At 34.6% G+C, this 125,033-nt stretch overlaps 2 protein-coding genes across 8 annotated transcripts; one reads left to right on the top strand and one right to left on the bottom strand.

The window, feature by feature from the left end:
• Positions 1-7,699: 7,699 nt before the first annotated feature.
• LOC105319496 (FERM, ARHGEF and pleckstrin domain-containing protein 2) lies at positions 7,700-68,121 on the bottom strand. Of its 7 annotated transcripts, XM_066070135.1 has the most exons (30): positions 68,046-68,121; positions 67,730-67,925; positions 55,377-55,528; positions 51,680-51,784; positions 50,408-50,523; positions 49,972-50,069; positions 48,134-48,260; positions 47,392-47,479; positions 46,839-47,009; positions 45,244-45,404; positions 42,652-42,726; positions 41,805-41,819; positions 39,776-40,074; positions 25,644-25,875; positions 24,372-24,636; positions 23,954-24,043; positions 23,405-23,535; positions 20,501-20,585; positions 18,240-18,426; positions 17,476-17,526; positions 16,754-16,812; positions 16,582-16,653; positions 15,686-15,754; positions 15,278-15,367; positions 14,905-14,990; positions 14,209-14,318; positions 13,733-13,878; positions 13,179-13,286; positions 12,647-12,798; positions 7,700-12,077 (listed from the first exon to the last, which is right to left on the bottom strand). In XM_066070135.1, exons 3-30 carry the CDS (start codon positions 55,473-55,475, stop codon positions 11,987-11,989), a joined length of 3,378 nt encoding a protein of 1,125 aa, XP_065926207.1. In that variant the 5' UTR covers positions 55,476-55,528; positions 67,730-67,925; positions 68,046-68,121; the 3' UTR covers positions 7,700-11,986. The 7 variants fall into 7 exon arrangements, with proteins under 7 accessions (XP_065926207.1, XP_065926209.1, XP_065926208.1 ...); XM_066070137.1 differs by lacking the exon at positions 41,805-41,819; XM_066070136.1 differs by lacking the exons at positions 67,730-67,925; positions 68,046-68,121 and adding an exon at positions 63,394-63,415.
• On the top strand, positions 52,533-55,383 carry LOC105319487 (uncharacterized). The gene is made up of 2 exons (XM_011417037.4): positions 52,533-53,360; positions 53,836-55,383. Exons 1-2 carry the CDS (start codon positions 53,131-53,133, stop codon positions 55,181-55,183), a joined length of 1,578 nt encoding a protein of 525 aa, XP_011415339.3. The 5' UTR covers positions 52,533-53,130; the 3' UTR covers positions 55,184-55,383.
• Positions 68,122-125,033: the final 56,912 nt, after the last annotated feature.

Genomic DNA, 125,033 nt, shown 5'->3' with positions numbered 1-125,033 from the left:
CGTTGTGTCAATTTTCTACAACTATGAAGAACAGTCCCGGTCGGGATTTAGCAAAATTATGACAAAGTATCAGGCAATTGCAAAAAGCTGAACTTTAGCATACTACATGTACATTGAAACAACTAATTCAAACTCATAATTTTTGGAACATACCGGAGGAAAACGTGAACAATTACACATTCAAACTTTCAAGACCCCGCCTTTCAGTACTCTCAGTACTTTGATTTACCCAGAGAGACTGTGGCCGATCGCGGTCTTTTTATTGTACTGCCTTTCATGTGATTTGGAATAAAAGTTTAACAACACAGTCAGTTAAATAGTTTCATTTTTATGGCCACGAATGCTAGTACACACTTATCCTAGTGTATCCTTATAAAGTCATAGATGGATCTGCTCTCGTGATAATATTGCCTGTACTAGCTGTCGTGGTCAATAATAAAAAATATAAAATTCATTCTAGATTCTATCAACAAACTCTTCTATACATTCAACTCAACCAGTTTTTCAAAATCCTAAGCTCTGCAATTGATATTTAATGTCAAGTTTCAGAAATAATTAATAAAACTAATTAATTAATGTGTATCCACAACTCCCTAAAAAGCTCCCATTAAAACATGCGCACGCATCAGGAAGCCAGGTTTTATCTGGCGGCCGCCAAATAATTATGTGGCGGCCGCCAGAAAATTATATGGCGGCCGCCAGAAAATTATATGGCGGCCGCCAGAAAATTATATGGCGGCCGCCAGATAATAAGTGGCGGCCGCCAAATAATTATCTGGCGGCCGCCAGATAAAATATTTTTCTTACGTGGCACCAATGGGCTTCCGTAATATTGCACCCAGTGCATAACAATAAGTACATACATGTGGTAAATTCTTTAGAAATATAAATTAAAGTTAAAAATTATAGAATACATAATGTATGAAAACAATGGGACCTGGTCATAGTATCACACGTGTACAATATTCATTTATTTTGTTATATCGTATAGACCCCTAACTCCGTCACTACCCCAACTCCGTCACTTTCGAGAAACTCCTCGCTTAATGTGTCTTTATTCCCTGACAGATCACAGAGCATGTGGGTGACGGAGTTAGGTTCATAAGTTATGATAGCACGTGTGATAAACGTCGTATTCAGAGTGCGTAATTGAGATATAATAAAACTATTTTTGTTGATTATTTTATGAAAATATTGTTTCAGGTTATATTAATTTAATTTTAACAATATTTTATTATGCAATATATCACATAAACGGATGGGATAGCAGGCATTGCCTATATAAATCCTCTCAGGTTATATTTAGTGATTGCAACTGGCAACAACCACAAAAAATAATTTACAGAGAAACGCAGAAAGTTTTCCGCTTATGATGACTGAGTTTGGGTACTCTGGGATATCAAATGATCGTCCACACAAAAGTTTACATATTCAGCAACACACAATTTTATCTTTGCTGTATACTGTAACAACGAATGGTATTTTGCTAAACTTATCTTCAATTTGTAATAAAGTCAGGAAGCTAAAGTTTTGCTGCATGATTTATTGGACATATAAATCTAAGAGTTGCTGTTCTCTTAATTTCAGAATTGCACCACTATTGAAATAAAACCACTATTGAAATAAATTAGTTCAATAGTGGTTGGGAATGCATTTCATTAGAAAAATCACTTTGCAACCACTATTGAAATAAAACCACTATTGAAATAAATTATTTCAATAGTGGTTGGGGATGTATTTCATTTGAAGAATCACTTTGCAACCACTATTGAAATACAATCAATATTAAAATAAATTATTTAAATAATGTTCCGGGATGTTTTCCATTTTATAAATCAATTTACAGACACTGTTGAAGTACAACTACCATTACAATTATTTTTTCAATCGTAGCTAAGGGTGAATTTCTTTATAAATATTACTTAATATTGAAAATTTATATATATATATTTTTACATTTCTCTTTCTACATACATATCATGTTCTATGAATATTGTATATCATTTGCACAATAGTGAACATCTTGTAATTTGCCAGAACTTCTATTCAAACCCCCTGCATGTTGAATAATTATTTATTGATAAATATTATTATAAATATCACTATTGAGAAAAAATATTTCAATAGTGGTTGGGGTGTACTTCATTGAAATACTAGTATATTATTTCAATAGTGGTTAAGAATGCGTTTTATGTCAATCACTATTGAAATAAATTATTTCAATAGTGGTTAAAGATGCGTTTCATTTCAACTTCTATTGAAATAAGTTATTTCAATAGTGGCTAAGGATGCGTTTCATTTCAACCACTATTGAAATATACTATTTAAATAGTGGTTAAAGATGCGTTTCATTTCAACCTCTATCGAAATAAGTTATTGCAATAGTGGTTAGGGAGGCGTTTCATTACAACCACTATTGAAATAATTTATTTCAAAAGTGATTAAGATCCGTTTCATGACAACCACTATTGCAATGAAATATTTCAAAAGTGGTAGGGATGCATGTCATTTCTATGCCTATTGTTCTTAACACTCTCAGTTGCAGATGACTGGTGGTATGGAAAACATGACCGTATAAAGGAAAACCTAAGTAAATCATGATTAATATAAAAAGGAATTTATCATATCATAAGACATACTTCTTATCTTCTTAGAAACTCCCCAAGCAGAAAGGAAAGTGTTACAAACAGACATAATGATAGACATAAAACTGAAATGCATCATCAACGACTATTGAAATACTTTATTTCAAAGGTGGTTGAAATGAAAGATATCCCTTACCACTATTGAAATAATTTATTTCAATAGAGGTTGAAATGAAACGAATCCTTAACCACTATTGAAATAATATATTTCAAAATTGGTCGTAATGAAGTACACTCCAACCACTATTGAAATAATTTTTCTCAATAGTGATATTGATAATAACATTTATCAATAAATATTTATTCAATATACAGGGGGTTTGAATAGAAGTTCCGGCAAATTACAAGATGTTCACTATTGTGCAAATAATATACAATATTCATAGAACATGATATGTCTGTAGAAAGAGAAATGTAAAGAAAAAAAATATAAACGTTCAAAGTAATATTTATAAAGAAATTCATTCTAAGCTACGGTTGAAAAAATAATTGTAATAGTAGTTGTACTTCAACAGTGTCTGTAAATTGATTATAAAATGGAATACATCCTGGAACATCATTCAAAAAATTTATTTCAATAGTGGATTTATTTCAATAGTGGTTGCAAAGTGATTCTTCAAATGAAATACATCCCCAACCACTATTGAAATAATTTATTTCAATAGTGGTTTTATTTCAATAGTGGTTGCTTTGATTTTTCTAATGAAATGCATTCCCAACCACTATTGAACTAATTTATTTCAATAGTGGTTTTATTTCAATAGTGGTTGCAACATGTCATCTCTGTGAGACCCCGGTCCCCCTCTACACTGTGTCATTTGTAACAGACATCTGTGTAAAGGCTGTGAGGGGAAACATCTCTCCGATAAATCCAAACAACACAAAGTGGTGCCATTCAAATATCGGGGATCTTTTCCTAAATGTCAAAAACATCCCACAAAAATATGTGACCAATACTGTGAACAATGCAACATTTCTATTTGTGAACTCTGTGTTTCCTCTCAGGAACACCAAACGCATGATGTAGGGGACATTTTGGAAAGTTTAAAAAACAAAACACAATTCTTACAGAAAGATTTACAAGATTTTGAAAAATTTATTAATCCTAAATATCAAGAGATGTTATCTAGCATTTCAGAGGAAAAGGCTGATCTGAGAGGAAACTCCCAGAAATTGACAGCAGCAATCGACAAACATGGAGAAGACTTGCACAGAGAAATAGACACCATTATACAGAAACTAAAATCTGATCTTGATGAAATGGACTCCAAACACCTGGTTGTCCTAAATAAACAGAAAGATGAAATCACTCGCTCCATTTCTGAAATGACACAGAGTATTGCTGATCTGAAGAAGTTAATGGACTCCAATGATGTCAGTCGTGTCTCTGCGTACAAATCCAGGAATGCTGAATTCAGAAGATTGCCTCCTAAACTCACAGTGTCCTTACCAAGTTTTACCCCTCAGAAGATCAACAAAGAACAGCTTTATCAACAGTTTGGTTCTCTGTCAGCCTCATCTATCAAAACAGAAGAACATGGCTACACAATAGATTCTCCCCCGGACAGACCGCTCATTGATGTACCACGGATCATCACACAGATAAAGACTGGGTATGGAGGACTCTTACATTATGGATTACGCAGTTTGTCCTGTGTGAGTGATGGAGATATCTGGATGTGTGGTTATAGAGACAACAAGATGAGTCTCTACAACCTGCAGGGGGAACTAGTGAAGTCAGTCCAAACCAAGTCAGGGAGGAATCCATCAGACATAGCAGTGACAAGGAGTGGGGATCTAGTTTATGTTATTACCTAATCAAAGGGATTTTGTTGTTATATTACAAATTAAATATTTGCGTCTATTTTGAACTGCCGGTCAATAGACTGCGATCTATTAGACCGCCGGTCAATAGACTTCGATCTATTGGACCGCCGGTCAATAGACTGCGATCTATTGGACAGGCAACGTATTTCAGACGCGGGTATGTTAATGTTACATCCTTTCGATAATTCTCAGGGAATGTTTATTCCTTTACATAGACGCTGTTTTTAGTACTTGGTGAAACCAAATTCAATGTTATCAAAATGGAGTATCAAATAATCAACAGTTTTAAAGCCTCATATAAGGTAAAAGACTATTTAAAATCTAATGGGTTGAAAACCACCTTCTTTGTGTAAACTAATATTGAAGTAGTTGTAATGCATGCAACTGGTTTTGTGCATGTAAAAGAGGAAAAAAAACCCCACCTACAATATGCAAATTTTAAACCCCGAAAACTAAAAAAGGAATTAGGTAATAAAACAATTATTTAATGCTTGAACAGTCAATAGACCAGAATTTTTTCCCTTGGTGCAGGGAACAGCTCAGTATGATCTATTGCCCTCGGCCGTTGGCCTCGGGCAATAGATCATACTGAGCTGTTCCCTGCACCTCGGGAAAAATATTCTGGTCTATTGACTGCTCAAGCATTAAATAATTGTATACTGATTACTGGGATAGTACTGTGAACATAGTGAAGGGGGTGGATACCTAGTGGTGTCTGTAGTACCTCCTCTGGTGACCTCCTAGTTGTCATGGACAGTGATGATAGAAAACAAACAAAAGTTGTGCGTTACTCTGGCTCCACAGAGAAACAGAGTATTCAGTACGACGACAAAGGGCAACCTCTCTATTCATCTGGTGGCATAAAATACATCAGTGAGAACAGGAACCTAGATATCTGTGTGTCAGACAATAGAGCCCGTGCAGTAGTGGTGGTCAATCAGGCCGGGAAACTCTGGTCATCCCTCTACTACCAAGGGATCATTTACTCCACTCGGCATCACAACAGACAGCCAGGGTCGTATCCTGACATCAGACTATTGGAACTGCTGTATCCACATCCTGGACCAGGACGGACAGTTCCTCCGCTACATTGACAACTGCCATTTACAGACACCATTCGGTTTATGTGTGGACACCAGAGACAACCTCTTTGTGGCTGAGTACATCACAGGTAAAGTGAAGAAAATACAGTACTGTGTGTAAATGAACTGAACATGTGTGTATAGATACACAAACATGTTGATGTGATATATATATATATATATATATATATATATATATATATATATATATATATATATATATATATATATATATATATATATATATATATATATATATATAACATTATAATAGTCTTTATATGTAATATTTTTATATTACCATACCGTAAAACTTTGTTTAATTTGTCAAGTAAACAATTTTGTCTTTACATATTGATGAATTTTATTTTACTTCGTATGTATCTCATCATGAAATCACAAGGTTCTTTAGGTTTTATTGTTTATTTATTTTGTAGCATTAATTATAATCTAGTTATTGCATTGAGTTATGTAAATAATAGCACAGTAAATTATGATTCCATTACTTCCTTCCTATTCTATTATGGTTTTTGTGTTTGAATGATATAATAATCAATGAATGTACATTATTTGAATATTAAACATGAATGTATCAGTTAGGAGTCCATTCTACCTATAGAAAAGTTGGGTGACAGACATAGACACTGAATTCCTTGATCCTCCACATAACGACAGGTCACTGATCATAGAGTATTGTGACTGTGGTAAATAAACTTTCTAATTAATTAATAAACTTAATTAATGACTTTCTGGCATATTGTGATTATGTAATATCTAGTATTATGAGTTACAGCCTTTTAAAAAAAAATTTAAGTCTTAATGCAGAGGCGATTTGTGTGCTCAAACGATTTGAAAGTGTGTCATATTTTAACCACCGGTAAAAATTCATTTGCTCATTTTTGCCCCACTGAGACAAAGTTGGGGGAGCTTCTGCTATGCCCCTGGCGTCGTTAAAGTTTTTGGTGCAGGTCCTGTATCTAAGTCAGTACTTTTCCTATCTCCACCTTGCATGGATGATGCATCTGGACATACTTATGAAGTAAATTTTATAGACTTGGATGTTGAATCTGGGCCATAAGTGTCATATGCTGGGGGTAGTTAGTTTTAGGGCAGGTTAGTTAATGTTTGTGGAGCAGGTGCCCTTTGATAGCCATATCTAAGTGGCTAATGGTCCTATCTTCACCAAATTTCTATGGATGATGTGTCTAATAATACTAATAGATTTGACAGGCTTCAATGCTGAATCTGAGCAATAGGTTTTGGATGCTGAATGAGGTAAAGGATTTTTGAGCTTGTTGAAGTTTTAGGAGCGGGTGCCCTTTGATGCGCATAGCTCAATTATTACTTTTCCTATCTTACCAAGTTGGAAGAGGTTAAGTGTTATTGAGCAGGTCACATGTTTATGCAAATAATATTACTTTAAGTTACTTATTCAAACTTGCATGATTGATTTAACTATGTAAATGAATCACAGATGTATCTTCAGACATTGAGAGTGATCTTGATTATCTGGATGCATAGGCAGGTTTAAGAAATTAGAACAACTCAAATTGGGTTAGAGTCTTTGAGCTAGTTTCAAAATGAAATGAATACTGTGGAATCATTTAATTTCGTGGGGGCCAATTTTCGTGGATTGTGGATTTTTTGCTTATTTGTGGGGATGTTATTTCGTTGATGTGTCAGTTTTCAGTTTGAGTAGGTAAACTAAATCTTTAATAATTAGTTTTCATTGAAGATTTAAATTCGTGGGCAAGGGGTACCCACGAATACCACGAAAATTGAGCCACCACGAATTCTAATGATTCCACAGTAGTTATAGACTTGAACAGTTATATGTTAATATAACTATGGATGAGTAGTACATAGAGGTAGCTTCAGATCCAGAACTTGATCTGGATTATCGTGATGTTGGAGTAAGTGTAAGTTATTATACTGATGCAGGTTGGAATGTTGGAGAAAAAAAAAAGCTGTCCTGGCCAACTTTCATAGTTCATGTCACTTTAACTTGTTAATTTGAAACATATTAAGACCAGCTTCAGATACAGAGCCTGTATTTTTTATTAATTAAACACACTCACTGCTAAGAACATCAAGTTAGTTGTCAGCAATCACTTAGTCATTATGTACAGAAAAGAAACATGCAAGAACTTTTACAGAATTTTATTATTTTTTAAGAATTTATTTCATACAGTATTCATATAATAACACATATTGTAGTGAAATTCTTTCTACATAGAGTTCTCTAAATTAGAAGCACCAGGACATCTCTACAGAATCACTATTCCAGAATAGCAAATATCATTATTTATTTATCATATTGTGTCATTTAAGTCAACACTCATCTGAAAAGTGTTGTTTTTTTCGGATTTTTCTTTTGATGTTTTAGGCAGATTTTGGTGGGGAGTTTTCTTCCATAAATATATGGTTAACAATACAATGCATGAAGCAAATGAAGTGATGTATATATAGAACATTCGTTCTGAGGACATAAACCAATTAACTCTCCGTCTGTTTATATATCATATAAATTACTGATTAAGAGGATGTACTGAGTTACAGAGGACAACCCACCATATACACGTGGGGGATGTTAAACAATGCCATTCCATCCATTTATGTTGTTAGAGCCCCCCCCCCCTCCCATATCATATATCTGGTGTATGAAAGTCTCAACATATTCTCATAGCTATTGCCCTCGAAGGGTTATACTTTGTGTGGTTTGGAAGAATGATATTGGTTTGTTGGGTTTTTTTGTTTGGTTCACCTTAACAAGTAGTTATGAACAGAATAGAAGCAATTTCAACTAGAACTGTCCTAATGGGACTAATACCCCCGCTAGGCTAATTTCAAATGGGACAAATAATTGAATTGAATAATAATTAAGGTTTGGAACACATAAAAAAAAAAAATTCTAGAATTGTAAAAAAAAAAAAAGTAGTTAACAAAGAAAAATCAAAATTGTCAGAATTTCACTGTAAATACATATCTATAACAGTAATACATTTACAAATGTATGTATTTGATGATATATTTTTTTAATTTAATTGATTTAAAGAAAAACCAACAAAATGACAAAAACCCCTCCCTTTGCAGTGAATAGAAATACCGGTAGCCAAGCAATGCTCTTCTGTTGATAAAACTTTCAATATCTTTCTTATAAGAGTCTTGACAGATGCAATTAGTTGTTTCAAATTTTCCTCACTTTCTCCTATGGCACAATTGAACTCCATATCAGAAAATTGATCCCATAGGACTATGATTTTCTTTGATGAGCTTGTTAAATTTAATAAACTCCCAAAATATTACCATAATTACCATACTATGTAAAAATATGTAAAAAAGAAAATTTAATATTACAAACAATTTTAAATTGCCAAAACACTACAATCATATCAGTAATTTTGAATTTCATTTAAATTAATGCCCAATAGGGTCACTTCATCAAATTACTTGACAAATAAATTTAAACAACCTCTAAAAATAGTTTAACTTCTTTATTAATAATTATATTATTTATTTCCTTATAATGATAGACCTTTTGGTTTACATGAAACAGTTTTAAAATAGCCCCAAAACCATCACCCATTTTACAGATTATCAATTTCCCCTAAACACATGCTCCATCTGAACCATGGCTCAGATAATGGCTCCCTTGGGACAAATGAATTCAGCCACACTTGTCTTTGATGTTCTCATTAGCTCCTAAGAATTTATCATTGACAAACAAAAACTTTGCATTGTCAGTTGATAGAATACTTTAAAAAAAAAATTTTTTTTTTATTAATTAAGACATAAAGACAAAAAACTCCATCTGGATGTATTTATATAAATATATTTTAGAGTGTTTTCTATTAATTAATTAATAAAATCTGTAAGGATTACCTCCCTTACTTTTCAACATTAGTGTACAATATATAGAATAAGGAAAATGAAAACTGTCATAAAATCATTAAATCTTGTCTGATCTTAAAAAAAATTGCAGGTGCACATCTTCAGATGGTGTTCAACATATGTACAAATTTTCAAACTGTTCCATGCAGTAATAAAAAATTCTATAGGGGGGACAAAGTTGCGTCTACAGACAGACGGACAGACAGACAGACGGACAGACGGACAGGGTGAAACCAATATACCCCCCTAAACTTCGTTTGCGGGGGTATAATTACTTTACATTATTATTTGCATTTAATGGTTTGAGAGAGGAGAAAGATTAATGGCAATGTGAAAAATCTTGATAAAAAATTCCGAAAAATTAATCCCAACAAATACTCATGATTTCACAGTACATGTAACTATAAGAACCAACCTGTAAGGTGTTTATCAAATTTATACAGAGAAATATTAAAATACTATTGTATACTGTGTACTAACGGTCATTTTATAACCATCTGTACTCTGAATCAAGAAAAAAATAGGTTGCTAGGCAACTCAAGCTGCTTAAAAATGGTTTTGAAATATCTACAACTACAATGAAAATATTCACATTAATTTCTTTAAAATAATCATAAATTTGCAATAAAAAAAAGATAAATATAATGTCATCTGTTTTTAACAACCATAAAACTTAAATAGAATTGCAAGAAAATCTGAAAATTTATATAAAAAAAATAAATATATAAGATTTGCAACAACTAAAACATACAAGCTCAAACTTTCACAGAAAACCCAAGACAAAGCAGCAAACAAACCTATCCAATGTTGATGTACAAGTCAGGATTGTATAATCACAAACCTTCTACACTTTAATGAGAGAAAAGTCACAGGATGGTGTGCATGTGGAAACTTTAATGGCTATGCATAGTTGTTATTACAGGTAACTTTAAAGGTTAATGAGCTAATACTGTAGATTACATATCTAACACGATTGTTAAATACTGCGATTCTGCCGTTTTGTATCAAAGCACAATAATATGAAATCTCAAGCACCTAACTGTTGTTATAATTTTACATAGCTTACAGCTGTCAGAAAATTAAAGTGAGATTTTAACCTATTTATTACCCAGTATTTTCTCGAGCATTAATAGGAATCTACAGTATAGAGTCCACTAGCTTTATGAAGACTTGTGAATAAGGTCTTTACTGGTTAAACAATCCTTTCAATGGTTAAGTAGCGAAACAAAAAACAAAATCTACCCGATAACATCTCTGACAACCAATCACTCCCTCAGTGTTGTTTGTAGGACACAACCCAATACACGGTACAAAAATATGTTATATGTAGCCAAAAGTAAAATAATCTGGCTATCTACTGACATAGCATGCAAAATAATGTATACATATACTGTCTATATTTCAGAATTTCTTTGTAGAGATAACTCAATAAAATACTTTATAACAATGATGATGCATGCAGACTTGGTTTTCCCCCTTTATACACACTAAAAAATGCACCCCCCTCCTTTCCAAATAATCTTGTAAGGTCAATGATTTATTCACCTGTGACCCCCCCCCCTCCCCCCTCTTCGTTTAAGGCCATTTCTTGTGTGTGATAACTCAGTGATATACAGGATCACAGGCAGTGTGGAGAATTCACAACACAGGGTTGAATCAATGCTGCCATATAATGGTGGTGTCTACAAAACAGACTTCCTTTATCCAGATATACAGAACCACTAAACATGGTTGTACATTCAGTAAGAAAATGTTATGTCAATCCTAATGTTAAAATAAGTAAATACTGGTCTGTAAAGTTTGATTTCACATTTAACATGAAAGTAAATATATCTAATGTAGTAACATGTTCAGTGTGATAGGGGGAGATAAATGTGAATTAATATTGACATAATAGTAATCGTAACAAATTATACAGGAGAATTGAGTAAGCAATAGACTGATGTTGATTACATAATTGTATAGACATGTTGAGATGATACTTATGTAATACATATAAACAGTTCCAGTATATCAGTAACATTGATCTCTTTCATGTAATACATGGTCTAAAAATCAGGTGGAAGAATGAAAAATGTGTCCAGACAAGCTTCTCCCACTAACGACATTTTTGTTCATGTACGCATGGACAAGAGTAAAATAACTATTGCATAGATTCTATAATACAGCTGCTGGCAGGGAAAACAAATCAATCAGTTCATAGACACTGCTCAATATTGTCATAAAAACAAAAAAATTTAAAATTAAACTGTGAGAGTGTAAAGCTTGACTAGGGAAGTGTTCCTGGTTAAAAAAAAAAATGGGAAATTTTTATCAGTGTAGGTAAAACTACCAGTATTTCACACTTTATTTCAGGTAAAACTATTTCAACTATTTTAAGTCCACGTAGACAAGTTTAGCTGAAATTCTTTCCCACTGATGCAGTTTTGTAGCTATCAAGAGAAACATGGTGTTTATCTCCTCCACTCGCTGCATGGCCTGTTACGCTGTACAGCTGTAGGAACTGAAGTTTGTGGCCCGCGTCAACAAGAGATCTCGGCACTACGAGCTGATTGGCTGATTACTGTCCAATCGGCTGAAGAGTCGGATTCTCCTGGCACTGTTGGTGGCACTGTTGATCACCTCCATCCATCTACAGAACAAACACATCACAGTCGTTAGATACACGTGTCTCCCAAACCGGCTCAAATTAAAACACATCACAGTCGTTAGATACATGTGTCTCCCAAACCGGCTCAAATTAAAACACATCACAGTCGTTAGATATATGTGTCACCCAAACAGCCTCAAATTAAAACACATCCAGTCTTTAGATACATGCGTCTCCTAAGAGGCCTCAAATTAAAAGGGCCAGGAATACTATAGATCCTAACTAAACATGAGGAAGAAGTACATCACGCAAATTTTAAAATCTTGCTTTTATTTTTCAGACATATGTAGGAATCTACAGTGGTCAAAATTGAGAATGACTTGTCTTTTACCAAGGTATATTTAATATTTTATGCTTCGTTTATAGTATTCTAGAACACTACCACATTTTGCAGCTCTAATATAAATTTCTTTAAAATTTTAAGTTATTTGACTCCTATTCAATCTTCTAAAAAAAAAAATTAGTGTGGAAAAATGTATATAGGTAACTCCTTATAATGTTCTTTTGCTCATGATGACTTGCATTGTGGGGGGTGGGGAGGAGGGACGAACCTTTCAAATGTGTACTCGGATTCTGCTCGGAAGAAGTAGACATGATTTTTGAACTGTAGCTTGAACACATGGTCTTTGTGAATGCTATCTTCTTCCTCTGGCGTGTTTACAGCGTAACCTAGCAATGGAAGGCTGGCTAAAGGGAAGTCATCCTGTAATCAAAGAAAACAGATAACTCAGCATAAAGTTTGAGTGGACTTGATAAATCACATTCTGTATATGATATTCGAAATCTGACCAAGGCTCAAAAATGTAAAACTGTCTTTGAATTTTAGTCAGAATTTACATATACATTAAAAATTCAATGGTTATATTGAGTTGTTTCTCTAATTTATTATCTACTTATTTCAAGTGTCTTTATCTGATCTATAACTATATGATAATGAAAGAGATTATAACTAAATCAAAGACTTTTTATGATCCTGGCTCCAGAAATACAATGAGGAATTGTACTTGATGTAATTAAATGTCACCAAGAGTTGTACATGTTATCAGTAAATCTTTGGACTGTAAATATCACAAGGAATAGTACCTGATATGTTTTGAAGAAGAAGAGGCAGAAGTTGGTGAAGACGACCCACAGCTTCTGCCAGCCATTGCTGTTCTTGAACTTCCTCAGGAGGTACCCACTCAGCTGGTTCTGAAAGGTCAAGGTCACTCATCAGCTCAAGGTCACATTGTCATTTGTTAACTTTTTAAATATTGCTGTACAGCTCAGTGAAACACATCTTTGATAATGATGTTCACATAATGAGTTTTATCTTTATATAATGGAATTTAACTTTTCCAGTTTATTGTGATGATAATCAGCTGTTTTTGATGACTTGCTTATGGTTCGTTGATGGTCTGTCATAAAAAAGAATACCAACACAAAGTACATGTGTGTGCTTTGTATGTGTTTGTTTTGTGTGTCTGCTGTGTATGTGTTGTGTGTGTGGTATGTGTGATGTGACTGGTTATCTTGATGGTCTCTCATGCTGACACTGGTGCTGCATGTTTATGTGTGGTTTATCTGTACTGAGCATTATGTTTGTGTTTATGTGTGTTGTCTTTTTGTGAGGTATGTATACGTGTATGTGTGGTTACCTTGATTGCGCGTTCGTGGTCTCTCATGCTGACACTGGTGCTGCGGTGCCAGCAGACGTGCATGGTGGTGTTGGCGCGGTGCTGGACGTTCTTATCCTGAGACACGCCATTCACCTCCCCGTCCACACCCACATTGTCCGACGAACCTGTGACCGACAAAAACATCAAAGTTAAAACCTGTGACCGACAAAAACATAAACGTCAAAACCTGTGCGGACAAAAACAGTCATTACATTCACGCTTTTAATAAACCCCAGGTTATCAAAATTCACTTCCTTCCACAGAATTCCAATAAGGTGTATAGATTATATAGTGAACTTGCAAACATTTTTCCTGGACACCAGAAACCTTGTTTAAGGAAGGTCTTTGATAACTAGTAATGCTTCTCTTTAATACAGTTTATTTTAGCTGTTTTGAATTATTAGTGAATCTTAATTTTAGTCTGGTCTTGTTTTTCTTGCATTAATTATACTCACTGGTAGAAGATTTAAGACTAGGATACCGGAACTTCTCGTCGCCGCGACTCTTGGCTCGTATTATGGCTTCATTCAGATCTTCTATCCACTTGTCTTTCTCCTCCTGAGAACTACATCAAACATAAAATTCTATTAGAACACAGAATGTGTGAAATATAAGAAGGACAAGGTGGCAGTCTTCCTCAAACATCACCTTTCTATGGGCTTTTCAATTTACCATAAAATCTACAAACCAACAACTCTGAAGCCACTTTTAAATCTTCATTTCCCCCAACCTTCACAATGTTTTACAGCTGCAGTGAGTGTGTGTATTTGTGTTTATAAGTGTAGGGCTGCAGTGAGTGTGTGTATGTGTGTGTTTACGTTGTTCATAGCTGCAGTGAGTGTGTGTATGTGTGTGTTTACCTTGTTCATATCTGCAGTAGGTGAGTGTATGTGTGTGTTTACCTTGTTCATAGCTGCAGTGAATGAGTGTACATGGGTGTATAGTTTGAGTTCTTACCCAAACTGTAAACTCTGATGATATTTTTTTCTTCTAGATCTGTCCCTACCATCATTAGGTTCAGGGCTGCAGTGAGTGTGTGTATGTGTGTGTTTACGTTGTTCATAGCTGGAGTGAGTGTGTGTATGTGTGTGTTAACATTGTTCATAGCTGCAGTGAGTGAGTTTACATGGGTGTGTAGTATGAGTTCTTACCCTGCTGCCACTAAGATACACTTATTTCCTCCGTAGATCGCGAAGCTGTTGGCCACGGCCATCTTGGCATGGTCCGACTCCTCCACCTGTTACAATATACGGAGGACAGGATTTACATGTACTTTCATAAAAATCGGACAATATTATCTGCATAGCATTGCCATAAGGAAGTTATCATGGCAGTTTGAATCTATTGGCTTTTTTTCATTCTTAAATCTTTTTTCATTGTCAGAATTACAAGAGGCATTTATACTGTAATGCAAAACGTAAAGATAGAACACATTCTTTGTACATAATATCTTTCTTGCTATATAATATCTCAATAAAATATTTAAAGCAAACACATGGCTAACAAAAATAAACCTGATCTTACAATCATTCCTCGCAGTGGGAGCTGCCCGTGAACTTTGAACTGTAGGACCGAGGAGGCCACGCGACTAGTGTACACCAGGAAGTCAGAGAACTGTTCAAAAACACATCAATAGTTAATACAAGAAAACTGTCAAAACAATAATGTCACTCATTAGGATATCATGGAAAATGTTCAACAAACACATCCATAGTTTGTTCAGGAGGAAACATTCAAACAATAAATAGTTTTTTTTCAAAAATGAATATCAGAAGGTACAAGCCTGCCAAAGATGTACTGAAATCCTACATTAAAAATGTTATGACTTGTCAGGTTTGATCAATTGAAGCGATGTTATGATGTAAAGATTATCAATTATTAAGTTTGCTTAAAGACATTTTTATAATTTTATAATATTTGTTTTAAACTTACCAAGAAAAACATCCTCTGCTGATAACCCTTGCGGGAAAATTTCTGTAGGCATCCTTCTCTGATGAATATCTGATGAGGAGGAGAAAAATTACATAAAATTTGAATCTAAAAGTTTTTAGATTTAATTAATTTTAATTGAGTTTATCAAACTACATGTATATAAATATGCCCTGCAAAAGAGCTGTGGTTGCTTTTATCATGAATGGGTTTATCAACTCTTCTTAATATATGTAAACAGTGCTGAGTATTTTTTATTCTTCACTGAACTAGTTAGGTAACGGTACTAACTCTACTCAGTATAATGTAAGTAGTAAGTACTCACTGACTCATTCTGTCTCAGTACATGTACTTACCCTGTCCCTGTGGACCAGTGTATCAATGTAAGTACTCACTTTATCTCAGTAGTAAGTACTCACTGACTCATATATCTCAGTACTTACCCTGTCCATGTTGACCAGTTTATCAATGTAAGAACTCACTCTATCTCAGTAGTAAGAACTCACTGACTCATATATCTCAGTACTTACCCTGTCCCTGTGGACCAGTGTATCAATGTAAGTACTCACTCTATCTCAGTAGTAAGTACTCACTGACTCATATATCTCAGTACTTACCCTGTCCCTGTGGACCAGTGTATCAATGTAAGTACCCACTCTATCTCAGTAGTATGTACTCACTGACTCATATATCTCAGTACTTAGTACTTACCCTGTCCCTGTGGACCAGTGTATCAATGTAAGTACTCACTCTATCTCAGTAGTAAGTACTCACTGACTCATATATCTCAGTACTTAGTACTTACCCTGTCCCTGTGGACCAGTGTATCAATGTAAGTACTCACTCTATCTCAGTAGTAAGTACTCACTGACTCATATATCTCAGTACTTAGTACTTACCCTGTCCCTGTGGACCAGTGTATCAATGCCCACCAAGTCCCTCTGTAACTCTATCAGTTTGTGGAGATTCTCCTGGAACCAGAAAAAGCATACATAGAATACATTATACATGTCCCTTATAGGCTCAGGCCTAATGGAATGTCATATACCAATTCTGAGTAAGGAGACGTACCTGAGATCTAATGGAGTCGTTAAACTCCGTCACGAGGGCCGTTATTTGACTGAGGGCACCTGTAAAACAAGACTTGATGACATTACAATGCTCGATACTACAAGACTGTCTGACTGAATACAATAAAGTTACAAATGTTATGGATGCTAGAGGATTCATACAATATAGTTTGAATAAGGTATCCACTGTACAAAAAATAATGAATTCTTAAGGCAATTTTTTTAAAATTTTAAAGTATTTTCAAGTTTCTAAATATTCATTAACAAGGTCAAAATACAAATATTTGTAACGTTTAACTTTTAAAAGTGCCATGGCAAAATGAATGAGTTCTGTTGAATTTTATAATTTAGAACATCAAAATGAAATCACTTTTTATTTAAGTTTTATTGAGTTCTGTAAAAGTGGTTATTTACGCTAAATGTGAAGTATGTGTTCTCTATGGTAAAAAAAATACCTGTGGGTATTAAATACACAGACGCTTGATTTACCACATCAGAGTTCTTAATTTTTTTACAATGCACGTTGGGTAATTTTACGCAGTTTTAAGTGCAATTTCCACCCACGTGTAAATAACCACTTTTACATTACTTTGTAAACTTACTTTGCTATTCGGTTATAGAGATAATGAGTTTTGCTGCACTTCATAATTTATGAAACTTAGAGAACATTGCTGTCAGAGACTGAGAATATGAAATCTAAACGTGTGCACTGTTTACACTTACTTTTACAGTCAGAGAAGTCTGGATGATCCAGGGTATAGTGTTTGATTAAACCTGAAAATAAAAGAAATCAACAATTAGGCTGAGTCAGTTTATCTTTGCATCAGGAATATTTGACATATTTAGTCATAAAAGAGAGGTATCATTGCTTTGAAAGTTGTAACATTTAAGAAAATAGAGAGTCTTTGATATGATTGAATCTGAGTACATTTAATAACAAGATCTTAGGGTGGTTAATATCTTTTTCTTAATCAAACGTTTCATCATGCTTCTATCACACTTTTACCTTCAATTCACAGTGAAAATACAATATGATAGCAGAAACAAGTTTCCTTAACAATTGAGATTTTCTTTTGTTTCCCACAATAAAACTTTGGGATTGAATATGATACATATAACTATTTAAATTGCTGTGTTTGCTACAATATACAGATTTAAGTAGTGAACAATTTCTGATTTAAGACCCATTCTATCTAATAACTCTCTGTCAGTAACCTTGTTATATTGGATAGAGGTCACTAAGTGACCAGTTACACTACACTGTTAAGAGGTCACTCAGTAACCTAGTTACACTGTTAACAGGTCACTCAGTAATGCAATTAAACTGCTATGATGTGATTAAGTGACACTTGCACTATTAAGAGGTTGGTCAGTGACCTAGTTACCCTGGATATAGGTCAGTCAGTGACCCAGTCACAATGTTTTGAGGTCAGTCATTGACCTTTTTACATTGCTTAGAAGTCATCAAATGACCTAGTTGCACTTACGCTCCATGATCAGTCTGTAGTGCAGAACTCGCTGTGCTGGTTTGAGGAGGAAGGCATTCAGGGGCAGATAACACACTTTCTGTTTCTCAAAGTCCCGGTACATGGCTTCAAAGGGTTTGTGTGACTTTAAGGCGAGCTCCAGGTCCAACAAAATCTCCTCTTGTCGTTGTAGATAATTCTTGTAAAGCTGTAAACAGAGGAATAATGCATCAAAAAGAAACTCTGTATAAGATAACGTCTCTACATCTCTCTGTATGAGATAACGTCTCTACATCTCTCTGTATGAGATAACGTCTCTACATCTCCCTGTATGAGATAACGACTCTACATCTCTCTGTATGAGATAACGTCTCTACATCTCTCTGTATGAGATAACGACTCTACATCTCTCTGTATGAGATAACGTCTCTACATCTCTCTGTATGAGATAACGTCTCTACATCTCTCTGTATGAGATAACGACTCTACATCTCTCTGTATGAGATAACGTCTCTACATCTCTCTGTATGAGATAACGTCTCTACATCTCTCTGTATGAGATAACGTCTCTACATCTCTCTGTATGAGATAACGTCTCTACATCTCTCTGTATGAGATAACGACTCTACATCTCTCTGTATGAGATAACGACTCTACATCTCTCTGTATGAGATAACGTCTCTACATCTCTCTGTATGAGATAACGTCTCTACATCTCTCTGTATGAGATAACGTCTCTACATCTCTCTGTATGAGATAACGTCTCTACATCTCTCTGTATGAGATAACGACTCTACATCTCTCTGTATGAGATAACGTCTCTACATCTCTCTGTATGAGATAACGTCTCTACATCTCTCTGTATGAGATAACGTCTCTACATCTCTCTGTATGAGATAACGTCTCTACATCTCTCTGTATGAGATAACGTCTCTACATCTCTCTGTATAAGATAATTTCTCGCATTATCACCGGTGTGAGATCGGTTTGTCCGGTGTGAGACAGCAGTGTGAGATTTTTCTGTCTTACACTGTGTATTACTACGCCGTTTTAAAACGTAAACAAACGTTGTCTGCTGTAGGGGAATGCAAAATGGTGCATTGAGATTATCCTTTAAGTAATTGTGTTGCTTAATTAATTACAATTTATCATATTTTTAATTAAAAAACTATCGTATGCTCTCATTTTGACTTGCACTATTTGCAGCACGCGGAGGGATAAACCAAAAGTAATCTTTAGAACGTCATAACAGAAAGTTGTCAAACATCATTTTTTAAGGTAATATAATGCGAGAAAAATAATCATTCATTATATACTCGTGTGGGATAGTAAAATTCCACCTCGGGGCCAAGATTCACAGTCTAGGACTCGGCACAGCCTCGTCCTAGACCGTGAATCTTGTCTCCTCGGTGGAATTTCACTATCCCACACTCGTAATAATGAATGATTCTATTAGTCTCTACATCTCTCTGTATAAGATAACGTCTAGTGCTGAAACGAATACCATAAATCAGTATTCGAATATTCGTGAGTACTATTCGATTCGTATTCGAATATTCGTGGACGTCATAGACAATGCATTAAGCATATATGATAGTTTGTATAACGAAGTGGGTGTATGTGTAGACTGCTTAAACATGTCAGTTCGAAGTTGACACTTAATGCATGAGTATCCATTGAATTGGGTGCGCATTTAATTTTCAAGCAAATAATAATATACTGATTTTTAAAAAATTTCCATCAACTATAATCAAAAGATTTATTACTTCTTTAATAATATACTGCAGTCCTGACTCCTGTATGAGACCGATACGTAACTTCGTAAGTCAGTCCAAATATTTCCGCCATGTTTGATATAGTATTAAACAGAAAACTGATAACGCTCATAACTCCGGAAATGTTCTGTTTATTTAAAAAAACAAAACAAATTATATTCGAACATTCGTTTCAGCACTAATAACGTCTCTACATCTAAACTTATGTTTATATTACCACTGACATCATTGGAGTCAACTGATAGGATGCTATCAGTAGCATCATTAAACTAAAAAGTCTGGTTCAGGATTAGTATATTACCAATTCAACCATATCTAACCTATTTTTCAAGAATATGCTTTGTATCTGTGATTCAATGGTTTACTTCATCTCACAAAAACATATAAAAGAGGTCATGTACATACACCATATTTCAACATCCCCCCCCCCCCCCAACGCAAAGTTATCATTTAAATATTATTTATAAAATTCCTGTTGATTCTCATATTGCTGCGCTGATCACTCACCGGTAGAACTCTGGGAAACATGGCAACCATAATGTCTCCAATTCTTTGGTAGTCTCCGTTTAGATGGGCATTAGACTTGCCTTCCCTGAAAAATCAAAGGTTACACTTTAATAAACAACTCTATCCTACAACAACTCAATTCAAGAACTTCTGTTCTCTGTGCCATGGTCATTTATAGAAGCAAAACCCTTGAAATCATTGACTGTAAATATTTGCTTGTGACTACACACCCAATACTCTCAGTACTTTGATTCTCCATTAAGTAACTGATCAATATTATTTCACCTCATCACTTCTTATGAATCTAACTCCTGTAGAATCATTAGATTTCGTGGTGGCTCAATTTTCGTGGAATTCGTGGGTACCTCTCATCCACGAATTAACATCCTCCACGAATTAATAAATTAGGGTAATAAAGTCATATTTCTTAGGTTTAAGCGAATACACGAAATTACATCCCCACTATCCTGTAAAATTTAAGCAATCCATGAAAATTGGCCCCTACAAAATTTAATGATTCCACAGTAATGATATAAAAGTCAAATGTTAGGTTTGTCCAGACTTTAAATGTTACAAACTTTCAATAAAAAGTACAGCATAAGAACACTGCACTGGACTAACCCCAGCCCCCTCTTGATCTTTTTAATTTTAAGAATGTGACCTTGTTTCACTTAAACGATCATGAATCCAGCAGTTTTATCTCCCTTAAGAAGCTATACACCAGATTTGATATGTAACTGGTACAGCTGATTTGGCACTCAATCACTACCCAAGTGTATATAGGAACAAACATAAAGCACTAAGTTAGCCCCATAAATTGGTTGATACAGAGTTAATGAGGCCCAACAAATTCGCTAATACAGAGATGACCGAGCCCGTCAAATTGACTGATACAGAGCTAATGGAGCCCAATAAATTGACTGATACAGAGCTAATGGAGCCCAATAAATTGACTGATACAGAGCTAATGAAGCCCAATAAATTGACTGATACAGAGCTAATGGAGCCCAATAAATTGACTGATACAGAGCTAATGGAGCCCAATAAATTGACTGATACACAGCTAATGGAGCCCCAAAAATCTGCTGATACACAGCTAATGGAGCCCAACAAATTGACCGATACAGAGCTAATGGAGCCCAACAAATTGACTGATACTGAGCTAATGGAGACCAATAAATTGACTGATACTGAGCTAATGGAGACCAATAAATTGACTGATACAGAGCTAATGGAGCCCAACAAATTGACTGATACTGAGCTAATGGAGACCAATAAATTGACTGATACAGAGCTAATGGAGACCAATAAATTGACTGATACTGAGCTAATGGAGCCCAACAAATTGACTGATACTGAGCTAATGGAGCCCAACAAATTGACTGATACAGAGCTAATGGAGCCCAACAAATTGACCGATACAGAGCTAATGGAGCCCAATAAATTGACTGATACTGAGCTAATGGAGCCCAACAAATTGACCGATACAGAGCTAATGGAGCCCAACAAATTGACTGATACTGAGCTAATGGAGACCAATAAATTAAATGATACTGAGCTAATGGAGACCAATAAATTGACTGATACTGAGCTAATGGAGCCCAACAAATTGACCGATACAGAGCTAATGGAGCCCAACAAATTGACTGATACTGAGCTAATGGAGACCAATAAATTGACTGATACTGAGCTAATGGAGCCCAACAAATTGACCGATACAGAGCTAATGGAGACCAATAAATTGACTGATACTGAGCTAATGGAGACCAATAAATTGACTGATACTGAGCTAATGGAGACCAATAAATCAGCTTATACACAGCTTATGGACCCCACTAAGTTAGCTAATACAGAGCTAATAGAGCATGACAAATCAGCCAATAATAGCTAATTTAGCAGACACAAGTGTGTGTTGGCCACCCGTCAGTTGGTCCCCACTAATGACTCCATTTACTGAAGAAGCTAAACAGATTCAGAGTACTGATAAGGAAACTGTGTCATTGCTTTTTTTTGGTTATGTGGTGCTTTTATTTCAATACTGTTAGCAATGAAAAATCAGGCAGAACTTGTAGAGTTTTATACAGACACTGGGAAACCAGATTATATGGTTCCTATTACATAAAAGATCAATTACATCTGTGCATATATATGGCAAAAAATGTTCCCCATTTTGAATAGAACTCCAAACATAACAATAAAGTATGCAAAGTATCACGTTTGTCTTCCGTTCAGTAAGGTTCTTAATCAATAAACCATCATCAGGTCTTGGTACTCATGGCCAGTGTATTATCTGGACAGCTCCGTCCCCTGGGGGATAGTTTTAAATGGTTAGGTCCCCCCACAGCCACCGGAGGAGAGAGAGATGTTGACAGCCTCTTAATGAGGCCTCAACAGGCCAGACCAGTCACTGATGTCTGTATCGTAAAATGACAGCAAATCCAGTGATCAATACACACTAAATGGTGAGCAATTACAACTTGACGAGGGAAAAATTCACCTAAATGAGAATACTAGAAGAACACAGCAAAAACAATCACTTGGAAGAGAGGACTGTGGTGGGTTTCTTCTGTCAGACATCAGACCCGATGATCTCAGTCTCACTTTTTAAATATGTAACTATAAATTCTTTTTGTAAAGTGAAATTAATATCAAAATTGAGATTGGCAAAGTTACATGGCCAAAAACCTTCAAGCTTCAATCATAGTTATCAACTTCTGATCAACTATATTCATATTTATAAAGATGCATTAAACAGCTGGAATCTCCCTAAGATAGAGCTACAGAGCTGCACTTACTACATAGATTTTAACCTCTGGTTCACTTCCCTCAGGAACAGAGTTCAACATCACCCCCCCCTCCCCTCCCCCCACCCAAACAGACAGGCAAAAAGAGCTATACACTCACCACATGGACAGTCTTTGGTCGACCTCCTTCAGGAACTGGCAGTGAAGGTCATACAGAGGACAGTAATGAGAGAACAGATTGGTCAGGTAGTCCGGCAGTCCGTCTTCAAAGTGCACCGCGTTCTGGAACCACTGTCAGCAGAAACGGAAGAGTTAACAACAAACACAAAATGTCAGGCTCAAATCTGGGCAAACAAGGTGTTCTTACATGACATGTATAATATATAGCAGCGATGAACTTTCAGTAAGTCAATTCACTCATTGTGGTTAAAAAAGAATTCAGTTTTTATGCTGTTCTCTTTATTATTATAAGTACAACTTTAGAGATATTTCTGTGTTAATACAATAGTGATGATTTAACTGTCATCATCATAATAACACCATCAGCATTATATGGAAGTGTTGCTATCATTAATATATCAATACTGATGACCTCATTGACATAACCATCATGATGACCTCATTGATATTACCATAGTGATGTCTCATTGACATTACCATAGTGAAAACCTCATTGACATTACCATAGTGATGACCTCATTGTCATTACCATAGTGATGACCTCCAGGTCTTTCTTGTAGGTTCTCTCGGTCATCAGTAGTTCTTTGGCGATGTAGTACGCGCGGTCCACCAGGTGTCTCTGTAAAATAATTGACAAATTAAAGGTCAAGTCACACAGCTGTAAAATGACTGGAGGAGAGAATTCAATGGCACATGAAAAACCTTCCCGCCATTTCGTCACTACTTCCTAACTATTTATCTGAATGAATTACAATAGATCCGATTATGTTCATTCAAACAGGACTCACCAGGCATGTAGATTAAATAGAGTCTTGCATAAGAACGACATCTAAAGATTTCACAAATTATCAAGATGTGATGACATTTGACAAGTTAGATGTTACAGAAATGAAGATAAACAAAATCTACAGATTGGTTTAAAGTGAGGCTGCGCTTTGTGCCAGTACCTTGTTTTTTCTCTTGGGGTCATCTTCCGAGTCCTCTGTCCTTGACGAGCTCAGAATGCTGACATCTCCGTGTATCCCATGATCCTCTATCACTGTGTGACCAATCATAGCGTCCGCTGGAGCTGACCTGTGGTTCACTGGGGTCATGTGGAGGTCGCTGTCGTTGAGAGGTGGCGGGGGTGGGGGAGGGTAGTCATCCTCTTCCTGGAACTCTATGGGGGTCTCCACTGGGGGAGGGGTCATCCTGTTGAGGTCGTCCTCACTTCTGTAAGTAGGTCACAGGTAATGTATGGCAGAGTTTTACAATACTAAAAATTATATGAAGCAGAGGAAAATCTTCTGGAAACATCTGCAGTATTAGGGTTCTCTTTGGAGACATATGTAGACCTGTTAATCAAATCTTTAAGATCAGTCAGCTACTGATGAATTGGCATAGAAGTAGTGTTGTTTATACTGATGATCCTTCTATCTGACTATAATGGGGTAGGGGTCTTCTAGAACAAAGCCTCTATATACATAAGCCTAGCTGCAGTAAGTTAACACCTGACCATGGGATGAAAAACTTCCTTAAACAAGGCCCCGTATCATCGTCATTGGACAAACTTACGGTGAGGTTTGGGAGTTATCATCGTCATTGGACAAACTTACGGCGAGGTTTGGGAGTTATCATCGTCATTGGACAAACTTACGGTGAGGTTTGGGAGTTATCATCGTCATTGGACAAACTTACGGTGAGGTTTGGGAGTTATCATCGTCATTGGACAAACTTACGGCGAGGTTTGGGAGTAATCATCGTCATTGGACAAACTTACGGTGAGGTTTGGGAGTTATCATCGTCATTGGACAAACTTACGGTGAGGTTTGGGAGTCTTTGTGCTAGTTATGGACTGATTACCCTAATTTTTACACAAAATTGTGGAAAAAAATATAACCATCAAATTATTCAGGGAATTCACTACACTACTGATATCCTCTCTTTACTTGCCTCAAACTGTCTCAAAAACATGTAAACCAACCTTGGAAGTATGTTAAATTCAAGCCGAGATTGAGGGTCATCATGTACTGGTATAGAATGTGTGAAAAATAAAGATTGATCAATCCAAAACTAGCATACCTTTTTTGTGTGCTGTAAATTGCAGTGTTTTACTATTTGAGGCACTGTAGCTCCCAGGTCATCCATTCGAATTTATTCAGACCAGGAGCTAGTCCTGCGGCTAGAATTGGTGAAATTCTCTAGACCACCTACCACCTTGGGGGACCATGAAGACTCACCTGACCATGGGAGGGGGGAAGTCCTCCAGTGTGGGTTCTTCCTGAACGGTTTCTGGAATGTTTTCGACTTCATTACTTCGGACAATGTGGTGATCCTCCTGGCGATCAATCCCCTTCATATCGTTTGACCCGAGGACCGGGGCTGAGAACTTCCTGTCCCCAATGCCGTAGCTCTGGAGTGGCGCGGGTGACGTCTGAATGTGAGGGTAGGCGGGGTAGGGCGGGGGTAAATCTGTGGGGGAGAGAAAACAGCTCCATTCAACAACTTGGTCTATTAATACATGTTCTGTGGAATCATAAAAATTTGTGAGGCTTAATTTTCGTGGATTTGGTATCCCTTACCAATAGATAATATCATCAATGAATCATGATTTCTTTTTAACTTTGTTAATTGTGTATACACAAGCTTATCTATAAATTACATTTCATTAAATCTTTAAATGATTGACAATCCACCAAATTAGCCCTTATAAATATAATATATTAATAATAAAAGTACAAAAAAATAATATATATTTAAATAAAATAATAAAGCTAATTAATCAATCAATTAATAGTGTGTTATTTTGGTTACTATCATTACAATAAATTCCGATTTTCCCTGACAATGATATGAACATTTACAATGATTTATCTTATAATTTTTTTTCTTCATTTCTGAGCACTCAGTACAGTAATCATTAAAAACTGGAACTTGATGGGTTATTTGTGAGAACATTAAAGTCGACATTATTCATTCATTTGAAAAACAATTTTTGAAAGAAAATAAATCATGCTGAAATCTTTTCCCTGATCAATGATGAGAGATGGGGAGTGATAATACAATCAATGCTTCAATGCTACACAGTGAGGACAAACTGAGCTAGAACCTTGCAGTGTATCACTGACCCTGCTTGTGTAGAACCCTGCAGTGTATCGCTCACCCTGCTTGTGTAGAACCCTGCAGTGTATCACTGACCTTGCTTGTGTAGAACCCTGCAGTGTATCGCTCACCCTGCTTGTGTAGAACCCTGCAGTGTATCGCTCACCCTGCTTGTGAATAAGTTGCTCTAACCATTGTATTGATTCTGATCAATTTGAAATTTTAGCGTCTTACAACTTTGCATCATCTTACAACTTTGTATCCAATACATTAGCCCTATTCTCTAGTGTAATGAAAGAAGTTCTGCCCAAACCAATTTTCCTTCTTTTGAAAACAAAACTAATTCTTTTCAAGCCGCACCAACATAAAGCTGCTGTGTTTGCTTGATTAATCTCGTTCTCTTCCCATCATCCCACACAAGGAATCAGAGAGAAACAGGAAATTAATCATCACTAAGAAACAAAACAAATCACGTATATAAAGCTTCACAGCGATAAAAATGACTCTGTGTTAGAATCCAAAGATTTCCTTAAAATCAATACTTTATTACAACATCTACTTTAATTATCTACCTTCTTACTCAAAATCACTAACCTAACCGCTTTTTTCTCTCTCTAACTATTCAGAGTAATTACTACTGAGTTTCAGACAATGCTGATTCAACTGATTTATTCTAATTCTCACATTCCCTAATTTTTTCACCGTTTACCTGCATTCAATGCCATTATTTTATTATTTCAAAATCCGAAAAACTAATTTCCTAATAACCCCCCCCCCCCCCCCTTTTTTTTTTTTTACATCACTTCAAAATATCACAGAGTTTCAGAGATCTCCTCCTTTAACTATTCCCTTTTTAATTCTCCTGGCCAATTTCCTAAGACACCCCCTTTTTTTCTCTCTCCCTGTCACTATCTGGTCTATTTTCTGATTTCACGACCAATCACTCCCAGCCAATTTATTCCCACCTTATTAGTGACGCTGCTTATAAACAGTGTAATGGATTTCTCCGCCGCCATTGACGGTCTCTCTTCTAGCTTACTAACCCACTAAGTGGTCATCGAATGGAGGACCCCCCCCCCCCCTAACAGATAGGACTACCCAATCTAATCTAGATAACACTCCCCCACCCCCTCTCAGATATAGCCAGCCGTTTACCTTTTATTATCAGTCTTCTGATAAAACCACTCTAATAATTAACTGCTATAATATCTCCCTTCTCCAGTGATGTTTTTTTTTATTTATTATTTTTTATCATATCTCACTTCCACACTTGTTACACGAGTTGATGCAATAGATATACACTGTTATAATGATTTAGACCTGGGAGGAGAGGGATTCAGAGTCTGTATAGATACACACAGCTCCCGTGATTAGTACACAATGAACTCCGTTACTTTTATCTATTATTAAACAGCCTGGTTAATGGATGTCTCTGGTAATAAGACTCAAGCTGAGCGGAAATGGCCGCACAAAAAGAATATTGGAAATCTGTTTATTTGTCAGCCTGCTACAGGCAATCGGTTGACAATCACTTCCCACTTCTCAGATTAAAAAAAAAGAAGAAGAAGTTGGATTTCTTGTGATGCATTGTTACGTGTTCAATACTACAGCTCATTGTGAGATTAAATATTGATAGAAATAAGACATTATTACAAGACATATTTAGTGCTTCATCGTCTATACATGACATCATATATCGCCAGCCAATCAAACAAACAAATGGTACCTACCTTGTTGAGCTCCCTAACCAATCAAATCCAAGCAAGAGCATTCTGGGTAATTTTTTAACATCCATGAAAATCCCGCCCCTCTTGACAGTAAATGTTTTCATTTAGAACTGTCTCTGAGATTAGGTATTCATCAGGAATCTAGTTTCATTGCAAGGACATTGGCCATATCACCAGGCACTAGACAGATATAAGTGAGAGCGTCTAGGCAAATCTCTCTGATTGCTCATTGTCAATTCTCTGTGGCCAGTTGCTGTATATATGGCGACTGCATAAATCCATGGCAAATACGACATTACAATATCAATCCATGAATATTGTAACACAAGTCAACCTTATGTCCAGACATGATTCCAATTCGTATTCATGATTCATTACTATGTTCACTTTCACCCTCTCCGACTCTACATACTCCCCTCTCTCCATCTGTTTTACACAGACACAGAGCTTGCCACTGTTCAGAACAGAGAAATCTTGTGAAATATCACAGTGATAATGTTGTTATTTCTCTCTCTGGGGCTGAGTCAATGTTAGGATACAGTTACATGTATCTACCGCACCACCAGTGGGTGTCGCAGGAAGGTGAGATTTTCCGTTGATCGTCGCCCGACACCCTGTCATCCGCCACACAGTGCTTATTATACTTACAACAGTTCAGAGCTGTGACATGCAATCAATAAACATGGGATTCTGATTTTTTTTTTCATTCGAAAAATTGCCCAATTAAATTAATCGAGACACTACATAAAATAGGCCATTACCGAGGGCTTGCGAGGCTCATCTGGAAGCTTATGTCAGTAAATGTAATCATATGACAGGAATACAGTCCATTTCTCATTTTATTAAAATGATGTCATCATAAAATACAAATTCAAATTAACAATGATGTTCAGTCACTTGTTCCAGACAAAATTAAAAACTGTGATGACAACAAAAACAAAAATCAAGTAGCTCACAAAATTAATAACTAGTTTTAAGAAAATATAACTTTGTGATAAAAGTACATAAATGTTTATATATAATATCAATTAGATATATATTTACAAAATTTATACATAAAAACAGATCTTTCCTTCATAAAAAAAAAATATTTTACAGAACTGTCTACAACGGGTCGGGTTTCTCTCTGATTGTCGACTACATGATCGAGATTGAAAACAAATCTTTTTCCTCCAAAAAACATCATTGCAAATATTTACAATGATACAATATTGCATCAGTTCCCTTAAAGCTAGTACAGTATACACTAACAGAATTTATCACAAGGATCAATAGGAATGGATTTCTACACACAGCCTTAGAGACCAACAAATCCGACACACAGGATATTACCAATAATTTCCCCTAGTTATGACTGCAGCATAGGTTAACTGTGATAAGAGAATCGGTTGTTTATTTCAAATGACATGAGCCCCAGTTTACCAGCCAGGGGCTATAGCTGAGATAACGGACAAATCTATGGACGCTGACTGCGACTACGTAACAGTCGTATCCCATCATGCTTATCTACAAAATCCATCGCAAAACTAAATTACTTAAAAAAAACAAAAAACACCATCACAAAATCCATCAGAATTTTGCTTCACAGAATGAAAACATCATATGTCACATAGTGTCTTCATAAATATTACATGCAATTAATCAGATTGCTACATGCATCAATTTATGTGCAAATCTCACTCTCTTGATGTTTGCCAATTGTTTTATTTTTTTCAACTATGAAAAATCAATGAAGATAAACTACATCAGTCAAAATGAAAAATGGAGGAAAAAAAAAAATCAATTACTGTTCTGTATTTAGTGAAAAAAATTCTGTATGGTGGTTTTAAATTTAGCAAAATCAATTTCTCGTTTGCTTTTAGAAAAAAAACCAAACTGGTCACCAAAAGAGAAAAAAAGGTCAGATGTGCATCAGCAGTAAGCAAAGCGATTTTTTATTTCCTCTATAATTGTTAATTACTTTAAGAATAAAAACAATGGTTCGTGTAATTATATTTGATCCAGTCAAAGACAGGCCTATCTGTATGTACTTGTTGACAGTTGTGATGTCTGAAGTAACAGGTACTTGCTACCTAGAGAGTCACTCACAGACACTGTACTACAGAGAAAACTGTTACATTAATGGCTGACACTATCGGCAGAGAGCGGTACTGCATCAATCAATTCATCAATACACTCAACATACTCAACTGTCCGCAATTATATTTCTGGGAAATAAATTCTAAACATTTGTATCACTATCAATTTACAAAGTTCTTTTCATACAATGGCCATGGTATTGAGAAATTTTGGCATAATATTAAAAATAAGTTTTTTTTCTCCATTTCCAAAAATTTTCTCTTTTTAAAATTCATCTTCTTTAAGTTAAATGAAAGTCAGCTAAGATATAAATTGTTAATGTTTAAAATACTTTAAAAAAATTATATACCCTAATAAAAAAGGACTTAATATATAGTGCCTTAAACTAAAAATAGAATATATCATTGAGGGTTTGACAATACTGTTTGTTAAAGCGTTGTAGTTCACATTGCACTTAGTTCAAAAGTTCAACATAACAGCTTTAACTTCGTTAGCTCTTGAGTGTCATTGATTGAATGTAACTATTGAAATAATAATGAAAACAAATTTAAAGTAAATTTCATTGGAGTTACCCCTCTTTACAATTGGATATTGTACCTTAATGTTATATAAAAATGTATAGTGTGATATAGAAACGTATAAAACAGGTTCTATCTTTGCATAATAAGCACTTTTACCACACAGCAAATGCTCACGGAGGTCTTGTGAAGTTGAAAACATGTATTCATTTGGTGTCTTTTCTCAGCATTTAACCCCCTCGTTTTGTCTAGTTACTTCATAGAGTTCATCAATTTACGACCAAAGAAAAAATCCATTTTGCAATATAATCATGAAAATATAAATTAGAAAATTTACATAAAAATATTGGACAATATTTATAAACTGGGACAATTAGAAACTGTAGCCTGACAATATCATACAAATTGGTTCATTCTTAGCTGCAATAATGTAGCCCTCTCCCGATTTTTTTTTTTTTTTTTGGGAGAGGCTGCAATAATGTAGCCCTCTCCCGATTTTTTTTTTTTTTTTTGGGAGAGGGCTACAACTCCATAGGATCTCCGTAATGGTGCAAGTGCGGGAGTGATTCACTCCCGCAACGATTTCGTCTCAAATCGTACATAAATGACAATAACATTTGCATTTCTTACCTGAACTCAAACATCGTTAATGTCTATGGCATAAATTAATCCAAAAATATCAAGTAAAGTCCATATATCGGTTATTTTTCGTGTATGTCAACAACGAAAGTTAAATTTGTCCGCCATGTTTACTGACCTTGACCGGTTTTATTTTGGGACAGCCAATGAGAATTCAGGAGCGGATCTTGAACTGAATATAGGAATTCCCCTATTTTAAACATAATTAACGCGGTAAATATGAATTTTCCATTATATACCATTTCCTTAAATGATGTTTTAGTGATATAACCAAGTAAGAACGATTATTTACACTGACATTCACGTTATCAAGCCCATCAAAACTCAAAGCGTACATCCCATAAAATCACGCGAGAACTGTCATGGCTGCTGAAAAAGACGACTGGTAAACATGCTTATGTGTTTTATCTGGTTTTGATTTATATACGGTTAATTTGTTCTGCCTGAATTAAAAAATCATTTTATCTAAAGGAAGTCAAATATAAAATCGATCTTTTCAGACCGGAGTCAGCCGCATTAAAAAATTAATTTTGCACCATTACGGAGATCCTGTGGAATTGTAGCCCTCTCCAGTAAACATCAGATATAAAAAATCGGAGAGGGCTACATTATTGCAGCTAGTTCATTCTATAAAGCTACAGACTAGCTTAAAACACAAACTGATTTATAATAACACACAATAAAGAGTTTGTTTCACACAATGTTAGACTACAAAGTCAGAAACAAGAGCAAAATGCAATGACAATGCCAACCATCCCTTCTTTCAAAGCCTCCCTGATTTACACACATGAAGAATCAAGGCTTTTAAAATTCCCTAACCTCGTGTATATATTCTGTTGGGCTTATATCACATTTTAAATATAAAATAAAAACAGAAAAAATAATCATAAAAAAATAAAAATTGAAAAAATCATCATAAAAAAAAAGAAATAAATAAAAATCTGATTGCTAGGTTTTCTCTCTAGACAAAAAGTTAATCACGAAATTGAAAAGTATCCGAGTAATGTTCCTTAGCTAATAACCCTCTCTCCAAACCCTGTAGACTTAAGGTGGTATGGGACACTTCCATGCTGTGACATTATGATACTATTTATCAAAATAAACAATAAAATCAAGTGTAATTTTATCTATAGTTTCTTTTCCAAAATTGTCACCTAACAGCATAGCGCAGTGGGTCAAAGGGTTCACTTAACGAATCTGTAAGTCATGAGTTCAAATCCCGCTTGAGATTTTAAAATTTTTACCTTTCCAAATAATTTTTAAAAGTTTTTTTGGATAACTGTTATAAAATTTGAAAATTCAAAACCTGTGAAAGTATTATGATTATAATGTACTTTAATTCACATTAATATTGACAGATGTCTCATACCACCTTAACTGGGGTTTTTTAGCATTTTTGATACATGTAGTCATTTTAAAGGATTTGGTCTATGTATCTATTAGAACCTTATATTGAGTTATTTTGTCATCTTCATGCCTGAATCAAGTTACTAAAAATGCTAGCAAAGTTATTTTATTCAATGATTTGGCCTACCATTTTTTAAAAATCCCTATACAAATTATTTCAAATGGAAAATTTAGTCATTACATACTTGACACACTGTTTTCCCTTTATTTTGCTAACAACCCAAAATCCATTTTGCACCAATTTCCCCCTTTTTATGTCAAACAATTTTCAGTTTTAGAATCTTTACATTTTTAAAACCCTTTTATAACATGTAATTTCTAATCTAAAAAATTTCAAATGAAAAATTTGGTCTTCCTTTATGATACATTTTTTTCCTCTAATCTACTAAAAAAAATCCATAATCCAATTTGCACCAAATTCACCCTTTTTACATCAGATGTTTTTATTTCTCTCGTTTTTTTATATTAATATTTTTTTGTTCTGTGTACAGTGTTGTAACCAGCCATTACTATCTGACAATAAACAGAATCACTTGTGATCTTCACGCAGCCAAAAACTGAATAGATAAAATAAGGACAGAAAAATATTTCCTATAGGACTAATCAATCTCTTATTGTTGCATTACTAAATCAATAGTTGATGCCATAATGTGTGGACGCCAGTGTTTTACTGCCATGCATCATACACAATAAATATTTTATGTAATAAGTCTCTTTGAAGTCCTTGGTCAAAATGTCATCCATTCTAAAAACATTTTTTCCCCCTCTTTTGCCTACGATAATATAGATATGGTTCCCTAGCCGAGTTTGAGTATCAAATAAAAAAATATAAGCGAAACTGAGATAAACTAAACTCTACAGAAGAAAAAGTAATTCATCGACAACAGTGCATTTCAAATCATTTCAATCTACTTGATACTAGCAAAACAAATGTAAATCTACAGAAAGCAATGGAATAATTCTTGTAAAACAAGAAAAAAAGTTTTAACATGAGCAATGCAGTCCAAACTTAACACAGATCTTAATCCAACTAAAAAGTTGACCACTCTGCAAGCTGTACTGCAGGTATCAAATACCTACTTATTTTTTTATTCATCTATAAGATGGGGAAGGGGCAATAAACTTTTTTAGTTGGTGGTTGGGGGTGTAACCGTATTTTCATTCTTCACCTGTTGTTGATAAATTGTGAATAAAAGTCTTTGACTTTCTGCAGGGTTTTTTTCCTCTCTATTAAATGTATAAATCAAGAATGAGGTTGCTCTTTAGGTAATGTGTATTTGATAAACAAGAAGCATTCCTTTATCACTTACTTATCTCACCATCTCTGTTATTTGTCAGTCAGACTCCATTATCATGCCATGCTGAATAGCATGCTGAATACAACTTGCTTCAAAACGCATCAACTCAAGGCAGTACATGTACTACCTGTATTTGTACTAATAGCTGAACAACAAACACTAATGCTTCTGGTGCATCCACTTGTCAAATGTCTCATCATGCATAGCAAAAAGTCTGTGTAATTAAACCACCCTACTGAACTGTAAACGAGAAATCCATACATGCATTCTAATTTAAGTTTTAAAAACTTAATCAATAAGCCAAGTGCATGGGGAAGAGCTCATAAGATTACACTGGAAAATCTCCAGGCAATTACAATTCAATTAAAGGGGTTCATCACCATCTATTTTTCTACAATAAAACTTCCACTGAATGACATCCCTTCAGTATAGAGTTTAAGCTCTGGGGCAGGTTATGGTTTCTGCTTAGTTAACATAAAGACGTTTGAAGATACAGGGTTTAGAACATATGGTTTGATCACTTGTAAATATCATAACTATGAATTCTACGGCCATTGCTACAAAAATATTCTGTAGCAAAAAAAAAAAAAAAAGATAATACTTGCTAACATCTCTATTCCTATAGACTGAGCAATTGCTGGTAAATGATGCTGATAAAAATTGGTATAAATTAATGGTTGAGTTTTAAACTGATGCAATAGCAACAACAACAAATATCACCAACAGAAACCAAACTCAACCAATCACAAACCACGTTGTAAAACTGGCACATAAACGTATCACAGCTAGGAACTAAAGAAATAAAACTTCGTAAAACGTCACACAAAAATATGGTGATAAAACTATAACACTGTAGCAAAAAATAAATAATGAATAAATAAATAAATAATACCATAATGTAAACGAATCTCTTTTATGTAGTGAGCACTTGCTTTGAGATTTCTATCCTTCCAATACTGAGTCGTGTAAATGTAATCTGTAGATTCCTTATTTTACGTGAGTACTTAATTCTGCGATTCAACCATTTTGCATCAGATCTTGAGAATATATAATCTAGAATGCCAAACTTTTATCACATTTCATTTAGTTTACATCTGTCCAAAAAAATAAAAGCGAGATTAAAAAATATGTGAGATGTGCTTCCTGCGACTTGATGCGGATATTAATGCCGATTAGTTAATTAGGAATCTACAGTACGCTGAGCATTATGCTATTATATAAATAGTGTACATGTATTTTCTGAGCAAGGTCTAAGTGACCAAACCATTAATTAGGCCCAATGAAATTGAATTACATTCATAATACATACTATTTTTACATAGCTAAAAACAGCTATGCCTACACATTTCTATACATATATGATTTTTTAGCACTTTCCTTACATCCCTTTCATATCTCTGAAGGAATCTAATGGAAGACCTTGCAAATGAATCAATGAATGTAACCTAGATTTTTGTTTCTGACCAACTCATGGTGACGGAACTCAATTTGAAAGCATTAACAATACCCAACAATAAAAATGAAATGAGTGAATAAAAAAATAGAGTACTTAAAGTAGCAACTACCCTGAAGTCTTGAAAATAAGCTGCAGTGGATTATTTTTAAATTACACTCGTAATAAGGGGGCTTATTCTTAAGACCGGCTTACTCTCAAGTCGGATTCTTCTATGATAGAGTTTTTTTTTTTTAATCTGTCGGAATTATTAGAAGAATTCATAATTAAAAATTCAGCCTAGCTTCTATAGAACAGATTACCTGGGTATAAAGACAGGTACACACGACGCGACAGGAATCACACTACAAGAGAATTTACAGTCAGTTGTTAAACGGTGATCAAAATGGACACCAGCACCCATTCAAAAATTCCTCGGAAAAGTTACACCCGTGAGTTTAAGCTGCGAGTGGTTGAGCACTACCGAGAGGCTCGTGAAGGTAACACTAAGACCAGGATATCTGATACGGCCAGACACTTTAACCTCGACGACAGCAATGTTCGCCGCTGGTTAAAGTCCGAAATTAAACTTAAACATTCGCCAAAGGGTGCCAAATCACACGGCTCTGGACGAAAATCATTCTTCCCCGAGTTGGAAAAACAAATTCATGAGGAATTTACAGAAATAAGAAAGCAGGGTCTGGAAGCCAAGTCTTGCTGGTTTAAATCTCGCGCAGCCGAAATCTCAAAAGGCAGCAACTTTAAATGTAGCAAAGGATGGTTTAACAATTTCAAGAAACGGTTTCATTTGTCACATCGTGCATCTGCTTCTAGAGCTCATAAAACACCTTTAAAGAAGTGAGGGCCTTAGTGAGTAGTTTTAGCGCCAGCCTGGTTCAAATTCAGCAAACAATGAAATCACGTGAAGAAAACTGTGGTTCTGGATTAATATGATCATATATGTGAAAAACCATTAAGAATGCATATTAATTACCCAAGCGGTATTTGCTGTCATGTATTTTCTATGTAACTTATTAAGTACCTGTCTTTATACTCTTGTAAATTATCAATTTAACAAACCTTCTATTCATACTTTTGTGAATGGTTTGTAAATGGCATGTATTTTCTTAAATTAAATGTAAACTAAAATTTCTAAATCATTATTTACATTGCGCTTTGTTTACCTTGTCTACATATATTACTTCCTCCATTTTCAAAGCCTGACTCTTTCAACATCAGCTGCATCACATGATAAGAGCATTTTGAATGCAAAAAATTGTATAATGAATTAGAAGTTAAGCCTTAACGACGGCTTTTTATCAATGTTGGATTAATGTTAAATATTTTAGGATTTGATGAATGCTTAAACTACCATCTTATATCTGAGTATCAGATTCATCTTTCAAAAAAAAAAATTTTCGATATATATACTGAGTATGAAATACTGAGACATATGAATAAAAGTTTCTATCTCCTCGATCAACAACAGACCCGCACTATAAAGCACTATACACCATTATGAGGGAGCTAGTTACTGGTAGCATCAACAAAACGTCGATCCAAATTCGTTGTCTTGGTTTTCTTTGGGACTTCCGGACGAAGCATCAGGGCTTGAAGGGAGGCTAAAGGTCAAGGTCGGGATAACAAACCCTCCCCCAGTCTTCTGTTCCTCCTCCCTCTCCCCATCGGAGGAGGAATCACTGAATGAGGTGTTGACCTCTGCAATACTAGGATTCTCAAGGTCGTCCAAGGGGTCAAGGCTGTGTCTCTTACAGCTGAGGTCAGGGTCACTGTCCGACTCAATGGAGCTAAGGCTGGAGTCCGTAGGGGACTGACGCACCAGGGTTCTCCTGTTGGGGGGCTCCCTCTCATCTGCTTTCTCCTGCGACGGTTTCTTGGTCCCCCTCTTGCCGTCTGAGGCCGGGTCGTCCTGGGACAGAGATCTGACCGGTCCCTCATCCACCCCCACCCCAGAGTCTTTGGTGGTCTCTTTCCCCGAGTCAGCCAAACTCTTGGCAAATATGAGGAACTCGTCATGTTTGTGGCTTTCCTCATCACTGCTGGAGTGATCGCTGGGACCGTCCGAGTCCAGGGATGAGGTACACGACTCGGAAGTGTCAGATTCCACTAACTCAGCATCCTCCAGCCCTTCAAGGATGTCAAGAACGTCCGTTGAAGGGGACTTTGAGGGACCTCTGTCAGTGGTGTCAATTAGACAGATATCCTCAATGGGCTCAGCCAGAGCGAAGGCCGGGGGATCATTCACACTCTCAAAGCTGTATTTGTAGCCTCTCTCTCTGTGGAAGCTCACTTTCCTGGGTCTCAGAGGACCGTAAAACCTGTCCATCTTTTTGCCCTCTACTTCAGCAGGCACAACCTTTGTGTTTGTAGGGTTAAATAACATGGCCTCTGGCTGTACAGGGATCTGCAGGGGCTTCTTGCTGTCTGCATGTTTTGCTGAGGGAAGTGAACCATAGTCACTTTTGGCATCAGTTTCTGAATCAACAACACTGTTGGGGCGACAGCCGGGTGCTGTAGTGTCGTCCATTGGTTTAAATGTGGAAAAAGTGATGTTCTTGAGTTTTGGTTTCCTGGCCGGAGGGTCCTTGTTCAGAATCAGGTAAGCTGCTGCTTGTGAGGGTAGGTCCATCCCCTGACTCACACTGCCTGACCCACACAGACTCACACTGTCGGTCAGCTTCAGACCCACAGAACTCTCCCCACACAAATCACCAACACTCTGCCTCTCCACAGTGCCTGAGTCTGGCACCTGTCCTCCATTATTATTGCCCACTGATGACGACCCTTCACCTTTCTCTGTCTTCATCTTCTCACTTTCACAAGTATTCGTTTCAAGCTTACTTTTATCTGCTTTCTGGTCTCCAATCTCACTCATTTTCTGGTGAAGTTCATCAATAAAGGTTGCCCCTCCGTTGGGGATTTTCATCTTGAGGTCTTTTTCCCCGTGGAATGAGGAGCTCTTGTTGAGGTTTGGAGTCCTGGTCCTGACCTCCCTCTCCCCCCTGAAGGACAGACTCTTCCCCAGTATCCCCCTGTTCTGTATATGTCTAAACACGTCCTTCTCTATAGTGGGGCTAGTCGTATCATCCACAGAGGAGTAGCTGTCCCGCGGGGGAAGTTTGTGGACGTTGACAATCTCCACCTTCCTGTTACAAGAAGGGGACCTCTCTAGGGACGATTTACTGGTGTACCTGTGTCCCGTGGAAGGGGACCTACTCATCACCGACCGACCCACAGGGGACATGCTCTTACTAGTTTCCTTGTCCCTAGATAGGGACCTTCCTGAGGCCGGGGACTCGTTCCGTGACTGACTGCCTCCCTCGTACACCTTCACATGCTCAATCTGCATGTTGGCGGGTCTTCTCTTCGTGGAACTCCTCCCCCTCCTTACGAATGGCGGACTCTTGACTTCCTGTTTGTCAGCCACGCCGTTATCGTACAGCCGTCGCTCTAGGTAGTAGGGAATGTCTTCGATGAGATCATCGGGACTGCTAATTTCACTCTTCTCTGCTTCAGGGGACGCTCCATGGGGCGAAGTCTCCATCGTGGACCCTGTCTCAACACTTCCTGACGCTGCTGATGGTTCATATAAATCAACCAACTCCTGAACTTCAGAGTTTGCACGAACAACACAATGGTCCGTCCTATCACCGTTCACACTGTTTTCACTCTCCTCCATGGAGTCTGGTACTTCCTTCACGGGCGACATCTCCATGCTGACCGTAATACACGTTCCCGCGGGGATCTCCTCTTTTAACGTGATCATAAACTTCCCCGCTTGACTCGTTATCTGTTTCTGTTCTGTGGGAAAATCGGACGACGATGATGATGATGATGATGATGACTTTGTGTCCTCTGCGAACATGACTCTCCTGCTGTCCTTTAAGTGAGTAACGACCCCTGTATTATCATGAGATGGAGAAGTATCCCCCGATTTCCCCCCAACAGACTTATCTGAGTTATTGACAGTAACTGCCCCACCGTTAGTACATACAACATCAGACCCACCACCATTGACACCACCGCCACCACCTGAAATATTGGCATCAACAGATGCCAAGTTACCATTGTCATGTACATTTTGATTGGCTGACGATACATGAGAATTAGTACCTAAACATTCAGCATTAGTAACAAGTAAACGGGCACCTCTGACAGCCTCGTCTTCATTTTCCTGGTAATCGTCCACCCCGGGCGTTCCCTCACGGTGACCCCCGTCCAGCCTGGGGGAGTGGAGTGACCTACTTCCTGACAGGGAGCTGTCCAGGCTGTGGGAGTCGTTGTGGTCACTCCTGGTGGGAGATACCACCCTATCGGACCCTGCGGTGTGAGAGCCGCGAGACCCCATGCTGTTGGTGGTGTCCGGTGTGGTGTGGATAACGGATTTAGCTGTGATCTTTGGGGTGACACTGGTGCTGCGGCTTGACGAGATCCTACCACTCACCGATCTACAACAGAGAAAAGAAAATCCATGGATCAAACTTTTACAATGTGTTCTACAGCAAAGACATGAAAGACAAGACATCTATCATGGATGATACTTTTACAATGTGTTCTATAGCAAAGACAAGAAAGACAAGAAATCTATCATGGATGATACTTTTACAATGTGTTCTATAGCAAAGACAACAAAGACAAGAAATCTATCATGGATGATACTTTTACAATGTGTTCTATAGCAAAGACAACAAAGACAAGAAATCTATCATGGATGATACTTTTACAATGTGTTCTATAGCAAAGACATAATAATGACTTCTGTAAGAAACATATCAATATACATGTAAGATCTGCAACAGAATTCAATTTGTACAAAGTAACTGCTATAGCTTTGAGTAAAACTTGTCTATTAGTCTCATAGCCAAAAGGGTTTTAAAACAGTTAGACTACTTTTAGCACAATCTCAAAGTATTTGATCAACTTTAACAACAAGCTTTACAAACAGTGAATCAATGCAACTACAGCAATTATCAGCAAAAAAAAAAAAGCAGCAGAATCAAGTCCTATCAGCAGGCATATTTCCTCATTCTATATTGATAATTATTCAAACTCTTGAATCAGACACAAAGAAATATCACATAAAACTTATATTTCCCAAGTATATCATTTTGCAAAGAAATGCTACAATGTTAGTCAGTATTCCAGTAAATATCTAAGGCCAAAAAAAATTAATTTTTAGATTTAGATTCTCATCCCCGCCCACGCCTCTGAAAATGGCCCGCCCCAATGCATTTTATTTTATTTTGGAAAAAAAATTGTGTGGAAAAAAAATTTCAGGAAAAAAATTGGGCTCGGTATACAAAAATGTCAAAACATTTTATTGGCTGCCTGCAAACATGTGCATTACAGTTTGATTCCAGTCATGTTTTATCATAAGGATACAATTGTCTTCATGCATCATCAGTTAAGTCAAAATAAAATGGAATTAAAATATTACTAGTGGGTATGTTTACTCATATTAGCAATGACAATTCAGAAGAATACAGCTGTTGTTATTTCTAGAACATGAACGGTGAAGACAGGGGCTTTAAAAAATACAAAAATAATAAATAAAATCTGCCCAGCCCCCTATATTATTTGCAAATCAGGATGAGAATCTAAATATTGATTTTATGTGGCCTAAGTGAGCACTTTTTTGGAGTATTTGTTTTTTTCATCTCTGAATATAACAGATGTAATACAGCGACAAGAGAATCCTGTACGGTTGTAGAAAATAACAGACTGCTAAAAACTTTACATTTAGTTTGGATTAACGAATCAGTAGTTTGGATTAACGAATCAGTATGTAATCCCCCATCCCACCTCCTACAATATTGAATCCACTCACTTTTGAAAACATGCAAATTGTCTAGATGATGCAAACAATATTTTAAATCTAGAAAGTTGGTTAAAATGGAGAAACTCCATGGATATTTCTAAGAAAATCTTAACTGTTCTGTAGCCATGCAACAAAACATCAAATAAATTGGAAATAAAATGATAGAAAGGCATTCCAGTGAGGAATAAAAGCAAAGAACAAACCAATTCAAAATGCATGGGACACAAGACACTAATATGCAGATATCTCATCAAATTAATGCAACAGAAGACAAATCCATACGATATCCAACAGAGTTGTCTAGAGATATCAATATACATCACTGATATCTAACAAAAGTTTACAACAATACAAACTTACTTTCTGTTTAACTTTCTGACATTTAATTAAAAAAAAGAAGAAATAACCACTCAATACTGCTTCATTATTAACAAACCAATATTTATACAAACATTCAATAAACCTAACTCAGTTCCTTAGAAATGACGTTCTTAAGATATTGATTCAAAACTCCTTTCAACATTCCATTCTGTAATACCACACCTTTGCTCTTGCAAGTATCTAGACTATTATTTCGTGTAACCAAAAACTCTGACCTTATGAATAGAAGTAGGGTGAAATTACTTTTATTGAATTAAAAGTTGTATCATCAATAATGATAATAATACTTCATAGTTTGATAAACACTCAGTCCAACACATGCTTTTTACACTAGCTCTTATCTAGACTATAATTCAACCAGGGTCAACCCAGGGTCCCCCAGGGAGGTGTTGGTACTGGTGTCAGATCTTTTATGTCCAACAAATATGTCTAACAAATGAGCCAATTCTGACAAAATGTGTTATCATTTACAATGAGAATGAAATATTATGCCCACTTGAAGTAGAATTATTCTTAACTTTATGACCTTGACCTTTTGACTTGTAACTAATGTTAGGACTACACTACCCATATATCAGATATCATTGGGGCACGCAATGGTCCCATATCTTGGGGTACACATCAGATATCAGTGGGGTACGCAATGGTCTACAGTGTGTAAAGCAGTGTGGCCACTCATTTATCCTAGCCGCGCAATCAACTCAAAATGCATGTGAGTAGCAATTAGATTAAAACAAAAAGAGACAACTCCTGACATTGATGTGAAGATTCAAAAGCTTAGACTTTAAATAGAAATGGCTGGAGCCGTGATGTCTGCCGTATTTACCTTTGGAATTGCGGGGTGACTACGGGGTTTTCTCGGACGTAACTCATCAGCTGTTTCTGTGTCCGCCCACTGTATCTGTAAATATATCAGCATATCAAAGTCAAGTTACTTCATAAACATTCATTATTTTATGTTTGCAACAGAATGCAGAGGATATCGCCCTTTTAATAAATTTTTGAAATTGTATTATAAAGAATTCTTATGCATTGCTATTACAAGGACTGTAGGATATTTGGCGTCATGAAGAACGCGTAACTTGTTATCATGACCATTGTTTTTATGACTATCGCAAGTCATTTGAGATCCAGTAGATAAAAGTTATTAAATCTTAACATAGTACTTTATGTCACCACTTAATTACATGTACACTGTTCTACCTATGTTCTAACAAATACATGGCCTAGAGAGGGCTCAAAGGTCGTGGCCATTTTTAGACTGTATTGATCTCCTTAAAAAGAAGAGCTCTACATAAAATATTGGAACATGCCCAAATGTATATGGTAAAACATATAGATTGTTTCTTTACTAAATAATAGTTTACAGCTACATAAATCATACAGTATCTTAAGAATTAAGGTAGATCTGATGGTTAGTTTGTTGACCTCCCAGCCTCCTTAATCTAAACATGCAAATACCAATTCTTATACTGAAGTTATAAGTACTTCCAAAAAAGTACAGATCAATACTCTTTGAAATACAAAAAATTTAGGTGAAAATGTCAAACTACTTTAAAATCATTACCAAACCCCCATGCTAAAATTTTACCACCATGATTTCACATGTAACCAAATTGGTCAACACTTTTTTTCGAAGAACTGACAATTTTTAATGTAAGATGAAAGTAATATCGGCTCTCTTATTTTTTCTATAAATTCTCTCAAGAATTATCTGAAGCAGAAATTCAATTTTAAAAGTCAATTGTCAAGCAGTTTGGAGTGCAAATCTTTTTGAATATTCCCATAAGCCAATGCATTTCCCTATTCCTCCTAGCTGCAGCTTGTGCACCAGGCATCACCCCCCAGATCAATACGCGAGGATCACAGCCCACCAACTCCTCATAATCAAATCAGGATTCATGACGACGAGCATAAAAGACGCATCAAAGAGGCAAATTATCTGTGTGTTAATCAAACTCTATGGAGGGCATTTGCATGCTCAGTAAAAATTAGATTTCCTGGATGAATTCTGAAGTAGAGCCATTGACATTTTAACAATGCTTGGTGCTATCTCTCTCCAACATCTCCCAGGCTAAATGTTCTAGTGGCCCCTTAGCACAACGACAAGGAACTCTATTGTAAACTGTTTAACTGAATCAAACAGACTCATGGCTGATGGTGGCTTTGGCAACAAGATTTAACATAGACCAAAATTCACAGGGATAAACATATCTTATTTATTTAATTATCTTGCTGAATTACAAAACCACATCATTCGATAAAAAGGCCAGAACTATGAATATTGACTTTGATGATCAGCTGAACTGAAAAAAAATTAAATGTGTTGGCAACAATTCAGATATCAGGCAGTGTAATGTGCAAAAAAAGTTGCACTTGCATACAACATTTTTTTGCTTCTATCTATTTTGCAGGTTCATGTGAGAGCCCAGTTTTTGGTACTTAATCAGGCTAACTATGAAGAAAAAAAGAAAAAAAAAACTCCTGGGAAACACAATGGTTGGAGATAAAACAGACAGGATACAGAAATGGTAAGAGAGTCCTTCCCTTCGTAGCTCCATTATTCCGTGATTTACACATCCTTCTTTCTCATCAAACAATCATTCCAAGATTTAATATCTCGCTCCTAATGGACGTTTTACGAGCTCAGTTCTCGCAGAACAAGCCAAGATCCATTTTGTACTGATTCTGTGTCGCTAAACAGCTTAATGGCCTGAACAAATTTATTCCCAATAATTTGCCATCGGATATGAATTTTTATCATTTCCTGACTTTAAAATATATCCACCACTATTTGACTAGATAATTAATGAGAACTGACTTTTAAAGAATTAACAATTCTGACTTTACACTTTCTTTTACTGGTGCATCTTCTACTATCAGTTTCCTAAGGAGGCTGTGTGGTCAATAAATTGACCATCAGATTTACCTAAAGATTTACACTGAGATAGTTTCTTTCACAATCAGCTTATATCGAGTAAAGAAAAATTCCAAATATTTTAGAGTCAAATTTGAATATTTTTCTTTTTATCTTCATACAGAGTTTTTGTATTAAGGAGATCAATATCGTCTAAACTAGACGGGACTCCAGCCCTCTTAACAAAGAAGGAATACTGTATATCCGGTAAATTTCCCGATGATCTAATTTTCGCTTTATTTGCGATCTCTTTTAAATCATTTAATAATCAAATAATCGAATACGCAGAAATTGTATCCTGTATCATTTTCTATAAAAACTGTTTAAATTGCAAAAAATTACTGAGCAAATTAAAAATGTTACATATTTTCTCCATTTTCGCAAATTTTGTGACATGCGAAAAAAAACGGATATATGGTAATTGGTAAATTGATTTTTCTGATAAATGTTTAATTTTTTAAAGACACTGTGTGTGCAGTGAAGTGTGACCGTCGGATATACCTGAATGAGGATCCGTGGCTGACCAATCGGGTCTTGTTTCTTGGCACTGGTTTGATTCTATGGCAGCGAAAGAATGCGTGGTGTTCCAGACACTTCTTCCAGAAGTTCTTACAGCAGTCGCGGCTGTCAAAGAAGAACTCCACCGTGTCCTTGTAATAACCCTGAGGGAGAAATCACAAACAACTAAGTAACGAATATAGGAAACAATATAATACTGTAAATACAGCAGAGTTCTTACAGCAGTCGCTACTGTCAACCAAGAACTCTATTATGTCTTTTTCATAACCCTGACAGAAAAATCCCAAACTACTAACTGACATGAAAGTTTATACAGTAATACTGTAAATCTTCCAACTCAGATAATACTCAAATAGAACACGTAGCAATCTAATGAATTTGTCTTTAAATTTCCTGTTAAATATTTCTGTTTCATTTGCAAAAAATCAGATAAAATCAAAATATAATATTCAGCAGATTGACACATATATGACATGAATCACAAAGGACTTAGTCAACCCATAATGCATCATCTAAAAATTTTTCAACCAATCAATTTGCTCTTTACAAAACATAGTTTTTATTACCAAGTCAGTTTTTTTTCTTTCTAACAAAGAGCAAATGTGAAAAATTGAAATTTTTCTTTCTTAAAAATGCAACATTTTTCTTATATGATTATTTGATTACCTTTGTCATTTTTACAATTCCTTTATTTACAAACACTTAATATCATTAGCAAAGGAGATCAATAATAGAACAGTTGTTAATGGAAAAGCTTATACAGTGTTTCTGTGTATTTTTGATGAATAAGAATGTAGTCTGAGCAATGCAGCAATGCATTCATACAATGTCGCTGTGTATTTTCGATGAACAAGAATGTAGTCTGAGCAATGCAGCGATGCATTCATGCAATGTCTCTGTGTATTTTTGATGAACAAGAATGTAGTCTGAGCAATGCAGCGATGCATTCATACAATGTCGCTGTGTATTTTCGATGAATAAGAATGTAGTCTGAGCAATGCAGCGATGCATTCATACAATGTCGCTGTGTATTTTTGATGAATAAGAATGTAGTCTGAGCAATGCAGCGATGCATTCATACAATGTCGCTGTGTATTTTCGATGAACAAGAATGTAGTCTGAGCAATGCAGCGATGCATTCATACAATGTCGCTGTGTATTTTCGATGAACAAGAATGTAGTCTGAGCAATGCAGCGATGCATTCATACAATGTCGCTGTGTATTTTTGATGAATAAGAATGTAGTCTGAGCAATGCAGCGAAGCATTCATACAATGTCGCTGTGTATTTTCGATGAACAAGAATGTAGTCTGAGCAATGCAGCGATGCATTCATATTCACACAGCTCTCATTCATATTCATGGACATCAATTTTTAGGGATTTACTCAACTTCACTAATCTGAAGATTGTTACACCATTGGTTTTACCTCGTAAGGCGTAAGAACAAAATCCTTCAAAACTGATGTTCAATGAATACAGATGAAACCACAGTATCTAGCTCTTGTCCGTGGACGTTTATTGAGTTTTGTCTTTATAAAATCAGTAATGCCGCGCCCCTGGAGGAATCCCGACTCACCTTCTGTCCACTGACGTATGTTTCTGGATGAAGTTTGATGAGGAAACGTTTCCGCTTAAAACTAAGTTTGCGGATCTTTGCCCATGAGAATGTGTTGATTCGAGTGTACTGTTGAAAGACTAAGATGCCCAGGTGAGCCACCGCCAGGCTTAAAATCACTCCCTCATGATCCTGTCCAGAAAAAAACGAACTCAGTATATCATTTATAATATATAGCTATGGGCGAGCTTAAAATCATTACAATAAGATTAGAAGGGATTAGAAAATTGACACAAGTGTTGAAAAAATAATGGTTCCAATTTGCAATCTTGGTAGAATTCGACATCAATATGAAGGATAATTTAGGAAGTTTTGCTTTACTGTGAAGCAATTGAAATTATGATGTTTTGTTTCAATGCTTTAAAACATCTTCAGCTATTGTCCACAAATTGTCCAGGTAACCTGATATTTAGCGGATTTCTTCCAGAGTGATTTGGGAGGGTGACTGAGGCATTAACCATGGTGTGATTAGGGAGCGTGACTGAGGCATGTGATTAGGGATGCCTACACTTACCCTGGCTGGACAGAGCTTCATTCCGTAAGTTTCCACTTTCCTGGCCGTGTCCAGTAACCCGGCCTCTGCCTCGGCCGGACTTTCCCCTCTACAACACAACAAATCAATCAAATTAATTTTTCCTTAATACATGACATTGAATTTGAACAATACAGGTTCTCTTAACAACATAAACTACATTAAAATAAGACAGAAATCCTTCAATTTTACTCTCCTTATAATTTATAATAGTATAATTTAAATTTTAAATTTTAGAATTTAAATTAATAATTCCTCCTTATAATATAATTTTATCAAGGCATGCTTATAGAACATTAATAAATTTATAAAGATTTGCATGTAAATAATAATATTTACATTTTCCAGTGTCTTTGCCTTTGATAATACTACGTATCGATTTTGTACTATAAAACCCATGATAACTTCAAATGACGTATAATTGGGGCGCCAGCGGGGTTTGCTTATTTATATTTAAATATTTTATCGTACAATGGCTTAAAATTATATAAATATAAGTAATAAGGAATCATTCTTTGAATATTATGAGGTGATAATTTCGGTCGAGGCGTGATCAAATCTATCATAAAGCCCTTCATGCTTTACTAGATTTGATCAAACCCTTGCCGAAATTATCACCTCATAATACTCAAAGAATGATTCCTTATTCCTTAAATCTTTGCAAATGTTTCCTGACTTTAGGTACAAAGCTTAATACTGAGATGAGTTAGACAATGGTTTATACATGTGCTGTTTGTGGTACTCCGCCACTTTCTTCAGCATTTCCTCCGTCTGGTTCGGTACAAACGGCCCCAGCATGGACAGATAGGAGTGGTCGTGATACTCCTCAATGATGAAGTCTCCTATCTCAGCTGTCAACACAGAAATAAACAGGGATAAACATCAAAACACTAGATCTAGGGAAAAAAGCTACTGACATGATGTTATAGAATCAAAGAACTGCCTGCAATGATAGACATGAATTGCCCACATTTCATTTTAGACATGTTATACTACATAAATTTGTTATCAAGGTAAACATAAAATGCATCTTACATGAAATATAAGAATATAAGAGACAATACCATTACCCCCCCCCCCAAAAAAAAAGAAAGAAAAAATTTAGCAGCTACTCAATGTGCTTTAAAACATTGAACAAGAAAACATTTTTTTCAGAGAAATAACATTATCAAGGGGTTTAGGGCGGGGTTTACTTGACCTTGTGCTATGTAAGAGACTATCAGACTGACCTTGTGCTATGTAAGAGGCTATCAGACTGACCTTGTGCTATGTAGGAGGCTATCAGACTGACCTTGTGCTATGTAAGAGGCTATCAGACTGACCTTGTGCTATGTAAGAGGCTATCAGACTGACCTTGTGCTATGTAGGAGGCTATCAGACTGACCTTGTGCTATGTAGGAGGCTATCAGACTGACCTTGTGCTATGTAAGAGGCTATCAGACTGACCTTGTGCTATGTAGGAGGCTATCAGACTGACCTTGTGCTATGTAGGAGGCTATCAGACTGACCTTGTGCTATGTAGGAGGCTATCAGACTGACCTTGTGCTATGTAGGAGGCTATCAGACTGACCTTGTGCTATGTAGGAGGCTATCAGACTGACCTTGTGCTATGTAGGAGGCTATCAGACTGACCTTGTGCTATGTAGGAGGCTATCAGACTGACCTTGTGCTATGTAGGAGGCTATCAGACTGACCTTGTGCTATGTAGGAGGCTATCAGACTGACCTTGTGCTATGTAGGAGGCTATCAGACTGACCTTGTGCTATGTAGGAGGCTATCAGACTGACCTTGTGCTATGTAGGAGGCTATCAGACTGACCTTGTGCTATGTAGGAGGCTATCAGACTGACCTTGTGCTATGTAGGAGGCTATCAGACTGACCTTGTGCTATGTAGGAGGCTATCAGACTGACCTTGTGCTATGTAGGAAGCTATCAGACTGACCTTGTGCTATGTAAGAGGCTATCAGACTGACCTTGTGCTATGTAGGAGGCTATCAGACTGACCTTGTGCTATGTAGGAGGCTATCAGACTGACCTTGTGCTATGTAGGAGGCTATCAGACTGACCTTGAGCTATGTAGGAGGCTATCAGACTGACCTTGTGCTATGTAGGAGGCTATCAGACTGACCTTGTGCTATGTAGGAGGCTATCAGACTGACCTTGTGCTATGTAGGAGGCTATCAGACTGACCTTGTGCTATGTAGGAGGCTATCAGACTGACCTTGTGCTATGTAGGAGGCTATCAGACTGACCTTGTGCTATGTAGGAGGCTATCAGACTGACCTTGTGCTATGTAGGAGGCTATCAGACTGACCTTGTGCTATGTAGGAGGCTATCAGACTGACCTTGTGCTATGTAGGAGGCTATCAGACTGACCTTGTGCTATGTAGGAGGCTATCAGACTGACCTTGTGCTATGTAGGAGGCTATCAGACTGACCTTGTGCTATGTAGGAGGCTATCAGACTGACCTTGTGCTATGTAGGAGGCTATCAGACTGACCTTGTGCTATGTAGGAGGCTATCAGACTGACCTTGTGCTATGTAGGAGGCTATCAGACTGACCTTGTGCTATGTAGGAGGCTATCAGGGCCGCCGTGTTCTCACTACACACCATGGAGCCATTGGCCAGGTCTTTCTTTATCTGTAGACCATACAGGTACCTACAATCAACAGTAACACCAACATCAAAACTAGGGAGATCGGGTAGAACATCTTTATCAAATCAAGCTATTTAATGAGGAAACCGTTCATGGTGTTCCTTGCAACAATATCAGAAAGTTCTCAAATCAGAGATTTCCTTGCATCAAAGTACCTTATAATTCCAATGTTTTCTTACTAACTTCATTTATGCTCATCAAGGTCAAAATACAATTCAGTCGTAAAAATCATTGTTTTTTCATAATATTATGAATGTACATTAGTCTATTTGTACATTAATATATTTCTCATTTTAAGTAAATGATTTCAATCTTTTCCTCTGATAATACGTTGACCAGACCTTGAAAACTCGTCCAGCATGCCAGGGTCGGGCGTGTAGAACTTGACCAGGAACTCGAGGGGCGAGTCTGGGGAGGGAAGCTGCTTCAGAATGGGCTTATCATGGTCCAGCCAGCACTGAAATTACATCATAATGTGTCAGATATCATAGAGATGTCAGATATCATAGATGTCAGATATCATATATACATGTAGTCAGAATGGGCTTCTCATGGTCTAGCCAGCACTGAAATTACATCGTAATGTGTCAGATATCATAGAGATGTCAGATATCATATAAAGTCAGAATGGGCTTCTCATGGTCCAGCCAGCACTGAAATTACATTATAATGTGTCAGATATCATAGAGATGTCAGATATCATATACAGTCAGAATAGGCTTCTCATGGTCCAGCCAGCACTGAAATTACATTATAATGTGTCAGATATCATAGAGATGTCAGATATCATAGATGTCAGATATCATATATACATGTAGTCAGAATGGGCTTCTCATGGTCTAGCCAGCACTGAAATAACATTATATTGTGTCAGATATCATTAAAACATCATATTCAGATAAGGCTTTTAATGATTCAGCCATCACTTAAATCCTTATGATACCCGACATGTTTATGATATAACTGAAATGTTTATGATATATCTGACATGTTTATGATTTCTGTCATATTTATAATACATAAAATGTATGTGACATCTGACATGTCCATGATATCTGACATGCTTATGATATCTAGCATGTGTATGATATCTGTTATAACTGAGTTCTACCGTAAGTCTGTAAGAGTCCTCATACTGGAGACCAGGCAAACACACCTCATCACCTGATGTTTGATATCTAACATGTTTAATATATATAGCATGTGTATGATATATGTTATAACTGTGACATGGTTATGATATCTGACATTTTCATGAAATCTAACATTTTAAAAAGATATTTATCAAGTGTATGATATCTGTTATAACTGTAACACGTTCATGATATCTGACATGTTTACAATACATAACATTTATGATATCTGATATGTTTACAATACATAACATTTAAGATATCTGATATGTTTACAATACATAATATTTAAGATATATGACATGTTGAATATATATAGCATGTGTATGATACCTGATATAACTGTGACATGGTTATATCCAACATGTTTATGATATCTAGCATGCATAAGATATCTGTTATTACTGTGACATGGTTATGATATCTGACATGTTTATGATATCTAGCATGTATAAGATATCTGTTATTACTGAGTTCTACCTTGAGTCCGTGTGAGTCCTCATACTGGAGACCGAAGTAATCACACTCCACAAGCTGTAGGTGGTACACCGCCGCCTCCCACAGACTCAGACCAGGGGCCTTCACCTGTACACAAAAACATAGCACATCAACACAAACTCTCAGGTAAAATGAATGTTTTAAATCACTCTCTTATTTGTTATGATATTGAAAGAAATCAGTAATATGTACATGAATTCTAAGAAAAAACTTTGATAGCAACCTTGATATAGTTTTCATTTGTTTGAAGGTTTACCAGCATAGAAATCATGAAACACTTAAGGTACTTCACTACACCGAGACTTATACTTAAGACACAATGTCACAAGATGGAGATTTAAATGTTTAGTTAAACTGTTTGCATCAATCGATTCAGATGTGTATCGCCATAGCTCAGTGGTTAAAGTATCATGCTTGTGAACCGCAGGTCATGAGTTCAAATCCACCTGGGGCTTTTGTTCATGTTTACTGAATGACATTTTTGAAAATATCATTTTTTATCTAAAATTGCACATTTTTTCGCCTATTTGACATATATACTTCTTATCCATCATGCTGTCTATCATAATCAAGTATTTTTCTGCCGATTGGCGAAACTATTTAAAGGTGTAGTTAAACAAACTGATCCATGAAAAAAAAATAGAGGATCTAGAATTCCTGTTCAGTAAATGTATAATATAATTTGTTAACAAATCATCAGCATGGATAACACACATCAATATTGTATCACAAACTGTGTATATATATGAGGAGCAGGATCTATTGAGACTTGATTGCATAAGATCACGCTAGGTTACAGGGGGGCTATTGTTACTTTCCTGAGTCCATTGTGTAGCTAGCCCAGGCTAGATTCATCTTACTTATACCGCCATCTGTTTTATATCCATCTCAGTCATAAAAGGAAACCCTTCCAGCCTTTCTTTGTACATAGTGTGTCCAAAAGAAGCTATAGAGTTCAAAGTTAGTGGCTTGTATGTGAACATATGGGACAGGAAAGGATTTACTGGACGTCCACACAGCTGTGTACTATACAGACCCGAGATCTCTCAGTGAGGCTCTGAAGCTGCATCCAGGCCAGTCTTATAACTACTGTCCACAGATGTAAAGGTGATCTTTCTAAAGGGACACTGAAGGCGAGTCTGTACCCCATGAATTTTCAAGCTTGCCTTCCTACTGAGTGTTCATGTTTAATACTCCAGGCCGGCCTATCAATTAGTGATCACAATTAACAGAGACTGCTGGGAAACAACACCTTCCTGTGAGGCTGTGTGGTCAACACCTTACATTGAGGCCTGCCTTCTTACTGTTCCCATTAACAGACGATATATGGTGATCTCCCTTTGACACTCTGCAGCAGAGTTCTCTAAAAGCCTGCCTCACAACTTTGTTTTTTTGTTTTACTCAGAGACAGCCAATAATACGGGGACCTCCCCATGAGGTTGTGTGGCCGAGTCGTTGCCTGCTGTATCTCTGTTCTCCTCATTATTATCTGTGAAGTCCTAGTCTTCCACAGACATGCAGGGCAGAAATACACGGAGAAGAAGGATGGGACTGTCTACACACATATCAGGGAACAGAAGATGTCCGGGACAGCAAGCTCAGAGAACAGAGCCCCATTGATATCCCGGCAGGAAAAGGAAACGGAGGAGCATCAACAACAAAGGTAAGGCATCTCGTAGACGAGTCATGAAATTCCAGGAAATTCATCACTACATGAACTATTAACTAAACTTAGAGGCTACAATAGTTTTAAATAGAAAAGTAACTTTTGGTTCAAAATATAATTTGTTGAGTCATTTGAAAATCCATCTACAATTGGACTCATAAATGCTGTTACCAAGGAAATTATTATGCCATAAAAAAAACTATTCTCAATACATGTACCTTCAAGGAAATGTCTGTCATCAAATTTTCAAACTATTGTTTTTTACATCAAGGATATAATCCTTATTTATATTGTTTTCATGAGAAATAAGAATGATATCAAACAAAATGTGGAAAATTTCAGGTTCTAAAACTCATGATAGAAAATTTTCTGAACCTCCTAAAAATAAATTGCTTTTTAAGGGAAAATGCATTATTGCTAGTCTTGTACTTTTTTTTAATTATAATCAAATCTTTCAGTGTTCATTTTACAGAGGACATTTAAGGTTTGATCCAAAAACCTGCACAGTGCTGCCATCTGCTGGTGTGTCCACCAATGGCGTCAAGACACCTTTCAAAATTTACATCTACGACCTGCCCAAGAAATTTAACCTGGAAATCTTGAAGATCTACGATGTCTGGCATGCCCGGTGTTACTCGTTCGAGTTCTGTGGATTCGGCGCGAGGCTGTTCAATCTCGAGTCTGGGGTTCATGTTCACGACAGCCATCAGTTCTCCCTGGAGGTTCTTGTTCACCATCTGTTACAGCTGAGTCCGTACCGAACACTGGACCCTGAACAAGCGGACCTGTTCTACATCCCCGCCTACATTGGCCTTCAGTGTCTCTATGCCTCCTTTGACAACGTTTCAGCTACAAACAAGCTGATAAATGAACTCTTTGTTTATTTACAATCTCAACCATATTTTGCCAGTGGTAAACCCCATTTTTCATCCTTAGCCAAAATCGAAAGAGAGATGCAAAGCATTGGCTGTTGTCCCTACCTCCTACACCCACAAAGTGCCAACATTACATTCCTGTCCATAGAGAGAGAAACCCGATACCAGAGTGCCTTAAACCAGAGAGTCATAACAGTTCCCTACCCCAGCTACATCCATCTGGACGGTAGTGTCACCTCTCGCTATCAGTACCTCCATTCATCATCGCGGAATGTGTTTATTCTTCTGGCGGCCGGTACCAGAAGATCCAACCCCTACCGCAGCCACATCCTGGACCAGTTCAGGGAGAAGACCCATCTCTCTTACCCAGAATACACTGCAACTAACCAGCGGAGGTCAGAGTTCCCCATGGTGATGTATATCACTAAGGAGTGTGACCACAGTGCTAAATATAGCACGGTGCAGTGGATGTTACAGTCGGTGTTCTGCCTACAGCCCCCCGGGGATTCCCCCACCAGGAAATCCTTCTATGACGCGCTGCTGACAGGGTGTGTCCCTGTCTTGTTTCCGTACTCCGGTCAGGGACCAGTGTGGGCGTTCCAGGACCGGCTCAACTTCACTAAGTTCACGGTCACCATTCCTTATAAATACATGATGTACTCAAAGAACAACAGTGTGTACCAGTATCTGGCTGAACTCCCAGTCCAACATGTGGAGAGTTTACAAAGAGAAGTTCAGAGAGTGGCTCACTGGTTCCAGTACAGTATTCCTTGGGGTGGGGCTGATAATGCGGGTGGGGGTGATCCTGTGGGTGAAGATAGTCCTAGGGGTGGGAATATTGACGAGGGTGGGGGAAGCCCCTTGGATACACAGGATGCCATGACTATGATATATAGAGAGCTTGAAAACATCATATTCCCCAGGTCCACAAACTCTATAAATTAAGGTACAGTCTCCAGTTGACAGGAGAGATAACTCTTACTAAAATATTAATTTGAAAAATTATTTAGAAAGTAATTCACAATGTCCACAGAAATTGTATGCATTCATATACAGTAAAACCCTTACTTTCTTCTTCAAAACCTCCAAATTTTTAAAATCTTATACGAGAAAAAATTAATGTAAAATCGCAACTTACTGAAACTTGAAAGACATGGACAGTGTCATCAAGGAACTTGATTCGGATGTTGACGATCTTGCCCTTCCTGGGGGCGCGCGGGGACAGGGGGTCACTCATCCCCCGGGGTCAGAGGTCAATCTACTTCATACCACATGTCAGTGACTGGTCATCTACAAAAACAAGTCTCTGAATGTATTACATGTAATAACAATGTTGAGTCTCTGAATGTATTACATGTTATAACAATGGCAAGTCTCTGTATGTATTACATGTTATAACAATGGCGAGTCTCTGAATGTATTACATGTTATAACAATGGCAAGTCTCTGAATGTATTACATGTTATAACAATGGCAAGTCTCTGTATGTATTACATGTTATAACAATGGCAAGTCTCTGTATGTATTACATGTTATAACAATGGCGAGTCTCTGAATGTATTACATGTTATAACAATGCCAAGTCTCTGTATGTATTACATGTTATAACAATGCCGAGTGTCTGAATGTAATACATGTTATAAGCGAGTCTCTGAATGTATTACATGTTATAACAATGGCGAGTCTCTGAATGTATTACATGTTATAACAATGCCGAGTCTCTGAATGTATTACATGTTTTAACAATGGCAAGTCTCTGAATTATACACTGTATACACTGAATTACGTTTGCAATGAGAATCATTAGCGACTGGGATGTTCTTGCCAAATCATATGAGAGTTTCTTGCATGCAAATAAAAGTTGCTTTGCAGTACATCAAACATATCATATTTATGTTATAAATCTGCAACGATGAAACAATAAATATTAGGCAATACAGTTTTTATGCTTAATCTTCTTGTCATGAATCAGGGATAGAAAACAGCTGTTTGTATAAATACATCTACAGCTGTCCACTCTCAATCTGGGAAGACCTGGGATTTATCACTAACAATATATATCACTTTTAGAATATTATTCTTAAAGTAATAATTTACATTTATATCACATTATGACAATTTCAAAGTACATATCCCAGATAGATTTATATATTCATGTTATTCTTGAGTGATTACATCATATGCATTTCTATCAGAACGTTAATTTTCTGTTGTTTTTAATGTTTGCTTGTTTGGTGTGCATATTCTTAAAACTGAATGCATGCACTGACTGTATGTGAAACTGAAGAATGTGGGTTGGAAGCAAACAGCAGCAATTAATTTTGCTCCTAGGAAGATAATCAAATTACAATTGTAATGCACTTAATGTACACAACAATTCCTTCTGTTCCAACAAACAAGTAGTTCCCTCTACAAGTACACAAAGGTTTAGGAGAACCACTGCAATAACAGGCATCTCCAGGGGACTCATTGAGCATAATCTTTATGTTACATTTATAATTCATCCTTACTTCAAGTCATAATGACACAATCCGTCCCAGTAATAAGCCATGCAGCAACAGATCTATTGATTAAAGAACAATTCTTCCTCCTATGGAGCAGAAACTTAGACAAACCTTGACCACGCTCTGGGGACAGACCACTCAGGGTAACAAGTACAGACTATAACAATGGCTGCACTGACAGAGACAAGCGCCTGGAAGTGATTCAGCCATAAGTAAACAATCTACCTGGGGCCACTACAATCTCAAACTGCTGAGATTTCAAATTTAAGGAAATTGTGCACTTTGAACAAACATTTCTTATCTTTTCCCCATTTATATTGCATAATCCAATCTCCCCCCCCCCCTCTCTCTCTCTCTCTCTCTCTCTCTCTCTCTCTCTCTCTCTCTCTCTCTCTCTCTCTCCCATAATGAAGTTACATGAAATTATAATGTTAAGACACACATTACTTGTGATTTCTCAAAGTAAAGTTTTAACAATTATATTGTACATATTAAATGATACACTACAGGGCTGAGGCATTATCAATTTTTTTCTACAGATTGCTATAAAAAAGTAGACAATTTTTCAGTAGCGTTGACAAATCTACACAGAGACCAGAGGCTGTAGATGATTGAGTGATCCCTGGGGAATCCCTGGGGATCCCTATCCCTCTCCCCGTGTCACTGACCATCCACTCACTAACTGTGGTGATGCACCAATCAGATTAAAGCCTCAAATATTGGAAATTTCTGTCACTTGCCTAAGATGAATAGGCATTTACTGGTGTGAATAAAAATATTGACATCTCCCAATCATTTAGGAGATGCTAGCGCTCTATTGTGAAGTTGTTTGGCAAATAAGCAAAGCCAATATTGTCTTTCTATGCCTCAAGGCTTCAATAGCAAAGAGCTGAGTTAGACAAATGTAGAGAATGATTGACAAAATACCAATAATGGAAGCAGCTACAGTTAACACAGCAGCGGATACACTGTCTTAAGCCTTGATGCATACACCCATACTAGAATATGATACAGAAATTGAAAACATGACCCCCCCTCCCCAACAATTAATTTTACGGCTCAATTTCCTTTGCTTTTAGCGGTGACAATTCATTTCAACTGTGGTTGTCTGCTGAATTATCAGCAGAGTGAGGCAATATATATATAGGTCCAGTGTAGAGTTACTACCCCCCCCCCCCCTCTACTCAGATATACATTTGTGTCATTCTTAAAGTTACACAGCTATGTACACTTTTCTACATCTATGTACACTTTTCTACATCTGTGTACACTTTTATACATCTATGTACACTTTTATACATCATTCTACACTCTTACACATCTATGTACACTTTTATACATCTATGTACACTTTTATACATCTTTGTACACTTTTATACATCTATGTACACTTTTATACATCTATGTACACTTTTATACATCTATGTACACTTTTATACATCTGTGTACACTTTTATACATCTATGTACACTTTTATACATCTATGTACACTTTTATACATCTATGTACACTTTTATACATCTATGTACACTTTTATACATCTATGTACACTTTTATACATCATTCTACACTCTTACACATCTATGTACACTTTTATACATCTATGTACACTCTTACACATCTATGTACACTCTTACACATCTATGTACACTCTTACACATCTACTTACACTTTTATACATCTATGTACACTTTTATACATCTATGTACACTTTTATACATCTATGTACACTTTTATACATCTGTGTACACTTTTATACATCTATGTACACTTTTATACATCTATGTACACTCTTACACATCTATGTACACTCTTACACATCTATGTACACTCTTACACATCTACGTACACTTTTATACATCTATGTACACTTTTATACATCTATGTACACTTTTATACATCTATGTACACTTTTATACATCTGTGTACACTTTTATACATCTATGTACACTTTTATATATCTATGTACACTTTTATACATCTATGTACACTTTTATACATCTATGTACACTTTTATACATCTGTGTACACTTTTATACATCTATGTACACTTTTATACATCTATGTACACTCTTACACATCTATGTACACTCTTACACATCTATGTACACTCTTACACATCTACGTACACTTTTATACATCTATGTACACTTTTATACATCTGTGTACACTTTTATACATCTATGTACACTTTTATACATCTATGTACACTTTTATACATCTATGTACACTTTTATACATCATTCTACACTCTTACACATCTATGTACACTTTTCTACATCTATGTACACTTTTATACATCTGTGTACACTTTTATACATCTATGTACACTTTTATACATCTATGTACACTCTTACACATCTATGTACACTCTTACACATCTATGTACACTCTTACACATCTACGTACACTTTTATACATCTATGTACACTTTTATACATCTGTGTACACTTTTATACATCTATGTACACTTTTATACATCTATGTACACTTTTATACATCTATGTACACTTTTATACATCATTCTACACTCTTACACATCTATGTACACTCTTACACATCTATGTACACTCTTACACATCTACGTACACTTTTATACATCTATGTACACTTTTATACATCTGTGTACACTTTTATACATCTATGTACACTTTTATACATCTGTGTACACTTTTATACATCTATGTACACTTTTATACATCTATGTACACTCTTACACATCTATGTACACTCTTACACATCTATGTACACTCTTACACATCTACGTACACTTTTATACATCTATGTACACTTTTATACATCTGTGTACACTTTTATACATCTATGTACACTTTTATAAATCTATGTACACTTTTATACATCTATGTACACTTTTATACATCATTCTACACTCTTACACATCTATGTACACTCTTACACATCTATGTACACTCTTACACATCTACGTACACTTTTATACATCTATGTACACTTTTATACATCTGTGTACACTTTTATACATCTATGTACACTTTTATACATCTGTGTACACTTTTATACATCTATGTACACTTTTATACATCATTCTACACTCTTACACATCTATGTACACTTTTATACATCTATGTACACTCTTACACATCTATGTACACTCTTACACATCTACGTACACTTTTATACATCTATGTACACTTTTATACATCTATGTACACTTTTATACATCTATGTACACTTTTATACATCTATGTACACTTTTATACATCTACGTACACTTTTATACATCTTCGTACACTCTTACATGTCTGTGTTTACTGAACTTCATATCCAACAACATGAATGCTCCTCCATTACTGGGAGGGACAAGTTTATGATATAAAATCTCATACATCCACCTTCACTCTTTCTCTCTTACATCTTGTGTCACAGAACTTTCTGTTCACTGGTCCTGTGCCATCACTGAAGGATAACAAAGCTTGCTTAATTAATATAGTCCCCTCTCCCCCATCTCTCAACCCCCACCCAGCCACCCATCCCCTCTCCAAACTCCTCAAATCATATCCACCATCTTAACATTTTTACCTCAGTTCTTATAGTGCTAAGTCCCCCCCCCCCCACTTCCCCTAGATGTTAAAGTCAAAGCATATTTCTGCCAACATATTTATAACAAAGTCTTACCGGCATTCTTGGAGGGAGCTTTCCAACATATGCCACTCACCGGGTCACCCAAATAAACACTCGCCCCAGCTGTCTCCCAATCCACACACAGGGCTGGTACTAGGGGCGATCTGATAATCTTGATCTAACTGATCAAATGCATGCTTCAAAAACTTAATATCTGATTTTATGAATGTGTGCACCCATGAGAATGTAGCGATACTTTACAAATGCAGACTTTATCTGGGTGACCGCTGACCCAGATATCTGCCATTGTTGGTGTACATCATGGCGACTCAGATCAATGGCTGTCAGAAATATGCCATTAATTTCTTTCATATTAAGCAAACTGGTGAACCCTAAACAAACACCGCCTCATGAAAGAAGGATCTTTGTTGAATTTAATAAAGTGTTAAACAAAATTCAATTGTGTTTACATATATTATATATAAAAACTTTAACTTGCCATACTGACAAAGTAAAAATATTGAAAAACTTCTATGATTGTTGAGTCTATTTCAATTTCTCTCTCTCCTTTCTTCAACAATATCACTCTCTCTTGCTGAAAAATATCTCTCTGAAAGAGATTTCTCCAAGATCTTGTTTCCTCTTCCCCAAACACAGCAGGGCTTGAAGGGTCAAGGGAAAGATCTGGGGGAGTGGAAGTACAGAGTAAGACAGAGTGAGAGCAAATCAGTCCCTACCCAAAAAACACTCAGTGTTTTTTTTCACCAATTTGGGACTGGGGGCTGGGGCCCTTTTAATTGGGAAAAATAGCGACAAAACAGGAAAATTGGGAAAATTCATTTTCATTGATAATAATGAAATTTAATGATCTCTATGACTATAATTTATTCAAAATGAAATACAAATTAAAGCACAATGCTTTTTTTTCTATTGTTTATCCAGTATTCATTACCGTAACCGGAACATGCTAGATAAGACGTACGTAAAATTTTGACAACTCGTACAAAGATTTTTTTTTTAATTACAATTGGGAATTTTCGGTCCGAAATTGGGAAAATATTTGGAAATTTCCGATTGGGACTGGGGACGAATTTCGGCCCCAAATCAGGCCCCAAAAAACCACTGACACTGCAATACATTAAGACACACAAGAAGCTTAAAGGTGAAGGAAAATGGGTAAGGGAACTTAGGAAAGTAAACAACAATGTATCCCTTGTGAACCAGCATCTCTCTAGAGAGGTATTGTATCAACGATGTATCCCTTGTGAACCAGCATCTCTCTAGAGAGGTATTGTATCAACGATGTATCCCTTGTGAACCAGCATCTCTCTAGAGAGGTATTGTATCAACGATGTATCCCTTGTGAACCAGCATCTCTCTAGAGAGGTATTGTATCAACGACCAATGAGGGTCAAGAAATTAACAAATTATAAAACGTCACAGAGTACACATATCACACAGGGCATCAGTTAAAGTCCATCAAACAGTGCACCTTATGACCACTGCCCCATAAAACCATTAAGTGACGACAACTATAATTACTGATACAGGACAACATGGACAAAGCCCTGCCTAATTTGTACATGTACCGTATTATTACTGAGTAGTCCATATAAACTCAGCCAGTACATGGGGTTTTACGACTATCCAGCTCCTCATTCCTGTACACCGAGGATTAATATTGCCTCATCTGACATGGTCATAGATCAAGTTACATCATCTTCTAGTCGTGTTTTACACGACTACTCTCAGGCAAGATCAAAACAACACTCGGTGTAAACAGCTTCACTCAACAGAAAGTAGAACTTTGATCAATAATTTCTCAAAGAAATCCGCGTCTATCTCGAGTTTATCTCGAGTCTAGCCGTCAATACTTCATCAATACCACCTTATCAGCACCACACAGAGTTGGCTAATGCTACTGAAACAAACTCTTTTTTCTAGAAATCGGCTAAATAAATGCTACCCAAACAAACTCCTTCCCCTAGAAATCAGCCAATGCTACAGACATATGTAGATACACTGTGGTTGATATAATTTGTCTGAAAGCAATGTTCATGAATAATACCAACTTCAACTTACACCTGTTTATATGTGGAAGAAATAAAATGTGTGAGAAAATTAAAATACATACGGCAATTTCACATATTAACTAATAATTACCCTGTTCTGATCTCAAGATCACGGCTATGTGCAACTCAGTGTGCTAATTGTCAAACATGGAAGTTATTTAAATCCGTACAACTAGATCCAAGAATATCCTGATTAGAATATTTTTGAAACAAATACATCCTTATCCAACACATGAAAAGTGAAGAAAAAAATGATTAGATGATATAAAATATCTATTCAAAATGATTAATGCACATCTATGCCTCTAAGAATATGGTGTACAAATAAAGGTCAATTTTTCAATTCAATGGTTTAGTGATACATTCTCAATTATTTCCCACCATGACGATAAAATAAGAAAAAATTGTAGTTCATCCCAGCAAGAGTTCTCTCTCCTATCAGAGAGTTGTTGTACCGTAATGGAGCTAGCACCACCACTCTATAGTCACCCCTCTTGTCTTACTTTACTACAGTACATGTCTTGGACACTTGATTAATATCGACACATCAAAGAAAGGTGATAATCCCCTTGTAATCCAGTCACTGTATTATTGATGGAGAACCTTGACTTAGTACCAACACCAAGCATTCCTAGTAAGAGAATCAGCAACTTACACATCCCTTAGGTGAAAGTTAAGGTTTACATTCCTTTTCTTTTTTATTCTTTCTCTTCCATTGTCTAATCAGTACACGTCTTCTCAATCAACTTTCTCTACCATCTTCAAGTCTTTTAGTTTTTTACACTTACTTTAATCCCCTCTCGTTCTCTCTCCATCTTTTTCTGGACTCCAACTTATTTCTCTCTCCCTTTCAATATCTTTTTTCTCTAATACCAATGTATGGGTGTTACATTAAGGCCCTAAGCCCCCCCCCCCTTTCCAAAATAAGGCACTATACATTGTTAGATAAATATCCTCTGTAAACATGAGTGTATCCTACCTTGGCTGATTTCTGTTTCATCCACTTGAGACAATTGACTTGTAAAGATGGCTGATCAAGGTTCAAACATTTCGTTACAAAAGACACTTGAGTTCTATTGATTTGCCAGATAATACTTCATTTATTTTCAAAGAGTCAGGTCAATGAAAACTTCCAATACACTGTCAATCCAGCACGGGGAAGTTTTAGTGGTCTGTGCATCTCTCTCTCTCTTTCTCTCTTTACCTTTGAAATTCTCTCTCCTTCCCCTCTCTCTCTTATTTCTCTCTATTTTTCCTCACTTTCATCTCTCTCTCTCTCTCTCTCTCTCTCTCTCTCTCTCTCTCTCTCTCTCTCTGGACTCAGCTTCCGATGCTTTTACACAATATACCAACAAGCCTCACAAAGTCCAATTATAGAGCCATTTTCTTATCTTTGTTAACAGCCTTACATTAAGCAATGAGTACCGTTTTACAAGGCCCCGATTACTCTGGGACCAAACCTGTCATTATCAAATTAGGAAACTGGTGGTTTCAGTCAGTTGGGGGTTAATGCAGGCTTTTGTACAACAACAATGCAAGACGTGCCAATACTGCATAGCTCCATCGTAGCAAAACAACTATGCATGAAAACGCAACATGCAAGTGGAGGCTTTAAATGCCGAGAAATGATCAATAATTCAGAAGGGGGCAGGTATCATAATGGCCATCAGTGACACAGGCTCGGTACAGTAACAACTTCCACAAATCCAGATTATTTATGCAGTGCACAGATTATGAGATATACCCCAAGATCAGAGAGAGAGAGAGAAAGAGAGAGAGAGAGAGAGAGAGAGAGAGAGAGACAGACACAAAGAGACAGAGAGAGACAGAGAGAGACAGACAGAGAGAGACAGAGAGAGACAGAGAGAGACAGACAGACAGATCTCAAATAATGATATCAATAGACATTTATACAATCAACATAATGAAATACGATTACCTTTCTGATATCAAATCAAGCATTCTTTATTGGTATAAATTTACTAAATGATTTTAAATCTACACATGTTTAAGCAGTTTTAGATGTATCAAGATACTCAAGGCCGTCACTAATCATTCTAATGGACTGAGTGAAATTGACATCCCTGGTCCACTGACTTACCGCTACCTACGAGCATAAACAATTTCTCGCCCCACTGACCATGGAAACTATTTAGCTAGATCTTAGGTGTGTACTTTCAAGTGACCTGGGGGGACAAGTCTCTGTAATTGGGGGTAAGGGCCAGATTACTCATGGAACAAAAACTCCGAGAGCCAACATCAATATCGTCACTGCATTGTGTAGCTCAATGAGAGAAGCAATATCGGCCAGCCAAAAACCCGTGTATCGATTCCCATTCCGACATCCTGTGTAATATTTATCATTCCAAAACGCAGAATGTTATCTTTAATTCTTTTTCATCAGCACTGAAACAACACTGCACAGAACAAAGTTATAGCATGAAAACCTCTCATCACTTAATTCAAGAATACACATGGAATATATTTTTTACCATAAACTGTCTACTATTTTCAGTATTTTGGACTTGGACCAAGCTTTCCTCTCAACTAGAATGTAGTAAAGTTTACACTGCAGCCCCCCAGGGACAGGAGCGCAGGAGTTTTAATTACTGTCCCATTACCCACCATAATTAGGCTGCCATAAATATTACATTGTAAACTTGATTACTGCATAAACCACTGAGAATGCTTCATCCTGTTTCTATACCACTGGGTCCCACTGTGGAATTGAAATAAACTCGGTTAATTAATATTTACAACACTTGTTATATTGTCACTCGTATCAACAGAGACGATTTAAAATTCATGTACATATAAAAGATAAAGTCGGATCTATGATTAAGCTATCATGTCGACTGCAGTACATCTTAACTGGCAGCAACATAATATGAAAATATGATCCATTTAAGAAGATTAAGACCAACTTTAAAAATTTGTTGGTTTCACATTGTTGTCTCTCGTTCTTATTATAAAGATACTGAATTAGTTAAGAGTCAGAGCTTTTTCAATGCAATTGTGTGTAAATGTATTTCCTATTTCATCAAAGTGGTTTCAAAATGAAGATTTTGTGAGACTTTGGACAATAATTACTTTCCCACGCCTACTGACCGAGCACTGAGTCAGGAGTTAACAAATAAACAATGTCATAAAAGAAAAAAAACTAACATACTTAAATCTGTACACTTTCGATGTCTACACACTTCAAATGTATCATAATTTGGATAACAGTTTTCAGTCCCAATTAAAATTGAACCAATCAAATGACAGCATTAACAGGAGAGTTTTTTTTAGGGTTCTCGGTTTTCTAGACCGCAAAGTCCAAACTGAGGTACAAATTCCACCAATCAAATGATGTACGACTTAGGTCTTTTATTACTTCACTCCACAAACTCAATGCACATTAGTTGGAATCCATTAGTTTACTCAGATCCCTTTCAAATTTGTATAGTTGTTTGCACAATTCACCTAAATATTTGCAACATACATGTACTTCTTCTTTGAACCAACTGTTGTACATAAAGTTCAAACCATCAGTAATCCTCCTTCTAAAAAAAAACCAGCAGGTGGTATCTCTGTCCGATAATACTACCTTTAAGGCAAATTCCCCCACTCCCATCTCTTGAACCCACCCCACCCCTGACACAGAGACTCTAACCCAACCCAAAAGTTGCAGTCCACCTGCCCCTAACATAATTCCTTCTGTATCCCTACCATTCTGACCCAACCCATCCCTAACAATTTGACCCTCACCTACACTTACCGATGTGAACCCATCTCTAACATTTCTACCTGGTATTCATGGTAGGGGTACAACATCTAATAATGGCACTCCAATTTTGATGACCCCCAATCCCCCCCCCCCCCCCCCAAACAAACACTCCTTCCTATTCTGCCGCTTTTTCTGTTGAGAGTGAATCTAGATGCTACTTCAGTACTTAGTCCTGTACTGTAGCTGTGACTAAGATGAAAACCAAGACCGGAAACCACCGACAGTCTAGAAGAGCTCGAGGAACTCCCCACATCAAAACATGCCCCACTTAAGTCAAGAGGCACCACTTCTACAGACCCTCACCGAAGTAAAGAAGTGAATGGGTACCACTTAGTGAACTGTCAATAAGACCTGGACAAATTCTGAATCAAGTGAATCTTTATCTCACACATCTGCTTGAAATCACTGTTTACATTAACATCTATTAAGTTATCGTAAAAATTCAAAAGACATAGCAGAAAATTTGTGATTTACTTATAGCAAATCTTATTTTGGATTTATATGTCACCAACTATCTCTACTTTTAACTAATAAATTATCTCAGTTTTTGATAAATCCTAAGATTATGAAATGAAGACATTTTTGTTTTGACTGAGAGACACATGCTAAATGGTACATGAATGTCAAACTTTTAACAGAGTTGGCTACTGGCAAATTCTAAAATTGTACCTTAAATCGGCAAAGAGAAGTTCTTAAATGAACACACATCAAACAAATGAGATAACAAGGCATGCACATTTATGATTATGCAATAATGCAACATGCGCAAAATCCAGGTAAATGCAGTTAACACGTTTGTACACTTGTTCCCTGGCCCTAAATGTTGCCATGCTGGTGAATTCAATCCCTGCCCTGCATTATTGATGAAGTTAGCAAATACACATCAACACATAAACAGATGGTTAATGTGTTAAAGACCCAGTCACCTTTTCAGGTCAAACTCACCTGACCCAATAAGTGATTATCTGATTAACTGTAAACTCTCTGTCTGTGTTTACAAATTTTGACCTAAGTCATTGTAAAGAGAAAACACATGTTTTCAGACATGCTAAAACTATAACAGTACAACACATGGACACTTTTGCATCTGAAATGTGGATCTAATGTGTGGATTAAAAAACTATTACGAATATTAAACTTTAGATCTGCTTGGAAAATGGAAAGTAAGGGAGATGAGATGAGTAATATATGGACACACTTCACATTATCAATCCATAAGGACATTCCACACCTGAGTCCCTCCCAATCCATTCCACCCATCAACTATAGCATGGCACCTGTTTTTATAGAGGCTTGATAACATTCAAGTGTGATTCATAGAGTCCATAATCGGGGTCCATAAAATCGCTGCTCGCTTCACATTAACTTATAAAAACGTTCTAAAATATCTACTCCTTAACCATAACAAAAGATTTCTTACAAAATCGTTCTGATCTCTAAATGAAAAAAATATTTTGTATAAAATAAAAATGCAGTGGGCACAATGTGTGAATTCGTCATTGTGCAAAACCGAAAAAGCCTCCAAGTGTAATTCTCGCTTACTTACCGTGTGTAAACTCTGGGTATAAATAATGTGTTCCTTTGTTTAAAACAGTAAAATATCCTCTTGTAATAACGTAATAACGAAGTTTACTGTCACTTTTCACACTATTCCGACATCGGAGACACGCTGTTGAAGCTTGACCTTTGCCTTCAGAATTCAGAAATAAACCCCCTCCGGGGAAAAAAATGTAAAATACGCACTAAAAATAATTGAAAAAATAAATCAAGCCAGATCACATATATGAAATAGAAAAATATTGATTAAAACAATAAACGTATTGCAACAACAAAGATTGAGAAAATATTATTATCTAATTTACGTTATAAATAGGTTTGCACGAAAATCACCGGAACAGCCAATGCGAGCTATTTTACGAATCACAGACGCAAATTCGTAGTTAATAGTACAGTGTTGCTCAAAATCTCATTCACAATTAGTCCCACACTGGCTAATTATATACGCACACGATTTCAGTAGAATTAAAATTACAAAATTGAAATTATATAGGATAACAGAAACTACTTTTATTTTCATTTATTGCATTAATTAATTCTATGGTCACTGTCGGCAAGTTATGTTTAAACATGAAAATAACTGTGTTAGTTCACCTCGTGCAGGCACGTAAACTGTGTGTGTGTGTGTGTGTGTGTGTGTGTGTATGTGGAAGGGGGGGGGGGGGCAGACTCCACCCAAAAAAATCCTGACAAGCAAATAAAAACAAGAGGCCCATGGGCCACATCACTCACCTGAGGAACAATAGGTATAAAAAAAAAAAAAAAAAAAAAAAAAAAACCCGCTTAATGGAGTCCTAATTTAATACAACCCAAACAAAAACTTTTCTTAAGAAATCATATCAAAAATCACAAATTCATGATTTTGTTCTATGATTTAGACATGATCCATTAAATGAATCATACCCAAATCATAGGTGACAAATAAGGAAGTATAATCCTGATGTGGTTTGTTTCTTGGTTTTGAGTCTGCTATGATTTTCTTGTGATTCTGGTATGTGCTATTATCTTAGAAGGCAACAGAGCATGCGTTTGAAATGATTCGTTAATTGCCAGATAAACTGACCACTAAGGATTAAGATTTCTGCATAACAGGAAGTTGAGTTGCAAATTTTGAATGTTCATCTTGGAGCCTAAATGTGATGTACATGTCAAGAAAATTTGTTATTGTTGGGCATCTTGCTCTATCTTGGCATATTTATAAAGTGATTTTATGGAAGTATTTTGGGAAAATATATTCTTATTCACTTGAGGTAAATGATATTTTATAAAGACTAATTTACAATACACTATCAAGTGATGTATTAAGTGAAGCAAGCAACTAATGCATGGATGTACATGTATCATTAGTTCAGACCGGGAGCTACAGACCTGCAGCTAGGTTTTGAAATGCATACGTAATATTTTAATTTGTACAATTCACGTAATAATTGCTAAAAGAGTTTGAAATAACAGTATAATTATCATCTAAATTATGGAAGACTTTGATCCCGCGTTCTAATTCAGATTATATTGGCTTAACGATACAGTTCATGTGACATATGGGCAGCTTTTTAAGTCACTGTTACTTTTAATTTCATTTTTTAATATTTAACCATAAAAATCTTTCATATAACAAATAATAAACTCTATATTTTCTGTTTCTGTAAGAAAAAAGTATAAAAAATAATGTATCTTAATAAATATAAGGATTCAATCACACATATTTGCCAGTTTTACACTGTCAATAGAAATGCACTTTCTGTTTAATTCATAAATATTTATAAAATTATTTAAAATATTACCCCAAAAAATATGTGATTATGTAATACACATTATGAGGAATGTTTTTAAAAGTAAAAGAGATGCACTCCACTCTCCATTAAAACCAATACAATATTAAATATGTCTCACTCTGTACATAAATTCTTTGTCATTGGTGTAACCGAATATGCTTTGTTGGAAAAGAGTTGTCATTCTTGATAAATGACATCATAACTAGTCCTGAGGTGTAGGACATCACATCCTGTAAAAGACTGCAGACGCCATTTATATGTTTCGTGGTTTGTGTTATTAAAATGAGCTTCTGATGGCAAAAAGGTAAGAAATACAATAATGCTTTGTCATTGGTGTTGTAGAAATTTTATCAAAACATTTGTAGATAGAAGTTTAATTACCATACTAAACATTTTCAAGATATTTACTAAACACACTGTGCAGATGACCTCTTCCACTCTCATAGGGTATTTAAGTACATCAGCCCATTTATGTACTTTTTGTCATTGGAGTTACTGTCATTGGTGTAACTGCTACAAAGTAACACCAGTGATGAGTTTAGTTACACCACTGACAGAAAATATACATTTAATTATACATTCTTTTATATTTTGATCTTCATTTCTAATTTACAACTTTTATCAATTTCAATTTTAATATAAAGGTATTTGATTTCATTTTTAAACACAATTTTTCTAATTAAAAACAAATTTAGGTACAATAGTAACGCCAGTGACATGTGCTTGTAACACCAAAGTAACAAAAGTATTATAAAATGACCATTTGTTTGTAAAATAGCATAATGTTTATTCTATTAAGCTGGTAAATAGAAAAGGATAACATCCATATCAATTGAAATATTCAAAGTTTATCATGTTTTTGATGTTTACCCCAAAAAAGAGAATTTCAGGTACAATAGTAATGCCAATGACATGTGCACGTAATACCTATGACAAAAGTATTATGAAATGAATTTTTGTTATGTAAGTTAATAAAATATTTATTTCATAAAACTGGTAAATAGAAAAGGATAATATACATGCCAATTCAAATATTCAAAGTTTATCTATTTTTGCTGTTATCTCATAAACGAAATCTAAAAGTGCATGGTAACGCCAATGACATGTGCATGTAATATGTACCAATTACATTAGCATCAATTTAAAACAAACACATTTGCTTGTATAATATATTGATAATTTTATGAAGCTAGTATAAATTGTAAAAGGATAGTTTCCAAGTCAGTTCAAATAATCACTAATAATAAATAACAATAATATAATGATGTATGATTAAAGATCCATTTAGAGTTGCATGGATATAAGTATGGTGTTGAAAATGAAAAATTAGCAAAAATCATTGAAATATATGCTTAGTAATGATTTGAGTTAGTAGGTGGTGATATCAAATTGAATGATTTTTTTTCAAGCATTCGTTAAGCTCTTATATATGAAAGAAGAATGTTAATTAAAATCTATGAATAATGTATGCTTGCATTTTGTCATTGGGGTAACCATTGCATTTTGTCATTGGGGTAACCAAATGTCATTGGTGTTACTTTGTCTATTTTCGCTCTTGCAAACTCATTTAAAGAGTTAAACTTATTGTGGTTTTTTTCATCTTTGTACTTAAGCAAGGTTAATGTAAGAAAAATTAAGGTTTTTTTTAAAACCTTTTAGATGTTTTAGACTTAAAATTTTAGTTTATAAGTCATTGGCGTTAATATAACTGTCATTGGTGTTACTATCGAGTCATTGGAGTAACCAGTCTTATAAATGTTCTTTCGTCTTAAATTTTATGTATTTTGGGGTTTGTAAATCATGATAATTAATGTATTGAAATTCTGGACGGATTGAATGTTATGAGATTTTGGTTATTTTTTGCCACTTTTATGTTAAAACATATTAAAGCAGGTATGTCTTACACGATTGTCTCATATTCATGTAAAAAGCTGAAAAAAGAAACTTACTATTATAAATAAATGCTGTGAATTTTATTCTTGCTAAGTCACATTATCAAACATTTATTTGTCCTTTAAATTTCATTTCAAAGGTTGTTTATTTTTTCTGTACAGTGTATTGTTTACAGGTAACACCAATGACAATAAAACAGCTATTGTTCATTTTCAAAAGAACATTTTGACCAAACTACATTAGCTACTGTTTGGAAAATATGTTGTTTGAAAAATATAATGTTATATTATTACTATTAGTTCAATAAAGGTGCAGAATAATCTACTATTTTTTATAATTTTCACCTGAACTATTTAGCTGCCTTTTTTTAATATTGACCCATATATGTATACTATTTTTCATATTTGGTAATTGACAATGTATTTCAAATATTAAAAGTATATAATTGTCTGTTGCAAATTATAAATTAAGTGGTCATTTTTTTTCTTTAAGAAATTTTTGTATAATTGTCCTTTAACAGGTCATATAAGGATCATGGTTTTGATACGAGTTGTTAGTTACAACAGATCATACCAGGATCATGGTTTTGCTATGAGTTGTTAATTACAACAGATCATACCAGGATCATGGTTTTGCTATGAGTTGTTAGTTACAACAGATCATACCAGGATCATATGGTTTTGATATGAGTTGTTAGTTACAGCAGATCATACCAGGATCATGGTTTTGATACGAGTTGTTAGCTACAGCAGATCATACCAGCTAGGACCGTGGGTTTGATATGAGTTCTTAGTTACAACAGATACAACAGATCATACCAGGACCATGGTTTTCTTGCAATTTGTTTAGTTTTACAGATCACCCGAGAATCATGATCCATTAACTCATTTGCATGTGAAATTTTCCTATACCGAAATCATCTCAAAACCATGATTTTCACACAAGCCATTGATATGATCCGTAAGCTATTTTTTCTGTTTGGGAAACTATCTGGACAATATACCATAATACAGTAGATCCTGTATAAATAAAATCCATTTTTCCCCTGGATATTCTTATGTTTATAATCATTAGTCCCTTTTCTAACAGGATGATTTTATAGTCATATCACATATTGAGTATTGCAGTTCTCAAAAAAGACCCTTAACGATTGTTTATAAATAAAGCTACATAACAAACTCTGAACCTTCTTGTGAGGCCAAAGAATTGTCTTGGGGCCAAAGTCTTAACAATTATAAAGCATCATCTGGCTGATTAATTTCTGAGAAGAAGATTTTTAAGATTTACTCTATATATTCCTATGCCGTAAAACTTTAACACCCCCCCCCCCCCCCCAATGACGTGGCCCCATCCTACCCCCAGGGATCACAAGTTTCACAACTTTGAATCTACACTACCTGATGATGCTACCATACAAGTTTCAGCTTTCCTTGCTAATTAGTTTCTGAGAAGAAGAAATTAAAAAATTTACTCTATATATTTCTATGTAAAATTTCGCCCCCCCCCATTGTGGCCCAACCCTACCCCCGGGAGTCATGATTTTAACAACTTTAAATTTACAATACCTGAGAATGCTTCCACACAAGTTTCAGCTTTCATGGCGGATTAGTTTTTAAGAAAAAGATTTTTAAAGATTTACTCTATATATTCCCAGGTAAAATTTCGATTCCCCATTGTGGCCCCACCCTACATCTGGGGGTCGTGATTTACACAACTTTGAATTTACACTACCTGAGGATGCTCCCACACAAGTTTCAGCTTTCCTGGCTGATTAGTTTTTGAGAAGAGGATTTTTAAAAATTCACTCTATATATTCCTTTGTAAAACTTCAACCCCCCCAATGGGGCCCCACCCTACCCCCGGGGATCATTATTTTCACAACTTTAAATTTACACTAACTGAGAATGTTCTCACACAAGTTTCAGCTTTCCTGGCTGATTAGTATTTGAGAAAAAGATTTTTAAAGATTTACTCTATAAATTTCTATATAAAACTTCGACCCCCCCATTGTGGCCCACCCTACCTCAAGGGGTCATGATTTTCACAACTTTGAATTTACACTATCTGAGAATGCTTCCACACAAGTTTCAGCTTTCCTGACCGATTAGTTTCTGAAGAGAAGATTTTTAAGATTTACTCTATATATTCCTATGTAAAACCTCGACCCCCCATTGTGGCTCCACCCTACATCTGGGGGTCGTGATTTTCACAACTTTGAATTTACACTACATGAGAATGCTCCCACACAAGTTTTCAGCTTTCCTGGCGGATTAGTTTTTGAGAAGAATATTTTTAAAGATTTACACTATATACTCCTATATAAAAATTCGACCCCCCATTGTGGCCCCACCCTACCCCCAGGGGTCATGATTTTCACAACCTTGAATTTACACTATCTGAGAATGCTTCCACACAAGTTTCAGTTTTCCTAGCGGATAAGTTTTTGAGAAGAAGATTTTTAAAGATTTACTTTATATATTCCTTTGTAAAACTTCGCTCCCACTTGTGGCCCGACCCTACCCTGGAGGTCATGATTTTCACAACTTTTAATCTACACTACCTGAGGATGCTCCCACACAAGTTTCAGCTTTCCTGACTGATTAGTTTCTGAAGAGAAGATTTCTAAAGATTTACTCTATATACTCCTATGTAAAACTTCGACCCCCCATTGTGGCTCCACCCTACATCCAGGGGTCGTGATTTTCACAACTTTGAATCTACACTACCTGAGAATGCTTCCATACAAGTTTCAGCTTTCCTGGCGGATTACTTTTTTAGAAGAAGATTTTTTAAGATTTACACTATATACATGTATTCCTACGTAAAACTTCGTTCCCCCATTGTGGCCCCACCCTACCCACGGGGATCATATTTTCACAACTTTGAATTTACACTACCTGAGGATGCTCCCACACAAGTTTTCAGCTTTCCTGGCTGACTAGTTTCTAAGAAGAAGATTTTTAAAGATTTACTCTATATATTCCTACGTAAAACTTCGTTCCCCCATTGTGGTTCCACCCTGCCCCGGGGGGGGGGGGCTAATGATTTTCACAACTTTGAATTAACACTACCTGAAGATGCTACCACGCAAGTTTCAACTTCCATGGCTGAATGGTTCTTGAGAAGAAGATTTTTGAAATTTTCTCAAATTTGTACATTAATTTCTAATTATCTCCCTATGAAAAAGGGTGCGGCCCTTAATTTTCACAATTTTGAACCCCCTTTGCCTAAAGATGATTTGTGCCAAGTTTGGCTAAAATAGGCCTGGTAGTTCTTGAGAAGATGTTGAAAATACGAAAAGTTTACGGACGGACGGACAGACGAACGGACGGACAGACGGACGGACGAACAGACCGACGACATACAAAAAATGTGATCAGAAAAGCTTACTTGAGCTTTCAGTTCAGGTTGGCTAAAAAGGAAAAAAAAAGGGGGGGCGCTTTCCAAAATCCTCATCCGTAAAAGGGGTTTTAAATATAAAAAAAATATCACAAACGTATAATTCTATATCTACATACAATTGTATATGGAATAGAAATACATATCAGGGGCTGTATATAATGTGTCTGTATCAATACTAACTTTATTTACTTTGAGCGATTGTGTATTTAATAGCTGTTTATTTCTGTACCTGCAAATAAATGTGTACCCTTGCATACAAATGTATGTGCATGATAACTTGGTATGTGTAATATATCAGATATACCTCCCATGGTAACTTACTATGCTTACTTAAAAGCACAGTATTTATGTATTAAATCCATTCTTTGTTATAATCAAATCATGTTTTATTGTTTTAATGCACATGCACCCCCCCCCCCCTTGATTGGTGAATAAACATATTATTTTGTTGTCTCGTGATCGTTGACATTCATTCGGACATTCGACACAGTCACACTGGTATTGTCCGTGATCACTGACACTTGATACATATAAAATTCTTTATATGGTAGATCTTGAGTCAGACTAGAACATAAAATCATGCACCAAACTTTTTACATGTACCAATAAAAATGGGTGTATAACATGGTGACAATCTTAGTCCCAATTGTTTAAATTTTTTATCAGTGATCTCCCGAAATACTTGATGTATGCTGGCAATATAATTTTATAATCTCCATTAACAGATGATTTGCAACAAAAGCTTAATATCTTGCAAAAATACTGCAATGATTGGTGTCTCAATATTAATATATCCAAAACTAAGATAATAGTTTTTAACAAAGCTGACAGACTCTCTAAATCCAAATTTAACTTTGCTGATGTTGAACTTGAATGTGTCTCTGAATCCAAATACTTACAGTACCGATCAGACCCAACCTAACACCAGAGTAAATCCCAACTAAACCCCGGGTTTTCTTTTTGGGTTTACTTTGGGTTTACTCTGAGTTAACGTTTTGAAAATTTGGGTCCACTTAGGGTTTACTTTGGGTTTACTCGCGGTTTACTTTGGGTATACTTGGATATTGCTTTTGAGGTCAATAGCACGCACTGAAGTGTGAAGCAGACCCGTCTTTTATCTTACCATCCTACTGCCTGTAATTTCTGCCCCTTGTATATTCCGAATACACAGTTAGCATCTGTTTTAAGGGGTATACTTCTAACTGGGTTTACTCTCTGTGTCCACTCTGGGTTTACTTTGGGTTTACTCTGGGTTTACTCTGGGTCCACTCTAGTAAATCCGAAGTAAACCCAGAGTAAACCCAGAAAGTAAACCCAGGGTTTAGTTGGGGTTTACTTTCTGTTAGGTTGGGTCTGATTGGTAATGTAGATGCACCATTTTGTTTCCCAGGCTCAAAAGCAGCTTTACCAAAAAGCCTTAAAATCTGTTTTCAAACTAAAAAAAAAATTCATTTCTTTTGAATCCGGACATCAAACCACAATTCACATTTCTGATCATACTATTAAACCTATTTTATTGTACGGAGCGGAAATTTGGGGTTATTTTAATCTATTTGCAAAAAATGAATAAATAAATATCCCTTGTTGTGCAGTTGTCAAAATTTATTCTTATACACTATGTGATAAATTTTATTTTAAGTATTGCAAATCAATAATTGGTGTGCATAAATCTGCAACAAACTTGCTGTTTTATCTTAACTTGGAAGATTTCTCTTACATTTTGATATTATCATTATAATAATTTATAAAGCGCACAATTTTACAAATAAAAATGTATAATCAATGGCGCTGTACACACAAATAAAATTCATAGATTTGTTATACATGCAGAATTTAAAAATGTTGTCTCAGAGAAGAGTTCACAGTTTTTTGTTTTTGTTTTTTGTTTTTTTGTTTTTTGTTTGTTTGTTGTTTTTTTGGTTTTTTCTTAACTACACATAATTATTGAAAAGCACACGTATAATAAAATGCCTTTAGCTGGCGCTTAAAAGTAGTAAAATCACTAATGGTTCTCATGTCTCATGCAATTCATTCCAAACGGTCGGTCCTGATATTGCGAATGACCTGGCAGCAATGGTTTTGCGTTTAACGACAGGAATATTTAGTGTTTTAGCGACACTACTTATTGAACGAATGCTATATAGTGATTCTCGTATACTTAGCATTTCTCTGAGGTATATTGGGCTTTCACTATCGTTGAGGCACTTAAAAACAACCCACGCGATTTTAAATATCTATGTAAATTTACTGGTACATACTTGAGAATCATAGTCAATCCTTTCCACTTTTATATGTTCGAACAAAATATTCCCTAGCTCCTAGTATGGATCAATTCAAATTTTGACTAACAGCATTGATGGCATTAAGAATTTATTGTCAGTAACGATACAAAAATTCAAAAGGACACTTAGAGACTGTCTATTTAAATACTGTATTAAAGAATGGAATTCTCAACTCACTGTACATGCTGACAAAAGACTAAGTTGCTAGAGCCACTTTCAGGAAAATTTGTCCAAGAGAACTACCTTAGATTATTTAAAAATGTTGAGCAGAGGAGAAGTTTAACTCGTTTTAGCATTTCCGCTCATAGACTTAATATTGAAAGAGGAGGATATCAAGGCTTTCCTCATCTTCGCTAGCCAAGTGACTAGGGGAGATGAGAAAAACGAATCGGACACTTGGCTAGCGAAGATGGGCTTTCCTATACAAGAAAAGATACTGTAATAGATGTAATGTCTAATCAGTGGATGAAAGAAACATTTTTCATTCTCATGTACCTCAAGAAAGGTACTGAACCTATCTAAATAAGATGGAACATAATTAATCCATATAAATGATGACCGTCTTACTAAACATTCGTCTTGTGGAGTTATCGTTACAACAGCACATGGTGCTCACAAGTAAAAGAAATTCTTTATAAATTAGATTTGTGTTCCAATTTTGATTGTATCCGTATCTATGACACAAACGAATTTCAATCTAAACTTTTTAATTTTTATAAAGGAGAATGGAAATTAAAAACAGAGTGTGGTTTAGTATATAGAGAAATGATATCAAAGTTATTTTTTCTCCAAGAATTGGCTTAACGTGGCATATATCGGTTGATAAAAATATGTTTTAACGAATTTAAAATGCCTATATATATATATATATATATATATATATATATATATATATATATATATATATATATATATATATATATATATATATATATATATATATATATATAGTAATGCTTTGTCAATAAAATCTTATTTTTAAAATCCCTCGACGCCTCGAATGAATGAGCTAATCATACTTTCTTCATTTTTCAGATCATTATTAAGCTTGGTTTAAAATACCGGGATTGACGACGCGAAGGACCTATTTTATTTTACCATATCAAGTTCATTATTTCACAATTTCTAAACTAATAAACGTTTCATATTAAATATTAATTTTGTAAAGAGACACAAAACAGAGGAAAGTTGTAACTTTGCACCTACGGATGAATGAAAATAAAACGAAGCACAATTGAGCATGTCAAGCATTGCAATATTTGATCTTTATTATTTATATTTATGTTGTATAAATTTTCATTTGTATGTGAATATTTTTCTAGCTATTTTTATTCCATAACTTTCATTTGAATTCTATAATTTTTCATTTGTATTGTATAATTTTCATTTGTATTCTATAATTTTCTATTTGTATTGTATAACTTTCCATTCACATTGTATAAATTTCATTTATATTGTAGAATATTTCATTTGTATTGTATAATTAATTTTCCATTTGTATTGGATAATTTTCCATTTGCCTTGTATAAATTTTATTTGCAATGTATAATTTTTCATTTGTATTGTAAACTAATTCATTAACGTTGCATTTTTTTTCATTTGTATTGTATCTTAAGGATTGTTAATTTTGGTTTGTCACCAATTAAGGATTTCATTGGTTTAATATTATCCCTTATTAACTTTAGTAATGCTAAGCTGTCTATAATCTGACTTAGCCTTTATGATAGGTTAATCAGATACTGAGATATTTTTCAAGAGGTCATTCATTGGTCGTAGTTATTTTTTTCGAAAGAAATTGGTATTGTTAATTCAATCATCATCAAAAACTCACCATCGGTCTCGCTTTTCTGACCTCCGGGGGGTAAAACTTACAAACTGTTAGGTATTTACAAATTCTCCATGAAATCAACTTAATCATTTCATTAAAATTGACAATTATTTATGGTAAACAAATAAATGCATCGCAACGTGTTACAAGGTTCCACCTTCTATACTTTTACGCATGCGTTTTTATTATAAACAAAACACATGCAGGGCTCACGAAGATTCTCCTGGACAGGTTTGTTGATAGAAATATACCTTCTCCATTTGATCCAGGTAATAATTATTTTTAGTTTTTAAGATAATTAGAATTATTAATTTTTGAGTATGTATTTGCGTTTTCTTTCAAAATTTTTTCACAGGAGTTGCCACAAACTAAATTCCTTTTGTAGGTGGGGCCTCATTGTGAGGTTATTTGACATATTTATGTCTGTTCGTGTTAAAATAAACTGAAATTGGTAAACCATTTACAATTTATCGAGGATATGACGAAAATTACCATGATTACATGCATATAATTTACTTGCATATAGATTTTGATAATGGTTATTTGAAATAGTATATGCATGGGTGTGATTTGGTGTGTTTGAGTGTGGTTTTTATGGGTGTAATTGTGTGATTTATTGTATTTAAAAAAAAATTGTAAAAAGAAAAAAAACACACCAAAAACCGAGGGCTGATCTCGAGGAAAATAAAATCCAGTATGTGTTTATTATAATGATTGAAAATGCAGGCAACAACATTGTCTTTACTTGTAAGGCTCATTATATAAATTGTATTTTAAAAAAACTTGGATTTAATTCTACAAGTGGCAATCCGACTTAAAACCAATAGCTCGCTTTCTAAGGAGAAAATTCTTCAAAATCAGACTTGTCATATGTCAGTTTGAAATATTTTCAATATCCCCAACAACCAAAATGAAATTGAATTACCTTACTTATGCCGGATACCTATTCGTCATAAAAATCCTTACAAACAAATAAAAGATACATGACGAGTTCCAGTTAATGTTCTACCAAACCTCTTTCTTTACGCCTCACTTATTTAAATATTAACAACAGTAAAGGAGAGACTTTAGGAGTACTGTGCCACAGTATATATTCGGTGAGAAACGGTGTAAATGTGATGTGATCTTAAACATTTTTTTTAAAAATTAAAATTACAAAATCAATCTTTAATCAATGGCACCACTAACTGCAGTCTCCAGGTGGAAGACAATGGGTTCAATGGACTAAGGAGTGGACAATGTATAATCCCCTTGTCTGGAAAAGATTGTTGATTGTACGTTATATTTTGTGTGAAACTATAGTTTCAACTATATTTAATATAGTATTGCTGTTGAAAATTGTAATAAATTGAGAAAAAAAACCAGATAAAGTAACGACATTTCTACACTTTTTAAACAACTGTCAAACTGTAAATTTTGAATGTATTTGGTGGCAGTAAATACAAAATTTACACGATGAATTAAAGTCCAAGCTTTTTGGCATCATTGATAGCTGCATTTTTAAAGGGGCTTGGTCACGATTTTGGTCAAAAATTATTTTTTTGATTTTAATGTATATAATGCTTCAGTAAGGCATTTTTAATTGGCAACCAAAATTTGAGTGTCATTTGTTGAGTTATAAGCGAGTTTCAGAGCTTACAATTCCTCGCTATGTAAACAAAGCTTTTGTTTATATTTTGAATGTTGAAGTGAAAATTCCAGTTTTAGACCTAAAATGAATGTTTATGGTTAGGAACTGTTTATTTATGCTTAAAAAGAAAAAGAATAATAGACAAATCATCTTGAAAAAGATTTTTTACTGGTATATTGAACCTATGTAAACAAAAACAGGGCACGAGCCTTGTTTACATGACGATGAATTGTGAGCCCTGTTTCTTGCTTATAACTCTTCGACGGGCACCCAAATTTCATTTGATCATTAGAAATGCATTCATAAAGTATTGTAAATTATAAAAACAGAAAAATTAAATTTGACCAAAATCGTGACCATGCCCCTTTAATATAAAAAAAATCTCGTAAATTTTCTTTCTGACATTTAAAAATCTAATTTGTTAAAAACCATTTGAATTACTTACACAAGTACTCTAAAGATGATATAATGATTAATCACCAAATTGATTGTGTACAGATTTTTCGATTAAGATAAAGAGCACCGATGTGACCGGTCAGCAGAGGATGCTCACTCAATTTGGTAAATAATAAATCAAAACCGTAGACAATTTGATGAATAATCATAGCCCAACAATAAGTATGAAAAGCTTTCGACGTATATTGATCGACAGGTTTAGTCAGTATGCCGATGTCCGAGGTAATGTGTGATAATTATTAATTATCTATATGCATGTTAATTATATGAGTTATCGCTCTTACATAAACAATTACTTCATCCATGTAATTTCTAGATGTACATATGCAACATTACTAAATCACATACCGGTATTTATACATTTTGAGATATATCATATGTATGCATTTATAGATATATTTACGTAACAAAATGTTTTAATACCTGATTGTGGATCAGGTTCCACTTTTTAATAATTCAATTTAACAAATGCTGTAAATTAAGTCAGGATCCTGTTTAACATTGATATGTGCGTATAGAACACTATTTTTGATAAATACCAACAAAAAATAATTTCATCATCTACTTTCACACTTTGCATTCTCACTGAATAGCGTTCATGTAAAAACTATAGACAATCAAAAATATTACACTATTTAAAAAGAGTTTAACTGTGAATTAAAAAGTAAAACAACTTACAGTATGAAGTCATTCAGAAGTTGAGTTGTAAAATTATGCAACACTAGAGTTTATTCCCCGTAGTGATTTGGCGGGAAATTTTTTAAGAAACCACATACTCGTACCTATCACATGGAAATACAGAAAATATACTTTACCAAGTATCATTTTTTGGTCAATTGTACATCTGGTGCCATAAAAGTAACAATATAGAATTCTTTGCATGCTGGGCAAAGAGCACAATAAAACACTTTCCAATTTACAGTTTATTGACGAATTAGCACGAGTTTTTATCTCGATTTTAGTAGATCTTTATTTCCTTCTTGTACCGCAGTTTCGATTTATGAATGGAATTTGTCCTGCATTGTAAATCGGTCTTAGTTAACAAGTGTTTAAGATTCGACGTCGTCGGCAACTGATAATGTCCCAAAATTATAGTAATTTCTTAGAATGTATGACTGCTCAAAATGGAAAACAATCTTTTTGCATCTGTTGAATATTTTTCCTTGGATTGTGGATCACAACAAAAGCAAGTTTACTGTCGCTATTAGTATTACTTTTAGATGAACGTCGGATCGGGGATTACGTACTATATGTTATGGAATTTGTGATGCTCTTTTTATTCCAGCGTTGATTAAATTTATGGAATATTTCTGTTGTTGAAGAAATATTTTCAATTCTCTTAGAACATGTGCAATTTTTTTCTGTGATAATTGGACAGATTTCCCGTGCTTAAGTAAACGGAATATTGCGTTTTTCTGTGGAAAGGGTGGCGCGATAGAAATCCAGATAGTGGGGCATGTCCGTGGGATTACAGTATTTATCCGTAGTTATATATGTCATCCATTTTTCATGATAGTATGACTAAGATGGAAATTCCTTGCGACAATTTTTCCATTGAAAATTGTATTGATTTATTCAAGGTATTGAACAATGAATGGAATATCCATAGGTACAAGCCAAATTCACAAAAATGTGCTTATCATTGTTTCACAGTCGATGATTTAGGTTTGACAGTTGTAAAGTATAGTTTACGGAAAGAAAACTATAGTTAACGAATTTAATCTATATTTCACATCTATAAACCTTAGCTAACCAATGTATACTTTAGTTTACAGATGTGAATTTATATTTATCAGCAAATTCTATTGTTTACGTTATTTGTAGACAGATAAACCATATTATCATTCGTAAACTATAGTTTACAACTGTTAAATAATTATAGTTTTACAGATGAAAACTACAATGAATGAATTGTAAACTATAGTTTGTAGATCGTAGTTTTTAAACCTAACTTTTTAACTGTAAAACTGTATTTTTGTACCATACTAGCTAAATCCTCTTCACCTTCAGTCCAAAAAAAGAAACAATTGTCAAGATGCCGATTCCAGGTAGTTCCTAATTAGATGTACTAAGTCATCAAATACTCCTGACATTCTTTCAAAAGGGGTATTTTCTGAAATTCTCATCACTAAGGTAGCATATGTCGGCTCAACTTTCGTCGTCATAGCTGTTCCTTTTGTTTATATACATATATACACATATACACACACACATGCAATGTCTGTTTACACATATTTAATTTCGATCCATGATATATGTTATTTTGATAGATACATGTATACATCTAAAAAATCGATGTCATGGAAGGACGTTTTGCATATTTATTCATATGCATACACATACAGGCTTGTTTACAACTGATATCCAATTTTCTTCACTTTACCTGTATACTCAGCCACAAAGAGATTGTCTCTGGTGTCTACACATAACCCCCATGGACGCTGTAATCGACAATTGTCAATGTAGCGGAGGAACTGTCCGTCCTGATCCAGGATGTGGATACAGTGGTTGCTATATTCTGCTGTCAGGATCCGACCCTGGCTGTCTGTAGTGATGCCGTATGGTATAAATAATCCTTTGGTAGTGGACGGAGGACCAGTGTAGGTAAACCGGAGTTTGCCGGCCTGATTGACCACCACTACCGCGCGGGCTGATGGGTCTGATACACAGATATCTAGGTTTGTGTTCTCACTAATGTATTTGATGCCATTGGATAAAAAAAGAGGTTGTCCTTTGTCATCATACTGTATACTTTGTTTTTCTGTGGAGCCAGAGTAACGGACAACTTTTGTTTGTTTATCATCATCACTGTCCATAACAACCAGGAGGTCATCTATGGAGGTACGACAGACACCCCAAGGTTTCCAGCCCTGTAGCCTGATCACTGTCTGAATCTGTGTATTCTTAACTATGTTCACAGTTCTATCAATGTTATCAGTAAAAACTAGATCCCCACTCCTTGTCACTGTTATGTCCCATGGCACGTTCCCTGACGTAGTTTTCATTGACTTCACTAGTTCTCCCTCCAGGTTGTACAGTCTCATCATGTTGTCATGAAAACTACATGTCCAGATGTTGTCATCACCCACACAGGACACATTTAATAACAAATGACTTGATACTCCATACCTAGTATTTATTTCGGTGATGATCCGTGGTACATCAACGAGCGGTCTGTTTGAAGGAGAAGACTCCACATCTGAAGAAGCTATTGTGTAACCATTTTCTTCTGTTTTGATAGAAGACGCTGACAGAGAACCAAACTGTTGATAAAGCCGTTCTTTGTTGATATTCGGAGGGTTAAAACATGTTAAGGAAACTGTGAGTTTAGGGGGCAATTTTCTGAATTCAGAATTCCTAGATTTGTACGCAGAGATAATACTGACATCATTGGAGTCCAGTAACTTCTTCAGATCAGCAATGCTCTGTGTGATTGCAGAAATGGTGCAAGTGATTTTTTCTTCCTGTTCATTTAAAACAGCCAGATGGTTGGAGTCCACTTCCTCAAGAATTGTTTTACACTGGCAGGTTTCTGGAGTTGGCATGGTACCAAATGCAGTTAGAAGAAGAAACAATGACAAACTAGACTGGATTTCTAACCAGAGCCGCCTGAATCTTTACTCATGTGTTTCACCAGTTATGGTTTATAGCACCAGCCAAATGTTGATGTTGAACATTTTTGAGATTAAGAAAATGCATTTTATGAATTATGAAGCAAACATTATATGTACGCAATTCATATCAATTGCGGAAACGCAAAAATACGATAGTAGGCTAACCAAAGGCAAATAAAAGTCGTTAAGAGGAAATTGTTATAGAAATATCAGATATACAGTTAGATTTTAACATTAGGTTGTTTTGTTTTTAACTTATACACTTAGTAAAATGAGAAAAAGATAAACATGCAAATTACCTGTTGTAGGCCCAAATTAAAACATTTTGGAGCAAATCAAATTATAAATCTTTTTGTAAAGTCTTAACTGCCTCGTAAATGCCGTACATTTTCTCACAGGGTAGTACAGATAATTAGGAACTTGATATGTAATGACAATGCAAAGAAAGAGCTGGCACTAGGGACTATCTAGATTGGCATATTATAAAACCTGATCTGGTTTGGTCTTACTGTACTGGGGACCTCAAGAAAAGATAATACTTAGGACCTAATGTATATTATAAGTGCTAGGTAACGATATATCACAGTCGAATTTTCAAACCGACTTTTTCAATTATTTAATTGTAGATTGAAAAACAATTGTGAATACATCCTTTGATTCTGCATTGGTCAGAAATCACTCTTTTCGTGTATAGTATATATATTAATGATCTTTCAATTAAACATACAAAACTCAAAAATTGAGAACAACGTTTTTAATGAAAACATAGATTGTATTAAGACCAGTGTTAGGGTCAAACTAGATTGAGGACAAGGTTAAGCCAGAACAATTAGCCGCCAAACCATATTTTACTGTATGCCATCTGATATTTCAAATTTTAAATAGATTTGATTTAAATATGTGCGCCAGTTAGAATTCAACAACACCCCTACGAACACTGATTGCATCTATCTGACAATTATGTCACATATAGGCCAATGTTATGGTGAATCATGACGAGATTTTAAAATGTTGTATTCATTCCCTATATACCCGTAGAACACTAATTAGTCATAATCGATAGATATGCAATTCTTTGTCAAATTCATCGGAAATGAGCATGCATAACTGCACACACGTCTGAGAATTGTTAAAGCTTTAACGTTGTTGTGTTGAGGTGGTATGTAAGGGTATTAATGCTAAATAACAAAGGAGTGTAACTTAATTATTAGCTGTTGATTAGGCACCATTCGATAGATTCAATGTATTACATATAAAAAATTATTGCTAGCACCAATCTACAGCCAAAAACAGAATAATGTGGAATCATTTTAACTATTATTTAATTTTTGTTGTTTGTTGTTTTTTTTTTGCTAATTTGTGGTAATGTTATTTTGTGGACGTGTCACTTTTCATTTTCAAGAAAGAAAACTTTTTTTTCCATCGAGGTTGTGATTCGTTAGGAGGGTTACCCTCGAATACCAGGACAAGTGATTTTAACAAAGTCTAGTCATTGCACATTACATTTCATTCATCATAAAAAAAGAAATATCACAAATGCAAACAAAAAGACATGCATATATCGATTCTCGGTTCGTTCTGTGTTCATCCACCTAAAAGGTTTATAAACAATTTAGATGACAGATATTTAAACATTTCAAAACAAAAGAGACTTTAAATGATACCGGTGTTTTGTCTTTCCTTTAAAACACAGTAAAAATTAATACAATTTTTGGTAACGGTACTAACCTTGTACTCTTAAATTTTCAGTATAGCTCGGTGTACTTCCTGTATCCACCCTCTCTCTCTCTCTAACGGCTTTGTGATTTGTTACAAGTTCATGTCATAAATTTAACAAGGTTTTATGTAAAACTTACTTCTTTTTTTTTACCTTACTACAATGTACTTAAAACCCTAACTTTCTTTCATTTACCAAAAGGATTAAAAATATTTTAAGTTGCTTACCGAATATTCTGTGAAAGAAAAACAAACAAAAAATGTTGATTCTGTGCCAAAAGGGATTAATTGTAGAGGCCCGTTATATGCTAATGTTGGACGTAAAACATTACCTCTTTCGTTCTTAGAATGATCAGGTAACCCTGTAGACATAACTTTTGGATAATATCTTTTAAATTCATTACAATAAATCCAACCAACAGATTCAAGTCGATATACAGTGGTATCGCGTTATGTTTTATTTTTAGGTTGTATAGATTATGATGTAAATAATAACCTCGACGGAATAACATGTAACGTAGAAGTTAAATGCTTCGTTTACACTGTATTTAATCAATAATGATTCGTCCTCTATATGGCTAAAAAGAAGAAGAAAAAACACCTTAAAAATTTACAGAAATCAAAACAAATTAAAACTGTACGGTGACAATTTTGGCAAAAATTCATGTTTTCGTGTTATGTTTACAACGATTCAGTTAGTAATTTCTTATTCTACTCAATCAAAAGCGTGTGTTGGTGGTCAGATTATAAACAAGATACTATGCGCACAATTTTTTGTTTTGTAATCAACGCTCTGGTCATAGTTTTGTTTAAATTTTGAATGTTGCAAATAGATCAAGGTTTAGACTTATAACAATTGTAAAAAACATTAGAAATTATTTCTCAATGTTAGAAACGAATTATAAAAGAATTAGCTTGAAAAAGAACCTTTACCTGTAGGCTTTGTGGTCTCTGAATCTTGCTTATTACTCTACAACTGAACCTCTAATTTAGTTGATCATTAGAAATACATTACTAAAGCATTATATGCAATAAAAATAGAGAAATAAAATTTAATAAAAAATGTGTCCTTTAAATGTTATTACTATATGCTTCATTTAAGCATTGATTTAATGAAAAATATAGTCTCATCACTGCAGCGATGTGTACATACGCATTTTCATAACGCGCTTATCTTTAATTAAGGATTACGTTTACTCAGAAGCGAAAAAATCCACAAATAGGAGCAAAAAACTACTTATGCGCATTTTAACCCCACTATTGTGTTGCTATTTTTCAATTTCAAATAACAAGGTCAATGACCTTCTTTTTATGCTAGTGACCTCGGAATGTTTATTGAAAAATGTGTCAAAATTGTCCACCCTCTCCAAGGTTTTCTTGATTTTGTAATTATTAGAAATAATAAAACAGTTTGTAGGTTGGTAAATGATAAAATACGAATAGTATTACTAATTTTATAATTGAATGAACCATTTTAAGCTCATATTTCAAGTTTAATTTAGTCCAAATTTCCTCTATCAATTTTAAAAATTGTACCCATTTTTGATCAAGTTTTACAAAAAAAAGACTAATAGGAGCTCCAAACCATTGATTGCTTAAAACTGTTTTCATCGTCTGTATTCTGTTGACATTAAATAACATTATATAAGGTTATTGATCAAAATTTCGAGATAGTTTATCTTATATTGATTTTATGTATTTTAAAGATTTTTCCAATCGCGTGCCAGCCATAATATAAAATTATACACAAGTTAATACAATCATAAAATGTGTAAAATACTATAAAAAAAAACCACATAGAAACTTAACTTTTGTAATTACATTGCAACAGAAAGTTTTTAAGAGAAAATAAGAAAATGAAAAAAAAATTAGCCCGAATTTCTTCTGTTTCAATATTAATTCACTCTTGTCATAGCACATCTTCTTCAAATAAACAAAACATGGATATCAATATCGATACTTGTTAATAACATTGTTATTATGTCTTTTTAAAACAACTTTTGAGCTCAGGTAATGAACTTTGTGAAAATATTTTTTGAAATCTCAAACGCTGAGTAAACGTAATCCTTAATTAAAGAGCCATTGTAACAGCCTCAAGCGTAAACTTAATATTTGTTTGTTACGTTGCATTTTACAGCTTTCAACGTTTGCGACTTAAAAATGAAACCTAACAATTATACATTGGATTATCCTGTTTGTGTTATGGTGCTATATATGCAATACCTTTACACACTTTACATTAAAAAATAATATGTGAAGTTTAAATATAACGAAATACAGAAAGGAAATAAAACAATGTGTTATAATAATGATAGTCAGGGATGCTGAATAGTATTGCTAGTAATACAACGGTCAATTGTATAAGATTGTTTTTCCATGCGCACAATTCACATTAAAAAGAGTTTTTGATTCAGATGTTTAAACCAATTACACACAAAGCAGATAATGTTTTGATGTACATCTATACATTAGCAAATAAGCAGATTTATTAGATTTGTCATAACGAACTTATTCCTATTGATGTTGATATTCCTATCTACAAATCAGTGAAAATCATTTCAAAGAGTTTATGGATATTCATTTATGTTTGATGTTTTCGTTTTAATGTAACATTAACAAAAAAAAAATTGATAACATTAACAAAAACAATTATGATAACTATGATTGACTTTTTGTTACATGTTGATTTTTTTTTTTTTTGCAACTGACACTTCTTATTTCTTAAAGAAGTGAAGTTTATCTATTTAACATTTTAAGGGATTGTACAATGTACAGTGACGAAATTTATATTCAACGAATGTTCCCATGTGCATGATATTTGGATGTTCTGCGTTCGCAGTGAGAAATGCATGTAGTAAAATAGTAAATTATACCTGGTGCAGTCATAGTAGTATCGTGATGTGTCAAAACATCATAGATTTGATCAACATCCAAATTCAGTTCACAATATTTAAGAAAAAAGACATCCAATAATAAGTTAATCCTCGATAAAGAAAAATGCAATACCTTCCTTTGCGATATCTTAATAAGACATCCAATAATAAGTTAATCCTCGATAAAGAAAAATGCAATACCTTCCTTTGCGATATCTTAATATTCTTAAGTTCATCATTTTAAAATACACAATTTTTATTTTGAGAATAAATTCAATAAATATTTCTCATTGCAAGTTATAATTCACATAATACGCGAAGACTATCCGTCCTGTCACAGAGGGACATATATTCTGGTATTGTTGCCCAAGAAAACGTGCAATATATGCTATATAACATTTTAAAAAATTAAAGTGGTAAACGAACTTAATTTTGAATATATGTTCATATTTTACAGATCAATGTAAATCTACAATCATTAATTCAGAAGACTGGTTTTCTATGTTACATTCATTAAAACATTGTTAAAAAGACTACACGTACCTTTTCCAAAAGTTATTATCTTTAAAGTACTGTAACCCTTTTACAAGCTAAAGTTGTGCATAATTAGCCATCTTTACTACCTTGAATGACTGCGTCAGATAAGTTTTACTTTGTGATTAATTCAGTTAAAAATAATTTATAAGGCGTTATATAACGATGGAACAGGTGACCCTTTATTAGCAATTTTTGTCAAACACCAATAAAACTTATATGAATGTCAGAGAAATGCTTTGCAATGCTGCATGTATTTTCGTTTTTAATAAAATTCTGGTTTTTTTTATAAAGAGCGATTAAAAACAAAATGTTTTCATTTTATTCTTTATCGCTCTTCATAAAAATATAAAAAATTTTGTTTTTTATATGTAAGTATGTTCAATAAGAAATGACAATAACAAACTGTCAACCGTTTAAAAACATAAATTGACCGGAAAACATTTTAATCAATGAGCATTGATGAAGTTTTCCATTAGATTTTTCCTTTGATAATAATAATGATAACTAGATTCGATCTCGTTGCGAGCAACGAGTGGGTCTTCCGTCTGATTTTTGAATAGATTAGATTAAACTTATCAATTCAAAGATAAAATCGTAGATCTAAGCGAAAAATAGAGAAAACAAATTTGCGACTCGGACTCGGACTCTCGCTTCAGGACTTTGACGCTTAATTTCTCGAGAATGCCTCGATCGATTTTAAAACAAAATACTTATTCTGAATCAGTAAGAGGGTCACTATTAGGTGTAAACATTTCAAAGAAAAATATCAAAAAATAAAAAAGTCGAAAAATTCAATTTTTTAAAATTTCCTTCCGGTGACGACCGGAAGTGACGGCGGACATTCATTTGACCGAGGTGCACCAGGAAATCGATAGATCTATAATATCTGAAAATTTCAGCCTTTTATCTTTACTCGTTTTTGAGAATCCTGAGAGACAAAATTGACTTTTTAAAATCGTAAACGGACGATAACTTCTGACCGGAAGTGTATTTTCAAAAGTTAAATAAAATGTATCAGCTTTAGATAAAAACACGTTAATATTAAAAATTTGAGCGAAATCGACTTAGCCATCTCCGAGAAATCGTCTGCACAAAATCGGTAAGAAAAAAAAAGAATAATAAGAAAAGTGAAAAAGAAACAATAGAACTAGACACGATCTCGTTGCGAGCAACGAGGAGGTCTTCCGTGCAATTTTTTGAAGGTTATATGACCTTGACTTTGATATTTGACCCTTTATCTCCTTATCGGGGCAACAAAAAAAAATTGATGGTTGAATTTTGTTAGGAACATCATTCTCAGCATTTTATTCTATATTGATTTTCAAAATGATGCTTTTTAAAATATTTGTTCTGTTTGAGGTATGTTATCAAAGATTTGTACTTCTGGCCCCTTATAACCCATTAAAAACCCCTAAATACGGAACACATGATAAAATAATCATAATATATTGTTAAATAAATGTGAGATGAACATTATTGCTTCCTAAACATATAACAAAATATTTTTCAGTTAAGTGCTATGGAAGAAAGACTTTAGAGCCCTTTTGGTCCCTAAATTGAAGGGCCAGCCCCTTTTTCTTGGCGTCATACGAAAGTTCTTTTGATATTAAACATATTTTGTTCAACAAGTGTTTAGAAATTCTTTGCCGTTTTTGAGCTATTTGGGATATGACGTTTTAGGGGCCGACCCCTAATCTCCTTTATAGGGCCAGATAACGATTCTATTACGATTGAATATTGTTTAAAACATCATTCTAAGCATCTTTTATTCTATATTGCTTTTCAAAATATTTGTCCTTTTTGAGATATATTCGATCGAAGTTTTGGACTTTTGGCCCCCTGAAACCGCTAATTAGGTAATGCATAATAAACATTTTTAATGTATAGTTTTATTAGTGAAAGATGAACATTTTTGCTTCTTAAACACATTACAAAACATTTCTCAGTAAAGTGCTATAGAAGAAAGACTTTAGAGCCCTTTTGGTCCCTAAATTGAAGGGCCAGCCCCTTTTTTTGGCATCATATGAAAGTTCTTTTGATATTAAACATATTTTGTTCAACAAGTGTTTAGAAATTCTTTGCCGTTTTAGAGCTATCTGGGATAGGACATTTTAGGGGCCGACCCCTAATCTCCTTATTGGGGCCAGATAACGAAAATTTTATGATTGAATATTGTTTAAAACATCATTCTAAACATCTTTTATTCTATATTGCTTTTCAAAATATTTGTCCTTTTTGAGATATATTCGATCGAAGTTTTGGACTTTTGGCCCCTTAAAACCCCTAATTACGTAACGCATAATAAAAAATTTATAATGTATAGTTTAATTAGTAAAAGATGAACATTTTTGCTTCTTAAACATATAACAAAATATTTCTCAGTAAAGTGCTATAGAAGAAAGACTTTAGACCACTTTTGGCCCCTAAATTGAAGGGCCAGCCCCTTTTTCTTGGCATCAAACGGAAGATCCTGTAAATATAAATTTTATTTGCTCTAAATATTATGGTAAAATATTTTAAGGAAAGGAGATAAAGAACGAAAATCATTAAAAATTACGTTGTTTTTTTAAACTCGATTTTCGGGTCCAGGCGAGCTTCAACGCCTTTGAAGCCAGACAACCACAAATGCCTTTAAACACATCTACAATCTTTTGTGTACAATCCCTGAAAATTTAAATTCAATATCTTTTTTCGTTTAGGAGGAGATAGCAGGACAAAATGACCCTCTAAAAATCACTAAAACGTCAATATCTCCCGAACGGAAATGACGTCATTAAAATAAAAAAATATATATAAGGTTTTTATCAACATCTACAAGATCTGCAATTTTCACGAAAATCTGTCAAGTCGTTTTCAAAAAATCGCTTGTACAAAAAAGCGTAAGAAAAAAAAAAAATAAAAGGGAAAAAGAAACAAAGCAATAACAATAAGGTCTTCCGTTGGAAACGGAAGACCTTAATAATAGAAGGGTCTTCCGCTGAAGACAGAAGACCCTAATAATAGCCTTTATTTATCCAGGATTACACGATTAGTTGTAGCTAGTTTTCATCGTGGTCCTGCATTAAACATATTTACAATCATACACATTATAATGATACAATTAGTATCTAAATATAAACAGACACATATAGATACATTTTTGTATAAGACATACATATGAACAGATTATTTATGTCTTATATTGGATTTTTTTCAGTCTACCTGTGAAATACTCAGTCACAAAGAGGTTGTCTCTTGTGTCCACACATAAACCCCGTGGACACCGTAAATCACAGTTGTCAATGTAGCGGAGGAACTGTCCGTCCTGATCCAGGATGTGGATGCAACGGTTGTTGATATCTGATGTAAGGATCCGTCCCAGGCTGTCTGTAGCAATTCCGACAAGTCTAAGTGATTCCTTGGTAGGCGTGGAAGGACCAGTGTAGGTAAACCGGAGTTTCCCGGCCCGATTGACCACCACTACTGCACGCAATCCGTTGTCTGATACACAGATATCTAGGTTTGTGTTCTCACAGATGTATTTATAGTAACTACCAGATGAATAGAGAGGTTGTCCTTTGTCGTCATACTGAATACTTTTTTTTTCTGTGGAGCCAGAGTAACACACAACCTTTGTTTGTTTATCATCGTCACTGTACATGAAAACGAGTAGGTCCCAAGAGGAGGAACTGCAAACACCACGAGGTTTCCACCCATGCAGTCTGATCAATGTCTGTATCTGTGTATTTTTCACTATATTCACAGTTTTATTCATATAATCAGTATAAACTAAGTTCCCGCTTCTCGTCACTGCTATGTCCAGTGGATTGCAGACAGGCTCGGTTTGGATTGACTTTACTAGTTCGCCCTGGAGGTTGAAGAGTCTAATGACCTTGTCTCTACCACACGTCCAGATATTATCATTCTGACAGGACACACTGCGTAGTTTATAACTTTTATACTTGGTGTTTATTTTTTTGATGATCCTTGGTTCATTAATAAGTCGTTTGTTCGGGGAAGAGGTCTCAGCACCTGGAAAATTCATAGTGTAGCAATGCTTTTTTGTTTTGATTGCTAGCTCTGACAGAAGACCAATTTGTTGATAAGAATGTTGCGCTTTATTTTTCTTTTTTGAGTCCATTTCATAACGACTAGCTTTCAAATTTTGGATATCGATGCATATTTCTCTATGGAAATCCTGTTCATGTTTGTGGATTGATGCGGTAAGTTTTTTGGAGGTTTTATTGAGACCAGCTTTTTGAGCTGGGGTGTGAGATGCAATCTCTTGATATTTCGGATGAATGCATTTATCTAAATCTTGTAAATCTCTCATTAATGCAGTTTGTTTGCGTTCTAAAGTCTTCGGTATATCTACTACATCATGAGCCTGGTGTTTCTTGGAGGACAAACAAAGTGCACAAACCGGAAAGCCACATTTTTCACAATAACGTTCACAAATCTTTGAGGAATGTTTCGAACACTTCGTAACATCTACGTCACGGGCCAGCTGATTCTGCAAACGATTTTTGCTTTCAAAACCTTTATATATTTCTTCAACAGTATGCTTTTGATGTTCCTTACAGGAAACATAGAGTTCACAAATAGGAATGTTGCATTCTTCAAAGAAATGTTCACTCATTTTTGTGGAATGTTTTTGACATTTGGGAAAAGATCCCCGATATTTGAAAGGCACCACGTTGTGTTCCTTGGATATATCAGAGAGATGTTTCCTCTCACAGTCTTTACACAGATGTATGTTACAAGTGACACAATGTAAAGGGGGGACCGGGGTTTCGCAGACATGACATCGTACCACATCCTGGAGGCTGTACTCAGAGTCAACATCTACGTCACGGGCCAGCTGATTCTGCAAACGATTTTTGCTTTCAAAACCTTTATATATTTCTTCAACAGTATGATTTTGATGTTCCTTAGAGGAAACACAGAGTTCACAAATAGGAATGTTGCATTCTTCACAGAAATGTTCACTCATTTTTGTAGAATGTTTTTGACATTTAGGAAAAGATCCCCGATATTTGAATGGCACAATTTTGTGTTGTTTAGACTTGTTAGAGACATGTTTCCCCTCACAGTCTTTACACAGATGTATGTTACAAGTAACACAATGTAAAGGGGGGACCGGGATCTCGCAGACATGACATCGTACCACATCCTGAAGGTTATACTCGGAGTCCATGGTCAAACCTTTCATTTATAGCTGTTGAAAATCCTGTAAGTAAAAGGACTTTTTATTATTTTTTTTATTTTTAATATTTAGCAGATATTGATGACTCAGTTTATATAACCCTGTTTGCATAAATTTATCCACTTAAGTATATCAACAACATTTGGGTATAATTAATACTGTTAAACTCGTTTTTCTAGCAGGAAAATATTGACTTCATCCTTAAAAAAAAATCTAATCTCTCTTTTTACACGATGTGGTTTCTCGACAAAAAATAGAAATGTGTAAGCACTTCAAACTCAAATTGATGTCTTAAAACTATATCTTTCTAAGCCCATAAATGTAGATGTAACACAAAAATGCCAAATAGAAAGAAAACCATCTTGACATATATACTACGACGTACGAAATAATATATATATATATATATATAATAATATATATATATATATATATATATATATATATATATATATATATATATATATATATATTATTTCGTACGTCGTAGTAAAACATGGTGTTGAAGCAATTGTGTGCTCGATCTTTTCGAAATTTTAGAAGAAATGGAAATAGTTGTGCATCTTACAAATTAACGCCAAATTGCAACAGATAATAAGCACTTTATTACGCTTTGTTTGATATTTGAACATCAATTTATATTTCCGTTTATCATCATTTATAAACAAAATCTGTGTATGGTTATACATTAAAGGCATTTATATAATAAACACATATCTTAAAACTTACTGTGAAATTATTTAAATTTGTGGGGGCCAATGTTCGTGGACTTTGACTACTTTGTTCATTCGCAGGGATGTAAATTCGTTGATGCGTCGGTTACTCTTTCAGTAACAAAGATATCTCTTAATTAATTTGTTTTCATTGATGATTTAAATTCGTGGGGGAGGGCTACCCACGAATGCCACCACGAATTCACAGTAAATTGCAATGAAAAATGTACAAGCCCCTTTAAAAAAACCCCAAAATGCCAATGATATGTATTTGCAAGGATGGACGGACATGAGTTGTAGTCTAATATTACATGTGAGTGTAGCATAATTTTTGTTGCCGACTGAATACTTAAAAACGTTTTCGGCTTTTGAGCATTTGGCCCTCCCTTCCCACACACTAATGTCACTTTCATGTTTTTATGTGTACATAGCATCATCTATTTGAAATTTCATCCATATAGATGATAGTTTTCCCTTCGAGTTTGTTTACCAATCTGTATATGCCTGACTCCAGGAATATAATGATCATTCTTTTGTTAACGTCATGTTTCATAAATAATGGCGAAAAAATGAAAGGTGCCTGTGCACCCGTAATAATAAATAATTTTTTAAGAACAACTGTACTTGTATAAAAAGAAAGTTAGGTAGACATTTTGAATGAAATGAAAGAAAATTAAAGATCCAACTACCCACCTTATGCTTTATTTTGCAATACAGACTAAGATCTTTTACACGGTTTAAAAGATGTTTTCAATAAACTTTCAATGATTGAATTATTAAATGTCTGAGCACAAATATCTTTAAACTCTTTAAAGGTAACAGTGGATTTTTGTAACCATAAACCGAAAAGGTATATCATATATAACGTGAAATTCTTAACACAATCTGACCATGATTCACAAATAACAAATAAGATTTATTTCTTTACTTAAAACAAACCCGGATGGGGGGGAAGAGGGTGGCACAGTTGAACGAAAGCACAGTTTCTTGCCAATGAAAACCGTACCCATCACTGTTAATGTCTACTTTGTGGTCGCGCCGACCAGAAAGTTGGGAAATGTTTACTATGACATCACACAAAACAACAAATCATCAAAATACCCTAAAAAATAACAAATTGTTAGGGGTACAAACACATTAAACTACAGTAAAAATTACCTCTGCGTGCAACTTCGTAATTAAATAAATCAAACAAAGCTAAATATAAACAACTGACTGATCATATGCATAGAAAAGGCACAGAGAGTTTTATGTGATGAAGGAAAAACCCTAGAATATAATTCCAAACATCGTATGTTGATATTATAAACATTTTGACATTATTTAATTAAAATACTAGCCTCATTCTGACAAAGCGTCCAACAATGATGAATTTTCCTCGTAAATGGTGCTTGTTGTGATCACGTGCCTAGTTACAAAGTGGTTTGGAGAAACCCGGTCTTATTTCTTTCTTTCTTTCGTTTTCTCTCTTTTGTTTGTAAGCATAAAAGGCAAAGTTTTTTTTTTATTTACAAATCGCCAACTCATTCTATTTTTAAAAGAATATTCTTGTCTGTGTCATTGAAGACTGGAAATGAATTGACTATCAAAAGTGCTTACAAAATGAATTTAAAAGTATCATAAGTACAGGCGACCTGGATGCTAATATTATTGCCTCTGACTTTCGCATGTACGGCCCGTTTCAGTGTAAAACTGTACCATTTAACTCTCCTCTCTAATTGTATTCATCATAGATGGAACAACAGTGTTTTAATTATGCATTTGTGAAGGTTACCAAGGCAGGGCAAGTTCGTAGAGTTTGTGCTCTCAATGTATCTTTAATTTCAAAAATTAAGAAACAATACTTGCGTAGTTAACACAACAAATACAAGGAAGACGTCAATGGACAATTTTAAAATTATCTTTTATAGCTGATATCGTTTCGCAGGATCGCGTAGATTGCTTAGATTTCAGGTTTGGCAATTTACAGTTGGTTTCATTACAATCTTCTCATTATAAAAATGTAATCTAGATTTAATAATAAAGTTTATTTTGATATAAATATAAGCGATTATAAGGATGTATGGTCATTCAAACCATAACCAAAGGGAGTCAAAGAGGTGAAAAATTTCTAGAAGATGTCCAATTTCACAACAACATTTATGACAAAACTTAAAGACGCTTAATTAAGACATTAAAAAAGTATACATTTACATGAAAATATTTCAATCTTTTAGCATGTTAAAACTTGAAGACCTGCAAACATCAACCTGGGGCAACAGAGGTAGATAAAGAATAAACAGAGATATTTGAGATAGAAACATCCTCTTAAGAACATTTTGGTGAATCAAAACTGTGAGCAATAAATTGGTGCTAAGATGAGCAAGGCAGTCCATGTTTACAAATATAACTAAAAACAAGCACAACTTTGATAACATGTCATATCTTATCTTAGATCGTGTGATTATTTATGGTTGATGCAGTTCTTATATACCTAGTATTATTCGTCATCAATTTATTGTAAAAAAAACCCCATACATCATTATTTGTTTTTCAAAACTTTAACTTCAGCATATATTTTTTAATTGTGGGACAGTTTTGAAAATCGATACATGCGCATCACTGTTAATATCTACCTTGTGGTCGCGCCGACCACAAAATTAGGAAATGTTAAGAAATGTTCACTATGACATCACACAAAACAACGTCATCAAAATGCCCTAAAATAAAATAACACCCGATTGGAAGGGGTTCAAACACTTTAAACTACATTATAAATTACCTCTGTGTGCAACTTTGTAGTCAAATAAGTCCAACAACGTTGAATATAAACAACTGGCTGATCGCAATGCACTTGTCGATGTTAAAATAAAAATATAAGAACTGAGCGCCGGTTGAATTTTTCATGACATTGTCTAAATATTGTACGTTTCTATAGAATTTATCAAAGCAGCAGCACTTTTTATTAAATTGATTATTCTTGATATGTATACCTAAAAGATTGTAATGATCAGTAAAGTGTATGCCCTTGTAAAAAAGCGGACTTAGATAGGTCTCCCGATGTTAAAAACATCGAACTTGATCATGAAACACTCTAGAAAAAAATTAATACACGCTCTAAAAATAACTACGTGCTGATCATGATTAAAAAACAAGCATAATGAATAGGATTTTATGGTACAATATTTATTTTAAGATAATGCACCGTTCATACATGAGATGTCTTTTCCCATGTTAAAAACTGATTGATCTACTTCTGTCTATACACATAGTATGCGTCAAAATTAACAACATGACGTCACATCAACAAGTGCATCGCGATCAGTCGGATGTTGATATTTAACGTTGTTGGACTTATTTGACTTAGACGCGTATTTATCTATATATTTACACAGAAATTGTCAGGTCGAGATATCTGTTCTATGCATGATGTCAATGTTTCCTACAACTCCTCAATGATGTTTACAGTATTCCATCCAATCAAAAACGGAGAGAAATTAATTTCTGATATTAGAGAGTATAATATAGATTTTTAAAATTTCACATAGGTAACATACTTATTCATTAAATATGTATATTTTATATAATATTTACTATTTACGTAACTAACTATTGGGAATGTTATCATTGCAAATTGTCACTTTGTACGAACCTCTAGTGACTTACATAAATGTGTCTATCAATTTGCTTATCAATAAAAATGAAATTAATTAAATCAATTAAATTACGCACATTATCTCAAATGTGTTAAAATAATCAGAGATTTGAGCAGAAGCTGTATTTGGTGCAACATTTCCTAGTTTATTGGCAAAATTCATTGATTTATAATTTAGCCATGCACTACAGTTACTGATCTACATTTATATTGCAGTATCATATGCATAGAAAAGGCACAGGCAGTTTAATTTGATTCAGGAAAAAGCCTAAAACATAATTCTAAACATTGTATGTTGTTATTATAAATATTTTAACATTTCTTAATAAAAATACTGACCTTATTTTGACAAAGCGTCCAACAATCATGAATTTTCTTCCTATATGGTGCTTGTTGTGATCACGTGCCTAGTTACAAAGTTGTTTGGAGAAACTAGGTCTTATTTTTTTTCTTTCTTTTGTTTTCTCTCTTTTGTTTGTAAGCATAAAAGACAAAGTTTTTTTCTATTTACAAATCGCCAACTCATTCTATTTTTTTAAAACATTTACTTGTCTGCCTCATTGTAGAATGGAAATGAATTGATTATCAATAGTGCTTACAAAATGAAATAAAAAATATCATAAGTTCAAGCTACCTCGACGCCAGTATTATTTTCTCTAACTTTTAGTTTTTTAATTTACTTGGCATTTTTTTCGCATTACGGCGAAGTGTATAGCTGAACAAAAATCCTTTATCTAACACTCTTCTTTTCTAATTATATTCATCACAGATGGAACAACAATGTTTAGAACTATGCATTTGTGAAGGTTACAATGACAAGGCCAGTTCGTAGAGTTTGTGCTCTCAACGTAGCTTTAAATGTTTGTTAACTAATGCTATTTTAACTGATAAACTAATTTGTGTATACATGATAGCTATAATTAGTTTGTTTATAATAGCCATCTTTGTTTACAAAAAATGGTTTTACAAAACCAACACATACATGTACAGTTTGTTGTCACATAGATCTATAATATATACTATTTAGATGAATGATATTTGTACATATTCAAATAGTTTTTTAATGTTATAAAGAAACACCTTTTACATATTTTTTTCATATTTGTACAAACTTTTTTTTTACATGTAATATTGTATTTCCTACACTCTTTACATTCTCCCTGTGGGGGACAGTGGTTGTTTATGTCTGCTATCAGGATTCAACCCTGGCTGTCTGTTGTGATGCCGTGTGGATAGAATAATCCCTTGATAGTAGAGGGTGGACCAGTGTACGTAAACCGGAGTTTAGCGGCCTGATTGACCACATCTACTGTACGGGTGTCACAGTCTGACACACAGATATATATGTTCTGTTCTCACCAATGTATTTATTTTAATTAATGCACCATATAAATAGAGAGGTTGTCCTTTGTCATTGTACTGAATACATTGTTTCTCTGTGGAGCCAGAGTAACGCACAACTTTTGTTTGTTTCCAATCATCCCTGTCCATGACAACCAGGGGTCAACAGAGGAGGTACTACAGACACCGCGAGGTCCCCACCCCTGTTGTCTGATCACTGTCTGTATCTGTGTATTCATCACTGTGTTCACAGTTCTACCGTTGTAATCAGTATAAACTAGATACCTACTCCTTGTCACAGCTATTGTAATAAGGGAACTATTCGCCCCTTTTTCAATTTTGCCCATTTCTCACTCGTTTTCGGTGAGTGAATTTAAGACTTGGCGAATTCCTATGTGTCAAATTATATCTCGTTTATCACTAATGTATCTGGGCGATTTCAAGAGGGACGAAAAAGTTTCCAAATGTAGAACGGCGAAAATAACATGGGGCGAAAATAACCCTCTATACAGTATGTCGTATGGATAGTTCCCTGACATCATGTTGTTTTACACACCCCCCCCCCCCCGCAAACACATACACACACTGTTTTATCACTCACACAGGCTTAAATTAACGTTTCTGGATTTGTAGGTAAAGACATCATTAGAGTCCAGTAACTATTTCAGATCAGCAATGCTCTGTGTGATTTCAAAAATGGTACAGGTGATTTACTTTTTCTGTTTCGATGGTACAGCCAGGTATTTTGAGTTAATTTCATCAAGATACAAGTTTATTTTCTTCATAACAATGTCTATCTATCTGTGCAAGTCTCCAGGTTTGTAGATTAATTGCTGTTCTTAATTTCTTTGAGTTTTCATGCAGACCAGCTTTTTGCTCTAAAATGCATGATATTTAGAATAATTGGATTCAAAAAAATCTTTGAGATTTATCTGTAATACACGTGTTTTGATATCTTAACTTTTAAAGTGTCAACTTCATCATAAGTTTGATGTTCATGGAAGGAAACATAGAGTTCACATATAAGAATGTCGCATTGTTCACAGAAATGTTCACATATTTTTGTGGAATTTGTTGGACATTTGTGAAAAGATCCCCGATATTTAAATGGCACCACTTTGTGTTTTTTGGATTTATCAGAGAGATGTTCCCCCTCAAAGTCTTCACACAGATGTATGTTACAAATGACACAGTGTAAAGGGGGGATCGGGGGCTCACAGAGATGACACCGAACAATAGTTTGGTTCATGGTTCAACTTTTTATTGAAAGCTGCTGTTGGAAATTCTGATATTGAAATAACTGAATAATCAGGATAACATAGCACCGGGAGGAGAAATACACAAATAGTTTTTTTCTTCAATTAACATTTAGAATATTTTCATCTAAAATGAAGTGCTTACGCCTACTCTTTGGGAGTAGATTAAATTTATATAGTAAGTTAAAAAACCAGATTACAATTATATACATTGAGATACTACCCTTCTTCCCATGGATTACAAATTTAATATTGAAAAAGATTATTTTAAATCTCTGTAATCGTTCATAAACGCTGATACGTGCCGAAGATATAGTGTGGACTATAGGAACACGTGTATACTTTTTTTTTAAACCGAGGCCTGTCGACCCTAGCATCTGGCGTTATGTAGATTTTGCAGAATCCAAAAAATATAGTTATTTATACTCTCTACCTTATATGTTAAGAGGGTATACATTATATAAATAGTGCCTGTTTGGGAGGGTAACTATTGTCAACCGACGCGAAGCAGAGATTGACAATGGTTTTTGAGGGGTGTCATTTTCAACAGTTACCTTCCCAAACAGGCACTATTTATTTTATTATACTGAATGTCTTAATTTTAAAGAAAATTTTACTGCTTTTATATAGAAATGAAGTGAATTCTACGGCGAACCGTACGCGCATAATTTACGCGCATGTAACAATTTGTTGTGTTACCCGTTGCTGTGTGTTGCTAACGCTGAGGGTAATAGAACGGATTACCAACTGCGTCTAAACCAATCAGGTTTCAGTTTTCATAAAAGTATAATAATTTGTATTATTACAGTATTGAAATGTGTCCTGACACAGTAAGTTATCTATTACCTCCCATAAGTTACACTCATAATCGCTGTCTGCAAGGTAAGCCTAACTAATTATTAATTAAATCTAAAAGGTTCCTTTATATATCATTATGTTACATAGTAATATATGTTCACATTAATTTTTTTTTGAATTTTATTAAAGCAGTTACTACCTAATATGGCATTTTTAACACTACGATAATAAATGTTTCAAATAAAAGTACAATCCTCTTTCTTTCTATGCGTTTCGCAATCGATCGCTATTTTCTTCCTGGTGTGTTGTGATCACGTGCTTTGTAATAAAGTAGGAGAGTGCCCGATCATATTGTGTTATTGAATTTGGTGTATTATACTAGGAGCTTGATCCCAGTGACGTATATAACCAAGTACTTATATTCAATGTTATGTATATTAACAAGAGATTTTAATTATTCTTTTTAAAATAAATAAAGCTAGAAAATAAGTTTCATTTTAAACTGATATATGAATAGGGAATTATGCAAACGTTAAAGTGAACTAGAAAAAAGGACCGATCCCCTATTTTTACAACGACGTAACTTACAACATCATGAATTGCAATGAAAGTAATGCGTGATATTATGATAAATCTTTAGATATACGCACATAAGTCGTCATGACCTCTTTAGAATATGAGTGAACCCCTATTTGATTGGGTCTTATGTTTTAGTAATGTTTTTAAGCTTTTTGAATTCTTTTTCATAGAAGTATATTTATCAGGCCTCAACAGAATATTTACACGTCACAGTGTTAAACGCAATTTTAATAATTCGTTTTAGGATATAACCAGGATTAAAGTTTTTTTAAAAGCAACAATTGAATTTTTTGTAGTAACTCTCAAGGTATGGAAAATATTTTGAGGTTGCGTCCGATAAATATGCCTAGTAGATATTTAGTTAATTTATGACAATTAAAATTAAAGGATAGTAAATAAAAACAGACCCCAGAATCTCAAAAAACCATGCAATATTTTTTTGATATGGAAACGTAAAACAAATATCACTACTGAATTCAAAATCCACTGATATTCCCAAAAATTGACTGACATTGTCTGACATCTACTGTATAACCACTGTACCCTACTGTAAATCCACTGTACACCCACTGTACAGAGCTACTGTACCACACTGTATCCCACTGTACCCCACTGTACAGAGCCACTGTACTCCACTGTACTCCACTGGACAGCACAGTACCTACCCACTGACCAGCACTGTACCTCACTGTACCCCACTGTACGGGGCACTGACCAGCACTGTACCCCACTGTACACCACTGTACAGGGTACTGACAAATACTGTACACCACTGTAACCCACTGTACCTAGTATGTTTTATTATGTTTAAACAATGAATTAATATTTACTTTATTTGAGACCAAAATCTGGATTTGTTTTGATCCTTTCCTATTGCTTACAAAAGAGAAAATGGGCTTCTATTTCTTTAAGTTCATATATAATTACATGCGCGGTCAGAATTCTTTCCCGGGAAAGGGCAGGGATTCTTGTTTTCCGGGGGAGCTTAGACAAATTTTGGATAGTTGTACTATGTAAGTTTAAAAAACTCTGACCCCCCCCCCCCCCAATCCTCCGATCCACGCATGTATTTATCTAAAAACTTGGAATCCAATTATCATACAAAATATAGCAACTTATTCAATAAAAAGGGGAAAATATTTTTATATATTTCAAAATCAATGTTTTAGTAGCTAAATATCTAGTTGTCATGATTTTTTTACAATGAATTTCATTTAATCAATATTGTCAAATAAATATTAGTATAAATGTTACATTAAAGTTTTAAAATTAAGAGAATTACAATTTATAGATAGTTTTAAATTATCTGAATTTTAAAACTTTAATGTAACATATATGTGGAGGAGGGACAACTTTTTTAACGATAAAAAAAATTCCACCATATTGCTCAACATACTGACTTTTTTTCAAAAGAGAGAAGATAACTGGTCTGGACTTTAAAATGTCTTTGAAGTTTTACTTCACAGGAAAATCAGCGAGTCAGTATATGTGTATAGTATACATACTTTCAGTAGATCAAAAGGTGTGAATGTCCCAATATTCAACCTTGTAAATTGTCCGTCTGACACCTTGTTCAAGATATTATGAAATTCCCTTATAAGGGTATTTGTGGTCTTTTGATTATTAAATCCATTTGAAATATATATTTTTAAAAACATAACATGTATGAATAAATGAAATACTCCTTATATTAATCATTTTAGATGCGTTTTTTAATTATTTAAATCAAGTCGAATATTAAACATGTTAAACATTTATAAATCCTCACCCCCCCCCCCCCCCCCACCAGTCGCTGATATCAAAATAAGTATTGTGTTAAATTAAAAAAAATATGGTGATAACGAACAGTGTTCAAATAATATTTCACCCTATTACGGTACTTTTAAATATATACTATTGAAATTAAACACTGTTCATTATCAACACATGTAATACATCTGCATGTATCTTCTCTTGCACAGCTAAGAATGTTGCCATAATATACATGTAGCAATAGTTTTTAATAAGAACAAATATACCCCCTCCTTCTCTCTCTCTCTCTCTCTCTCTCTCTCTCTCTCTCTCTCTCTCTCTCTCTCTCTCTCATGTTGTAACTCTTCTCCTCCAAAGTCAGGAAGGCATACATAAGCCCCCGACCCCCCCCCCCCCCCCCCGCAATATTTTTGCTGCATCACAATTTAATTTTAGCACCTCTTCAATTATAAGCAACACCTTCATTAATTGTCAAACATGTTTATTTTCTCTTTCCGTAATAAGTGAATTGTGTAAGGGTCGGATAAATGAGAAAAATAGTTTTATTATTCAGTAATTGAAAATACGCAATTTATTTTTGAATCATGTTTATATATAATGTATATGACTTAATAAATTTCACGAAGATGAATGAGCATGCAGCCCAAAACATGCATACACACTTTTCTTTTTTAAAACAAACTTATGAGCTATTAAAGCTGTATTTACTGATTATACAGTCAATTGGAACTTGTTGCACGAAAACGTCACTACATGGAAAACGAACTCCATTAGTTGTCATCGTATAATGGCTGCCTTTACATTCAAGTGAATATTTTTACTGATCGTATGGTTTTCTTATACAATTATATTTGTTAAAATTAACGTCTTATACAATGTCAAGTGCTAAACACAATGAACTGACTTAAATCTTCAAAGCAGAGTTAGTTTACTGAATTTTTTTAATTGTGCTTTACACACGTGCTCGGACGACATTTCCGTATGAAATCGCTTCGTATGGTCATTAAAACAAAAAGATATTCAAACTATGACGAATTCTGACTAATTATTTATATCTTGCGTAATATTTGCTTCCTGTGTATAGTGATTAGCAGCGTTCACGATCGCAGGTAGACTTCCAGCCCCGGAGGCTTTCACACCTCTAGAAATTAAGCCCTGCTCTCACCTGAGATTTACCACCCGGTAAAAAAGTTCGGCCTTTAAAACGATCTTTCGTTTTTCTTCTGTTTTTTCTTCATTTACTGAACCCAGTATACTGTATCATAGCAAACATTTCAAATCTCTCTCTCTCTCTCTCTCTCCTCTCACTCTCTCTCTCTCTCCTCTCTCTCTCTCTCCATGCTAACTTACGAATATTTTAGTATTTAAATAAAGTACTACCGGTAACATGTAGTAATGTTGACAGCGGCTAAATCTACATATTGGCATTAAAAAAATTAAAGTATACATGTATTTATCTTTAGTTTCGGGATAATGTCCATGGATTCAAATGATTTGAAGTTCGTTATTCAATGATTGTCTTGAATTTTTTTTATATCGACAGTGTACTGTCTCCTTCTTTATGTATGTCTACAGAAAAAAATCTTTTGTCTGTCTGGGAACAACGAAAAACCCGGAACTAACAGAAAGGCTCAGACTATACACACGGCCGGGTGACTGTGTCAAGGTGTGAAAACTGACCACCTGTGTATATGTGTTGGGGCCTAGGAATAAAGAGAGGTAAAAGTCGGGAAAATACACTGTTAAAACAAAAAAATCTGAATTTTCACTTTTGATTAAAAAAAATCATTATGGTTGCCGGGTGCATTGGGATCATAATCATTTAAAATCTGTCTTAAAAGATTATTATAATTTACTTACATGTAGGACTAGTTTCATGTAATGTTTGCACAAAAGTGGGATTTATTACATCTATTTAGTAGTGATTACACATCGAGGTCAAAATTTAAAAAACATGCATTAATTTTTATAACCGATTGCTTAACATGAATCGTTTCGACATAACACAGTACTGCAAGGGGTATCAAGTGGATTCGGGAAGAAAAAGGGGGGGGGGGTGATTACATTTCATTTTTCGACTTAAAGTTTGCATATATTTTTCTAAAACCACGGAGTTGGTTGGCAAAAATAAACGTAAGACATAAAGAAAAATAATCGATTTGTAAAAGAAGCAGATTAATAGATTTCTTATTATTTTAATCGATTTCTGATAAATGGATCTCTCTCTCTCTCTCTCTCTCTCTCTCTCTCTCTCTCTCTCATGAATTTTCTAGTGCTAAAACTTGAGGCCCCGAGTCAGAAAGGTATAAGCACGTTAAAATCCCCTTACGGCATCACAGCCGCCAATTCCAACATAGATTTTATTGTGAACTACGCTTGCAAATGACACCAATACAATATTGTCAGAAAGTGATATACCTGTAATCTCTCTCTCTCTCTCTCTCTCTCTCTCTCTCTCTCTCTCTCTCTCTCTCTCTCTCTCTCATTATACAAAAAAGTGTTTAGCGTAGGGCATTTTATATATCTTATTTCTTAAACATTTAAAAGTAAATCATATATTAAGAAAACTGTACAGCTACGCATATTACAACATGTTACAACCTTCCTTGATTTAAATCCTTCCTTTTATTTCTTGCTGAAATTAATGATACAGTTAATTACCGCTTAATATGTCACTGATTATGTTTAAAATTTATAATGTATTCTGCAGTAGGTGTTATTTTGTAAAATTAAAACCCAACATTTGCAATGTATATTTAAATATTTTAATCAAAAGAAATCAATTAACAAATGAGCTAGAAACTCGCACGCTACCTTCAAAATGTACCTGTGTAGTTCAAGCGGGCAGTCATGATATTTGGACATGTGTACAAAAAAAAAAACAAGCATGGATATATTTTGTGGATTCTGTGTTTAATTGACTGTTTCTAGTGGCTAAAACACAGCTTATGAGACACAGAGAATTAACAATCCAATCATTTAAATGGGGGCTTGTCATATATCATCAATAAGAAATGATTATGTAACCTTGCTGGTGGGGGGGGGGGGGGGGCGGTTATTTTCGAATGACTGGCAGAATGAACATAATGACATGTACTTTTTTAATAATTAGATTCAACATGTAAAATTCAATACTTTCACCTTATAGCTAGGGAAATTATCATAATTTTATGATCGTAACATTCAATAACAATAGACATTTATTTATAAAGAAAATACCTGTTGCATTCTTCTGTCAAGTTATCTGTATTCATAATGATAATGCTACATGTATATACAGCATAATAAAAATAAAATTCGAAGAAAAAAATATATTGAAGATTTAAAAATCTGATTTTTTTCTCAAATTAATAGTACAGTGCCGTACAGTGGGGTACAGTGATGGTCAGTGCCCGGTACAGTGGCGTACAGTGGGGTACAGTGCTGGTCAGTGCCCTGTACAGTGGCGTACAGTGGGGTACAGTGCTGGTCAGTGCCCTGTACAGTGGCATACAGTGGGGTACAGTGGAAGTCAGTAGGACGTTACAGTGGTGTACAGTGGGATACAGTGCTGTTCAGTAGAAATGTACAGTGGGGTACAGTGGAAGTCAGTGAAATGTACAGTGAGGTACAGTCAATGTACAGTGGATGTCAGACAATGTCAGTCAATATTTGGGAATATCAGTGGATTTTGAATTCAGTAGTGTATGATAAATATATTTGAAGTTATGAAAAATACTTCTCAAACCAGTCGATGCAATTTAATAATTCAAATACTTCGAAATAACCGTCAAAAGTGGATCTATTGATGCAGCAAAAACCAAACTGTTTTCCAAATGGCACTTGGTATTGAGATTGAAAATGTTTTAAAATCCTAAATACTATTTTGATTATATAACATGCAGTACGCTTGTCATACCGTGGATGGAATCAGCAAAGGAAGATGGTGGAGGAGATAATTACATTACTAGATTCTATGTATGTGAATACATTCGTTTTGTAAGTTATATTTCGAGCTTGTCTTATTTGTTGTTTGAAAACTTGAAACTTAAAAAAAACTGTCTCGTGTATAAACATTTCTGTGAACTTTTGAACAGTGTAATCACAAAAGGGCTGTTTAAAAAAGATAATAATATTCTAAATAGAGACATGCTCCTAAATCAACAATGCTAAAAACTCGTTTTGTTTAGAAAGGAAAACACAACCATAGAAATGAGTGTTTCAGTTCTTATTACGAATATTTATTTCCTTTATAAATTTTAAAAACACTTGTTCTAAGATTGTTTTATATTCTTATATCTTTTGATTATTATAGCTTTAAGAGTATAAATAAAAAAGAAAAAATGAAAAACAATAAATTATAAAGACGCATTAAAGGAAAAATAAGACAAAATGTGTGCCGCTATTATTATGATATCTGCATTCTTCGGAGGCATTGCAAATGGGGCATGATATATTATATAACTCCGGTACAGGACAGTTAAATAAACTGAGTTTATTTATTCATTAAAAACTATTAACATAACTATCATTTATTTATATAAAACTATTAGTTATCATGTTATGAAAGCATTTTAGCTTTTTATCATCAGACTGTAACAACAATCTTAAAGTTAAATCATAGTTATGCTTCAGACCATATATACGGATTTCCCCTTATTGTTCAGACGTCAATGTTATAAAATCAAATAAAACACCTTACAACCACCTTGATATATTTTATCATCACCCGATGACAAAAAAATCTTACTTTTTTCAATTAAAAAAAAGCAGAGAAAAAGAACAAAACCACGGTGTCTTTACATAACAACAAACATATACATCAACGTCCTTGATATATATTTACAACTGCTAGAAACCTTTGCTTTTGTCGATCAAACATGTATTCGCCTATACACTTCAATAAACCTCCAGAAATTGAAATTCTTGCAGCACTTTTCTGCAGTTACATGTGAATTAAAAAAATATCTGTGTAGTTGTTTTAGTCGTATGTATTTTGAAAATAAGGGAAAGACTGGCTGAAAATTTAAATCATTGTTGCATAGTATTACTTTTTTGCAAATATTTGATAAAGTTTATATCTTTTCGATTATGTTGTTGTTCACTTCTTAATAAAAAGCGTAAGTTATGTCAATGTTAGTTGAATTTGAATTTTTCTGCATTATAATCTTTCTACAATGCTTGCCGTTTAAAAAAAGAAGGAACAGTTTCTTTCAATATATTCACGGAATTCAAAAGCTGTTTAAATTTCATGAAAATACACATATACCATCTAGATGATATGTTTGTATTAATTATTTAGTTTTCACTTGTCATCTTTTTTCGAAAGAGAAAATGACTTCAACATTATGTCATATGTAGTAAAACATGATGACATAGCACCTTCTCCTGTGTTGTCAAAAAGAAAATATGCCCCATGCGGTCGCCCAGAATGTAATTAATTTATTACGGGCCGCCGGAAGGCCGTCCGTTATTTGATATACATTTAAATATTGTTACTGCGTTTCTGCGGGATAGTTCTTTTTTTAATAGAATTAATATTATGCTTTTTTGATGAATTAAAAATTAATTTGCATGTAGAAATATGTTTTATGCCTTTTAAAAAATATCACATATTTTTTGTTTGACTCGTAAATGAAAAATAAGTCGTACTTAGTAGACTGTCCTGCTTGGCGCGTTATTATCGAGACTATAATCTATTCAGAAAATTTCTTCATTCTTTTCAAAACAATGCATCGGGATAGGTATGCGGGACATACTACAGACCCGAAATACTTAAGACCTGAATGTCATTAAATTTTATATAAATGATATATTTGAATTTCTATATGCCGTGTCAAATAAAATGACTTTGTATGTATATTTATTATATCTCCATGTAAAATGTGGTAGAAAATATCATGAAATGACATACATATCAATTATAAATGAAATTTTGAATTGACTGGAAAATTTGAACTAATCCATTTTTACTTTATCATGGGGTCCCTTGAAATCATATAAACTAATGCATTGAGTTTTAATTCAATACAATGCAACAACAAAAAACCAAACTGGTTTGAAATACATAATCTCCAAGAGAAAAATGATGAGTTGAACTATAAGAGTAATGTACAAATCAATGCGTTCTCTATTACTTCATACTATGGCAATGATCATACAATTACCGTTAGAAATGCTTTCAGTAACAAACTCGATTCTTTATGATAATAGTAAAATGTTCAACTTCAAAACAAGTTGCTGAAAGTATATTAAAATTTACCATAAGAATTAGTACAACCAACTTTTATTTTTTTCTTTGTAGTGTGTTTTTTATGTAAACGACCAATGATTCATACAACAATTATATTTTTTGCGGCCCATTTGACGCTTGCGTCAATATGATTTCTTGTTTCATGTGATATGACAAAATAAAGTTATTATATGAATTCTATCGTGGGCGACAACTGCAAACATTAATTTCTATCTAAAATACATGTACGTCTGAAAATTGGTGTCATGCTCAGATTAAGAAAAATACGAGCAATTCACTTATTATGGTATCACAATTACCCTCGTGAAATTCCTATGAAATAAATCTTCACAGAATTTTAATTCTAGGTAATTCTTGTGATAAAAGATGTTCCATTTACACTTTTTGTAATATATTATTTATTTATATTTTTCATACCCTTTTAACCTGCAGAATAAAAGCTTTTTTTTAATGAAATCATATTTCTGATCACTTAAGTTTGTGTTCGGACTTAGCTTGGTTTAGTTAATATTTTTCAGTAATAAATAACTACATAGTGTTATTCCGAAAAATTACAATAATCATTTTAACACCTGATCTTATGTATAAAATGACAATAACAAACTGTCAATTTTGATAAGAAAATTGCAGTTATGTAAAGTTTTTATCAATTAAACATATCTAAACTTATTAATAATCATAAACGTCTCCCCATAATAAAACAACTAGATTACATGTAATATTGTATTTTCTTCACTTTACCAGTGTGGCACTCAGCCACAAAGAGGTTGTCTCTGGTATCCACACATAAACCATATGGACTGCGTAAATTACAGTTGTCAATGTAGCGGAGAAACTGTCCGTCCTGATCTAATATGTGGATACGGTGATTGTTATAGCATGCCGTAAGAATCCGACTCTGGCTATCTGTAGTGATGCCAATAAGTAAAAAAGATTCCTTGGTGGAAGACGGAACTCCGGTGTAGGTAAACCGAAGTTTTCCGGCCTGATTGACAACCACCACTGCACAGGCTAAACAGTCAGACACACAAATATCTTGGTTCCTGTTCTCACTAATGAATTTATTGTTGTTAAGGAAAATCATTTCCCTGTTTAATACTGATACCCCAGATGAATACAAAGGTTGTCCTTTGTCATTGAATTGAATACTGCCTATTACTAAGGAGCCAGAATAACGCACGACTTTTGTTTGTTTATTATCATCACTGATCATGACAACCAGGGCGTCCCCAGAAAAGGCAATACATACATTAAGAGGTATCCACCCCTGTAGTTTGATCACTGTCTGTATCCGCGCATTTTTCACTATGTTCACAGTTCTATCATGATAATCAGTATAAAAAAGACATCCATTCTCCGTCACTGCTATGTCGTATGGTTTGTTTTTAGACTTGGTTTGAATTGAGTTAAGTAGTTCCCCTTGTATGTTATATAGTCTCATAATGTTGTCATTTCCACAAATCCATATATTTTCATCACTAAGACAGGACACATTGTTAAGTTTATATGCCCCATACTCTGTGATAATTTCTGTGATGATGTGTGGTGCAGCACTTAGCTTTCTGGATAGTCTGTCCGAAGGAGAAGTCTCAGCACCAGGAGTCTCCTTTGGGTAGAAATCTTTTACTGTTTCGATAGATGACGCCGACAGAGAACCAAATTGTTGATTTAACTGATCCTTGTTAATCTTTTGAGGAACAAATCTTGGGAAGGAAACTAAACGTTTAGGAGGTAATTTTCTGAATTCAGCATTCCTGGATTTGTACTCAGAGACAATGCTGACAACATCATTGGAGTCCAGTAACTTCTTCAGACCAGCAATGCTCTGTTTGATTGCAGGAATTGTGCGTGTGATTTTTGTTTCCTGTTTTGTTAGGATAGACAGCTGTTTAGAGCCATCTTCATCAAGATCAGATTTCAGTTTTTTGATAATGGTATTTATTTCTTTGTGCAAGTCATCTCCATGTTTGTTGATTTCTATTATTAGTTTTTGGGAATTTTCCTTTAGATTTGCTTTCTGAACGGATAGATAAGATGCAATTTCTTGATATTTAGGATAAATGAAGTTCTCTAAATCTTGTAAATCTTTCTGTGCGGCCTGTGACTTGCTTTCTAAAACAATGAAAATGTTCACAACATTGTGCGTTTGATGTTCTTTAGAGGAGTGACAAACTGCACAAATAGGAATATTGCATTGATCACAAAAAAGTTTACATTTTTTTGTTGAATGCTTCTGACATCCAGGAATAGTAGTAGTCAACCGGAGATTGAATGGCACCACTTTGTGTTGTTTGGATTTATCTGAGAGATGTTTCCCCTCACAGTCTTTACACAGATGTGTGTTACAAATGACACAGTGTAGAGGGGGGGGGGGGGCAGGGATCTCACAGAGATGACATCTAACCACATCCTGGAGGCTGTAATCAGGGTCCATAGTCAGCCAACATATGTAAAGCTGCTGAGAATTCTGAGAAAAAAAAATAACTTGCTTAAATTGATAGAAAAATGAACATCTAAGGTCAATCACTTTTGATTTAATTTTTTTCATCATTTCCAGAGTTTGGTCACAACACACAAACATAACTGGATAATAGACTGATTGACGGGCCATGCTAAATTTGAGCTCGGCCCTTTGAATCATTATTGTTAGGTGTTCTACGAACGAATCTTTCTGACGCCAGCAAGATCTTGATCTTTGAGGACGATATAATTCATGTGTCTTTCATACTTGTTTAATCTTTAAATGAAGATAATTCGATAGGTAAGGGTGGCTAGGGACATTTTTGCACAAAAACGCCCGGTGAAAATTTTTAAACAAGAGGATAACCTGAAGTTTGGCAAGTAATTTCATGGGTACGAGATGTTATCGTATAACATGATAAAATATTCATTGCATTTATTTAGTGGTTGAAGGAGCCCGTATTCCATTTCATTAATTAACATGTATGACACTTTAATACTGGTGGCACCTTTTATCAAATATTGAACGAAAATACGAAACTATGGCCAAAATATTCACATTCGGTTTTGTAAAGGTTGCAAGGAAACGCATTAAAATGACGTTGCGATGAGTTTGTAGTTGCTCCTGGTCACTAGACGTAAGCAAAATTGTCAGCTTACCATAAATGACCCTTAAAGTTAAAACTGGAATATTTTACATTAATACCTGGTATCCTGGTTAATCTTTAAGTAAATGTTCAATGGTTTATCTTTTTTCTCAAGGGAGTAAGACTAAATGTCTCAACAATTTCCAAAAAACCGTCGTATAATATTGCCTTATATGATTATATCTTGTTTTTATATAATATCGTATAATATGATACGATATTGTGTTATGACATTGTATCATATGATATATGATTGACTCATATGTTAGGTCAAGTCTTATTTTTCTGCAATGAAAGCTACGTTTATATATAGACCATAAAAAACCAGTACTCCAAGTAACACTATTCGTTTACATTGAGCTATAAATTGTTTGAATTACTTAATATTTAATAAGGTATTCATAAAAAGTGAGATAAAGTTCGCAATATATTTTGGCACAAAGACACAGATAGTTTTCGATTAAGCATTTGTGAAAGTTACCATTGTAAGATAAGTCCGTCAAATTTATGCTCGCAATGTCGCTTTTATATAAAAATCATCGCAAACAAAAACCAAATAAGCAAACAAAGAGACACCAATGAACGTTTTGATTTTATGTAACAAAACCAAGACACGAAAGAATGAGTGTTATATAAAGAATCATTCTTATAGTATTATGAGATGATAGTTTCGGTCGGGCGTGGTCAAATACAATAAAGCCTGAGTGCTTTATGTTAGATTTGATCACGCCTCGACCGAAATTATTACCTTATTATATTCAAAGAATTATTACTTATATTTATATCATTTTCAGCAATTGTACGATTAAACATTTGTACATGTATATAGATAAGAAAAGCCCACATGCAACCCAATTATACGTCATTTGAATTTATGGAACAGTGAAAAATCGATACGTAGTGTTATCAGAGGAAAAGACTGATGTAAATTTTATTTATCACATCTACTTGAATTATAGCTGGCCTTAGATAATCTTACCAATGCATTTTAAAGCAGTTTTTTTAAGTTAAAAGGAATCATCAGAGAATAGAAATAAAACTACTTAAATCTGTTGAAAATTACCCTTGGTATAAATTTTATTACTCTCTGTCTTAATATTTTAAGCTGGAAAAGCACCTATGTGGATAAATTTAGAATCAACTAAAGGCGTATCGATTTTTAATATTGTTGCTACTTTTTGTATTCCAACGCTCCGCTTTAATCACAGTATTTACATTTTTAATAAATAATACCTTACGTTACTAGATATGACAATGTTTTATAAAATGATAAGAAATTAATGAAATAATTTATTTTGATCAACGTATTAAAAGAAAACAGTTCAAAAACTTTTTTGTAAATACTCTACACAATGGCTCTTCAATTAACACAGCATTTGCAAAATGATAATCGGAGTTATTTCATTAATAATTTTTTTTATATAAATGCAGTAAGTGCATTTTGTTTTTGAAATTTGATTTTCGGGAAACGAAAGAATATCTTATGTATTTCTTGAACTAATTAAATAAATGTAACAATATATTTTTTTTGCGAAAATAATTGGCAATTAGCTCTATAAAACATACAGAGAGTAACTTCCATAAGATATTTACTTTCTGTCAATGACGTTTCTTTTATATCTGAAACAATTTAGCTATCAAAATATAAAGTTACCTATATTAGACTAACCTTTATGCAATGAGAATTGTAAGTTGAAATGTAATACCGTTCTGTTGATAGAAGTCCTCTTCCTTCAACACATTCTAGGCAATAGTGTGGACGATGATAATACGAAATTGATTTAACCGATCAAAAAATCGATTTTCATGCTTTTTATGTCTTGTTCGTGTGATAAGGATATTTGTTTGCATTAACTACTGGAAACATTAGAACGTAGCCAAGTAAAATACAGCGCTCTAATATTTCATAAAAAAAGAAATCATGTGATCAAATTTCGTAAGGCCAGAAGGTCTCCTCAGAGATTTGATAATGCAGCTATTAAGTTCATACTATTTTGAACTTTTTAACATTGCAGTTCACTTCTCATATAGTAGCATCGATTGTTAAAGTTTTGTGTACAGTTAAAAAAACTGAGTTCATCTAAACATAATTTCTCATAAGTAATAAAATCTTAATCAATTTAACCTCTGATGATTTCAAAAAATATGGTTTACTTTTGCAGATGCCTTATTAGTCACTAGGGAAGGATAGCCGCCCCTCCGGCAAATTTACTAATAAATTATTGACGTGTCGGATTATGTTCGTAACTTTTACAAAAATGACTGTAATCACAATATTATCTTTTCTTAAAATGAGTCTATTTCAATTTGAATTTGAATTTTTTTAACTGCGATATTATATAAGTCGAGTAATTGCTAGCTTTAACTTTTCTAAAGAGTGTATCTCTTCCTTCAATATACTTTATTTTTAAGCGAGATACAGACGTTCATTAACATTTAAACCTCTTTAAAGGTATTCTGATCAATCTATTTTACTTTTAATTTGATTTATCTATTCTAATCCTTTTTTCTCTAGTGCTACAGTTATACATAGTTAATTGTTTTGTCCCACCTTCTAACTCTTGTCAACAAATTCATGTCATGTTTACATTATATTCATCGGTTGATCTGTAATTCAAATACAATAAAGCAAAAAATAATTCTAAAGAATATAATTGGAGTAAATATATCACAAATTTGATATCATAATCTGATATATGAATGATATCAACAACGTATCAAAATGATATAACTTACATTTTCATCGGAAGTACCTTTGAAACTTACCTCAATTTATATCTAATCTACTGTAATAAATATTTAATTCCTCCCATTTGTATTTGAAAACAGATCATAGCTTACCTGTAATATAAATCGTTTGTTCTCTATCTGTTATCAGTAAGACAACACCAGATCTAACTGTATTTTACTTGAAAGTTTTCAAAATTTTGGTAAAGTGGGAAGACACCCATGAAATTTAGAGTTAGATACCTTGTGTTATCACTAATCTGTATGGTAATTTATTATTTCAGAAACAACTGGTACAGAAATTCCTGAGGTATACAAGGCCATCCCAGTGAATAAAATAAAATTAAAGAAAGAAATAACTCCTATGTTTGCCTAAAATTTGCTTATTTCATGCCCTATCTAAAACATTTACATCAATAACCAATACTTTTGGTTTTATTTTCCGAATTTATCAGATTTAACCGACACGTCAGTTATAATTTGAGTAAAAGTTTGAGACTTTAGATTATCTTATTACATGTTAATTGTTAATAACTGAAAGCAGCGTTCTCTTTGTGAAAAAAGGTGATGAAATAGTGAACTTTTTTAAATAATAGCTTTAATTTAATATATTATAAAAATATATTAAATGAATTTTAAGCCATGGTTCATTCTGATAAAAATAATAAAAGAACAAAGCGGTTTATCTGTAAATTTTTAGTTTTTTTGCACTTTTAGTAAAGAAAGGGAATGTTAATTGCACCGAAGCGCCCAAAGAAGCATATAGCTGTAAGTGTACAGCTGTATTTAAAAATACTATAAATTTTTTTAAAGACTTTTGATAGCAGGATGCAACCTCTCAGTGAAATATATACATGTAGTAACATGCAACTTTTCGTTAGTAAACGCTTTTCAAAACAATGCTTCTATTTTATAAACAAATTTATACGAATTTAGTTTTAACACAGTAGCAGAAGAGATAATTTTGAACCAATTCAACAAAACTAATCAATATGTATTCTCGGCCAATTATTTGCAAAATTACTTTTTAAATGATTTTACAAACCGATATTTTTTATATATGGCATTTCGCTACGTTGCGCGAAGTCGTCCTATTCTTACGTCTGATAACCATCAAAGAAAAATTCGTTGATCAACTAGCGGAACATATTAGAACATGTAAATACTTTTAAACAGATATTATCAGGAATTTTAAGAATTTTATTGAATGCATATATTGCAATCAATGTAGGGTTGTGAAGAGAAAAATGTTACTTTTATTTATGAAACTCTTTCAAGGCAGAAACAATTGACACAAAGCCAGTTATGATCAGTTATGATCAGGTTGCTGCTCAGATGAGTTTTATGGCCCCTTGTACAATGATTTGAGAATAATGATAAACATATCAAAAATATGTGACCTACTTTATCATACATCTGTGATTAACTACAGTCAATTATAGGTTTTTGATAACTTTTCCAACTTAAAAATGAGTAGGCTCTGTGACAGTCCAAGGCTAGGCTTTATTTGAGAAAGACCTACTTTCAACAAGAAAACGTTTATGTAACGTTATATTTGACCCCAACATGATTTTGGATAGAAGTCAGTAATGGTAAGTGGTTTATGTTTAGTATTTGTAAACTTTAATAAATACTTATGATATATTCTGATAATTGTGACATTTGGCTATTTCTTCCTTTTGAACTTATAATATCTTATTTATGAAAGCAAGTATTTTCTAAAATATCCCAGTAATTCATAGTCTTGATATCTAAGCTATAATATTTCATTTCTAATATATGTGAAAGGTTAGGTATGACATGGGGTAAAAACGAACAATGTCTAAATTCAAAAATCCAAAACATGAGTAGATCAAATACAGACCTCTTAAAAAATAGAGGTAGGATCCCAGGAAAGTTCAACATAGCGAGTGCTCGCCAGCGCTGGCCAAAATTTGTGTTGCGGGTATGAATATAGGGAATTTTAGCGAACACTCGCGAGCTCTGTTGAACACACCTCTGACGCTATGGAGAAGTGAGCATCCTCTGCTGACCAGTTATTGAAGTTGTTTTATTTATGTAACAAGTATTTAACGCGGCCGAGTACAGATCGAGGACGCACGCTTTCGCGCAGCGTTTCATTTGTATTGTGAAGTCATCTTTTTGCTTGGTTGACGCCATGGCGCGATAGTTTTAACTGCAGATATTCAGCAATATCAGTTGAAAATAGTTCGTTTGATAGGTAAAATTGATATTATAATGTGGAATAAAAAACATTAATGTCTCGACGTATAAGCTATATTTGGGCTCGGGTCGAAAACGTGAAGAGGGTTCAGCAAGTCTAGCCTTCTGTCACGTTTACTTAACCCGCCTAAATATAGCTTAATTCATATATTTTAAGACAGTTACCATGTATTTTATATTAATGACCCTAATATGTGATGTTATATATTTATGTAGTACTTAAATATGTCTGAATGTTTTAATGGTAGTATAAAGTTCACCATTTCCACCTTTGTCAAATAAAAAATAGCCATTATCTGACAAATCTTGGAAATTGGGCATACAAAGAAAAACTTTGATGAGACCTATGGAACAAACAAGGAGGTAAATGGTTTTTTATTTGACCATCTGATGCCTTTTAGCATGTGTAGAACAGAAAAAGAATTCCCTAAATGAAAAAAATGTGCAAAATTGACACATTTCAAGCAAACTCCTATAGGGTCCTATGTTAAATTAACAAACTGTGAGGTGACCCATTAAATAAATGGTGTGGTTAATGTTTGGTTTTTTTTTTTATCTTAAAAAATAATCATATCAGAAGAAATTCATGTAAAACAATTCATTCAAAAATCTAGGACAGAACAAATTAGACCCGGCCTTGTTTAAGAGTACCAAAGCAATTAAAGGCATGTTATATTTTATCTTTTTTATAATAGGTATCTTGAAATAATGCAATAAAAAGAGGGCTATATAGAAAATTAAGTTAATTTAGAGTTTCTTCATAATTTTCTATCATTATGGGGTGCTGTTGCAACGCTTACAGACAACAGACAACATGTTTGTGTCATTAGCGTTTATCTATCTAGTAAATATCTATCTATCTATCTATCTATCTATCTATCTATCTATCTATCTATCTATCTATCTATCTATCTATCTCTTTATCAAGTTTCAATATTAATGCAGAACTTGTACAAATAAATACAGGCACATGTTTTAATAAAAACAAGCATTCTGAGAGTATTGCACAAGCAATACACGTCCCCTACCGGTCTGTAGAAATTTTTGAAAACAATGCACTTTTTTGCAGAATATCATTTTTACCGTCTTCTGTACCCCGAATCAACAGACAAACCCGATAACGAACCCGATTGTAATTATACAAAAAACCCTGTCGAATAAATTAACAACACAATGCTTGAAACTATTTTATAGAACTTATTTGTTTGTTAGAAACAATAAAAGGAATGGTCCAAGTAATGCACAATATTATTACTGACTACATACTTTCCTCGTTTACTCAATAAACACCGAACCCGATACCGAACCGAACATTAAAAAATTAGAATATAAAAAATTAATTTTCTCGAAAAAATGTCAACCAGACGGTATAAAAATGTAAACTTGATTTGTAATTTGACTTTTTAAAGATGTTCAGCAAATTTCATGTTATTCCTCAAACGCATAAAGAAAAGAAGCGTGGAAAACTGAAGTAAGACAGACAGACAGACAGACGGACGGACGGACAGACAGACGGACAGACAGACAGACAGGCAGACGGACTGACGGACGCAGAGGAAATCTATAGTCCCCTCCGGTGAAACCGGTAGGGGACTAATAACATATCACTAATGCTGCGCAAATTCAGGGATGCCATAAAAGACAGTGACTGCCTTCATTTTCACAATTTTGTATCATAAAAGGGTGTAACTGCAACGCTTAATGAAAACAAGTTTTTTAAATTAACGAATACGGATGTATATTTTCGCTTATTTAAGTAAGTCTTAGGGCTGCGGTGCATTAGTAGTAAAATTACAACTTTGGTAAAAATTTTATATCTTCTCCAAATCATGTGATAAATGTATACCCCTTGGATTTCTTGTACACATATATTATAAATCTGTCATCAATAAAATCATACATCATTGTTTATTTTCAAATGCAAAGCATTTTCTAATGTACAGTTTTTTCTATTGTTGTGGGACAGTTTTGAAACACAAAATATGTCTTTTGTCAAATAAATGTATATCCGATTTAACAATACATCGATGATTAAACATGAAAGCAATGGTTAGAATAATTGTATTATAACGAAATAATAAGTTACATGATGTACATCAACACTTTATTCTAATGATATCTTATCACACTAAGTCTGTTTAATACTAGACAGCTGTGAACATAGGATGTTTAGAATACAGCAATATTTGATTACAAGAAAACTAAGTACTTCATACATACATATCCCACAGATATATAGTTTGTTATCACATAGATTTTTGATATTCATAATTTGGATAAAAGATTGATCATACAGCTTCTTTATACAAGCAGTGTGTTTACATATAATCAAGGTAATATTGAATTTTCTTCACTTTACCTGTGCCCTGCTCAGCCACAAAGAGGTTGTCTCTGGTGTCCACACATAAAGCCCATGGACCCTGTAAATGACAGTTGTCAATGTAGCGGAGGAACTGTCCGTCCTGATCCAGGATGTCGATACGGCGGTTGCTCATGTCTGCTGTCAGGATCCGAGCCTGGCTGTCTGTTGTGATGCCGTATGGATTGAATGATCCCTTGGTAGTAGAGGGAGGACCAGTGTAGGTAAACCGGAGTTTCCCGTCTTGATTGACCACCACTACTGCTCGTGCTCCATAGTCTGACACACAAATATCTAGGTTCCTGTTCTCACTGATGTAATTAATGCCACCAGATGAATAGAGAGGTTGTCCTTTGTCATCGTACTGAATACTTTGTTTCTCTGTAGAGCCAGAGTAACACACAATTTTTGTTTGTCTATAATCATCACTGTCCATGACAACCAGAAAGTCACCAGAGGAGGTACTACAGACACCCCAAGGTCTCCACCCCTGTAGTATGATCACTGTCTGTATCTGTGTATTCTTCACTATGTTTACAGTTCTATCATTGTAATCAGTATAAACTAGATCCCCACTCCTTGTCACCAACATGTCCACTGGATTGTTCCCTGACATGGTATGGACTGACTTTTTTTAGTTCACCCTGCAGGTTGTAGAGTCTCATCTTGTTGTCAAGCAAACCACACGTCCAGATACATTCATCTTTCACACAGGACACACTGAATAACCCTCTATGCGATGTTTTTATCTGTGTGATGACCCGTGGTACATCAATGAGCGGCATGGGCGGGGGAGAATCCATTGTGTAGCCATGTTCTTCTGTTTTGATAAATGACGCTGACAGAGAACCAATTTGTTGATAAAGCTGTTCTTTGGTTATTTTCTGAGGGGTAAAACTTGGAAAGGAAACTGTGAGTTTAGGAGGCAATCTTCTGAATTCAACATTCCTGGATTTGTAAGCAAAGACAAGGCTGACATCATTGGAGACCAATAATTTCTTCAGATCATCAATGCTCTGTGTGATTTTAGAAATGGTTTGTGAAATTTCATCTTCCTCTTTATTTAGTACAGCAAGTAGTTTGGAGTCCATTTCATCCAGATCAGATTTCAGTTTCTGTATAGTGTTGTCTACTTCTCTGTGCAAGTCTTCTCCATGTTTGTTGATTGCTGTTGTCAATTTCTGGGAGTTATTTTTTAGGTCAGCTTTTTGATCCGAGAGATTAAATGCAATTTCTTGATATTTAGGATATATGGTATTTTCTAAATCTTGTAAAACGTACTGTAAAAATTGTGTTTTATTCTTTAAATTGTCCAAAAAATCTACTACATCATGAGTTTGGTGTTCATCAAAGGAAACACAGAGTTCACAAACAGGAATGTTGCATTGTTCACAGTATTGGTCACACATTGTTGTGGAATGTTTTTGACACTTAGGAAAAGATCCCCGATATTTAAATGGCACCACTTTGTGTTGTTTGGATTTATCGGAGAGATGTTTCCCCTCACAGCCTTTACACAGATGAATGCTACAATTGACACAGTGTAAAGAGGGAGCCGGGGTCTCACAGAGATGACATCGTACCACATCCTGGAGGCTGTACTCAGGGTCCAATGAAATGATTCCATATAGTTTCAAGTTGTGTTCTTTGGATTTGCCAGAAAGATGTTTTTCTTTACAGCCTTGGCACATGTATTTTTGACAAATTTCACAATGTAGAGGAGCATCTTGAGTTTTACATATATGACATTGTACCACATCCTGGAGACTGTACTCAGTGTTCATAGTCAAACCACTTCCTCAAAGCTGTTAAAAAACCTGAAATGAAAAGCACTTTTTTATATTTCAAAAATTTGTGCGGTTTGATGACAGTTTATTGAATGGTGTTTGCTTAAACCTTTTTCCATGCGTATGATTAGCTGCATGCGTGGATCTATAATTGGAAATTGTTATAGACGTTAATGTAGCAGTTGGACAATGGAAGTCAATAGATCTTACCAGGACATATACATACCCACCTCGCTAATTTTACAGTAGAGTAAAAGACCTATATTTTTATAAGTATTCATGTATATAAAAATTAAAAATTCATTGGCTACGTCTCGCACAGTTTTTGGTCAAAATAGGGGTCATTAAAAAATTGCTAAAAACTGGAACATTTCTAAAACTTAACTTTTATGACAAAATTGTAAGAAAAGGCATGAAGATATAATGACATTGATATGGATGTATTTTTAAAAACATAGTACTTACAAATTAAAATAATTTTCAAAAATGAATTTTTTTTTGGTTAACACTGCTTTTGATTTTTGGTGACAAAATCGATGAAAACTGGAAATGAGTTATCATAAATAGTCATTCCATAAACGAATCGATTTTTAAAAAATGTTTTGACAGTAAACTACATCAGAATTCAATTATGATATTTACGTTTGTGCAATTAACTGAAAAACTGAAAAAAATCTGATTATTTAAGGCTGTCATCTATTTAAAAAATACTACTTATAAAACAAGCTAAATCTGTAAGTAATAAGTTATACAATGTTTATGAAAAGAACCATATGGAGCCTAATTGAATGAAAAATATCAATATTTCGAACTAATTAAACAAAGAAAACATGTGCTTACAGTTTGTGAATTGACACGATGTGTCACGTTCTTAATTGGAAAATGGGACGTGTGATATAAAAATAAGAGAATCAAATCAAATAGCAACGATTTGTCAAGTTACCGCTTGTAATCATAGCCAAAAGAAAGTTTTATATTAAATGTTTTTAATATGAAAGTCAGGATCAGGAAATACATAGGGAAAATGTTTGCAACAAGGTTTCTTTTTCCATGTGACACCTGTGGACTAAAACAAAAACACATCGCTTGATAGTTTCTAGCTCTCACAATCATGCTTCTTCATCATACAAAGTAAAGAATAGGAAAAATACCCGTGTTAAACAACAGGACACATCAAAGGCAAAGATTGATTATGATACACCAGACAAATCTATAGCAATCAGTGAAGTTCCCTGCAGGGGGTGTGGCGCCTTGCTGCACTGTCGGGACCATACTGTGCCTGGTTATATTCCGAGTGAGGTATTCAAGGAGATGAAGAAAAAGGAACTTTGGGAATGAAAGTGTCAAAAATGCCACAAGATGCAATAATGTGGTAGTTGATTTGCCAGACTTAGAGAACAGTATTACTGACATTGATTGGCATTAGGGCAACGGATGATAGAACGCATGAAATTATGAAGGAGATTCAAGATCATCGGAAATGCATGGTGATAGTGATAGTGGATTTGCCGGTGTAACGAAGAATTTTGACCCGGGTTGAAAATTGACCCTGGGGTCATTATTCCACGTTGAATATCGAGACCAAAGGTGTTGAATA

Source organism: Magallana gigas, chromosome 8 (assembly GCF_963853765.1).
Source record: "Magallana gigas chromosome 8, xbMagGiga1.1, whole genome shotgun sequence".
Taxonomy (NCBI): Eukaryota; Metazoa; Mollusca; class Bivalvia; order Ostreida; family Ostreidae; genus Magallana; species Magallana gigas.
Note: the sequence above shows the minus strand (reverse complement) of the source record. Positions and strands in the feature narration are given on the sequence as shown.

What these genes read in the sequence shown, in the direction of transcription:
- LOC105319487 (XM_011417037.4), top strand. Translation starts at nt 53,131, where the DNA reads ATGAGGTTGTGTGGCCGAGTCGTTGCCTGCTGTATCTCTGTTCTCCTC. An exon ending in GAGGAGCATCAACAACAAAG is followed by an intron (nt 53,361 to 53,835) that starts GTAAGGCATCTC and finishes TTCATTTTACAG; the next exon opens with AGGACATTTAAGGTTTGATC.
- LOC105319496 (XM_066070135.1), bottom strand. Translation starts at nt 55,475, where the DNA reads ATGAGTGACCCCCTGTCCCCGCGCGCCCCCAGGAAGGGCAAGATCGTC. An exon ending in CATACGTCAGTGGACAGAAG is followed by an intron (nt 45,405 to 46,838) that starts GTGAGTCGGGAT and finishes TTTCTCCCTCAG; the next exon opens with GGTTATTACAAGGACACGGT. An exon ending in TCTTCTTCAAAACATATCAG is followed by an intron (nt 12,799 to 13,178) that starts GTACTATTCCTT and finishes CTTTGATTACAG; the next exon opens with GATGACTTCCCTTTAGCCAG.